The sequence below is a fragment of the Phyllobates terribilis genome, unplaced genomic scaffold (genome assembly GCF_046119375.1).
Source record: "Phyllobates terribilis strain yellow unplaced genomic scaffold, ASM4611937v1 Scaffold_153__1_contigs__length_4458050, whole genome shotgun sequence".
NCBI classification, from domain to species: domain Eukaryota; kingdom Metazoa; phylum Chordata; class Amphibia; order Anura; family Dendrobatidae; genus Phyllobates; species Phyllobates terribilis.
In genome coordinates, this window is record NW_027362913.1 from 765,258 (window position 1) to 909,436 (window position 144,179).

The window sequence follows — 144,179 nt, forward strand, 5'->3', positions numbered from 1 at the left end:
GAGCAGTGAGCAAAGGAGTCAGAGCGGAGCGAGACTGCCAGAGCAGTGAGCAAGGGAGTCAGAGCGGAGCGAGACTGCCGGAGCAGTGAGCAAGGGAGTCAGAGCGGAGTGAGACTGCCGGAGCAGTGAGCAAGGGAGTCAGAGCGGAGCGAGACTGCCGGAGCAGTGAGCAAAGGAGTCAGAGCGGCTAGAACCGCCGGAGCGGTGAGCAAAGGAGTCAGAGCAGGCTAGAACCGCCGGAGCGGTGAGCAAGGCAGAGCAGGGGGGACAGGGCTCTGTTCACACGGAACAGACAGGAAGGGAAAGGCAGAGCCAGATACCCACAGGGTACTTGCAGTGAAGTAGCGAGTGGACCACAAACTCACAAACGGGAGTACAGAGACAACAAGCAGGAGTTAGGTACGAGTTCAGACTCTGCAGAAAAAGGAAGGGAACGGACATAGAGGCAAAACAGGTAAAGGATAGGAGAGAGTTCAGACTGGAACTGAGTGTACGGAGGAGACCGACACTGCAGCGGAATACAGGAGCCGGTCTGGGAATACGGCCCCCAGAGAAGCGGTACGAACAGGCAAGGAGCGTGTTCAGACAGGACAGACAAGATACAGGAGCGGGTCTAGGTAATCGGCCCCTAGAAGGCGGGAGGAACAGGCTAGGAGCGTGTTCAGACAGGACAGACAAGATACAGGAGCGGGTCTAGGTAATCGGCCCCTAGAAGGCAGGAGGAACAGGCTAGGAGCGTGTTCAGACAGGCCTGGAAATACAGCCTCCAGGATAGGCAGACAAGAGAACACAGAACGGGACCTGGCACCTTCAGAGTGCAAGAACACACTGAATGAAACACAATGCTCAGGCAGGGATTGATTGGAGCAGCTGGGTTATATACCAGGTGACAGACAGCAATAGGCTGAGGACGCACAAGGGGTGTGACCCACAGCAGGTACAAAAAGCAGGAAGTGATCGGGCGCCGCCCTTAAGCAGCAGAAACAGACACAAACAGACAGCATGGAGGGAAGCCAGAGAGACATTCTGGACTGGAGATCAAGGGCGCGCTCTTGCACAGTGGGAGATGGACCACTATGCAAGGACGCCACCAGGTATGTTACACATTTATTTGTGAAAAAAGCTGAAATTTGGCGAAAATTTAGAAATTTTTAAATTTGAATTTTTATGCCCTTAAATCAGAGAGATACAGTACATAACAAAAGTTTGGACACACCTTCTCATTTAAAGATTTTTCTGTATTTTCATGACTTTGAAAATTGTACATTCACACTGAAGGCATCAAAACTATGAATTAACACATGTGGAATTATATACTTAACAAAAAAGTGTGAAACAACTGAAAATATGTCTTATATTCTAGGTTCTGCAAAGTAGCCACCTTTTGCTTTGATGACTGCTTTGCACACTCTTGGCATTCTCTTGATGAGCTTCAAGAGGTAGTCACCGGAAATGGTCTTCCAACAATCTTGAAGGAGTTCCCAGAGATGCTTAGCATTTGTTGGCCCTTTTGCCTTCACTCTGCGGTCCAGCTCACCCCAAACCATCTCGATTGGGTTCAGGTCTAGTGACTGTGGAGGCCAGGTCATCTGGCGTAGCACCCCATCACTCTCCTTCTTGGTCAAATCGCCCTTACACAGCCTGGAGGTGTGTTTGGGGTCATTGTCCTGTTGAAAAAGAAATGATGGTCCAACTAAACGCAAACTGGATGGAATAGCATGTCGCTGCAAGATGCTGTGGTAGCCATGCTGGTTCAGTATGCCTTCAATTTTGAATAAATCCCCAACAGTGTCACCAGCAAAGAACCCCCACACCATCACACCTCCTCCTCCATGCTTCACGGTGGGAACCAGGCATGTAGAGTCCATCCGTTCACCTTTTCTGCGTCACACAAAGACACGGTGGTTGGAACCAAAGATCTCGAATTTGGACTCATCAGACCAAAGCACAGATTTCCACTGGTCTAATGTCCATTCCTTGTGTTCTTTAGCCCAAACAAGTCTCTTCTGCTTGTTGCCTGTCATTAGCAGTGGTTTCCTAGAATCTATTTTACCATGAAGGCCTGCTGCACAAAGTCTCCTCTTAACAGTTGTTGTAGAGATGTGTCTGCTGCTAGAACTCTGTGTGGCATTGACCTGGTCTCTAATCTGAGCTGTTGTTAACCTGCGATTTCTGAGGCGGGTGACTCGGATAAACTTATCCTCAGAAGCAGAGGTGACTCTTGGTCTTCCTTTCCTGGGGCGGTCCTCATGTGAGCCAGTTTCTTTGTAACGCTTGATGGTTTTTGCAACTGCACTTGGGGACACTTTCAAAGTTTGCCCAATTTTTCGGACTGACTGACCTTCAATTCTTAAAGTAATGATGGTCACTTGTTTTTCTTTACTTAGAATTTGTATTATGGCAAGAAAAAAGCTAACAGTCTATTCAGTAGGACTATCAGCTGTGTATCCACCAGTTCTTCTGCACAACACAACTCATGGTCCCAACCCCATTTATAAGGCAAGAAATCCCACTTATTAAACCTGACAGGGCACACCTGTGAAGTGAAAACCATTTCCAGTGACTACCTCTTGAAGATCATCAAGAGAATGCCAAGAGTGTGCAAAGCAGTCATCAAAGCAAAAGGTGGCTACTTTGAAGAACCAAGAGTATAAGACATATTTTCAGTTGTTTCACACTTTTTTGTTAAGTATATAATTCCACATGTGTTAATTCATAGTTTTGATGCCTTCAGTGTGAAAGAACAATTTTCAAAGTCAAGAAAATACAGAAAAATCATTAAATGAGAAGGTGTGTCCAAACTTTTGGTCTGTACTGTATGTCACACAAAAAAGTTAATAAATAACATTTCCCACATGTCTACTTTACATCAGCACAAATTTGGAACCAAATTTTTTCTTATTAGGGAGCTATAAGGGTTAAAAGTTGACCAGCAATTTCTCATTTTTCCAACAAAATTTACAAAACCATTTTTTTAGGGACCACCTCACATTTGAAGTGACTTTGAGGGGCCTTTATGACAGAAAATACCCAAAAGTGACACCATTCTAAAAACTGCATCGCTCAAGGTGCTCAAAACCACATTCAAGAACTTTATTAACCCTTCAGGTGTTTCACAGGATTTTTTGGAATGTGGAATTAACATTTAACTTTTTTCACAAAAATGTTACTTTAGACCCATTTTTTTTAATTTTTGCAGGGGTAACAGGAAAAATGGACCCCAGAATTTGTTGTGCAATTTCCCCTGAGCACACAGATACCCCATATGTGGGGAAAAAACACTGTTTGGGCACACGGCAGGGCTCGGAAGGGAAGGAGCGCCATTTGACTTTTTGAATGTAAAATTTGCTTGAATAATTAGTGGATGCCATGTTGCGTTTGGAGAGCCCCTGATGTGCCTAAACAGTGGAAACCCCCAAGTGACACCATTTTGGAAACTAGACCCCTTAGGGAACTTATCTAGATGTGTGGTGAGCACCTTGAACCCCCAGGTGCTTCACAGAAGTTTATAACATTTAGCCGTAAAAATAAAATTTTCACATTTTTCCCACAAAAATGTTTTTCAGCCCCCAATTTTGCATTTTCATAAGGGTAACAGGAGAAATTGCACCATGCAGTTTGTTGTGCAATTTCTGCAGAGTAAGAAGATACCCCATATGTGGGAGAAAACCACTGCTTGGGCACACGGCAGGGTTCGGAAGGGAAGGAACGCCATTTGACTTTTTGATTGTAAAGTTTGCTTGAATAATTAGTGGACGCCATGTTGCGTTTGGAGAGCCCCTGATGTGCCTAAACAGTGGAAACCCCCCACAAGTGACACCATTTTGGAAACTAGACCCCTCAGGGAAAATCAAACTTTTTCCACAAAAATTATGTTTTAGCCCCAATTTTTTTATTTTCACAAGGGTAAGAGGAGAATATGGACACCTAAAACTTTTGTGCAATTTATCCTGAGTATGCCAATACCCCATATGTGGGGAAAATAGTGTTTGGGCTCACGGCAGAGTTCAGAAGGGATGGAGCACTGTGTGACTTTTTGAACGCAAAATTGTCTGGAATCGAGAGCGGACACCATGTCTCGTTTCGAGAGCCCCTGATGTGCCTAAATAGTGGAAACACACCACAAGTGACCCGATTTTGGAAACTACACCCCTCAAGGATTTTATCAAGGGGTATAGTGAACATTTTGAACCCAGAGGTACGACACAGAATTTGATAACATTAGGTCATCATATTGAATAAGTTGTCATTAGTCTTGAGCGCAAGTGCTCGCTACCTGAGTTTGCATCGGGTACTCAGGTATGCACCATGCATCGCGTGTGCTCGAGTGACATGCTCGAGTTCCCGCCCGCATGTTTCACGGTTATTAGACACCCGGGGATCGCTCGTGCATGGCAGGCAATCCCGCAAGGTTTTTTTGGCCACGAAGCATATGGGACGGAGACTCGAGCATGTCACTCAAGCACCCGCGATACTCAGTGCATACCCGAGCACCCGATGCAAACACAAGTAGCGAGCACTTCCGCTCAACACTAGTCGCCATATCGTCATCTTTTTTTTTACTTTTGAAAAAAATCCCAACCCTAACCCTAGCCCAACCTTAGCCCAACCCTAACCCTAAACCAACCCTAACCTAAGCCTAGCCCAATCCTAACTTAACCCTAGCCCAACCCTAACCCTAGCCCAACCCCAACCCTAACCCCTAGCCCAACACTAACCCCTAGCCCAACCATAACCCCTAGCCCAACCCTAACCCTAGCCCAACCCTAACTCTAACCCTAGCCCAACCCCAACCCTAACCCTAACCCAACAGTAACCCCAACCCTAACCCTAGCACAACCTTAAACCTAACCCGAGAGTTTATTTTTTACGCCGTTCCTCGTGCTTTATAAGTGATGACTTTATTCTTTGGGTCGGTGCGATTACAGCGATACCAGAATAATATCAGGTTTTTATGATTGCCAGCTGTCACACACTAAAAGACGCATTTTTTTTGTAAAATCTAGTTTTTGCATCGCCATATTTTGAGAGCTATAATTTTTCCATATTTTGGCCGACGGAGTCATGTGATGGCTTGTTTTTTGCGGGTTGAGTTGACATTTTTATTGGTGCCATTTTCAGGCACGTGACATTTTTTGATCGCTTTCTATTCCGATTTTTGGGAGTCAGAACAAACAAAAATCAACAATTCAGGAATTGTTTTTATTTTCCTTTTTTTTATGCTGTTCTGCGTGTGGTAAAACTGATAAGGCAGCGTTATTCTTCAGGTTAGTATGTTTACAGCGGTACCACATTTATATCCTTTTTCTATGTTTTGGCGCTTTTACACAATAAAAGCTATTTTATAGAAAAAATTATTTTTTTGCATCGCTTTATTCTAAGAGCTATAACTTTTTATTTTTCGGCTGATGGAGCTGTATGGTGGCTTGTTTTTTGCGGGACAAGATGACGTTTTCAGCGGTACCATTTTTATTTATATTCGTCTTTTTGATTGCGTGTTATTCCATTTTTTGTTTGGCGGTATGATGATAAAGCATTGTCTTTTGCTTCGTTTTTTTTTACCATGTTCACTAAAGGGGTTAACTAGTGGGACAGTTTTATAGGTTAGGTCGTTCCAGACGTGGCGATACCAAATATGTGTACTTTTATTGTTTTGTTTTTTCATAATAATATTTATTGATGGGTACATTATATTTTTATTTTTGGTGGATTCTTTTTTCTATTTGTACAATTTTTTTTTTTTTTTTCCACTTTCTGACACTTTTTTATTTTTATACTTTGTCCCACTATGGGACTTTCACTTTTTTTATTCTGATCGCCTGTATAGTACAGGAATGAAGCACCATTCCTGTGCTATACAGGCTGTCAGTGCTGTACAGGGAGAAGATATTTTAGTCAAGCACTGCGCATGACCAAAACATCTTCCTGCTGTCTGGTGACCATGATGTTGTCATGACGACATCGGGTCATCATGGAAACATCGAGTAGCCGCGGCAGACAGCGCTGGAGGCCGGAAGAGGTGAGTATTGTGATCACCTCCCCTTGCCACCGCAATGCTGCGATCGACTTCGATCGCAGCATTGCAAGGGTTAATGTGCCAGGAGCGGTGCAGGACCGCTTCCTGCACATAGCACCGGGTGTCAGCTGTGACAATCAGATGACACCCGGCGGCGATCGCTCCCGCACAGCCTGTGTGCGCAAGCAATCACAATGACGTATGAATACAGGTCAGGCTCTTAAAGTCCAGGGCACAAACGTGTATTAATACGTATTGGGCTTTAAAGGGGTTAAACTAGGATCTGGGGGGAGGGAGGGAACTTGTACAAATAAGGGTATAGAGTAGACAGAGAGAGAGACATTAGGAGTCAATGAGGATTCTGGGACATTCAAGGAAAGTAAGGAGGCGAGTAGGAGTAATAAATGTGCTAAGAGTATTAAATGTCTGCTGGCAAATGCAAGAAGTCTTGCAAAAAAAATGAATGAATTAGAGGCTCCTATGCCAGCCAAAGATTACGATGTGGTGGGCATTAGGGAAACCTGGCTAGAAAGCCAGGACTGGGTGACAGAGGGTTATGACGCGCCCTGGGCCTATGTGATGTAGCGTTGCGCACGCAGGGACTACCCGGAGCCGGATCTGATAGGGGTAGTAGTCTCGTGGCGGTGACCCGGTCCGTGCCCAGGGAGTCAGACTAAGTGGCGGTATATTAGCAGTAGATGTAGGACGACTACGCCACCCGTTGAATGCAGCTATGGAGCTGCCGCTGCAGGGCAGACCGCTGAGGCCGGTGGAAGGATGGTGCAGCGTGGATGGTATAACCCCCAACGGGAGGGGTATGGCCTCAGGGCAGCCGACGTGGATGATGGGGGTAGCAGGAATCACTCAGAGACGATGCGGTGTAGTTCAGGGTCTTTACTGGTGACAAAGATAGACCCTCCCGGAGTACTGGCTAGGGGTCGGGGCCTGGTCAGTCCTTGAGCTGATGGGATCCCCCTTGGCCAGGCGGAGTTGTAGGCCTCCCCAACTAATTGTACTCTTCTGGCTACCTTGCTAGAGGCGGGTAAAGGTAGCCCACGTCCCTGAGTGTACCGTGTGGTGCTCACCCGTATGGCCGGTGACTCGGGGCCTTCTAGTAGCTTCCGCTCCACGACGGCGGTGCTGGTCCCACTCTTGTGACCGAGCCTTCGGGTTTCTGGGCCAGAGAACCTGAAATCCCCTGCCGGTCGGTTTCTGCTGCTGGGTAGGAGTTAGTCCCCACAGCCTCGGACTCCGGGTCCGGTAAGAAATCTTCAATCAGGGCGAGCTCTACAGCTTCCAGCCCTGACCTCCTCTTAGCACGACTCCCACAGAGCTCCTGATCTTTCTTTCCTATTACTGCTTCTCTTCTTCTATCTACTCTTCTCACTAACCCTGCCTCAGCCCCAGGTTTATATAGGGGAAGTCCTTCCCCTCCCAGGACTGGGCAGGAGGTGTGGCATGCATAGGATTCCTGACCAAGAGACCTCCCACCTGCTCTCAGACATAACATTGCTGTTACTGTGGAAACCAGACCCCTGGGGTGCCACATTCCCCCCTAGTGAAATTTAGTACTCCGGGACTAAACATATTTTTAGAAAAACATAACCAATACAAACAGAAACGGTACAATAATAAAAAAAAAACCATATTAGAATGGTCACGGCGTGTCCGCAACCGGGTGCAGTTTTTGAAGAAAAGCAAGGTGTCCATTTCACCAAAACAGTGAGACGTAACCAGGTAGGGGTCTGTCCTGCCCCGAGTCCTTAACAGTCTTTAGTCCATTCCTAAGTTACGCTCCAACCAATTGTACAAGGATTCCCGGTAAATCCACCAAGGACTCCTAAAAATAACTAGAAACACATAATTATTTACAAGTAACAGACAGATGACCACAAATAAAACAATTTAAACACTTCAAATCCTCCAACGTGCGGGTAACTGGCCTCTAGTGGCCCTAGTGGACCTACGGACCTGACTGTCTGGCCCTGAACTACAGGGTGTAGGAGCTGTCAAGGATAAACTGGGCAGCTGTCTACGGGCTCTTTGGCTCACTAGGGGTATGGCAGGCTCACTATAAGCAGAGGGTTGATCCTCCTGATCTGCTTGTGTGGAGTCTTCTGCCTCCTGGACCGGCTGTTCTTCCAGCTCTACCGGTTGCTCCGTAAGTACTTGGGATGCTGGTTGGAGGAACGTGAGGACGGGTACCACAACTGCACCATTGACTTGAGTCCAGGACCGAGGGAAGTCTCCGAGCACAGTACTAACCACATCTTCCCTTTTCTCTACGGGTCGAGGGTCTTCTTGTTCCTCTTCAGGATTCCGTAGCTGTTCGGGACACCTCTTCAGGTGATCCCGGGATACAATGGTTGTGGTTTCCCCTCCGTCTTTACTGATGGTACAGACCTTCGGGTTGTCGTGGCTTGAGGGCAGTACGATGTACGGGTCCTTCTCCCACTGGTCGTCCAACTTGTGGAGCCGTCTTTTCCTCTTCAAGACCTGCTCTCCGGGTACCAAGGGAACAGCGGGAGCATACTGGTTGTAAGTTTTCTCTTGTCTTTCCCTAGCTAGACAGAGACTTCGCTCCACGCTCTCCTGTACTTTCCGGTACTGCTGCTGCCTCTCTGTGTCCCAGTCTGCTTCCGGTGAAGTGTCCTCGGGTGTCAGGACTCCCATCTCCAGGTCAACAGGTAGCTTACCGGGTCTTGCCCTCATTAGGTAAGCCGGGGTACAGTTGGTGGAACCTACAGGGATGTAGTTGTATAGGTCCACCAGGTCGGGCAGCTTCTCAGGCCACAGACTGCGTTCTTCCAGGGGCAATGTTTTTAGAAGATCTATCACCACCTGGTTCATTTTCTCACAAAGTCCATTAGTTTGCGGATGATAGGGTGTCGTCCTGATCTTCCGGCAGCCATACAGAGTACAGAACTCTTGGAAGACCTCCGCTTCAAAGGCAGGTCCCTGGTCCGTCAGCACCTGCTCTGGGTAGCCGTGTGGACGGCAGAAGTGCTGCTGGAAGGCTCTAGCTGCTGTTTGAGCCGTTAAGTCCTTGACGGGGACGACAACCAAGAACCGGGAGTAGTGATCCACGATGGTTAATGCGTAGACGTAGCCACTTCTGCTTGGGGTCAGTTTTACATGATCCAAGGCGACCAGTTCCAACGGCTGCCGGGTGACGATGGACTGAAGGGGGGTCTTCTGGCTGGCACGGTCCTTCCTTCTTAGGTTGCATGGGCCACAGTCTCTGCACCACCTCTCGATGGTTCCTCTCATGCCTACCCAATGGAACCGCCCGCGCAGCAGGAACTCCAGCTTCTTCCATCCGAAGTGCCCAGCCCCGTCGTGGTATGCCTCCATCACCATAGCTGCGTCCCTTCTTGGCACCACTACTTGCCAGATCAGTTCATACGTCCGGGAGTTAACCATTCCGCGGCACAACTTCCCCTTGTAAAGGAACAGTCGACTCTTCTCTGCCCACAGTTGCTTGGCCTCCTCCGGAGCGTCTGGGTCAAGGCGAGCTTCTGGCTGAGTCAGCATCTCCTTCACCAGCCGGACGGCAGGGTCACTGTCTTGCGTTTCCGCCCAGTTGTAGTGAGGTAAGGGGTTGAACGTAGCGGCTTGCTTACCCCTTACACGGTGGGAATACTGGATAGTCCCATGACGGTGGAACGCAGGGAGTTCGACCTCTTCCAAGTCTTCTGAATCCTCACCCTCGTCCGGTAGGTTTGGCATCCTGGACAGGGCGTCCGCGTTGGTATTGGAGCGTCCTGCCCGGTATTTGATTGTAAACTCATAGTTGGACAAGCGGGCCATCCATCTCTGCTCTAGGGCACCGAGTCTTGCAGTGTCCAGGTGTGTCAACGGGTTGTTATCCGTGTACACGGTGAACCGGGAAGAAGCGAGGTAGTGCTTAAAGCGTTCGGTGACTGCCCACACCACTGCCAGGAACTCTAGCTTAAATGAGCTGTAATTCTCAGGGTTTCTTTCGGTGGGTCGCAGTTTTCGGCTGGCGTAAGCAATTACCCGTTCTTTCCCCTGCTGGATCTGGGACAGTACGGCTCCTAGCCCGATGTTACTGGCGTCGGTGTAGAGGATAAAGGGCTGGCTATAATCAGGGTACGCCAGGATTTCATCCCCCGTGAGGGCCATCTTCAGCTGACGGAAGGACTCTTCTTCCAGCTTCTCCCATCTGAAGGGTGGCTTCTGGTTCTTGGCCTTCCTGGACTGGCCTATCAGGAGGTCCTGCATAGGGGCTGCCTTTTTGGTGAAACCGGGAATGAACCTTCGGTAGTAGCCTACCAACCCGAGGAACTGCCTCACTTCCTTTACGCTGGAGGGGCTTGGCCATTCCTTAATTGCGGTGATCTTATCAGGGTCGGGAGCCACTCCGTCCGCACTCACCACGTGTCCCAGGTACTGCACCTTTGGCTTCAGGAGGTGACACTTGGAGGGTTTCACCTTTAGGCCGTAGCTTGCCAGAGCTTCGAACACTTCCGCCAGGTGTTTCAGGTGGTCCTCATAAGTCTTGGAATATACGATGACATCGTCCAGGTACAACAAAACCGTCTCAAAGTTTCGGTGTCCCAGACAGCATTCCATCAATCGTTGGAAGGTTCCTGGTGCGTTACAGAGCCCGAACGGCATGCAGGTAAACTCACTAAGTCCCATCGGGGTGGTGAATGCAGTTTTCTCCTGGTCCGCCTCTGCTACAGGAACCTGCCAGTACCCGCTAGTGAGATCCAAGGTAGAGAAGAAGTTAGCAGATTTTAAAGCAGCCAAAGACTCCTCTATCCTTGGTAAGGGGTACGCATCCTTGTGTGTGATACGGTTGATTTTCCGTTAATCTACACACATTCTCATGGTGTTGTCTTTCTTTTTGACCAAGACTAGTGGAGCTGCCCAGGGGCTACAGCTATCTCTGATTACCCCAGCCTCCTTCATGTCTCTAAGCATCCCCTTGGCGTGTTGGTAGTGTGCAGGGGGTACGGGTCGATACCTCTCTTTTATGGGAGGATGGTCTCCCGTGGGGATGTGGTGTTCTACCCCCTTGACTCGCCCGAAGTCTAACGGGTGTTTACTAAACACTCTCTCATACTCTTGAACCACCCGATAGACTCCCTGTTTCTGGTGTGAGGGAGTGGAGTCAGTACCCAAATGTAGTTGCTGACACCAATCCTCCATTTGTTGTTTAGAGCCGTTACCTTCCTCCGGAGAAGATGGAGGCAAGGGTTCTACGGACTGTATGGAATTCTGATTGATAGTATACAATTTGGCTAGCGTGGCATACCGGGGCAGGTACACTTCCCTCTTCCCGATATTTATTATGCGAATGGGCACCCTCCCATGGCGTACATTGAACACCCCCCGTGCTGTCAAAATGGTGGGCCTACTGTCTGAGTAAACTGGTTCTACCATTGCCTGGTAATCTCTACCCCTCAGACCAATAGCCGCCCGGCACCAAATCATCATTTCACTTTTTGGGGGCATGGCAATAGGAAAAGGGTCACACATTCTCACGCTACCAATCTCACCGCCGGAGAGTTCCACCTGTTGCCGTCGCATCAGTGCCCGGATCTCTTTTTGGAGCACTCGCTGCTGGCCGGAGCTGGCGTTCTTGGCAACCTGCTGTAAAATAAAAATCACCTCTGCAAGACAATTTTCAATTACATTAGTTCCTAGAGTTATCTTAGGGTGACTCTCGCGCTTGTCAATGTCCACAATGATCAGTCCCTGGGCTGCCAGCTCGACTCTACCGATTTTAATGGTCACCTCTTTAAATCCGATCTGTGGCACGGGCTGACCATTGCTGGCGATGATACTCAAGTCGTCGTCAGGGTAGCGGGTTATATCCGAGTCATTCCAGTACTGCTTGAAGAGCACGTACGGGATGGTGGTGATCTGTGACCCAGTGTCCAGTAGGGCACTCATAGGAATGCCATCCAGTACCACAGGCAAGACTGGACATCCTCCCACATATTTGTCACGCCAGTTTGATGGGCCTGATGATCTTTTTCCTAGGGGTTGGCCCTCTACCCTAGGTTGTGCCAGTTTAAAGGACAGTACCTTGCCATATGTCCGGGTTGATTGCAGCGGCGGCAGATAGGTTGTCCGTCCTCGTTGTATCGGTCGCTGGGTCTTCCTCTGGCCGGTGGGGTCCTCCTTGGTCGGCGCCACGGGATGTCCTCCGGTCAGGATGCCAGCTGGATCTTCCCTGGAGTAGAAACCTGTAAAGACTGCACAGTTCGGGTTAGCGCAGCAACGTTTTTAGCTAGCTCTTGGACCTGATGGTGCAGGTCGGGAGCCGGGTCATTGTTCAAAGCCTGCGCATCAGCTCCCACAGGCCCTGCCGACAAGGGCGCCGCCTCCTGGTGGTAAGTGGTAGTGGGGCGTCTGTGGGTCACAACGCCACCTGGTGCCGGTTCTCGGAGCACCCGGATGGCTCTGTCCTTGAACTGTGCAAATCCCAGATGAGGGTCCTGTAAGGCCATTGCCCGCAACTGGGTTCGGTGGGCATTGCAATATAAACCCTCTATAAATTGTTCAGTCAACAGCCGGTCCTCGTCTCCCACGCCGTCAGGGTCAGTCTGCTTAATGGCTCTCAGGGCCTCTTGTAGGTTTAGTGCATAGTCCCTTATACTCTCTTGTGCTCGCTGCTTGCACCCGTAGAATCTAAGCTTGATCTCGGCTGAGGTGCGGGTATCAAAGGTGTCCTTCAGCCGGGTTAGTATCCCTGCGACAGTCCTCCCCCCAGGTGGCCAGGACTTTACCTCCCTTTGGGCTGCCCCAGTTAATTGGGCCACCAGGATGCTCACTTTTTGCTCTTCTGTGAGGGGGTACACCTGGAAGAGGCTATCCAGCTTTTCTCTAAAGTCATGCAGAGTATGTGACTCCCCTGAGTACTGGGGTAGCCAGGCCGCTCCCGGGATATAGGGCATGGTGAAAGGCATGACTGCAGCAGCGGTGGCGCTGGCGGGGGTTGAGGCAGTGAAGCTCTCCTCCGTATCCGACATCTTCCTCCCCCCTAGTGGACCGTGGCCTACCTTGCGATGATCCTCTTCCGTAGGCCGCGGCTCCGCAGTGGATCGTCAGGGTTGAGGACCTTCCGTCGCGCTCCTGTGACGTCAGCGTCTGCTGGGCTCCTTCCAGGACCTTACGCGACGTCTGGACGTGAGGCGGAGCTTCAGTTCTCGCGCGCTTTCGGAGTCCACGCCCCTCTTCTTCCCGCGCGGCGTCTTCAAGATGGCGTCCAACGGCGGGAAAACTCCACGGATGGCGGGAAGAAGGCAAAAGATGGCGCCGGATAGCGGGAATCTTCACGGATGGCGGGAAGAAGGCTGAAGATGGCGCCGGATGGCGGGAATCTTCACCACTGGTAAGTTTGAACAGTCTTTTTCAGGCACGCAGTACCCGGTGGTTGCGGGCACGAAATCCTGCCGACTACGCCAAAAGTTGACGCGCCCTGGGCCTATGTGATGTAGCGTTGCGCACGCAGGGACTACCCGGAGCCGGATCTGATAGGGGTAGTAGTCTCGTGGCGGTGACCCGGTCCGTGCCCAGGGAGTCAGACTAAGTGGCGGTATATTAGCAGTAGATGTAGGATGACTACGCCACCCGTTGAATGCAGCTATGGAGCTGCCGCTGCAGGGCAGACCGCTGAGGCCGGTGGAAGGATGGTGCAGCGTGGATGGTATAACCCCCAACGGGAGGGGTATGGCCTCACGGCAGCCGACGTGGATGATGGGGGTAGCAGGAATCACTCAGAGACGATGCGGTGTAGTTCAGGGTCTTTACTGGTGACAAAGATAGACCCTCCCGGAGTACTGGCTAGCGGTCGGGGCCTGGTCAGTCCTTGAGCTGATGGGATCCCCCTTGGCCAGGCAGAGTTGTAGGCCTCCCCAACTAATTGTACTCTTCTGGCTACCTTGCTAGAGGCGGGTAAAGGTAGCCCACGTCCCTGAGTGTACCGTGTGGTGCTCACCCGTATGGCCGGTGACTCGGGGCCTTCTAGTAGCTTCCGCTCCACGACGGCGGTGCTAGTCCCACTCTTGTGACCGAGCCTTCGGGTTTCTGGGCCAGAGAACCTGAAATCCCCTGCCGGTCGGTTTCTGCTGCTGGGTAGGAGTTAGTCCCCACAGCCTCGGACTCCGGGTCCGGTAAGAAATCTTCAATCAGGGCGAGCTCTACAGCTTCCAGCCCTGACCTCCTCTTAGCACGACTCCCACAGAGCTCCTGATCTTTCTTTCCTATTACTGCTTCTCTTCTTCTCTCTACTCTTCTCACTAACCCTGCCTCAGCCCCAGGTTTATATAGGGGAAGTCCTTCCCCTCCCAGGACTGGGCAGGAGGTGTGGCATGCATAGGATTCCTGACCAAGAGACCTCCCACCTGCTCTCAGACATAACATTGCTGTTACTGTTGAAACCAGACCCCTGGGGTGTCACAGTTACACTACATTCAAATGGTTAGGAAAGAAAAAAAGGTAAATCCAACTTAAGACCTGTGCTCAACGACGACATTGGGGGGAGCTTTCGACAATGTAGGGTCAGTATGGGTAAATGTACATGGAAATGGCAATAATGGAAAGCTGCTAATTGGAGTTTGCTACAAGCATCCTAATATAGCTGAAGATGTAGAGGATGAAATTCTGCAACAAATTAAAAAGGCAACAAAAAACAAGTCATGGTCAAAGTGTTGGATCCTTTGAAATTGTTCCAGAGAATCAAGTAATTCTCCTATAAAATTATTGCAATAACACTTTTTGTTATACACCTTTATTTCCTTTATGTGTATTGGAACAACACAAAAAAAGAGAAAAAAATGCAAATTGAACATATTTTCACACAAAAACCCCAAATATGGGCCAAACAAAATTGTTGGCACCTTGCCAAAATTGATGATAAACAACTTTGTTTCAAGCATGTGAAGCCAGTTCAAACTCAATTGTGGCAAGTAACAAGTGTGGGCAACATGAAAATCACACTTGAAACCACATAAAAAAAAGGACAAGTTGATTCAATCTTTGCATTGTGTGCATGGAGAACAGAAAGAGGAGAGAACTGTCTGAGGACTGGAGAACCAAAATTGTTGAAAAATATCAACAATTTCAAGGTTACAAATCTATCTCCAGATATCTAGATTTTCTTTGTCCATGGTGCGCAACATTATCAATAAATTTACAACCCATGGCACTGAAGCTAATCTCACTAGATGTGGACAGCAGAGAAAAATTTATGAAATGTTGCAATGCAGGATAGTCCAGATGGGGGATAAGCAGCCCCAGTAAAGTTCCAAAGCTGTATTGCATGCTCAGGGCGCATCAGTGCCAGCATGAACTATCCATCAACATTTGAATTAAATGAAATGCTATGGCAGGAGACCCAGGAGGACCCCACTGCTGACACAGATGCATAAAAAAGCTAGACTGCAGTTGCCAAAATGTACATGAGTAAGCCAAAATCCTTCTGGGGAAGCGTTTTGTGTACAGATGAGACCAAGATAGAGATTTTTGGTAAAGTACATCATTCTACTGTTTACCAAAAATAGAATAAAGCCTACAAAAAAAAGAACACAGTGTCTACAGTCAAATATGGCAGAGGCTCCAAGATGTTTCAGAGTTGTTTTGCTGCCTTTGTCACTGGGTGCCTTCACTGTGTGCAAGGCATCAAGAAATCGGAAAATTACCAAAGAATTTTGTGTGGCAATGTAGTGCCTAGTGTCAGAAAGCTAGGTTTGTGTTCTAGTTCATGGGTCTTCTAGCATTACAATGACCCCAAACATACTTCAAAAAGCACCCAGAAATTGATGGAAACAAAGTGCTGGAGAGTTCTGAAGTGACCAGCAATAAGTCCAGATCTAAATCCCATTGAACACTTGTGGAAAGATCTTAATATTGCTGTTTGGAGAAAAATATTAAAATTTGAGAGTCTTCAGTGGTTGATACCTTTTAATGGCTAACTGAAAAGATCGTAGCAAATTGCAAACCTTCAAGACTACTCAGGTCTCTTCATCAGACATAGTATAACACAAAATCTGAAGAGTCACATATTTATACACAACAGGGCACAGGAATAATGCCATAGATAAGACAAGTGATGTGAAGCAGAACTATTAGTATGGGAGAGGGAAAAGCAGTTGTGGCCGTGAATATTGGAACAATTCATAGATAAGGAGTGTGAAAGTTTTATTGTCCTGTGATTGAGGTCTGGTCCATGATTGTGATACCCCCCAAATGGTCTGAGGAGCACATTCCTTAGTTGATGTGGAAAGACATAAATCCATGCAACACATTAATTCCTGCTCTGTGAGTGTGTCAAAGATTATCATAAGTTTGTATCTCCAAATTTTTCTGTCTCTCTGAGATTTGAAGTTACCTTTTAATATAAGTAATTTTATGTCCATGATGCTGCGATCAGGTGATCAGGAATAAAAAATGTTCGGCCAAAGGTAGATCTATTCCTTTTTCTTTTATTGTGTGGCGATGAGAATTCATCCTTGTTCTAAGTTTTAGCCCTGTCTCCCCATATACACACCCCCAAGCTGGACATTTGGTACATATAATTAAGCACGCTACATTAGATGTGATGCAGCAGTACCTGTACCTGGGGTCTTGTGGTCCTGATGTGAGTTGGGAATCTTTATCTTGTCCATGGTCATTATAAATGAACAGGTTTTACATTTTTTCTGGTTGCAGGGATAGGTTCCTGTAGCTGTTGGAGAGGACAGGGAGGTTCTCACAATGATGCTTTTTAGATTTGGGGGCTGCCTAAAACACCAGAAGTGAGGGATCTGGAAATATAGATTGTAAGCGGGCATCTTTTTGTAATAATGGTTGTAATTTCCATGCAGCTCCCCTTAGCACCTCGAGATTTGGATTGTAGGTGACTACTAGAGGCACCAGGTTGCTTTCTTGTTTAGTTCTGAAATGTACGAGATGATTCCTTGATATTCTGGTGGCTCTTGCAATCTGGTTTCAATTGTTCTTGGATGGTAGCTCTGGTTTAAAAAGGTCTGAGGCCACCAAGGTGTTTGTCTCTGTCCATAGGGTTGGAACATATCTGATTGTATCTGATGGCTTGACTATAGACCATAGAGTTTTTTTGTGTTTTGGATGGAAACTGACCCATTTAAGTTATGTTGGACGGTCAATTGGCTTATGGTACAGGGACGTCTCTATTTCATTGTTTTGTACCTTAATAAAGGTGTTCAAAAAGTTAATTTCAGTACAGGAATGAGTAGTTGAGTGATAAGTTGATGGTGGGATGAAATTGATTAAAGTGTTCATGGAATGTTTAGCTGTTGCTCGGATTCTGTCCAGAGGATTAAAATATCGTCAATGTAACGGTAGTAGACAAGAGGCCTGATGGGACATGAGGACAAGAAGTCACTTTCAAGTTGACCATTAAAAGATTTACATACTGTAGAGCTATTTTACTTCCCATTGCTGTACCAGTCTCCTGTAGATATATATTGTTATAAAATTCAAATAATTGTGGGTGAGGATGACTTTTGGACGTTTCACCACAAAGGAGAAACTATCCTCCTGATCTGTTTGCTGTCCCTCCCAGTATAATTTCCTTCTACCACTATTAGGTTTCTGGGAAGTTATACTTGTTCATTTTATTTTTGGTTCTCATTAGCTTGCCTTCTTTTCCCTATATGAATGTGTTCTAGTTTCTCACTCAGGGTTTTCATATCTTACTTCACACTTTCATTTCCCCTTGTTGACAGTGTGTTGCTTCCTCCCCTCTGGTTCTTCAGAAGGTACGAGAAACTCCTCAACTGCGTCCAAGGTGGTGTTTTCAGTTGTGCAGCTAGGGCCTTTCTAGTCTCTACAGCGACCAGTTGGGTATAGTTGCAGCATTCTTCCCTGTTTGGGTTCTCCGGTGGCTATCAAGATGCACTTTCTGGTTAAAACATTTCCCACATTTTGAACATGAAAAAGGCTTCTCCCCTGTGTGAGTTCTGTGATGTTTAACAAAATCTGATTTCGGTATAAAACCTTTCCCACAATCTGAACATGTGAAAGGCTTCTCCCCTGTGTGAGTTCTCTGATGTGTATTAAGAGTCGATTTCTTTGCAAAACATTTTCCACATTCTGAACATGAAAATGGCTTCTCCCCTGTGTGGGTTCTCTGGTGCTTAACAAAATCTGATTTCTGATTGAAACATTTTCCACATTCTGAACATGAGAAAGGCTTCTCCCCTGTGTGAGCTCTCTGATGTGTATTAAGAGTCGATTTCCTTGCAAAACATTTTCCACATTCTGAACATGAAAATGGCTTCTCCCCTGTATGAGTTCTCTGATGTGTATTAAGAGTCCATTTCTTTGCAAAACATTTCCCACATTCTGAACATAAAAATGGCTTCTCCCCTGTTTGGGTTCTCTGGTGCTTAACAAAATCTGATTTCTGATTAAAACATTTTCCACATTCTGAACATGAGAAAGGCTTCTCCCCTGTGTGAGTTCTGTGATGGTTCATAAGATTTGATTTCTTCGTAAAGCATTTACCACATTCTGAACATGAAAAAGGCTTCTCCCCTGTGTGAGTTCTCTCATGTGTATTAAGATGTGATTGCTGTATAAAACCTTTCCCACAATCTGAACATGAAAAAGGCTTCTCCCCTGTGTGAGTTCTCTGGTGTTTAACAAAACCTGATTTTTGGTTAAAACATTTTACACATTCTGAACATGAAAATGGCTTCTCCCCTGTGTGAGTTCTCTGATGTGTATTAAGAGTTGATTTCTTTGCAAAACATTTCCCACATTCTGAACATGAAAATGGCTTCTCCCCTGTGTGAGTTCTGTGATGTTTGATAAGATTTGACTTCTCTGTAAAAGATTTCCCACATTCTGAACATGAAAAAGGCTTCTCCCTTCTGTGGATTCTTTGGTGGCTATCAATATTCGTTTTCCATTTAAAACATTTCCCACATTCTGAACATGAAAATGGCTTCTCCTCTGAGTGAGTTCTCTGATGTCTGATAAAAGTTGATTTCTCTGTAAAACATTTCTGACATTCTGAACATGAAAATGGCTTGTCCTGTGTGTGAATTCTCTGGTGACTAACAAGATCTGATTTCTTGTTAAAACATCTTCCATACTTGGAACAAAAAAATCTATTCTTTGCTGTGTGAATTTTTTGATGTTTAAGAAAACATGTTTCAAGGGGAAAACTATTTCCATATTCTGAATGTGAAAATGGCTTCTTTGCATTAGGAGCAATTCGTTTTTTAATGCTTATTTTGCTACTTTGATTTTCCTTAGCAGTCGGTAATGAATCAGAAGATAGGAACGGTTTCAAAGGATTAGATGACAGATCTTTGCTGTGAAGAGATGATGGTATATCTGAAGTAATGGCATTCATTTCAGTTGTATCCTGTGGGATCTCAAAATCATCTGATTTGAAAACTGAAGATGTCAGCTGTCCCTCTGATCTCCTGGTACAGTCAACTGCCAAGAATAAAACCAATTATTATTTTTGAATTAAATATTCTTGAATTTTATATTTTTGAACATTTCTACTTAAACTGTCCATAAAAATGTAATTATTCATCAAGATGATGACAGTTCAAAGTCTAATAGAAAACCTCATAGGATGAACCAGTAGAGCGTGGTGTTCAACTATTTGTTCATTCTGCCTCCCAAATATGGAATGAAAAGATACCAAACAATTTTATGTAGGCGAAAATAATACCAATAAAAACTTCTATTCATCCAGCAAAAAAAAAAAGTTCCCCACTAAGGTCCAACATCTCTTCAATGGAAAAACAGAGGTTTCCACATTATTAGTGGCTCAAAGGCTCTTGAAAAGCAACATGGCTTCCATAATCCAATTCAACAATAACCCTCCTCTCAAAGTTAAATCTCCACTCACTTCTGAGCCTTGCAGTGTACCTAAACCACATAGCATCCATCCCACTTAAATTTACAGTGTGTGTTTCTCCTGTAGCACAATCTGGGCACTATGTGTTGAGTAATAACATGGAAAATGTGCAATTTTCACTCTCCAACATCCACTCTGTGCTAATTTCTGGAAAATGCCTGTGGAGTCAAAATAGTCAATATTCCTATAGATTAATTCACTGAGGGTTATCATTTTCAAAATGGTGTCACGTTATGGGGATTTCTACTTCCCTGGCTTTCTGCCATTTTGTTATATTAGGGCTTCTGCAAAAGATGTGTCCCATCTCCTCTGGGATCTGCTCCTGCAACGTCTGCTTCTGTCACCAGGAGCTGCCTTATTAATTCTGCAGGTGGCGCTGGTGATGGAGGAGATGTTGGAACCAGAAGCTCTGGGCGGCGCGGGCTCTGTACAGCCACTAAGATTAGGATGCTTGGAACCAGTAGTACCATCCAGTCTTGCAGTATGAGTGTGTGTGCTGTCAAGCTGAAGTAATCTTCTTCCTGCTTCAGCCAATTGGAAAACACCACACCCTACTAAAGCTCGAAGCATATTGCCAGAAGTTGCCAGATACTGCCTTGTTTTTCTCTGGTTCAGTCCTCTGTGCTCCTCTCTCGGCTTGTGTATTTGTTACCTGTTGTGATCCTGACCCGTTTACCAACTACTCGTGTCTTCTGATTTTGTATCTTCTCAACCCTTCTGGTTCTGACCACTCTTCTTGTCATATCACTCCACAGAACAGCAGGTAACACCGTGGTTCAAGCCTATGTGTGACATGCAGAAGTAGTGCTGTTGCTTTAAAAGCATTCAGCAACTATTAGAAGTAACACAAGCACATGAGACAGGAAGTGTTCTGCTCCAGAAGCATCCAGCAACTAGAGGGGTTAACACAGTCACAGGAGAAGGGGAGTGTTTTATCAGAGCCCCAAGGGGATTGTGGGGAAGTTGTTTACTGTCTGGCTGGAGCCAAAGAGAAAGGTGGTGTGTGTGATCTGTATCTCACAGAAGCGCCCATGCAAGTGAAAAGGATTCAAGTCAGGAGTGAAGCCAAGCACAGGTCAGTTTGAGTTCCTGAACTAGCAGTGCAGAGTATTGTCAGGCAGAAAGATAAGGACTGGAAGAAATGGTGTCACAGGGATCATCTACCTCAGCAAACCTTCCCCCCCCTCCTCCATCTCACTGTGATGTTAAGAATGATGTGTTCATTAATGTGCCTTCGCATTAGAACTGTGCTGTCCTGTACTACTGGGAAGACTGTGAACTGCTGTGCTGCTAAGGATACTGGACAGTTTGTCACTGGCGCCTGTTGCTCATAAGACTTAACTTGCACTGGCTGTGCGGCTTCTTATTAAATGTTATTAAATGCTATCTGAACCTAGTGGCGTGCGTGTAACATGTGGGTCTCTGTGTCAGTCCAGATCCATGTATAGGTGTTAACGCCTTTAATTTACAACCCAAGCCTGTTTTCACCTTCATTACTGGGCCAAATTTTACAATTCTGACAAGTGTCACTTTATGTGGTAAAATTTCTTCAATATGACTTTCGTTTATTTGTTAAAAAAATGGAAATTTGGCGTAAATTTTGAAAATGTTGCAATTTTCAAAGTTTTCATTTTTATGCCCTTAAATTATAGTTAATAAATAAAATTTCCCATATTTCCCACAGTTTGGGCGTGGCTGGGCTCAGAAGGGAAGGAGCGTCATTTGACTTTTTGAATGTAAAATTTGCTGAAATAATTTGTGATGCCATGTCACATTTGTAGAACCCCTGGTGTGCCTAAACAATGGAAACACCCCACAAGTGACACTATTCTGGAACCTAGAGCCCTCTGGAAACTTATCTAGATGTGTGGTGAACATCTTGAACCCCCAGGTTCTTCACAGAAGTTTATAATGTTAGGCTGTGAAAATATAGAAAATCACAATTTTCCCACAAAAAATGTCTTTCAGCCCCAAAGTTTGCATTTTTACAAGGGTAACAGGAAAAATTGCACCACGCAATTGGTTGTGCAATTTCTTCTGAGTACGCCGATGTCCAATATGTGGACAAAAATTACTGTTTGGGTGCACGGCAGGGCTTGGAAGTGAAGGACTGTCATTTGAGTTTTTGAACAGCGATACCACATTTATTTCACTTTTTGATGCAGGAGCATTGCTAAGCTTTACAAACTGTCAGCGCTGCACTGATAGACAAACTTGCTCTGAGCATGGTGTAACAAGTTTGCTAGTTCTGGTGACCGGAGTGTTGTCATGACGACATAGCTTCACCATGGCAATGTAGCGTGGGCGCAGATCAGAGTGCAGAGGGGGCTCCCTTCCTCTGCCTGCCTTCTAAATGCTGCGATCGATGTCCATCGCAGCATTTAGGGAGTTAAAGTGCCGGGAGCGGTGCCCTAAGCTGACACCAGGCGGCGATCATGCGCGCACAGCTTCTGAGCTCGTAAAGTCGCCTGGACGTATTCATACGTTCAAGGTCAGTAACTACTTACCGACCTGGATGTATGGGTACGTTCAAGGTCGAGAAGGTGTTAAAGGCTGATGACAGATCCCAGGGATCTGGAAAACGGAGAAGATAGCGCCAAGCCTGTTCGTGGTAGACATGTTTTGAGCTGCCAGGTGACCATGAACAGCGTCCCCACTACATTGTGTCTACAAACTATTCCAGCAAAATCTACATTCAAATAGCTAAATGTTGCTCCTTCCCGTCTTAACCTGCCATGTGCCCAGATAGTAGTGTACAACCATATATAGGGTATTGTCCGATTCAAGAGAAGTTGGAAAATAATTTGTAACCTCCATTTGTTTCTTATTATCTTTTGTGAAGAATTCGAAAGTTATCATAAAATGAAGGGACAAACATCAGATCTGAAAAATGGGCCCAGATAGGAACACAAAACTGGCAAGAGGAAGGGGTTAAATCAGTATTTTGGGCAGTAACTACTGAAGTAAAAAACTGAGTATAGACAATAACACATCTACTGAAATGATCAAACTCAACAGCCTTCATCAGTAATAAATGAGTAACTAGTGGTGAAACCTCTCTGGGGTAATTAGAGTATGGGGCTCGGTGGCACTTGGCAATCTAAACTATCGTAAGGGACAATATTTTCTATTAGATGAGTTTCAAGAAGAAATATTAGACGTTCAAAGAGAACTTTTTATAATAGTGCAGAGCTGAGGTGTCTTAAATTTAGCTTAGAGATACAGTGGGTACGGAAAGTATTCAGACCCTTTTAAAATTTTCACTCTTTGTTTCATTGCAGCCATTTGATAAATTCTAAAAAGTTCATTTTTTTTCTCATTGAAGTCCACTCTGCACCCCATCTTGACTGAAAAAAAAACAGAAATGTAGAAATTTTTGCAAATTTATTAAAAAAGAAAAACTGAAATATCACATGGTCATAATAAGTATTCAGACCCTTTGCTCAGTATTGAGTAGAAGCACCCTTTAGAGCTAGTACAGCCATGAGTCCTCGTGGGAATGATGCTACAAGTTTTTCACACCTGGATTTGGGGATCCTCTCCAGTTCTGTCAGGTTGGATGATGAACGTTGGTGGACATCCATTTTCAGGTCTCTCCAGAGATGCTCAATTGGGTTTAGGTCAGGGCTCTGGCTGGAACAGTCAAGAATGGTCACAGAGTTGCTCTGAAGCCACTCCTTTGTTATTTTAGCTGTGTGCTTAGGGTCATTGTCTTGTTGGAAGGTGAACCTTCAGCCAAGTCTGAGGACTAGTGCACTGTAGAAGAGGTTTTCATCCAGGATATCTCTGTACTTAGCCGCATTCATGTTTCCTTCAATTGCAACCAGTCGTCCTGTCCCTGCAGCTGAAAAACACCCCCATAACATGATGCTGCCACCACCATGATTCACTGTTGGGATTGTATTGGGCAGGTGATGAGCAGGGCCTGGTTTTCTCCACATATACAGCTTAGAATTATCACCAAAAAGTTCTAGCTTCATCTCATCAGACCAGAGAATCTTATTTATCATAGTCTGGGAGTCCTTCACGTGTTTTTGAGCAAACTCTATTTGGGCTTTCATATGTCTTGCACTGAGGAGAGGCTTCCGTCGGGCCACTTTGCCATAAAGGCCCGACTGGTGGAGGACTGCAGTGATAGTTGACTTTGTGGAACTTTCTCGCATCTCCCTACTGCATCTCTGGAGCTCAGCCACAGTGATCTTGGGGTTCTTCTTTACCTCTCTCACCAAGGCTCTTCTCCAATGATTGCTCAGTTTGGCTGGACGGCCAGGTCTAGAAAGACTTCAGGTGGTCCCAAACTTCTTCCATTTAAGGATTATAGAGGCCACTGTGCTCTTAGGAACCTTAAGTAATGTAGAAATTCTTTTGTAACATTGGCCAGATCTGTGCCTTGCCACAATTCTGTCTCTGGGCTCCTTGGGCAGTTCCTTTGAGCTCATGAATCTCATTTGGTCTGACATACACTGTGAGCTGTGAGGTCTTATATAGACAGGTGTGTGCCTTTCCAAATCAAGTCCTATCAGTTTAATTAAACACAGCTGGACTCCAATGAAGGAGTAGAACCATCTTAAGAAGGATCACAAGGAAATGGTCAGCATGTGACTTAAATATGAGTGTCTGAGCAAAGGGTCTGAATACTTATGACCATGTGATATTTCAGTTTTTCTTTTTCAATAAATTTGCAAAAAATTCTACATTTCTGTTTATTTTCAGTCAAGATGGGGTGCAGAGTGTACTTTAATGAGAAAAAAATGAACTTTTTAGAATTTACAAAATGGCTGCAATGAAACAAAGAGTGAAAAATTTAAAGAGGTCTGAATACTTTCCATACCCACTGTATATCATGGCATAGGTGTAATGTTTTTTGTATAGTTTATCGCCATCCTGTTTGAACTTAGTCGGTTTCAAAATAAATTGAAAAGTCAGAATATTATTGTGTTATTGTACAGAAATTCACACTTGGCCCTCACTGCACATTTAATGTTGTCGATCATAAAAGTGACGTTTGGCCAGAAAGACTGGACCTGGTCTTGTAGGGACCATATGAGCGCATTCAGCAGCACAGAAGGGAGAGAAGGTAGATTCATCCAATAAGATATCAGGGATCTAGGAAGGACCAGCATCATTACCCTCCGCTTTCTCTCACAGGCCCATCATAATATTTTTCTTCAAGTGATTTTTTAACTTGTCAGCACATTCTACGTACGCTGTCATTTGGCTTTGTAGTTTACAGATCTGGGCAGGTAACGGTCAGCGTCTCCTAATCCCAGGGGGTAGGTGGATCTTCCTGGTTTTAAGTTCTATAGAAAAGGGCTTTCAATGACTTAAGTCATTTGAACAGTTTTAGGTGGTGGAGAATGTTGTGGTCTAGCGGCAAAATTGTGATCACATGATTGTGATACAGACGGACTACACCACCGATAAAGCAGCCACAGCCGGTGACTGAGAAGAATCTGTGACTTCTCTGCATTTAGTGGTCACTACTCACCTGTGTAGTCATATGTAGGAATCCCCTCTTTACACCGCTCATCACCCCTCACATATGTCTCTGTAGTATTAATATGGGTCAGATCTTCACCCTGAAACAAATATTATAAAAGTCACAGACAGATGGAGAAGTCACATGTATGATCGGCTCTAATCCTGCCATCTCCACCGTTCTCATTACACAAGTATAAAACATATAATACTGGTGGATAAAACAAGACTGAACACAAGACCTTCACAGCCGTCTACACATCATAGGGGAGATCTCATGACACCTGCTCTCCATCTACCTGATGATCCTGAGGAACATTGGGATCTTCTTGTTTACAGTCCTGTGGAAGAAGAGGACGGGGACATCTGTCTGGTGTTGTCCTCTTACTGGATAGATCTGGAGGAAACACATACAGGGACGGAATTCATTCTTTACATACAGATAATTATAGGCCGTGTGTATTTAGTCCGGTCTATTACCTGGTGATGTGAGGGGCTGGGGAACCTCCATCATGACGTCCTTGTACACATCTTTGTGTCCTTCTAAATACTCCCACTCCTCCATGGAGAAATAGACAGCGACATTCTGACACCTTAAAGAAACCTGACACATACAATGATACCGTCATCCCCCCGATCCCTTCATAGCGTTACTGTATAATGTCCCAGCATTCCCAGCAGTGTCACCTCTCCAGTCAGCAGCTCAATCATCTTGTAGGTGAGTTCTAGGATCTTCTGGACATTGATGTCCTCATATATCAGGGGGTGAGGTGGGGGCCCTGTGATTGGGCTCAGGGTTCTTCCCCATCCCTCAGACACAGGGTCCTGACAGTGCTCACTAGAGGTCTTCTTCACTACTGTGTAATCCTGGTTATGGAGAGACACATTCATAAATCTCACTGCAGACATTTCCAGAGTCCTCACCTCTCCAGTTCTGTCCATCTGTTATTCCCATAGATAAGAATGATGTAATGTGACGTCATCAGAACCTCTCACCTCTCCAGTAAGCCGGAAGAGGATCTCTAGGGTGAGGTGTATTATCTTCTCTGCCATCTTGTCTCTGTCCATATCCATTTTTGATGGGTAAATCTAGAAAATTCTCTTTAGATAGACGATGTCCACTGAGGGGATCCGATATTGTAGAGACCTGAATGAGAAGATGATGAGCCGATGTAACATCATAAAAATCCTGTGTAATAATACAATTACTGGAGACAATAAGGGAAATATATCAGGTGATAGAACGTGTAGATGTTGTATTCTCAACTCTTGTATGGACTGGAACAAAAGTTGAATTGCTGACTAAGACATCTCCTTCATGCATTTTTCAGTGTTTGTCATGCCCGAATTGTTTGAGGATTATTAACCCCTTCCCGACATGCGCCGTATATATACTGCTCTGCGGGAGCTGCATTCCCACAAAGAGCAGTATATATACGGCACAGTGATCACACAGGCTCACGCTGTGCGCCGCCGCGATCACATGCGGGTGTCAGCTCTATGTGAGAGCTGACACCACGCAGCAATGCCTACGATTGATGCTAGCACCAACCGCGGGCATTTAACCCCTGTGATGCTACTGTCCATAGTGACAGTGACATTGCAGGGCATTGCAAATGGAGTGGGCTCCCTCTGTGCTTCCATCAGCACAATGCGATGCGATCATGTTGTGCTGATGGTCTCCATGATGACACCCGTCACAAGATGGCCGTGGGATCCTTTAGGGTCTTCAGGGAAAGTGGCCTCTCAGCACCTGTCAGATGCTAATCTAATGCTCTGTAGTGCAGATCCATTGCAGACTATTAGATCAGCAATCTGTCACTTTGAAATTGATTCCCCATCCTGGAACAATGTAGAAAAAAAAGTTAATAAAAATTATAAAAATAGAAAAAGAAATCACAAAACAACGAACAAAAAAAAGAAAAAATATTAATCCAATAAATACATTTATTTATGTAAAAAAAATAAAAAAATAAATACACTTATTTGGTTTTGGCGCGTCTGGAACGACCCATCTTATAAAACTGTCCAACCAGTTAATCCCTTCAGTGAACACTATAAAAATAAATAAATAAAAAACAAGGCAAAAAGCTATGCTTCATCATATTGTCGAGCAAAAAGTTCAATAAAACGCAATAATAAAGATGTAAAATAAAAATGGTACCACTGAAAAGGTCATCTTATTCCGCAAAAAAACAAGATTCCATACAGCTTCATCAGCGGAAAAATAAAAAAGTTACAACTCTCAGAATAAAGCAATGCAAAAATAATTATTTTTTATATAAAATAGTTTTTATTGTGTAAAAGAGCCAAAACATAAAAAAAAAGATATAAGGTGGTATCGCTGTAATCGTAATGACCGCATGAATAAAGCTGCCTTATCTATCTTACTACACGCAAAACGGCATAAAAAAAAAACAAAAAAACAATTCCTGAATTGCTGGTTTTTGTTCATTCTATCTAGAAAGCAATCAAAGAGGGTCATGTGCCTAAAAATGGTACCAACACAAATGTCAACTCGCCCCATAAAAAACAAGCCCTCAAATGACGCTGTCGGCTGAAATATGGAGAAATTATAGCTCTCAAAAGAATTATAGCTGTCAGAATATGGCAATACAATAACTAATTTTTGCAACAAAAAAAAGCAGTTCACATTTATCCTATGCTCTGTGCTGAGCACATACACTGGGGTTTCCACTCAGATCCGTCATTGTTATTAGAAATATAGGGGCTTCAACGTTACTAATAGCAAAAAGTCTCTGGAAAAGCACCATGGCTCCTCACCCCTCCAAAAGAAATCCAGGGAATTCAAAGTTCCCAAATACAAATGCAAAAATGTCCTCATACTTTCTGAACTCCAGTGTGTCTAAACCACATTTAGAGTCCACATGTTAGGCATTTCTGTAGCAATGCGGGTCAGCCTAACTTACAGGTGCATGTCTCCAGAAGCATGAGCTGGACATAACGTACTGGTCACTGCAAGGTAATAGTCACTACAACGGCAGTGTGCAATTTTCACTCAGCAACATCCACTGCTGCTTGTTTCTGGAAAACACCCATGGAGTCAAAATCATCATTACACCTGTAGATAAGTTCCCAAAGGGGTATAAATTCTAAAATGGGGTAATTTGAAGGGGAATTATGCTCTTCTAGCACTTAGAGGCTCTGTATATGGAGTCTGCAAACTATTCTAAGAAAATATGCACTCCAGGAGGCAAATAGCGCTCCGTCCCTCCCAAGTCTCACCGTGTGGCTAAGCAGTACTGTACAGCCACATATGGGGTACTTCTACATTCTGCCGAAACTGTAAGATACATTTTGGTGACATTTTTACCCATTTACCAGTGTGAAAATGTAAAATCTGGGGCTAAAACAAAATTTTGGTGGTAAAAAGTTAAATTATTTTTTCTTTACTGCCTAATGGTATAAATGCTGTGACACACCTGTGGTGTCAATATGATCACTGCATCTTTAGATGTATTCATTGAAAGGTGTAGTTTGTAAAATGGGGTCACGTATGGGGGGGTTCTGCTGATCTGGCACCTCAGGGGTTATACCAGTGACATGGCACCCTCAAACCAGTCCAGCCAAATCTGAACTCCAGTATGGTGCTTCTTCCCTTCTGAGCTTTCCCCTGTGCATCAAAAATAGTTTTCGACCGCATATGGGGTGTCGGCGTACTCAGGAGAAATTTCACAATAAATTTTTGGGGTCCTTTTTCTTCTGCTATCTTTGTGAAAATAAAAAAGATTTGGGGCTAAAACAACATTTTTGTGGAAATTTTTTTTTTCTTTTTCACAGATCAACGTGGTAAAATTCTGTGAAGCACCTGTGGGTTCAAGGTGCTCACCACACATCTAGATAAATTCTTTGAGGGGTCTAGTTTCCAAATGGGGTCACTTGTTGTTTTTTTCCACTGTTTAGGCACATCAGGGGCTTTCCAAAAGCGACATGACACCTGTAGACCATTCCATCAAAATCTGCACTCCAAAACGTCACTCCTTCCTGAGCCCTGCAGTGCACCCAAACAGTAGTTTTCACCCACATATGGGGCATCTGCGTACTCAGGAAAAATTGCACAACAAATTTTGGGGTCCATTTTCACTTGTTACCCTTGTGAAAATGCAAAATTTGTGTCTAAAAAAACCATTTTTGCTGGAGAAATGTGATTTTTTTTTTTTTTTTTTTACAGCTCAACGTTCTGAACTTCTGTGAAGCACCTGGGGCTTCAAGGTGCTTACTACACATCTAGATAAATTCCCTGAGGCATCTAGTTTCCGTTAAACACCTATACAAAAAATGTAGTCCTAATTATGCACAAAAAAAACAAAAAAAGATATTAGACCCCTAAAATGTAACTTTTAATTAAATATTCTAAAAAGGACTCAACAATCCCCACATCAACAACCCATACACAAGGAATAACAGTGGTAAATCACAAACCTGCCAGGAGAGATTACGGGCTATTCCTGTCCCTATTTTTTCCCTAATTTTTCTCCCTTCCTGACAGCGGAGGTTGGCACTCTAATTTTTGTTCCGTGGCACCCCTGCTCCACATAGGTGTCCCTGATGTCCCTAGAAAATCACTATCTTCATAAGTAAGAAACCACAATTGTGAAAAAAGATAGAAGAAAGTGAACGTAAAGATTAAGAAGCAGACAATTCATTGCAAATATTCACTTAAAAAAACAAGTCTGTATGTTGTAGCAAAGATAACGGCACTGGGAAGTTTTAGAAGGCAAAATTTGTCTCAAAATAGTTGGATTGGTATATTCATATGTAAAATACAATAATCAAGTGTCATATTCCAGCATATAGTTAATAACAACAGCTGGTCTAGCTGACTCTGCTATGTATCAAACAAATTCCCAGAGGCAATGCCCACAAACTGGTACCACATATGCAACATTGCTTCAAGTCGTTCTGAGTCATCAGAGCAAGAATGTTATAAGGGCTGTTAGGCTGCGTGCCCACTATGCGTTTTTCAAGCGTTTTTGCCGCGGAATTTCCGCAGCGAAAACGCTTAAAAAATGCTTGGTAATACGTGCTCCATGGTCCCCAATGATAATCCACATGTGCTGTGCACATGCTGCGGAAATTTCCGCTGTGGATTATCATTGCGGAAAAATACGCAGCATGTCCATTAATTTTGCGGACACGCAGCGTAATCGCCGCCATTGACTTGCATTGGACCGCGTGACATTCGCATCACTGCATCTGTACATGCGGATATCATACGGTTCAATGTGGGGATGGTACTCAAGTCTGGAGAAGAGGAGACTCTCATCTAGACCTGGGTACCATAGAACCTGTTAAAAAAAGAATTTAAAATAAAAAATAAAATTATACTTCCCTTTCGATGTCGCCTGGTGTTTTCTCCCCTCCATCTGGTCTGCTGTATGGGTCGCGATGTTGTGAAGGACCTGCCATGACGTTATTGAGTCATGTGACCTGTTACATGACTCAATGACGTCACTGCAGGTCTTTCACACCACCGCAAGCCGCCCAAGACTCCAGACGCAGCGGAGAAAACACCGGGAGGACATCAGAAGGTAAATATAATCTTTATTTTTTATTTTTTACCATTCTTATCTTTTTTTTTAACTATTACTTGGTCACACTATATAAATCCATGCCGGTTGCATAGATTTATATAGTGTGACCAAGTTGTCAAGCACTTTTCCAAGTGATGCTAAAATCGCTTGGAAAAGCGCTTGATAACCCGCATGCAGAAATGCATGCAAAAACGCTTGACAAACACTTCTACCTGGCGGGAAAAACGCATTTTAAAACTGCATGCGTTTTTCCTGCCAGTGAGAAGCGGAAAAAATATGCAGCATTTCAGCATCGTGGGCACCTAGCCTTACACACGTAAGCAAAAGGAATAACAAGCCCTAAGTGCGTTCAGCAGTCTGATATCATGTAGATAAATAGAAGATACACAGGGACTAGCACTTATCATAAATAGTACCTTATATCATGTCCCAGATGCATCAACAGTCTGATATAGTATAAATAAATAGGGAATAACACTTATCATTGGTGGTCCCTTATGTCATGTGATGTGTCAACGCATTTCTCCCTGGTAGTCACCAGGGTTCATTAGTGGACCTGGAGAGGGTATCAGTCTCTCTACCCAGACATTCAGTCAATGCTGCATGTGACATGCAATTTCCAAAATGGTGTCACTTGTGGGGGGTTTCCACTGTTTAGGCACATCAGGGGCTCTCCAAACACGACATGGCGTCCGCTAATTATTCCAGCAAATTTTGCATTCAAAAAGTCAAATGCCACTCCTTCTCTTCCAAGCTCTGCCATGTGCCCAAACAGTAGTTTTCCTCCACATATTTGGTATATGTGTACTCAGGAGAAATTGCACAACAAATTTTATGGTTCAATTTCTCCTGTTACCCTTGTGAAAATGCAAAATTTGTGGCTAAAAAATATTTTTGTGGGAAAAATGTATTTTTTTATCTTCATGGCTGACATCTGTGAAGCACCTGAGGATTCAAGTTGCTTACCACACATCTATACAAGTTCCATGAGAGGTCTAGTTTCCAGAATGGTGCCATTTGTGGGGATTTCCACTGTTTAGGCACATCAGGGGCTTTCCAAACACGACATGATGTCCGCTAATTATTCAAGCAAATTCTACATTCAAAAAGTGAAATGTCGCTCCTTCCTTTCCGTGCCCAAACAGTGGTATTCCCCCACATATGGGATCTCAGCTGACTCAGGAGAAATTGCACAAAAAAAAATTGGGGTCCATTTTCTCCAGTTACCCTTCTGAAAGTAAAAAAAAAATGGGTCTAAATAAAAATTTGTGTGAAAAAAAAGCTAAATGGTTATGTTTTCCTTCCACATTCCATTAATTCCCATGAAGAAACCTCAAGGGTTAATACATTTCTTGAATGTGGTTTGGAACACCTTGAGGGGTGCAGTTTTTAGAATGGTGTCACTTTTGGGTATTTTCTGTCATACAGATCCCTCAAAGTCACTTCAAATGTGATGTGGACCCTAAAAAAATGGTTTTGTAAATTTTGTTTTAAAGTGAGAAATCGCGGGTCAACTTTTAACCCTTATAACTTCCTAACAAAAAACTCAGGAGAAATTGCACAACATATTGTATGATGCAAATTCTTCTGTTACTTTAGTGAAAATGCAAAGCTAAAAAAAAAATTTGTGTGGAAAAATGTGATTTATTTATTTTCATGGCTCAATGTTATATACTTCTGTAAAGCACCTGGGGGTTCAAGGCGCTCACCACACATCTAGATAAGTTCCCTGACTTATCTAGATGTGTGGTGAGCACCTTGAAACACCAGGTGCTTCACAGAAAAAAAAAAAAAAAATCACATTTTTCCCACAAGAATATTTTTTAGTCCCAAATTTTACATTTTCACAAGGGTAACAGGAGAAAATGGACCCCAAAATTTGTTGCTCAATTTCTCCTGAGTACACAGATATTCCATATGTGGTTGAAAACTACTTCTGAGGCATAGTGCAAATCTCAGAAGGGCAGAAGTGCCATATTTGGACTGGTTTGAGGGTGTCACATTGGTAGAGCACCTGAGGTACCAGAATAGCCGAGCCCCCATAAGTGACCCCTTTCACAAACGCATCGAGTTGTGCAGATGGAATCACAGAGGGAGCCCACTTAGTCTGCGATGCCCTGCGATGTCGCTGTCACTATTGACAGCGTCATCACAGGGGTTAAACGCCCGCGATCGGTGCTAGCACCGATCATGAGTGGTGCTGCGGGTTGTCAGCTCTCACACAGAGCTGACACATGCATGCGATTGCGGTGGCGCCCAGAGTGAGCCCACACAATCACTGCGCCGAACATATACTGCTCTTTGCGGGAACGCAATTCCCGCAGAGAAGTATGTATATGGCGCATGTCAGGAAGGGGTTAAGGGCATATATATTAAAAGTTTGAAAATTGCTACATTTTCACCAATTTCACAAATAAACGCAAGTCATATCAAAGAAATTTTACCACTATCATAAAGTAAAATATATAATGAAAAAACAGTTTCAGAATCAGGGGGATCCGTTGAAGTGTTCCAGAGTTATTACCTCATAAAGTGACAGTGGTCAGAATTGTAAAAATTGACCTGGTCAGGAAGGTGAAAACAGGCTTTGGGGTGAAGGGACACCAGTGGATATTGCTGTTTACTTCACCTGCTACAATTCTGGTGATTTACTCGGTAAAATGGACGTTGGACAAGCGTCATGATCAGCTACAATCAGACTGAAGGAACATCGCTCCTCTACTCGGCTCTATGAGTCTAGGATGAAATCCACTGCGGCCCCTGCAAGAAAAAGAATGAAGAAGAGCAGAAGTTTGGTGAGACCACCGTGGCCAGACATTTCTCGGAGATGGTGATAAAAGTTTTGATCTCCGATGGTCGGTGTTAGAAGAGACGACCGCAGCGGATTCACAATCACAACGCAGTAAACTTCTACAGAGACGTGTTCTGGATTTACTCCCTGGAATCACTTTCTCTCAAAGGGTTAAATGACGTCTGTAACTTCATGGTCTTTCTATGAAGCTTCCTCTCTGAACTTTATTCTTCTGTTTTCTGAAGTATTTATCTTACTCTCCGGAATCAGGAATGTATTAAGTCCTATAGAAACTTCAGAGAAATAATCATCTCTAATTCTGGACTACGTCAGAGCTGCGGGCTAATAAATTGGTGAACGAGGGACTGTCTCTTGTCTGAATTCATTTAATTCTCTCTTTTTAGGTTTTTCAGGTTGCTATTTGTGGCCTACTTCAGAATGCTTGGACTTCTTCGGACCAGCATGGCTTCTTTTTTTTTAATTAGTAAATTAAAATTTACTAAAACTAATTGGTGAATTGGGAGTGAGGGAGATTTTTTTTTTAATAAAATTTTTGTGTGTATTTTTTTCTTTTAACTTACTGGGTTAATAATGGGGTGTCTAATAGAAGCCTCTCCAATGCTAACCCCTAAGCTTGATGTCAGCTTACAATACACTGCTGACATCAACTCCAAATTATATTACCCCATTTGCTAATGCATCAGGGCAATTGGGAAGAGCCAGGCCAAGTGCCAGAGTTGGCACATCTATTGTGATGCGCCAAGTCGGGGGCGGCGGCGGGCTGGTATTTTTATGCTGGGAAGGGGCCAATATCCAAGGACCTTCCCAGCCAGATAATATCATCCCCCAGGTGTCTGATGTACCTTGGCTAAATATCAAAAATAGGGGGGACCCCACATCATTTTTTCATAATTAATTATTTAATATGTTTTAAAAAGATTAAATACGCCCTTTAGTGCCACATGAAAGGCACTAGGGGTGCAGCTTTATAATATTTAGGGGTGGGGGGGCGACATTAATCTAAGCTCTCCCTCCTATAACAACTCTTCCTGAACTGCTTCCTGAGGACAGTGTGCCGAGCATCGCGTCACCGGGTCTTACATAAACCCAATAACACGATGCGGCTGGCCAGTCACAGTAATGCCAGTAGCCAACATGGCTACAGCATTACTGTGTACGCAATCCCTGCATGTTTATTGACTGTCTAACAGCCGCAAACATGCTGGGCGGGGACTCGAGCACCCGCGATACTCCGACAAGTACTGAGCATTGGCAAGCACGCTCGCTCATCACAAGTATCTACATTACTGTGCTGGAACTAGGAGAGGAATAATGGCGTTGTGTGAGGACTTCTCTGGGCTTCTGTCCTTCATCCTGCAGTCGTCTGAATGGATCTAATGTGGACGGGAGCCAGCTAAGCCGCATTCTGTCCACAGCTGTTACCTCACTGTTCACACCACACAGAGACCCCAAAAGAGTCTCGGTGCTGAAGGGGTTAATGCCCCCTGCGCCCAGTAATGGGGGTCTCCACATACCTCCACCTGCAGAGCCGCCACCACATATATGGCTGCTCTGTGCGCACAGGAGCTGTGATGAGGTCACAGGAGGGGAGGAGTCAGGGGTCACATGATCAGGGGCCTCAGTGGATGCAGGACTCTGCTGTACTGGTTGTCATGGTGCTGGATGAGCTGAAGTTTATGTGTGGGGTCAGGAGGGGTTTAAAGGGGGGATGTAGCAGAGCCGTGTGTGTACGAGGTGTACGGAGCAGAGCCGCGTGTGTACGAGGTGTACGGAGCAGAGCCGCGTGTGTACGAGGCGTACGGAGCGGAGCCGCGTGTGTACGAGGCGTACGGAGCGGAGCCGCGTGTGTACGTGGCGTACGGAGCGGAGCCGCGTGTGTACGAGGCGTACGGAGCGGAGCCGCGTGTGTACGAGGCGTACGGAGCGGAGCCGCGTGTGTACGAGGCGTACGGAGCGGAGCCGCGTGTGTACGAGGTGTACGGAGCGGAGCCGCGTGTGTACGAGGCGTACGGAGCGGAGCCGCGTGTGTACGAGGCGTACGGGGCGGAGCCGCGCGTGTACGAGGCGTACGGGGCGGAGCCGCGCGTGTACGAGGCGTACGGGGCGGAGCCGCACGTGTACGGGGCGGAGCCGCGCGTGTACGAGGTTTACGGAGCGGAGCCGCGCGTGTACGAGGCGTACGGAGCGGAGCCGCGCATGTACGAGGCGTACGGGTCAGAGCCGCGCGTGTACGAGGCGTACATGGCAGAGCCGCGCGTGTACGAGGCGTACGGGGCAGAGCCGCGCGTGTACGAGGCGTGCGGGGCGGAGCCGCGCGTGTATGGGGCGGAGCCGCACGTGTACGAGGTGTACGGGGCGGAGCCGCGCATGTGCGAGGTGTACGGGGTGGAGCCGAGCGTGTGCGAGGTGTACGGGGTGGAGCCGAGCGTGTGCGAGGTGTACGGGGCGGAGCTGCGCGTGTACGGAGAGGAGCCGTATGTGCATACGGAGCCGAGCAGTGTGTGTACAGTGCGGAGCCATGTGTGTATGGAGCGGAGCTGTGTGTGTACGGAGCCGTGTGTGTATGGAGCCCTGTGTGTATGTTGTATACAGCTGTATACTCCCAGGTTCGGTTGCAAACACGGCGGCTCTTTATCAGACTGTAGAAGAACTGACACTGGACACTCGGTAAAACTGCGCTCGGACGTCTCTTGTTTCTCGCACAGATATTGATAACATAAGATGGAGTCAGACGAACCCTCCTACAAAACCTGATAACAAAGTCATTACTACAGGACTGGATGAGAAAGGGATTTATTCTACAAGAAACGCTGGGGCCACAAATGAGAGAATCCGGGCCCCGTGGCTGGATACTCCGGACCCCCGGCGTGTTAGGACCAGACGGGGTCTTTGTCCCTGAAGCTTCTCTGCTCGGTATAATGAGACTCTGATCTTGTTCTTATAAAGAGGGTTGGAGTAAAATAGAAGCTGCCTGAATATGAGGACCTTGTCTGATCTCTATGTCCTTGTGTACAGAGCTATGGAGATAGCGCTATTCTCTGTATAATAGATGTGATGTCGCTGGAGCCCTAATATTCCTGTACAGGGGTCTCTGTAGAGATAATCTTACCCCAGCATTATGGATTGGGAGAAGGGAAAAGGGATTGGGGACATTTTACTGTAATTTATCTTTAAATAAAACTGCAATAAAAATAACTGATTAAAAAAATTGGATTGGCAACTCCAAATGTCCTTGTCTATTTTGGGATTAGGAGTTAGGAGTCCGGGCAGGAGAACATTTTGGGTTTTGTTTTGGGGGTTGGGGGAAAGTAATACAATATTTCTCCATATAGTGTAAATATATGAAAACAGTTTAATCCAGAAACATTTGGTCAGTGAATTTTTGTGATTTCAGCTCTGCAGGCCGCTTTTTATGTAAAATGAAACAACTTAGATGCAAATGAAGTGGAGACTTTCAGGTTTAATTAAAGGGGTTGAACAAAAATCTCCTGTGAAACGTTTAGGAATTGCAACCATTTTTCTACAAAGCCTCCTCATTTCATGGGCTCAAAAGTAATTGAAGAAATTACCTTTACCATAAATAAAATGCTCATTAATACTTTGTAGAGAATCCTTTGCAGCATTGACGGCCTGAAGTCTGGAAGTCATGGACGTCACCAAACGCTGGGTTTCCTCCTTTATGAGGCTTTGCCGCTTTTACTGCAGTGACTTCAGTTGTTGCTTGTTTGTGGGTCTTTCTCCCTTATGTTTTGTCTTCAGCCTGTGAAATGCAGCTCAATGGGGCGGACATACCGCTGGTGCAGCTGCACAGGGGCCCTGACGGAGAGGGGTCCGATCAGCTGCTGCAATGTCTGGTTCGCACATGGAGCCAGCGGCAGTATTTGCAGTAAGAGGAGCAGAAGGGGCCCGTACCTGAGTCATTTGCCGTCACACAGGGGCCTGCACTCTGCAGAATATGTTAGTAGGGACCCCTGCTTTCCTCTTAGATTATGCTGCCGCTGCTCTACGATGCAGGAGCACAGGATTCCTGGACACACCCCGGCTTCTCAGCGTCGTTCAGGCATAGGCAGGATAACAGGCCTGGCAACTATGGCTGATGCTCTTAGCCAATCCTGTCTCTCCCTCTTCTCCTTCCTTCTGAGCAATTCTGACAATTTAACTGCCTGACCAATGTTCACATGAGCTGTCACATAAATCACCCCTGACCCCACTATAGCTACCTACATCCCCTGTACTGAGGGGGCTTTATTGGAAAACCGCTGCACTGGCCCATTCAGAAGCCGTAGCTACAGTGTGAATGCTGCCTGAATGGCCAATGCTGCCTTTCCCAGATAAAGCCCTCTCAGTGCAGGGGGTGGTAAGGGGCTACAGGGGGGAGGGCGATGTGATGGCCGATGTTCACATGGGTCAGGCAGCTCAGAACTTCTCAGGAGGCAGGAGGGGAGTGTCAGACTCACTGACTGCTCGGAGGCTGCTCCCTGCAGCTATCGGAGGTAGTGAGGAGACAGGATTGGCTGACAGCTGCAGATCTGGCCAGTAGTGATGATGGAGGACAGAAGACCACCAGGATGGAGCTGCTGAAGATGGGAGAAGGCACCTGCCAGAGGGACATCATATGTAAGTAATGAAATGTGTACAGATTTACTATTATCTATGTGTATTAGCATATTTGGGTATGTATATATATATCTATAATATAACGGGGGATGCAACCCTCTGTCTGAAGCCTCGATAGACTGCGCATACTTGAAGCACAGTCTGGCTCCAGACAGAAGACTGCATCCAGCCGTTACAGGTAAAAGGAGGTGTATGGCGCCGGAGATCGCGGTGTGTGTAGACACTGAACGCATACCGCGATCTCCGGCGCCATACTTACATACCTGACTGGGAGGAGCGTTGCCGCGGCGCCTCTCTTCAGCGGAGACCGGGGGTGGAGTGAGGCGTCGGATCGGCGCATGCACATAGCGCCATCCGGCGCCATTTTACTGAAGACATATTTACAGTGTGTCTTCAGCAAAATGGCGCCGGACAGCGCGGTGCTCCCGTGTCGCACTCCTCCCCCGACCTCCGGCAGAACAGGACGCTGCAGCGCTGGAGTACAGAGAAGAAAGGTGAGTATAACTGTTTATTTTTTTTTTATGTGTGTACAGTGTGAAAGGAATAAGCGCACCATGCATGTACCATGATTGTGGGGTGAGGGGACCATGCATATACCAGGATTAGGGGGATGAGGGGTACCACATATACCAGGATTGGGGGGTGAGAGGACCACGCTTACCAGGATTGGGGGGTGAGGGGTACCACGCATACCAGGATTTGGGGGTGAGGGGTACCACGCATACCAGGATTGGGGATGAGGGGTGACATGCATACCGGGATTGGGGATGAGGGGTGACACACATACCGGGATTGGGGATGAGGGGTGACACGCATACCGGGATTGGGGATGAGGGGGGCCACACATACCGGGATTGGGGATGAGGGGTGACACGCATACCAGGATTGGGGATGAGGGGGGCCACGCATACCGGGATTGGAGATGAGGGGGGCCACGCATACCGGGATTGGGGATGAGGGAGGCCACGCATACCGGGATTGGGTATGAGGGGAGCCACGCATACCGGGATTGGGGATGAAGGGAGCCACGCATACCAGGATTGGGGATGAGGGGAGTCACGCATACCAGGATTGGAGATAAGGGGAGCCACACATACCGGGAATGGGGATGGGGGGAGCCACGCATACCAGGATAGGATGGTGGGGACAGGATGGGGGCAGCACAAATACCAGGAGGGGGGCAGCACATACCAGCATGGGAGACCATATACCAATAAAAATGCTCACCACCATGGCATAGAACGGGTTTAATAGCTAGTATATATATATATATACAGTACAGACCAAAAGTTTGGACACACCTTCTCATTTAAAGATTTTTCTGTATTTTCATGACTATGAAAATTATGAATTCACACTGAAGGCATCAAAACTATGAATTAACACATGTGGAATTATATACTTAACAAAAAAGTGTGAAACAACTGAAAATATGTTTTATATTCTAGGTTCTTCAAAGTAGCCACCTTTTGCTTTGATGACTGCTTTGCACACTCTTGGCATTCTCTTGATGAGCTTCAAGAGGTAGTCACCGAAAATGGTTTTCACTTCACAGGTGTGCCCTCTCAGGTTTAATAAGTGGGATTTCTTGCCTTATAAATGGGGTTGGGACCATCAGTTGTGTTGTGCAGAAGTCAGGTGGATACACATCTGATAGTCCTACTGAATAGACTGTTAGAATTTGTATAATGGCAAGAAAAAAGCAGCTAAGTAAAAAAAAATGAGTGGCCATCATTACTTTAAGAAATGAAGGTCAGTCAGTGCGAAAAATTGGGAAAATTTTGAAAGTGTCCCTAAGTGCAGTTGCAAAAACCATCAAGCACAACAAAGAAACTGGACCGCATGTTAGAACTCTCCTGTTAGGTTTTTTCTAGTTTGCTGGTCACATGACCATTTTTGCCTATTTAATCCGGCTCCGCCCTCCTGGCCTTGCTGGACTTCATTGTATTTTCTACTCTTGAGCTAGCTTGGTACTCTGTTACCTTTCTCTGTTAGTTTTGCTAGGTCTTCTGACCTCTATGTTCTATGTTGTGTGTTTGTCTTTACTGCTACAATTTCTGCTAGGAGGTGTCCAACTTTATCCCAGTCCCTAGTTCTTGTAGGGATCCCTCCCTTGCATCTATAGGTCTTCGTACAGACTAGCCGAGGACTTTAGTGGGTCTGATCGCAGGATCAGGTTCCCCGTTACATCGTAGGGATCCAGTTTAGTTCTATTGTAGGGACAGATCTCCTGTCTTTCCTTAGTGCTTGTAGCAGATCATAACAGTAAGTCCACCCCAAAAAATTTCTCTAAGGAAAGACCTCCAGTTTCCATCATGGTCTCGGTTCAAGATTTGGCTCAACGCTTGCAGGGACTCTCTCTGGAGGTGGCCGAGCTGCAACAACACGTGAGTAGCTGCCCTGGAGCACATTGTGTAGAGCCAAAGATACGTCTGCCTGATCTATTTTTGGGTGAACAACAAGATTTTTTTTCTTTTAAAAATGCTTGTTTATTGTATTTTCGTTTAAGACCCGGATCCTCTGGTGATGAATCACAGCGCATAGGGTTCATAATGTCACTTTTGCACAAGGATCCTCAGGGATGGGCTTTTTCTCTCCAACCTAGTGATCCGTGCTTTAGATCAGTGGATAGTTTTTTTCTGCTTTGGATTTGTTGTACGATGATCCTGATCGTGTCTCATCTGCTGAGTCTGAATTGAGACGTTTGAGGCAGGGATCAGGTAATGTGGAAAAATATTGTTCTCACTTCTGTCGGTGGTCTGCCCAGGTGGGGTGGAACGATTCAGCTTTGAAAAGTTTGCTTCTTGTGGGGCTAGGTGAAAGGGTTAAAGATTTGCTGATTGCTTATCCCACACCTGGAAACTTGCAGGAGGCTATGCAATTAGCTATACGGGTGGACAGGAGACTGCGTGCAAGGGTTAATGAGAGTAAATCCTCTGCCATGTCAGCTCCAAGTCTTGAGAGGGTCTGTGCTGACAAAGGAGAGCCGATGGAGATTGGGGCGATGACACCCCGCTCTCAGGAAAAAGACCGCAGGTTTTCTGAAGGTTTGTGCTTCTATTGCGGAAATTCTGGTCATTTTATTAAGAACTGTGTGCTTCGTATGAACAAAGAAAAAAAAATGGTCAGTTATGCCCGTATTGCCTGTTTAAATTCTAAGGGGGTATTCCTATCTCAAAAATGTGGTTGTGTATTTGGATGACATTCTGATTTATTCGCCTGATCTGGAGTCTCATTGGCGGAGCATACGTGAGGTTTTACAGTTATTAATGGACAATTTGCTTTTTGCTAAGCTAGAGAAATGTGAGTTCGCTGTACAGAGAATTCGTTTTTTGGGTTACATTATCTCCAGTGAAGGTTTTGAGATGGACCCGGTTAAAGTTCAAGCTGTGCTGGAATGGCCTAGGCCTACTAGTTTGAAATCGATACAGAGGTTTTTGGGTTTCGCCAATTATTACAGAAAATTCATAAAAAAAATTTCTATTATTGTCAAACCGCTGACCGATCTCACTAGGAAAGGTGCTAATGCGGTTCAGTGGACTTCTGAGGCCATTGAAGCTTTTGTGTTTCTAAAGGAGAGGTTCACCTCTGCCCCCATCCTTATGCAGCCTGATGTGACTAAGCCGTTTTTGGTTGAGGTTGATGCTTCTTCTGTGGGGGTTGGTGCGGTGTTGTCTCAGGAAATCAAGGATGAAGTACATCCCTGTGCCTTTTTTTCAAAAAATTTTTCTGAGACTGAACTTAATTACGATATTGGTAATCGGGAATTGCTGGCTATTAAACTCGCATTTGAACACTGGCGTCATCTCTTGGAAGGTGCTGAATTTCCCATTCAGGTTTTCACTGATCATAAAAATCTGTTCTATCTTGATGCTGCCAAGCGCTTGAATGCCCGTCAGGCTAGGTGGGCACTTTTTTTCTCGTGGTTTTAGTTTTTCCGTTACTTACATCCCGGGTACCAAGAATGTTAAAGCGGATGCTTTGTCTCGCAGCTTTTCTCCCATGGTCAGTGCTGAGGAGGAGGAGGAGAGCATTTTACAAGAAGGTGTTGTGATTGCTGCTTTGGACTCCGTTTTGGAGGATGAGATTCTTAAAGCTCAGGAGAATGCCCCATCTAACACTCCCCATGGGAGGTTGTTTGTGCCTAGGACCTTTAGGAGAGATTTGTTTATTGAGTGTCATGAGTCTCGGTTGGCAGGTCATCCAGGAATTTCTGAGACCAAGAGACTTGTGGGTCGCTGTTTTTGGTGGCCTGGATGGCAGAAGGAAGTCATTAAGTGGGTGCGTCAATGTACTGTGTGTGCTAGATCTAAGTCTTCGCATGCTCCTGCTGCGGGGTTGCTTTGCCCTCTAGAGGTTCCTAGTGCACCTTGGACACATCTGGCTATGGACTTTATTACTGACCTTCCCCCCTCTGAAGGTTTCACGGTCATCTGGGTGGTCGTGGACCGTTTTAGCAAGATGTGCCACTTGGTTCCCTTCATCAAACTGCCTTGCGCTAAGACACTCGCTAAGGCCTTTGTCAAGGAAATTGTCAGACTACATGGCGTTCCTACTGACATTGTTTCTGATAGGGGACCTCAGTTCATGGCTCGTTTTTGGCGTTACTTTAGTGACAGGTTGGGAGTTCATTTGTCGTTTTTATCTGGATATCATCCTGAGTCTAATGGCCAGACAGAAAGAAAGAACCAGGATGTTGAGCAGTTCTTGCGTTGCTTTGTGGCAGACAATCAAGAGGGGTGGTCTGAGTTTCTGCCACTTGCTGAATTTGCTCTTAACAACCATACATCCTCTTCTGCTGGGTGTTCGCCTTTTTTTTTGTTGTTCTGGGAGACATCCGTCTTTTGGGTCATTCTCCAAATTGGTATCGGCTGTGCCTGAGGAGGAGAGTTTTTCCGGTGATTTGGAGAGAATTTGGACGGATGTGCGTGATAATCTTCAGGAGGCTAACAAAAAGTCTAAGAGGTACTTTGATAGGAAACGGCAAGAGGTTTCTTTTGCTATTGGTGACATGGTTTGGTTGTCCTCTAAGAATCTGCGATTGAGGATTCCTTCGAAAAAATTGGGTCCCAAGTTTGTAGGGCCCTTTAAGGTGCTTCAGATAGTTAACAAATCTGCTGTTAGGTTGGAGGTTCCTACCTCCTGGAAGATTAATCCGGTGTTTCATGTTTCTCTGTTGAAAAAAGATGATGTGTCGGTTGGTGACGCCTCTGCCACTGTTCCTCCGGTGGTGGAGGACGGGGAATATGAAATTTCCCGCATCCTAAATTCTAGACGATATAGAGGGAGTTTGCAGTATCTCGTCGCTTGGAAGGGTTTCGGACCCGAGAATAACTCATGGGTGGGGGCGGGTGATGTTTCTGCTTCCAGACTTGTCAGAGCGTTTCACAGGAGGTTTCCTGATAAGCCCGGTCCTAGGGGATCCGGAGGATCCTCTTAGAAGAGGGGGTACTGTTAGAACTCTCCTGTTAGTTTTTTTCTAGTTTGCTGGTCACATGACCATTTTTGCCTATTTAATCCGGCTCCGGCCTCCTGGCCTTGCTGGACTTCATTGTATTTTCTACTCTTGAGCTAGCTTGGTACTCTGTTACCTTTCTCTGTTAGTTTTGCTAGGTCTTCTGACCTCTATGTTCTATGTTGTGTGTTTGTCTTTACTGCTACAATTTCTGCTAGGAGGTGTCCAACTTTATTCCAGTCCCTAGTTCTTGTAGGGATCCCTCCCTTGCATCTATAGGTCTTCGTACAGACTAGCCGAGGACTTTAGCAGGTCTGATCGCAGGATCAGGTTCCCCGTTACATCGTAGGGATCCAGTTTAGTTCTATTGTAGGGACAGATCTCCTGTCTTTCCTTAGTGCTTGTAGCAGATCATAACACCGCCCCAGGAAAGGAAGACCAAGAGTCACCTCTGCTTCTGAGGATAAGTTTATCCGAGTCACCAGCCTCAGAAATCGCAGGTTAACAGCAGCTCAGATTAGAGACCAGGTCAATGCCACGCAGAGTTCTAGCAGCAGACACATCTCTTCAACAACTGTTAAGAGGAGACTTTGTGCAGCACGCCTTCATGGTAAAATAGCTGCTAGGAAACCACTGCTAAGGACAGGCAGCAAGCAGAAGAGACTTGTTTAGGCTAAAGAACACAAGGAATGGACATTAGACCAGTGGAAATCTGTGCTTTGGTCTGATGAGTCCAAATTTGAGATCTTTGGTTCCAACCACCGTGTCTTTGTGCGACGCAGAAAAGGTGAACGGATGGACTCTACATGCCTGGTTCCCACCGTGAAACATGGAGGAGGAGGTGTGATGGTGTGGGGGTGCTTTGCTGGTGACACTGTTGGGGATTTATTCAAAATTGAAGGCATACTGAACCAGCATAGCTACCACAGCATCCTGCAGTGGCATTAGTTTAGTTGGACCAACATTTATTTTTCAACAGGACAATGACCCCAAACACACCTCCAGGCTGTGTAAGAGCTATTTGACCAAGATGGAGAGTGATGGGGTGCTACGCCAGATGACCTGGCCTCCACAGTCACCAGACTTGAACCCAATCGAGATGGTTTGGGGTGAGCTGGACCGCACAGTGAAGGCAAAAGGGCCAACAAGTGCTAAACAGCTCTGGGAACTCCTTCAAGATTGTTGGAAAACCATTTCCGGTGACTACCTCTTGAAGCTCATCAAAAGAATGCCAAGAGTGTGCAAAGCAGTCATCAAAGCAAAAGGTGGCTACTTTGAAGAACCTAGAATATAAGACATATTTTCACTTGTTTCACACTTTTTTGTTAAGTATATAATTTCACATGTGTTAATTCATAGTTTTGATGCCTTCAGTGTGAATGGACAATTTTTAATAAATCCCCAAGAGTGTCACCAGCAAAGCACCCCCACACCATTACACCTCATCCTCCATGCTTCACGGTGGGAACCAGGCATGTAGAGTCCATCCGTTCACCTTTTCTGTGTCGCACAAAGACACGGTGGTTGGAACCAAAGATCTCAAATTTGGACTCATCAGACCAAAGCACAGATTTCCACTGGTCTAATGTCCATTCCTTGTGTTCTTTAGCTCAAACAAGTCTCTTCTGCTTGTTGCCTGTCCTTAGCAGTGGTTTCCTAGCAGCTATTTTACCATGAAGGACTGCTGCACAAAGTCTCCTCTTAACAGTTGTTGTAGAGATGTGTCTGCTGCTAGAACTCTGCGTGGCATTGACCTGGTCTCTAATCTGAGCTACTGTTAACCTGCGATTTCTGAGGCTGGTGACTCGGATAAACTTATCCTCAGAAGCAGAGGTGACTCTTGGTCTTCCTTTCCTGGGGCGGTCCTCATGTGAGCCAGTTTCTTTGTAGCGCTTGATGGTTTTTGCAACTGCACTTGGGGACACTTTCAAAGTTTTCCCAATTTTTCGGACTGACTGACCTTCATTTCTTAAAGTAATGATGGCCACTCGTTTTTCTTTACTTAGCTGCTTTTTTCATGCCATAATACAAATTCTAACAGTTTATTCAGTAGGACTATCAGCTGTGTATCCACCTGACTACTGCACAACACAACTGATGGTCCCAATTCCATTTATAAGGCAAGAAATCCCACTTATTAAACCTGAGAGGGCACACCTGTGAAGTGAAAACCATTTCCCGTGACTACCTCTTGAAGCTCATCAAGAGAATGCCAAGAGTGTGCAAAGCAGTCATCAAAGCAAAAGGTGGCTACTTTGAAGAACCAAGAATATAAGACATATTTTCAGTTGTTTCACACTTTTTTGTTAAGTATATAATTCCACATGTGTTAATTCATAGTTTTGATGCCTTCAGTGTGAATGTACAATTTTCATAGTCATGAAAATACAGAAAAATCTTTAAATGAGGCGTATCCAAACTTTTGGTCTGTACTGTATATAAACATATATATATATATATATATATGTAAGTACTTGTGCAAAGTGCTTATACGTAGTGATGCGTACTGTGGTTATCTATAGCATACTTATGTGCACCTGTCTGTAAAAGTGTATATATATGTACCTGTGCAAAGTGTATATACAGTGAAGGAAATAATTATTTGATCCCTTGCTGTTTTTGTAAGTTTGCCCACTGACAGACATGAACAGTCTATAATTTTAAGGATAGGTTAATTTTAACATTGAGAGATAGAATATCCCCCAAAAAATAAGAAAATCACATTGTATAAATTAGATACATTTATTTGCATTTTGCAGTGAGATATACGTATTTGATCCCCTACTAACCATTATGAGTTCTAGCTCCTACAGACCAGTTAGACACTCCTAATCCACTCGTTACCTGCATTAAAGACAGCTGTCTTACATAGTCACCTGTATAAAAGACTCCTGTCCACAGACTCAATTATTCAGTCAGACTCTAACCTCTATAACATGGGCAAGACCAAAGAGTTTTCTAAGGATGTCAGCGACAAGATCATAGACCTGCACAAAGCTGGAATGGGCTATAAAACCATAAGTAAGACGCTGGGTGAGAAGGAGACAACTATTGGTGCAATAGTAAGAAAATAAAAGAAATACAAAATGACTGTCAATCGACATCGATCTGGGGCACCATGCAAAGTCTCACATCGCGGGGGGTATCCTTGATCGTGCGGAAGGTGAGAGAACAGCCTAAAACTACACGGGGAACTTGTTAATGAGCTCAAGGCAGCTGGGACCACAGTCACCAAGAAAACCATTGGTAACACATTACACCTTAAATGTTTAAAATCCTGCAGTGCCTGCCGGGTCCCCCTGCTCAAGAAGGCACATGTGCAGGCCCATCTGAAGTTTGCCAATGAACACCTGGATGATTCTGTGAGTTATTGGGAGAAGGTCCTGTGGTCAGATGAGACAAAAATTTAGCTCTTTGGTATTCACTCAACTCGCCGTGTTTGGAGGAAGAGAAATGCTGGCTATGACCCAAAGAACACCATCCCCACTGTCAAGCATGGAGGTGGAAACATTATGTTTTGGGGGTGTTTCTCTGCTAAGGGCACAGGACTACTTCACTGCATCAATGGAAGAATGGATGGAGCCAAGTACCGTAAAATTCTGAGTGACAACCTCCTTCCCTCTGCCAGGACATTAAAAATGGGTCGTTGCTGGGTCTTCCAGCAAGACAATGACCCAAAAACTGTTATGATCTGCAACATGAACTAAGGAAAGATAGGGGAAAGCTGTCCCTACAGTAAGACTAAGCTGAATCCCTACGATGTAGCGGGCTGCCTGTTCCTAACAGACCCGCCTTAGTCCTCGGCTAGTCTGAACGGAGACCTATAGCATAAGGGAAGGGGTCCCTAAAAGAACTAAGGACTGGGACAAAAAATGGGACACCTCCTAAACAGAGAAGTTGTTGCAGAACACAAAAATACAAACTTGACAAAAAGGTACTAAAGGTCCCAGAAGGACCAAGTGAACTGACAGAGATAGGCACAGAAGCACCTGGCTAGAGAAGCAGTAAAACACTGAAGGCCAGCAGAGCCAAAAGGGCGGAGCTTGAATATAAAGGCAAATGGTCACAAGACCGCAAAACACAAGAAGGAGGCAAAAAACAAACAGGAGGGTTCTAACAAAAACATACAGCCAAGGCAACAAAGGAGTGGCTCAAAAAGAAGCACATTAAGGTCATGGAGTGGCCTAGCCATTCTCCAGACCTTAATCCCATAGAAAACTTATGGAGGGAGTTGAATCTTCGAGTTGCCAAGCGACAGCCTCAAAATCTGAATGATTTAGAGATGATCTGCAAAGAGGAGTGGAACGAAATTCTTCCTGACATGTGCGCAAACCTCATCAGCTACAAAAAACGTCTGACTGCTGTGCTTGCCAACAAGCGTTTTGCCACCAAGTGTTAAGTGTTGTTTGCAAGAGGAATCAAATACTTATTTCTCACTGCAAAATGCAAATAAATTTATCTAATTTATACAATGTGATTTTCTTAATTATTTTTGGATATTCTATCTCTCAAGGTTAAAATTAACCTACCCTTAAAATTATAGACCGTTTATGTCTTTGTCAGTGGGCAAACTTACAAAAACAGCAAGGGATCAAATACTTATTTCCTTCACTGTATGTATCTCTGTGCACTGTGGTTATCTGTGTATCTATGTGTGTATACACCCGCTGATAGCAGTACACTATATATTAGTACCTGAGACACTGTAGACAATATGTGTAAAGGTAAATATTCCTTAATGACGGTTTCCTGGGGGCAGACAAATCACCGCTGCATTTGGTCCAGAGGTGGAGGTGGCACGCTGACACCAGGGAGTATATCAGCTAGATATGCATCCTCGGACACACATTCAGCTGAAATATATTGCAACGCAGGGGATCTGCCAGCTCCCTGCACTGCAATACACGTCGCTGGCCAATTTGCGGCCAACAGCTGACCTCTGCTTGCCCATGACTTGAGGCAGTGACGTCATGCGTGATGGTGGAGACACCGAAGTCAGCTGGCGGCTCCTGCGCCGGCTGCAGAGGAGGACGCTATGTGGCGTGGGAGCAGTGGAAGTGAGTAGAATCGGTTTTTTTTCATGTGTTGCAGAAGAACAAGACAAAATATCAAATCAAGGGGCATAGGATGGAGCACATTATAATGAGGGTGAGGGGCATGGATGTTCTCCCTGGGTTCCCAAGACCTCTCCTCTGGGCCAAACCCCTTCCAATCCACTGGAAAAAAGGTTTTTCTTCTTACCCTTTTGGTGGCCAAAATGTTCTCTACCTCACAGACATAGTCAGCGGAGACCAGGGCTGGGGTGGTACCTGGATCGTCAGAGAAAGAATTAAGGACAACTGGTTTGAGGAGAGATACGTGGAAGGAGTTGGGAATCCGTAGGGTGGCCGGGAGTTTTAGCTTGTAAGCCACGGGATTGATTTGGTTCAAAACCTCGACCGGGCCGATGAACCGCGGACCCAACTTGTACGATGGTATTTTGAGACGAACATATTTAGAGGAGAGCCAGACCTTGTCTCCCGGACGGAATTGGGGCGGATCCAGACGTCTGTTATCAGCATGTCTCTTCATCCACTCAGAGGACTGAAGAAGTGCAGATCTAGTGTCCTCCCAAATAGCAGAAAATTCACTGACCAGAGACTCCGCAGCATGATTGTCCACTGAAGAAGAGATGGGAAACGGAATCTCGGGGTGTTGACCGTAGACCACAAAGAACGGGGATTTGGAAGAAGACTCGCTCTCATGATTGTTATAGGAGAACTCGGCCCAGGGTAGGGGCTCAACGGAATCGTTATGGTGAGCGCTGACGAAGTGCCGAGAAAAGCTGGTAAGGACCTGGTTGATACGTTCCACTTGACCACTGGATTGAGGGTGATAAGCAGAGGAAAAATCCAAGGAGACATCCAGAAGCTTGCACGTAGCTCTCCAGAAGTGCGAAGTGAACTGGACCCCGTGATCAGACACAATGTGGAGGGGTAGGCCGTGGAGACGAAAGATATGATGGATGAAGTCCTCAGCGAGCACAGATGCAGACGGGAGACCAGATGGCGGTAAGATGCCATCCTCCTTACCGCCGCGGTCCTGGTCCGGCGTCTTCTGGTCTCCCTGCTGCTGCTGGTGCACGCAGCTTCCCGGGCACGGTGCATTGGCCGGGGACTCTTTAGGATGGCGCATGCGGCCGTCCTAAAGAGTCCCCGGCCAATGGCCGGAGGACTTCCCATATATAAGGCACCTCCTCCAAAATGGAGGTGCCTGTGCAATGGTTGCTCCGTATGCTAACACTTGCTTCAGCCCTCAGGTCCCGCTGCCTGTCAGTCCTGCCCACCTGTCCTGCTAGCCTGTCTGTCCTGCTCGCCAGTCTGCCCGCTACCTGTTGTGCCCGCCTGCCTGCCTACCTGGAAGCACCTGGCAGTTCCCTGTTGTGCCCACCAGCCTGCTTACCTGGAAGCATTTGCCTGTTACCTGTCGTGCCCGCTAGGTTGTCCACCCGTACCACCCGTCAGCCTTCCTGCCGTGCTCATCTGCTGTACCAGTCAGTTCCTGCCATCTGACCCGTGGGAGTCACCTGCTCTCATACAAGGTCGGTCCCAGAGTGGCACCTGGCCCCCCAGCTTGGTCCCTCCCTGGTTCACAGGAGTCGATTGAGCCGCCGTGCAACCTTGGTCAGGCAGAGTAGGTACTTAGTCACGCCCCTCTGGTCCCTCCTTGCACAGAGGTTCCACCACCCGGACCCGCAACATTAACATAATGTGCATACAATTATTTAAATTAGAGTCCCATTCAAGCGTAAACGTATTTTCATTAGGAAATGTTTGTAGAACTGTTCATGTCCATAATGGATCCTTCTGTTTGTCTAATAGTTTGTAACATGAGCCGTTCCCTTGATGATAGTCGATTGTAAAAGTATTCCATGATGTAGATATATAGACAATTCCCTCTGCAGCCGGGATCTCCTTTGACAATTGCCAGACCGGGAGCCGATTCCAATGTACTGCTGCTGTATCCAAGATAAAACACTAGGGAGAAAGTAGCGCAAATAGGGTCTTACCCAACAAACATTTAAGAGTATTTGTATCAGATTGTGCTAACCTGATCCGTATTCTTTTCTTTGGCGTTTTAAGTTTGATGTTCAGCTGCTGCAGATCCATGGGTTTGTCAAAAACCGATGAATATCAGGATGTGGAGAAATTTGTGGATAATTCCTGTGCGGATGGTTTATTGAAGACGTCAATTCAGAAAAGTTTATTAAATATAATAATTGAATATGGAACGTGCAGATCTCTCAGATGTTTTTTATATCAATTAATCTGTCTCTTTGTTTCTGCACTTCTATAGAATAATCTGGAAAGATCTAGATTTTGGACCCATTGATTGTTACATCTGGGTGATCCCTGGCCTGTTGCAGGATAATATCTCTGTCCAGGTAGTGTAAAACTTTAGCCAGCACAGGTCTTTGTGGAAGCCCAGGAGGAAGATGAGCACCCTATGAGCTCGTTCTACAGCTTATAGGAGGATTAAGGTTTCAAGCCTGATTATTAATTTCAGCCAGTTTTCAAAGAATTCAGTAGGAAAGGAGCCTTCTATATTTTCAGGTACACCAATAAGTGGTATATCATTGAGCCTTGACCTATTTTCAAGATCATCTGTTTCTGCCAGCTGTGCTGATATTTGCTATTCTGCAAGCCTGTTCTCCTTGCTTGCATTGGCTATCTGGTCCTCAATGGCGCTGAATCTGCCTTCCACTGCCCCTGCTCTATTTTCTGCAGTTTGTGTCGTATACCTGCTATCTCATCTTTAAGACCACCAAAATGTACATTGAAAGCAGATGGAGAGAATTTACAATGTACCACTGCAATGAAAACGTCTTTTAAAGTAGGTTCCTCAGGTACATGTATGTCCCATTGGTGCAGATTAGGCCATCGGGGATGAAAAGACCACATGCAATTTTGTGGTCTTTTCATCCCCTTCAATGTGGCTGCCTCTCCCATCTCCTGCACACCCAACTCCTCTACTTGGAGCCCGTGCACAGGTGTGGGGTAGCTGCTATAAGAAGGCCACTGTCACCTGATGAGACCTGTGTTTCTGTTCAGGAAAATTGCTACAGCCTGGCCACCACTTCCCTCTGCCTCGTCTCCCCTGCTCAATCTGTCTCCAGCGTGACAACCGTGGTGTCATCTTTGAGCTGAGAGCCTGCTTGTCCCACAGTCTTTATGTGGCTTTTCCTGGTCATTTTTTTCCCCTGTAGCAAAGTACCTCCACACTCAGAAAGTTAACTGGTAGATGTATGACGATTTTCAGGATGGTCGTCAGGTCTTATATAGGATAAATAGCTAGATGCTCATCAGGAGCTCTGTCTGTGAGGAGCTGCCCACTTTCTAAAGACTATAATACTTTTCCAGCAATGAACCACCATTTTTGTTAATATTATTATTGTGTATTAGTGATTTTCTTGTTATATTTTATATAGTTCTGCTGACTTGTCAGTATGTGCACTAGATTCACTTGTAAAATGTCCAGCATTCCACTAATCTCATCTTTATCTCAGGAGTCCATTGTCTCAACAGCCAATAATCTGATTAGGTGAGTGTAGATTGAGACACAGTGGAGTAGTCATCACAGGGGGTCTTACATGCAGTCTCAGATGAAGACTTCTAGACTATTCTTCATTGTTTTTAGCTAACAGTGAATGTTTAAGGGGGAGGGTGTGATCACTTCTGACCTGGGAGGGGACTGAGCCCAGTGGAAGAAAGGACATTTTTTAGGGAGAGTTGTGTGGAAGAATTGAAAGGAAGAGGATGGAGACCGTGGACTTGGAAGGATGAATTGATAAACATGTTACCATTATGGATTATGTCGTTTGGATTTACACTTTTTTACAAGGACTGCTGCTACGAGATACACGTGCTTTCATCGTTTTATCTGCCGTCTAGAGGATCATGAACTGTGGCTACAGACTATAGTGGCTGGAGATACGAAATCTGTGGGCCAACCAAAAGTTGGGAGACAGTGAGTATGGCCTTATACAAAGGCAGTGGAACTACTGAACCCAAATTGGGAATTTGAGGACTGAGAGAACGGTATTTTGGCAATTTACTTGGAATTGCTTTGTTACCGTGGCTGTGATCAATAAAATATTGTTGCATCGTTAACATGTCAAGGTGATTACTTACAACCAACAAACTCAGATCTTTACAAGCTCCTACATCTGCTTGTCCACATATGTCATCAGGGTTGTTGCATGAAAGTACTGCTGCTTTCCGTGTAAGTGGGATAGTCATGCAAGAGAATATTGCTACAAAAAAAAGGGACTGGCCTCTCTGACATTCACTTCAGAAAGGGAGTAAACTGTCCTGCATCCAGAAATTGAGGACCCACCTAGGCAATGGTGGTAACAAAATCTTATTAAGGTGGGCCTAATGAAGAACTTTGAAAAGGCTATGGATAAAAATGTAAAAGCATTCATGCATCTGATTGATAACTTTCCAAGGTTAAGTGAAGCAAATATAAAAGGAGTCTTTATTGGACTTCAGATTTGTAAGTTTTTTCAAGATGAGGAGTTTCTTCAGTTGTTGCAGGGCAAGGAAAAGGCTGTATGGTCTAGATTTGCATTTGTGGTAACTAACGTTTTGGGAAACTCAAGGGCAGATACAGAAACTATGAAGAGTTGGTGTTATTTCTCCTCAAAACATATAAGGATCTTGGCTGTAACATGTCCTTAATGATTAATTTCTTACATTCTAGACCTTTCTTACACCAAACTGTGGAGTAGTGAGAGACAAGGATGGTGAGAGATGTAACCAAGATATTGCAGCTATGGAGAAGAGATATCAAGGAAAAAGGAAATCCATCAATGCTTGCAGATTACATAATTTTAATAGATGATCCAATACAGGAGTACAAGAAACAAGCAAAAAACAGTTGTCACTGAATGAGGACTAATTTTGTAGTGCAATTTCTGTAACTGTTCAAAATTCGCAATAAGGTTTAGACAGGTTTTAGTTATTTGAATTTTTCTAAGTTTTCTCTAAATAAATATCAGAAAAGTGGCATAACAAAATATTCTGCATCTCTATATTTACAAGAATAATAATGTTTCAAAGTACTGAAACTTTTATCATTAATTATATGTAGAAGTAAAAGGAAAACTCAATTGTTCAATTTGAATTCAGGAGGTCAAACTCATTAAAGAAATGGCTCAGTTCATAGCGGAACCTGACAACTTTTAAAAATATGTAAAACAGTGTTACATAATCTGAAAGGTCATTGAGCTAGGTTCTTCAGCTGCTCAGTCAGGACGTGCAGCCTCTGTACAGGTCCTGGTACCTTCCTCTCCAATGCACCAGTCAGATAAGTGTGGGGCTGGAGGAGAGAGCAGTTCTCTCACTGATCAGGAAGGACACCGTCTCATTGTTCTCGGTCACAGGAAGCTACCTCCAGTCTATAGGACGCACTCATTTATTAGCAAGATTTTTTCTGGCTAAAAGTGTGTCTTTTCAAGTAAAACATTTTCCACATTAAGGATATAAAAAAGGCTTCTCCCCTCTGTGACTTCTCTGATGTCCATCAAGATGCGCTTTCCAGTTAAAACATTTCCCACATTCTGAACAGGAAAAAGGCTTTTCCCCTGTGTGAGTTCTCTGGTGACTAAGAAGATTTGATTTCTGGTTAAAACATTTCTCACATTCTGTACATGAAAAAGCCTTTTCTCCTGAGTGAATTATCTGATGTCTAGCAAGAGCCGATTTGTTGTTAAAACATTTCCCATATTCTGAACATGAAAAAGGCATCTTCCCGGTGTGAGTTCTGTGATGTGTAACAAAATGCGCTTTCCAGAAAAATCATTTCCCACATTCTGAACATGAAAAAGCCTTCTCCCCTGTGTAAATTCTCTGATGTGTAACAAGATCTGATTTCGGGTTAAAACATTTCCCACATTCTGAACATGAAAAAGGCTTCTCTCCTGTGTGAGTTCTCTGGTGCTTAACAAGATTTGATTTCACTGTAAAACATTTCCCACATTCTGAACATGAAAAAGCCTTCTCCCCTGTGTAAATTCTCTGATGTGTAACAAGATCTGATTTCTGGTTAAAACATTTCCCACATTCTGAGCATGAAAAAGGCTTCTCTCCTGTGTGAGTTCTCTGGTGCTTAACAAGATTTGATTTCACTGTAAAATATTTCCTACATTCTGAACAGGAAAAAGGCTTCTCCCCTGTGTGAGTTCTCTGATGTGTAACAAGATCTGATTTCTGGTTAAAACATTTCCCACATTCAGAACATGAAAAAGCCTTCTACCCTGTGTGAGTTTTCTGATGTCTATCAAGATGCGCTTTCTGGAAAAAACATTTCCCACATTCTGAACAGGAAAAAGCCTTCTCCCCAGTGTGAATTCTCTGATGTCTATCAAGATGCGCTTTCTGGAAAAAACATTTCCCACATTCTGAACATGAAAAAGGCTTCTCCCCTGTGTGAGTTCTCTGATGTGTAACAAGTTCTGATTTCTGGTTAAAACATTTCCCACATTCTGAACAGGAAAAAGGCTTCTCCCCTGTGTGAGTTCTCTGATGTGTAACAAGATCTGATTTCTGGTTAAAACATTTCCCACATTCTGAACATGAAAAAGCCTTCTCCCCTGTGTGAGTTCTCTGATGTCTATCAAGATTCGCTTTCTGGAAAAAACATTTCCCACATTCTGAACAGGAAAAAGCCTTCTCCCCTGTGTGAATTCTCTGATGTCTATCAAGATGTGCTTTCCGGAAAAAACATTTCCCACATTCTGAACATGAAAAAGGCTTCTCCCCTGTGTGATTTCTCTGATGTGTAACAAGATCTGATTTCTGGTTAAAACATTTCCCACATTCTGAACATGAAAATGGCTTCTCCCCTGTGTGAATTCTCTGATGTTTGATAAGACTTGATTTCTCTGTAAAATATTTCCCACATTCTGAACATGAAAAAGGCTTCTCCCCTGTGTGAATTCTCTGATGTTTGATAAGGCTTGATTTCTCTGTAAAATATTTCCCACATTCTGAACATGAAAAAGGCTTCTCTCCTGTGTGAGTTCTCTGGTGAGTAACAAAATTTGGTTTCAGTGTAAAACATTTCCCACATTCTGAACATGAAAAAGGCTTCTCTCCTGTGTGAGTTCTTTGGTGACTAAGAAGACTCGCTTTCTTGTTAAAACATTTCATACACTTGAAACAAGAAAATCTATTCTTTGCTGTGTGAATTTTTTGATGTTTAAGAAAAAACTTTTTGAGGGGAAAACTATTTCCATATTCAGACCGTGCAAATCGCTTCTTAGCTTTGGGAGCAGTTAGTTTTTTAATGCTTATTTTGTGACTTTGATTTTCCTTAGTAGTTGGTAATGAATCAGAAGATAGGACCTGTTTCAAAGGATCAGATGACACATCTTTGCTGTAAAGGGATGATGGTATATTTGGAGTAATAGCATTCACTTCAATTTTATCCTGTGAGATCTCAAGCTCATCTGTTTTGAAAATTGAAGATGTCAGCTGTCCCTCTGATCTCCTAGTACAGTCATCTGCTAAGTAAAAAAAAATATATTTGAATAAAATATTCTTGAAATTTATATTTTTGAACATTTCTACTTAAACTGTTGGTACAAATGGCAAGTTATGTAAAAATATTAAATTATTCACCAAGACAATGACAGTTGACAGTCTAATAGAAAACCTCATAGCATGAACCATTAGAGTTTGGTGTTCAACTGTTTGTTCATTCTGCCTCCCAAATATGAAATATGCGAAAATGATACCAATAAAAATTTCTACTCATATCACAAAAAAACAAGCCTCCACTCAGGTCCATCGTCTGTCAATGGAAAAACAGAGGTTTCCACATCATTAGTGGCTCAAAAACTCTTGAAAAGCAACATGGCTTCCATAAACCAATCCAGAAATATCCACTCTTCTAAAGTGAAATATACTCCCTACTTAACTCAAATGGAAAGCACCACACCCTACTAAAGCTCATGCATAATGCCGGAAGCTGCCCGATATAGCCTTGTTCTCCACTGGTTAAGTCCTCTGTGTTCAGCTATCGTGTTGTGTATTTTCTTCTTAGTTTCTTCTTGTGATCCCAGCCAGTTTACTGACTACTATTGTGTCTTCTGATTTTGTATTTTCTCTGCCCTCCTGGCTCTGATCCGGCTACCTGACTATTCTTCTTGTCATCTCACACCACAGAACAGCAGGCAACACTAAGTCCAATCCTAGGGGTCTTTGTGTACGTACAGATCCATGTAGAGGGGTTAAAGGGTGATGGGCAAAACTTTGACTATAAACAATAACACATCTAATGAAAAGATCAAAAAACAAAAGAGAGAGAGAGTAACTAGTGGTGAAACCTCTCTGGGCTAATTAGAGTATGCTTCTTGGTAGCTCCTGGCAATTTAAACTATAGTAAGGGCCAATATTTTCTGTCAAATAAGTCTCAAAAAGAAATATACATTTAATAAGAACATTTTATAATAGTGCAGAGCTGAGGTGTCTTAAATTTAGAACTCGGGCATTTGGAAGAGACAATGGAGACCTTTTTTGAAAGACTACCAGGGAATTACAGAGTTAAGTGAGGCAGGCCGATCCCACCACAATCAAACTATCATACAGAATTAACCTGTAAAAAAAAAAAGACAATAGAAAAACACGTTATATCCTCAACAAGAATGTATGTTTGGGGAGGGGGGGGAAGGGGAGAACTCCAACACTAAACCAGAGTTGCACTTATTTATGGTAGACCGTTGGAGCTACTATGAGTCCTGACCAGAAGAGTAGAGAAAGTATTAGTGCCCCCATTTCAGGATAAATTGTATCTAAATTCTTTACGATCGATAATATAATTTATGACATGGAGTGAATCCATGAAACCAGGGCTTGAGTCATGCCAACATATCTCCTGCAGGCGTGAATAAATGTATATTACAGCCATCAGCCACTCACAGCTTAGAGATATATCATGGCACAGGTGTAATGTTTTTTGTATACTTTATCTATTTGAAGTTATTTGGTTTAAAAAGAAATTGAAAAGTCAGGGTAAAGGGAAACTCCGTTGTTATTATACAGATATTCACACTAGGCCCTCACTGCACGTTTAATGTTGCCGATCATAAAAGCGAGGTTTGGTCATAAAGACTGGACCTGGTCTTGTAGGGACCATATGAGCACATTCAGTAGCACAGAAGGGAGAGAAGGTAGATTCATCCAATAAGATATCAGGGATCTAGGAAGCCAACAGCATCATTACCCTCCGCTTTCTCTTACAGATCCATCATAATATTTTTCTTCAAGTGATTTTCTAACTTGTCAGCACTTTCTACATGTGCTGTCATTTGGATTGGTAGTTTACAGATCTGGACAGGTAAGAGTCAGGATCTTCTAATTTCAGTTGGTAGTTGGATCTTCCAGGTTGTAAGTTCTATAGAAAAGGAGTTTCAATGTCCAAAGTCATTTGAGGAGTTTCAATGTCCAAAGTCATTTGAACAGTTTTTGGTGGAGGACAATGTTTTGGTCTAGATGCAAAATGGTGATCACACGATCGTGATACAGCTGGACTACTTGACCGGTAAACCAGCCACAGCCTGTGACTGAGAAGAATCTGTGACTTCTCTGCATTTAGTGGTTACTACTCACCTGGACGGTTATCTTTAGGAATCTCCTCTTTACACCGCTCATCACCCCTCACATATGTCTCTGTAGTATTAATATGGGTCAGATCTTCACCCTGAAAGAAATATTGTACAAGTCACAGACAAATGGAGAAGTCACATCTATGATCAGTAGTGATGAGCGAGTACCGTAATATTCGTAATCGCTATACTCGTAAAGAGTACTTTGTAATATTCGCGTATTCGTTCCGAATAGCGAGTACAATGTAAGTCAATGGGAAATGCGAGTTACTTTCTGCTGGACCCTAAAAAGAGGTCTGGGGGCCTGAGGAAAAGGCTCAAATGGATGGGAAAGTGATGAAACAGAATGGGAAGAGCCTGGAGAATGAGCCTGCATGCATTTCTGACTCACATATGGTTTCTGGGAATAAGTTTGTCGCAGTATTATGCCACTTTTACAGACACACAAGAACAACTACCAAACCTAACCTAAATTGCATTTATCAGGCCAAAAAGGTTAAGAAACAGTTTTTCCTGCACAATCACTTGTATATAAGGCTAAATAAACCAGAGAAACCAAACAATATCCATTTTAGCCTTTGTTCACACATACTGCTGTGGCTTTTTTTTGTCACTTTTTACAATTGGGAAGGCCTTGACTTATTCATTTTGAAGGTCCCTCTGTCATACATCATTTTTCAGTTCGCTATTCCCCAGCACTTTACAAGCACATCTAGAACGTACTAGTAGGTATGTTGATCCTTTGAGAGGCCTCAGGTGGCTCTGTAACATGCGTTTTGGAGGGACAGCTGTTCCTTAGACATTTGGGCGGTCCCTCCATCATTGACACTCAGATAGTGGAATACATATTCAATAGCAGTTTACAATGTGGCCATTGCAGCGTTGGGCTTGACCCTCCTCCTTCACCACCATGTGATACTGCGACCCTAAATTCAAATGTTCAGAGGTCTTGCAGTAGGCAAGGAAAGCTGAGTTTTGTGAGAGCCCTCGTGTGGCCCTGTAACATACATTTTGAAGTGCCCTCCTCTAGAGATTTTGGAGGTCCCTCGTGTACATCTGAGAGTGCCCTCACTTACTCATATTGTAGGGCCCTCACTGTATTATTTAACTCATTTAGGGGCAGAGACTACAGAGAAAAAAGCCAAGAGACATGGAGTACTAGAAGGTAGCAGTGAGTACGACCTCCAATCCTCAGGTATGGCTGAACTCAGTGAACCGGAAAAACAAAGCTGCACAGGTATGGCTGAACTCAGTGAACCGGAAAAATAAAGCTGCACTAGTCAACTGGATGACGAGCTCAAATATATCACTTGTGCAAGTCAATGGACAAAGGATTTATGGTGCTCCCCTCCAGGATGGGTTGGTGAAGCTTCTCCAAATGGCTCCGAGATTTTGATTGTCAATATTCCCCAGATTATATAGGAAGAGAAGACTTCTTGATATTGTACTACTTGGTCCAGTGCAGAATGTGCATCGTACTTCCAAAAATTACTCCTGGGGGCTGTGTCATAAGTGCAGGGAGATTCCTTGACAAGGGCCTCCCGTGTCAAACATTATCTACGATGGAGTACTGTAGTAGTTGTGGCCCTCAATTCAAATTTTCAGAGGGCCATCAGTCGGTCATCAACAGTCAGTGTAAATTTCTATTGAATATGTATCCCCTATCTCAGTCAAAATGTGGCACAACCTGTGACAAGGGCCTCCAACGATAAATATTAGTTTGGTAGGACCACTGTACATTACAGATTTGTCCACTGCACAATGTGCATAGGGTTTGTAAAAATTAGCCCAATGGGCTGAGTCATGGTTGACACAGGAAGCCACCATCCCAAGGGTCTCCAATCACAAATAGTAGTTACGCTGGAGTAGGAATACTGTCCTGGTTTGTCCACTGTACAATGTGCATAGGGTTTGAAAAGATTAGCCATATGGGCTGAGTCATGGTTGACACAGGAAGGAATCTTGTTTTAATGGAAGGGGGTGACTTTAACAGCAGTAGCATGAATCTGCATTTTTGGTGAATTTAGGTTGGCTTGCTTTCATCTAGAGGGATTGCGAACTGTGGATATATCCAGTCCTTGTTGAATTTAATCAGAGTAAGTCTCTCTGTATTTTCCGTGGAGAGGCGTGTGCGCCTATCAGTGATGATTGCCCCAGCGCAAATGAAAACACGCTCTGACACCACACTAGCAGCCAGGCAGGCCAGCACCTCCAAGGCATATAAAGAGAGGTCGGGCCAAGTGTTCAGCTTAGACACCCAATAATTAAAGGGAACTGAAGTGTCAGAAAGGACACACGTATGGTCACTTAAAGTAACCCTTGACCATGTTCTGCAACTTATCCCTCCTGGGCATTTTTAAAGGCACAGATAGCCCTTGCTGTTTTGCTGGTTTATTGAAAATTGCCCAATTTGGGCACATTTTCCCCCCACCTCCGTTGGAGCTGGTGTTCGTGTCTCTCCCCATTATCCCTTGGTGTTGAAAAGAGCTGGTACCTCTGCCACCAGCATTATCTGAGGGTGATGTTTTCAGCAACTGATCTACAACGGCCCTCTTAAACGATTCCATTGTACAACCCATGGCAAAAATTATGGAACCACTGGGCTCAGAGGATGTTCATTCAGTTGTTTAATGTTGTTGAAAAAAAGCAGATCACAGACATGGCACAAAACTAAAGTCATTTCAAATGGCAACTTTAGGGCTTTAAGAAATACTAAAGGAAATCAAGATGAAAAATGTGGTACCCAGTAAGAGTAATTTTTTTCAGACCAAGCAGAGGGAATCACTCAATTCTGAGGAAGAAAAAATGGAATCACCCTGTAAATTTTCATTTCCAAAACTAACACCTGCATCAAATTAGATCTGCTCGTTAGTCTGGATCTAAAAAGGTGTGATCACACCTTGGAGAGCTGTTGCACCAAGTCAAGTCAAGGGAAACAAATAGGTGGATTGGACAACCTTTCAGAGTAGGATCTGGTGTCCGACATGGCTGTCCTCTTAGCCCTTTGCTTTATGCCTCTGCAATTGATCCCTTCCTCAGAAGGATCGATTGTGGATCGTTGGCAGGGGTGCGGATGGGCAGGGTGGCGCCGGAGGCTATCCTGAGGGTAGTGGCCTGCCTACGTGGATGATGTCACCGTCTTTATTTATTCGCAAGAGGAGGCAATGGTGGTGATGTCAGAAGAGGAGCGCTACTCGGAGGCATCGGGGTCCAAGGTCAATCAGGATAAGTGTGAAAGTCTCTGGCTGGGAGGCGGAGATCCCGGGTTTGATCTTCCAGACACCCTCCCCGAACCCCAAGAACACGCCAAAGTCCTGGGCACTGAATTCGGCCAGGGTGATTACCCCATGAAAAACTGGGAAGGCAGAATCAAAGGTGTCGCCCAAAGAGTGGACCAATGGAAGGGTTGGTCTTTGAGTCTGAGGGAAAGGGTTGGCCTGTGCAAAGCTTTCCTGCTCCCCTTGCTAATCTACCTGGGCAGCGTCTGTGTCTTGCCAAAGCCTCTCTGGACACGGGTCTACAGTCTGTTCTTCCAGATGTTATGGGGGAATAGACTGAACCTAGTCAAGCCGGAGGTCAATTACCGCATGAGGAGCCTAGGGTGGTTGGATATGGTGAACCCCGTCGTGTTCCTAGTGAACACCTTCTTGAAAGTTAACGTGGCAAACCTCTGGAAGGAGAGGGCTCCTCAATGGGTATTATCCTGCAAGGGATGGTTTCAGCCATCAATCTTCAGGGGGAAGATTGAAAGATCTTCGCACACTGTATGGGCATCTCCCTGCTTATGTTACCCCGGTTCTGAAAATGATCCACCGGTGGGATCTGGGAATGTGGGAGGTGAGGTCCCTCCAGAGGAAACTCCTCGATAGGAGGGTCTTGCTTTCTCATTTTCAGAGTCCATTGGTCCTCAAGGACTGCCCACGGCGGGATCTGGAGGTTGGGGTGAGTTTGTTTAATTCTAGCAGGATCCCCAAGAAGTACTGGGACTTGACTTGGCGCTGCTTCCAAGGTAAGCTGTGTGTAAGGGGCAATTTGAAGTACAGGAGCTCCGAGGACAGGATTTGCTCCCCGTGAGGCTTGCGCTAACATGCTGGAAAGCATGGAACACTTCCTTCTTCATTGTCCCTTTAATACAGAGGTGTACAACAGGGTGGGAGCTTCCATTGGTTGGCCATGGCTGGCTACTCTATCCTATGCCGGGTGGGCCTATGGAGCGTTTGGAGACCTTGGGAGAAGGGACCGAACCACTTTATTCATACTAAGTGTAGTGGTCAGGTATTTCACGTGGAATGCACGAGTGTTAGTTTCGATGCAGAGCAAAATCCTAAGTGCAGATGAAGTTTGTAGGAACATCCTAGGTGACCTGGTGAAGGCACGTTCTCTGGAGTATGAAAGACTGGCTGCCCGGAGGGTGGCCTGTCTCTGGAGGGGTTTTCCTTCTGGGTGCCTTAGTCCGGTAGTACTCCTATATCCAGGTGGTGGGGTGATGTCTTTTGTTTTGTATTTATGTCTCCTGAATAGGTTTGCAAGCATCGAACTTGAGCCTTGGATGGTGAGCATGTAGGTTGCCTTTGCCCTGGCTTCTGCTCAACTTGGTATGGCAGATGCTACAGACTACAATGTTTTTCTCTGAAGGACTTTCTGAAAAAAAAATAAATTCCACACAGCAGCTGAATGCTCCCTTCCCCTTACTTGGCGCACAGCGGGGGTGCTCTTGGGAACAGTTGACCCAGTTCTCACTCTGGGCAAACCACGACTCCTTGGTGCCTGTTTTGGTGTTACACATCCATCTTCCTCTGTGTTGATGTCATGGCTATGCATGCCAACAGTCCAGGTCGGATCAGTGGACTCATCATTGACTACCTCGTCTTCCATCTCATCCTCCTTCCCAGGTGACATTGTAGGCGGACCTGATAGCAAACGTGTCTCATCATCATCAGCCTCCACCTCTGGAGACAAAAAATTATGTTCTGCCAAGTGTCTTTCTTCTGGCCATAGGTCCTCAAATACATAAGCATCAATGCACGCCACCTCCTCTTGTCCCTCTTCAATGCTGCACAGTGATAGTCCAGAGCCAACCATAGGATACGTACTAAACAGATCCTCAGAGTGGCCAAGCTTCAGGTCATATGTCTCCTATGACTGATAATGGTTGCAGGAAGGAGAACCAGCTTCAGGATTGGATGGGCCAGCCTTCTGTGTATCCACAGTAGACTGTGTGGTGGTGGAAGATTTGTTGCTGCTTGACAAATGCGTAGAGGCCTTGTCTGCTATCCAAGACAGAATCTGCTCTCGCTCTTGTGGTTTCCACACACGTTTAAATTCCAGACCGGGAAATTTTTCCAGGAATATAGTGGATGCATCAAGCTTCTTCTGACCTGACACAGACTGAGTGCCTTCTCGCGCACCACTGACACGTCCCTTAACAACAGTCTTTTTTGACATTTTGGGTTTTGTTGACAGAATTTCAGATGTTGATGGCACAAGTCAAGCTAGCTGTCACAGCCAAAATAGTGGTTAAAATGGCCTGGTGCGTGCTTTGTACCAGGCAGTAGGAAATGATTGGACTACTGCTTTGTGTAGGGCACTCAATGATTTTTTAAGCGGACTAATATGGACAGAAGGCAGGCTCTGACCCCTAAAACAGCAGGGAAAATAGAACGGTGCTAAAAAAAAAAAGGCAGCACAAAATGCTACTTCTGTGTGTGCTGGAAAAATATTGCTTTGCCTCTGACAAGAGCAGTTTTAATATGGACACTGGAAGAACACACAATCTCTCCCTCCTTGTACTATGACTTTGTTGTGTGTCTTCAGCTCTGAAAAGAGCTATTTTTTTTAAGGTATTATGGAGCTAGTGAGCGGCTCCTTTAAACACAGAACTAGTATACACGGCAGGTACCCCTTAAAAGGGCTTTTGTTTTATCAAGAGGCCTAAACACTCTCCCTAGCAGCTCAGCAATCTCTCCCTATGCTTATAGAATGCAGGCTCCAGAAGCAATGTGCACAAAATGGCGACGACAGGGCTTAAATAGACCCTATGAAGCTGGGTGGCCAGTCAATCACAGTAATGCCACAACCAAGATGTCTGAAGCATTACTGCGTTTGGTTAAGAAGCCCAGCATGTTTAGTGGCTGCAAAGGAGGCGCCAAAACTGCAGGGCGGGACATCCGAATATAGCGAGGCGAGTACACAAACACTAGCAATATAAAAAGTAACCCGAATACCGTACTATCCGTGCGAATAGTAACGAATACACTCGCTCATCACTAATGATCAGCTCTAATCCTGCCATCTCCACCATTCTCATTATATAAGTATAAACCATATAATTCTGGTGGGTAAAACAAGACTGAACACAAGACCTTCACAGCCGTATACACATCACAGGAGAGATCTCATGACACCTTCTCTCCATCTACCTGATGATCCTGAGGAATATTGGGATCTTCTTGTTTACAGTCCTGTGGAAGAAGAGGACGGGGACATCTCTCTGGTGTTGTCCTCTTACTGGATAGATCTGGAGGAAACACATACAGGGACTGAATTCATTCTTTACATACAGATAATTATAGGCCGTGTGTATTTAGTCCTGTCTATTACCTGGTGATGTGAGGGGCTGGGGAACCTCCATCATGACCTTCTTATACAGATCTTTGTGTCCTTCTAAATACTCCCACTCCTCCATGGAGAAATAGACAGCGACATCCTGACATCTTATAGGAACCTGACACATACAATGATACAGTCACCCCCCTGATCCCTTCATAGCTTTACTATAAAATGTTGCAGCATTCCTCATTCCTAGCAGTGTCACCTCTCCAGTCAGCAGCTCAATCATCTTGTAGGTGAGATCTAGGATCTTCTGGTCATTGTTGTCCTCATGCATCAGGGGGTGAGGTGGAGGCCCTGTGATTGGGCTTAGGGGTCTTCCCCATCCCTCAGGCACAGGGTCCTGACAGCGCTCACTAGAGGTTTTCTTCACTACTGTGTAATCCTGGTTATGGAGAGACACATTCATAAACCTTACTACAGACATTTTCAGAGTCCTCACCTCTCCAGTTCTGTCCATCTGTTATTCCCATAGATAAGAATGATGTAATGTGACGTCATCAGAATCTCTCACCTCTCCAGTAAGCCGGAAGAGGATCTCTAGGGTGAGGTGTAATATCCTCTCCGCCATCTTGTCTCTGTCCATATCCATCTTTGATGCGTAATTCAGGAAAATTCTCTTATATAGAAGATCTTCACTGAGAGGATTCGATATTGTAGAGACCTGAATGAGAAGATGATGAGCCGATGTAACGTCATAAAAATCCTGTGTAATAATACAATTACTGGAGATAATAAGGAAACATTTGAGGAGATTTAGGTTTTACAGTATGTAGTTTTCTCCTTTACATCTAGTAATAAAACCTATATATTTTAGGCCACAGACAACAAGCAGTTTCTTCCTCAGAATCTGCAAGTGAATACGTTTCTCATAGACTCATCTTCCTTATTGCTAATTCTAATCTCATTTACCAACACTGGAATCGCTATTATCAATACTGCAGGAGATATCCATTACATGTGACATGAGAAATAACAACTTCATGATGAGGATGAAATCTTCATCTACTACAGCTCTAGAAACATATTTGGCCAGAGTCCGTCACTGACTACATCACCACCGGCCGTCTATATGTTTCTTGTCTTCACCGGACTGTCATCTTCTATCACGTTAGAGCTCAGGTCTGATTCACACTCAGAAGTTTGAGGCATTTATAAAAGCTTGTTTGTAAGAACACCAAGACGGAGTTATTTGATACCAAAATTTCCATGTACAGTGTTTTATGGGGTTTCAAAACAAAGTGTGAATCTCAAATTGAAATCATTGTTGTTGAGATTTTGTGCAAATTTCAACGCCTCCTCCTGTGTGCCTCCCCACATCAGGAGGAGGTCGTCGATAAATCGACCTTACGATATGATTTTTTGGGCTATAAATATTGCTCTCATGGTAAATGTGTTGCTCCTCCCATTGGACGAGAAAATTTGCTGCCCATACTTACTCCCTTACTTTGTAAAAAAAAAAAATAAAATTGATTGTCAAAGCAGAAATAATTATGATCCAGAAGAAATTTAACTGACATGATAATGAAATCTTATTTCTACTGTATACGTGCTATAGGTATCCAAGTGATAGCTCAGGCTAGTTAATGCTACACTGTGTGGTATGGATGAATATAGAGCTACACATGTGGTCAAAATTGTTAGTACCCCTCGTTTAACCCCTTACTGGCCTGGGGCATATTAGTACGCCCCAGGCCATCACCCCGGGTTCAGCACAGGCTTCGGCGCTGAGCTCGCACTGAACCGGGCACATGTCAGCTGATTCTTACAGCTGACATGTGCCCGCAACAGCCTCGGGTGGAATCGCGATCCACCCGCGGCTGTTAACCAGTTAAATGCCTCTGTCAATCTCTGACAGTTGCATTTAACAGGGCCGCGCCGGAAGTGTGTCACTTACCCCGCCCATCAGTGACCCCGTCATGTGATCGCGGGTCACTGATGGGTGGGCATGGCAACCCAGGGTCTGCAGCAGACCCCAGTGGTTGTCATGAAAAGATTGCTATGAGCGCCACCTAGTGGTCAGCGCTAATAGCAAAGGAGCATTTCTGCTACATAGAGGGGGATCTGCTCATCGCCTCTATGTAGCAGAGGCAATCAGACAGTTGCTGCTTCTAGTCTCCTATGGAGACTATAGAAGCAAGCAAAAAGTGTAAAAAAAAAGTTAAAAAAAAAAAAAAAATTAAAAGTATAAAAGTTTAAATCACCCCCCCTTTTGCCCCATTCAAAATAAAATAATAAAAAATAAACCCCACACACACATTTGGTATCGCCGCGTTCATAATCAAATAATTAATCCGATCGGTAAACGGCGTAACAAGAAAAAAATTCCAAACACCAGAATTATGTTTTTTTTGGTCGCTGCAACATTGCAATAAAATGCAATTATGGGCGATCAAAACATCAGATCGACTCCAAAATGGTATCAATAAAAACGTCAGGCAAAAAATAAGACCTCGCCCGGACCCAGATCCCGAAAAATGGAGATGCTACGGGTCTCAGAAATTACGCCATTTTTTTGGGAATTTTTTTTCACCACTTAAATAAAAAGAACCTATAAATGTTTAGTGTCTACAAACTCATAATGACCAGTTTTAGCATTTAGTGAACGTGGAAAAACAAACAAAACATAATTGTGGAATTGCATTTTTTTTACAATTTCACCGCACTTGGAATTTTTTTCCCTGTTTTCCAGTACACGATAGGGTCAAACTAGTAATGAAGTTTAAAAGTACAACTCGTCCCCCAAAAAATAAGCCCTCGCATGGCCATATTGACCAGTCATGAAGGGGTTAATGAAAGAAAAACCCACAATGGTCACAGAAATACCTTGAATCTGACAAAAGTAATAAATTAAAAATCTCTGAAAATTAACAAATGAAAGTCAGGCATTGCTTTTCAACCCTGCTACCACAGAATTTAAAAAAAAATTAAACTTATGAAATCGGCCTGGACAGAAATGATGGTTCTTCTTCTTAACTTAATATTTTGTTGAACCTTTTGAGGCAATCACTGCAATCAAACGATTTCTGTAACTGTCAATGAGACTCCTGCACCTTTCGACAGGTATTTTGGCCCACTCCTCATGAGCAAACTGCTTCAGTTGTCCCGTGTATGAAGATTGCCTTTTCCAGACGGCATGTTTCAGCTCTTTCCAAAGATGCTCAATAGGATTTAGGTCAGGGCTCATAGAAGGCCACTTCAGAACAGTCCAATGTTTTCCTCTTAGCCATTCTTGGGTGCTTTTAGCTGTGTATTTTGGGTCATTATCCTGTTGCAAGACCCATAACCTGCGACTGAGACCAAGCTTTCTGACACTGGGCAGCACATTTCTCTCTAAAATCCCTTGATAGTCTTGAGATTTCATTGTACCCTACACATATTCAAGACACCATGTGCCAGATGCAGCAAAGCAGCCCCAGAACATAACAGAGCCTCCTTCATGTTTCACAGTAGGGACAGTGTTCTTTTCTTGATATGCTTCATTTTTCCGTCTATGAACATAGAGCTGATGTGCCTTGCCAAAAACTTCCATTTTTGTCTCATCTGTCCATAGGACATTCTCCCAGAGGCTTTGTGGCTTGTCAACATGTAGTTTGGCAAATTCCAGTCTGACTTTTTTGTGATTTTCTTTTTCAACAATGGTGTCCTCCTTGATTGTCTCCCATGAAGTCCACTTTGGATCAAACAACGACGGATGGTCCGATCTGACACTGATGTTCCTTGAGCTTGAAGTTCACCTTTAATCTCTTTTTAAAAGTTATCCTGGGCTATTTTGTTACCATTTGTATTATCCGTCTCTTTGATTTGTCATCAATTTTCCTTTGCTTGTCAAATCTGTCCTTTGCTTTCTCTAGTCCATGTTGAGTGTGGTGCACAGCATGTCACCAAGCAGCACAGTGAGTATCTGTAGCCCTATATACAGGCCCACTGACTGATTACAAGATTGTAGACACCTGTGATGCTAATTAGTGGACACAACTTAATTTAACACGTCTCTTTTGTCACATTATTTTCAGGGGTACCATCATTTCTGTCCAGGCCTCCAGGCTTCATTTTCATAGATTTTTAATTTATTATTACTTTTGTCAAATTCAAGTTATTTCTGTGACCATTGTGGGTTTTTCTTTCATTAAACGAGGGGTACCAACAATTTTGACCACGTGTGTATAACATCGCATGATAGCCAGTGATAATTTTCTTGCTATAGAAAAATCTTCAAATACAGTAGCCACAAATTTAGAATCCCTAATGTAGCTGGGAATTTCATGTACTAGTGGTTGAAGATAGAAATCTATCCACACACCCAGTCTCTCTCCCATGGAACCTAAGCCCGCTACTATTGGTCTGAGTGGTGGTGGAAATATGTTTTTGTGGATCTTAGGAAATTAATGATATATACAGTACAGACCAAAAGTTTGGACACACCTTCTCATTTAAAGATTTTTCTGTATTTTCATGACTATGAAAATTGTACATTCACACTGAAGGCATCAAAACTATTAATTAACACATGTGGAATTATATACTTAACAAAAAAGTGTGAAACAACTGAAAATATGTCTTATATTCTAGGTTCTTCAAAGTAGCCACCTTTTGCTTTGATGACTGCTTTGCACACTCTTGGCATTCTCTTGATGAGCTTCAAGAGGTAGTCACCGGAAATGGTCTTCCAACAATCTTGAAGGAGTTCCCAGAGATGCTTAGCACTTGTTGGCCCTTTTGCCTTCACTCTGCGGTCCAGCTCACCCCAAACCATCTCGATTGGGTTCAGGTCTGGTGACTGTGGAGGCCAGGTCATCTGGCGTAGCACCCCATCACTCTCCTTCTTGGTCAAATAGCCCTTACACAGCCTGGAGTGTGTTGGGGGTCATTGTGCTGTTGAAAAATAAATGATGGTCCAACTAAACGCAAACCGGACGGAATAGCATGCCGCTGCAAGATGCTATGGTAGCCATGCTGGTTCAGTATGCCTTCAATTTTGAATAAATCCCCAACAGTGTCACCAGCAAAGCCCCTCCACACCATCACACCTCCTCCTCCATGCTTCACGGTGGGAACCAAGCATGTAGAGTCCATCCGTTCACCTTTTCTGCGTCGCACAAAGACACGGTGGTTGGAACCAAAGATCTCAAATTTGGACTCATCAGACCAAAGCACAGATTTCCACTAGTCTAATGTGCATTCCATGTGTTCTTTAGCCCAAACAAGTCTCTTCTGCTTGTTGCCTGTCCTTAGCAGTGGTTTCCTAGCAGCTATTTTACCATGAAGGCCTGCTGCACAAAGTCTCCTCTTAACAGTTGTTGTAGAGATGTGTCTGCTGCTAGAACTCTGTGTGGCATTGACCTGGTCTCTAATCTGAGCTGCTGTTAACCTGCGATTTCTGAGGCTGGTGACTCGGATAAACTTATCCTCAGAAGTAGAGGTGACTCTTGGTCTTCCTTTCCTGGGGTGGTCCTCATGTGAGCCAGTTTCTTTGTAGCGCTTGATGGTTTTTGCAACTGCACTTGGGGACACATTCAAAGTTTGCCCAATTTTTCGGACTGACTGACCTTCATTTCTTAAAGTAATGATGGACACTCGTTTTTCTTTACTTAGCTGCTTTTTTCTTGTCATAATACAAATTCTAACAGTCTATTCAGTAGGACTATCAGCTGTGTATCCACCAGACTTCTGCACAACACAACTGATGGTCCCAACCCCATTTATAAGGCAAGAAATCCCACTTATTAAACCTGACAGGGCACACCTGTGAAGTGAAAACCATTTCCGGTGACTACCTCTTGAAGCTCATCAAGAGAATGCCAAGAGTGTGCAAAGCAGTCATCAAAGCAAAAGGCGGCTACTTTGAAGAACCTAGAATATAAGACGTATTTTCAGTTGTTTCACACTTTTTTGTGAAGTATATAATTCCACATGTGTTAATTCATAGTTTTGATGCCTTCAGTGTGAATGTACAATTTTCATAGTCATGAAAATACAGAAAAATCTTTAAATGAGGTGTGTCCAAACTTTTGGTCTGTACTGTAGGTATGAAAGGATGTTCCACATAGAGCTGTTCTGCCAGTTTTTTTTATCCAAGGCTCCTGTACTCAAACCTTTTTGTAGCAATATATATAATTCCATATTGAAATAATTGGTGGGGTCTCAGGTTAGTTCCAAATACACATCCGTGTTTCTTGTTTCTTAAATCCATCAAATTGAGCTTGAGCTAAATAGAATGTAATTCCACTATTGTGCCCCACTTGTCTGCTTGTCGCACTGTCAAATTCATATTAGTTTTGAGTTCCCTCAGGGCAATTTTTTCTTTTCTAGTTACTTTGTTATTTTTATTTCCTTTATGAGTGATTTCATTTGTTTAGAGAAACCAAATCCTTTTCAATAAGATCCTGAAACTGGTCTAAAAAGATGGAACGTGATTGAAGTGGCTTAAAGGATGGATTTCCCCTATGAAACAGACTATTCAGAGAGGTATCAGATTTCATAGATTCCCTCTCCAATGATTTCAATTGTAATAAAACCTTTTGTTCTGGAAAAGATTTGTTAGGAGTAATATCAGAACTAACTGTTGCAACATCAGTAATATTTTCAACATCATTATCAGAGCTATCAAAATGACATTTCACAGTAAGGGTCCGCGCCAGTATATTAACATCCAAAATTGCTCTAAATACAGCAAACTCGTTGGTAGGGGCAAAACTTAGGCTTTTCGCTAAAAGTGATAATTGTTCCTCTGATAACACAAAACTGGTCAAATTCCAAAATCGATAGCTCTAATAGCGGCGGTTTCTGTTCCGGGTGGTATATCTGTTTCCGCTTGTGTTTGTGGCCCCCCTTCCTCTGTTTTTTGGCATGCTAGTAGATGTATTTTGTGGATGTTCAGAATAAAATCTTCCATCTTCCCTAAGTTAGCTTTCAGTTTCTCATTATGGCTAGTGAAATCCTTGTTGTGCACAAATGTTTCCAATGAGGATTGGATACAAAAACAGAAATAAAAAGTAAGTTCCAGCTCCTCATATTTCAGGATTAACCCATCAACTTCAATGAACAATCACTAAGGATGCAGTTCCACTCTGTGTGAAATGTCTCATCATACAGGGCTGTGGCCATTTTTTTTAGCCTTAATCCCCTTGGTATTATCTCCTTTTTCACATACATTTCCAATTCTTGTAATAAGAAAAAAACATGCAAAAAAGCACGAGACACATGTTAAACATTTGTTTTAAAAGAAATTAAGTCTTTTGAGCACCAGAACAGATGTACACCGCAGGGATGGCACAGGTGCGGCTGCTACACCAACCTTGGCAGTCTAACCACTTGCTGCTGTAAAATGCAAACATGGCATCTAAGAAGGTTTGACAGAGTTCGGCTCAGTGCCCCTCCTCCCTAAGTACTCAATAGTATAGGGCTGCCTAGTTACTACGATACTTAAATGCCTAATAATGGTGTCTGGGCCTGCAATATACGAAAGTCTATTAACACATTAACACGCCTCCAAACACATTAGACTAAAACACACGCCCCCAGGAAGAAGCAGGTGCAAAACGTGCGTCGGGGCTTCCGCCTACCCAGTGGCTGCTACTATCCTAGGTACTAATCCTATACAAGTATCTATGCTCTTATATTTCTATATGGTAGTTCTTTTAACCCCTTCAGCTTTTTAGCTGGTATGTCTATTGCACGCAAGGCACTTTATGCATTTATTTATATGCTGTATTATAAGCATTTACTTATTAATATATACATATTCCTTATAGATTTAATTCTGTTTTTTTTGTTCCTTAAACTACTTTAGTAGTGCATGATCTATTGAACTGGTACCATTGTGGGTCTGATTATTTTTTATATATTTCATTGCACTAGGAATATGTTGTAATAGAACCACATGTTATATACTATCCACTTGGTGGCTACGATATAAATTATTTATTATTTTTATATCACATAAATTTTTGCAATTGTGACATACTCAGGGGTACCATTTCTAATTTATACTGGGTGAGGTGTCACACTGTCTTGTATCCCCTCCTCTTGAATTTTAATATATTTTTGTCTTTGTAAAGTTCTATTAATAAATAATGTCTTTTTGAATGTCTATGTAATTTGGCAGTACCCATTTAATGTACCGCTATGTGGTCAAATATAAGCACATTAGACTGAAGTTGAATGAAAGCACTGATTTCGGGGGGTTTGGTTGACTATATAATGTATTTGGGGGCCTCCTGGCAGATGATGTCAGGGCAGAGAAGGATCTGGCATCCTGAATTTCACATGTTAATCTGTTTGTTCTTCCTGTAGAAAATCCTCCACTAGAGGAGTCTTGAGGCGACCCTCATACAGATCACAAAAAAGCTGGAATATTTGTGTGTATGGGGGAGTTGGGAGAGATAGCCGTCGGCCAAATGACCGTTCAGCCAACACTTATCTCGTGTATGGGGCTGTTAGTATTACATGTCAGGCAGTGATGATACACAGCACTACAGTAGTACAGTGCATTACCTGAGCAATCAGAGGCTTGTATGTTGTATGATCGCACTAAAGAGAGTTGTTTAACCCCTTAGAGACAATTTTGACCTTATTGACCAAGCCAAAGTTTACAATTCTGACCAGTGTCACTTTATGAGGCAATATCCCTGGAACACTTCAATGGATCTTACTAATTCAAAGATTGTTTTTAGTGACATATTGTACTTCACGATAGTGGTAAAATTTATTTGATATGACTTACATTTATTTGTAAAAAAATGGAAATTTGGCAAAAATTAAGCAATTTTCAAACTTTGAATTCTTATGCCCTTAAATCAGAGTTATGTCACATGCTTCACAGGAACTGAAGCAACATGGAAGGAAAAAGTAAACATTTAACTTTTTTCACATAAATTTTACTTCAGACCCAAATTTTTTTTATTTTCACAAGGCTAATAATAGAAAATGGACCACAAAATGTGTTGTGCAATTTCTGCTGAGCATGCAGATATGTTATATGTGGGGGAAAACCACTGTTTAAGCACACGGCAGGGTTCGGATGGGAAGGAGCATTGTTTGACTTTTTGAAAGCAAAAATGGCTGGAAATAAGACCGGACACCATGTTGCGTTTGGAGAGCCTGTGATGTGTCTAAAAATAGTTGAAACCCCCCATAAGTCCCCCCATTTTGGAAACTACACCCCTCATGGAATGCATCTAGATATGTGTTGATCACATTGAACCCCCAGGTGCTTCACAGAAGTTTAGAGCGTAGTGCAGTGAAGATAAAAAATTCAACTTTTTCAACAAAAATGTAATTTTAGCCCCAAATTTCTTTGTTTTCACAAAGGTAACAGAAGAAATTGAAGCCCAAAATTTGTTGTTCAATCTCTCAAGTACGCTGATACCCCATATATAGAGGAAAACTAATTGTTTGGGCGCATGGCAGGGCTCAGAAAGGAAGGAGTGACGTTTTGGAATGCAGACTTTGATGGAATAGTCTGCGGGTGTCATTTTACGTTTGGAGAGCCCCTGATGTGCCTAAACAGTGGAAAAGCCCAACAAGTGACCCCATTTTGGAAACTACACCCCTCAAGGATTTTATCCATGGGTACAGTGAGCATTTTGAACACACAGGTACTACACATAATTTGATAACATTAGGTCGTCATATGGAAAATTTTAATTTTTTTCACGAAAATATTGTTTTAGCCCCAAATCTGTAATTTTCACGATGGATAATAGTTGAAAATGGATCCCATAATTTGTTACATAATTTATTCTGAACGTGATGATACCGTATATGTGGTCAAAAACTTCTGTTTGGGCACATGGCAGGGCTAGGAAAGGAAAAAGTGCTATTTATCTGGAATAAATTGTGAATGCCACGTCGCATTTGGAGAGCCCCTGACATGCGAAAGCAGCAGAAACCCCCTGAGGTGACCACATATTTGAAAATTTACTGCCTAAGGAATTAATCTAGGGGTATAGTGAGTGTTTTGAACTCATAGGTGCCTCACAGAATTTTATAACACTGAAACATGGAAATATGACATTTTAGTGGTAAAAATATAATTATTGTATTTGCTGCAAATTTTCATGTACACAAGGGTTAATAGGTGAAAATGGACCCCATAATTTATCGCACAATTTCTTCCGAACACGGTGAGCCCCATATGTCATCAGAAATTGTTTTTAGGCCACACGTCAGGGCTGAGAAGAAAGGAGAGCTATTTGGCTTTTGGAGCACAGATTTTGCTAGAATAGTTTGCGGGCGACATTTGCGGAGCCCTGAATGTGTCAGAACAGCAGAAAAACCCCAAAAGTAACCCCATTGTAGAAATTGCACCTCTCAATGAATTCATCTACAGCTACAGTGACTATTTTGTAACATCCACTTCAGGCTTTTTCTGGAGAATTGCAAATCTGCCAGTTTAATGCCCACACATTGTGCCCCCATACAGTGTAGTGCCCCCATATATTGTAGCATCGGAGTCTCTGCCCCCTGCCAGGCAGAGACGCCGTCCCCCTTACCGCCGCGGTCCTGCTCCGTCTTCCGGCCTCTCTGCAGCTGCTGCTGGTGCACGCAGCTTCCCTGGCTCTGTGCTTAGGGCGCCCGCGCACGCTCACTCCCGGGTTTGCACGGGCCATGGAACCCGGTGGCCCCCAGGCTCCTTCGCTTGCTGACCTGTACCAGGAGGTTTCTCATCAGAGATCCCAACAGGAAACCATCCTGACCTACCTGCGGTCTGTCAACTCCCGCCTGGACATGCTGTCCGTCCCACCTGTGTCCGCCTCGAGCCGAGCGGCACCCGCTCTGGCGGCGCCTCAGCCTACTGGTGCCATGGCATCCAGCTCTGGACCCCGGCTCTCTGCGGCTCGTTTTGGGGGTGACCCCGTCTTATGTCGGGGTTTTCTGAACCAGTGCACGCTGCACTTTAAACTCCTGGCACATCAGTTTCCCTCCGACTGGGCCAAGGTGGCGTTCATCATGTCTCACCTCACCGGGGAAGCATTGGCATGGCTAAACCCTTTATGGGAGAGAGGGGATCCCCTGGTGTCAGATCTTCCGGCTTTCCTCACTACCTTCCGGAAGGTCTTCGATGAGCCTGGACGAAGGACTTCTACTGCCTCCTCATTGCTCTGTCTCCGCCAAGGGAGTCTCACCGTGGGCCAGTGTGCCATACAGTTCCGTACCCTCACATCTGAGCTTGCCTGGAACAACTAGGCCCTGGTGTCCACCTTCTGGGAGGGTCTTTCCGGACGGAGGAAGGACGAGCTAGCTGGCCGGGACATTCCTACCACCCTGCATGACCTGGTGTCACAAGCTACCTGGATTGACATCCGTTTCCTGGAACGAGCTAAGGAGACTACCCGGGAGAGAAGATTTCCCCATCTTGCTTCTGTTTTCCAGAAACCTGCCTCCCAACCAGCAACTCCCCGGGCACGCTCGCCCGAACCCATGCAGATCGACCAGACCAAGATGGTCAAGTCTCGCCAAGAAGCACGCCGAGCCGAGGGGAGTTGTTTTTACTGTGGTAGTAAGGAGCATCTGATTCGTTCCTGTCCGGTGAAGGCGGGAAACTCCAGCGTCTAGGACCGCTCGGAGAGGTCATCCTAGGCAAGAGTAAATCCACTCTGCATTTTCCGTGGAGAGGCGTGTGCGCCTATCAGTGATGATTGCCCCAGCGGAACTGAAAACAGGCTCAGACACCACACTAGCAGCCGGGCAGGCCAACACCTCCAAGGCATATAAGGAGAGGTCGAGCCAAGTGTTCAGTTTAGACACCCAATAATTAAAGGGAACTGAAGCGTCAGAAAGGACACACGTATGGTCACTTAAGTAACCCTTGAGCATCTTCTGCAACTTATCCCTCCTTGGCATTGTTACAGGCACAAATAGCCCTTGCTGTTGTGCTGATTTACTGAAAATAGCCCAATTTGTGCACATTTTCCTCCACCTCCATTGGAGCTGATGTTCGTGTCTCTCCCCATTATCCCTTGGTGTAGAAAAGAGCTGGTACCTCTGTCACCAGCATTGTATGAGGGTGACGTTTTCAGCAACTGATCTACAACGGCCCTCTTGAACGATTCCATTGTAAAACTCTTTGGTGACTCCAAAAGGAGAGAAGGAAATTTCTCCTTGTACCGTGGATCGAGAAAGGCGGCCAAGCAGTATAGGTTGTTGGATAAAATGTGAATCACGTGAGGGTCTTGCCACAGACACTTACACATGAACTGTGCCATGTGGGCCAAGCTGCAAAAAGGCAAATGCTCTGTGTCCCCAAAAGTACCCATCCTCTCCTCATGCTGACTCGCCTTCTCCTCCACCTCCTCGTTCTCCTCTCCAGCCCATCCAGCCTGGACAGACATGAACCTTGTGTTGGGTGTCCACTCTGTAGCATTACAAGTCCCCTCGGTAGCACAGAAAAACAAGTCCTCTCCCTCCTCATCTTCCTCCTCATCACCCATTGTTGCCTCAGAATATTGAGTGGGCTGGGTAGTAACACCCATTGGGAAATCTGGCTCCATACCAACATGCTGGGCACTCAAAGCTTCCTCTTTGAGATTATGCAGTGATTGTTTCAAGAGACACAGATGCGGGATGGTTATGCTGATAATAGCCTGATCACTGTTCACGAGGTGTGTGCAGTACTCAAAGTTGAAGCGGAAACGAGACTGGCGATCGATGGGCTTAGACCCAAAAAGTCACCAGGTCAAGATGGCTTAACATCCGAGTACTTTAGGACCTTTAGGGACTATTTAGTCCCTCTCTTGACTCAGGTGTTTAATGAGTGTCTCTCCTCGGGCACTCTGCCGAGATCATTAAGGAGGTCAGCTTTGATCATTTTGTCGAAGGCTAAGGATCCGTCACGCATTGATAATTGGCATCCCATAGCACTTCTCAATGTGAACAGGAAGATTTTGGCTAAGATACTTTTCAACAGGCTGGTGAAGTTTGCAACTTGGCTCCTTTCGAAGGCTCAGCACTGTTGCGTTCCTGGCCGTAGAACTTTTACTGCTGTTCTTGTTGTCCAAGAGGCCATGGAGCAAGGCAGGGCAGGCCTTTGGTAGGGGTTCTTGCTGACCCTGGATGAGGCAAAAGCCTTTGATAGGGTTAACCATGAGTACCTCTGGTTCACTCTTGAGGTATGGTCTGCCTGGAGGGTTTGTGGACTGGCTTAAGACCTTGTATGCAGGGGCTGAGACTTTCCCTCTGGTAAATGTGTGGATTGGACAAACTTTCAGGGTAGGATCTGGTGTCCGTCAGGGCTGTCCTCTTAGCCCTTTGCTTTACGCCTTTGCAGTTGATCCCATTCTCAGAAGGATCGATTGTGGATCGTTGGCAGGGGTGCGGATGGGCAGGGCGGTGCCGGAGTCTATCCTGAGGGGTGGCCTACGCGGACGATGTCACCGTCTTTGTTTCTTCGCAAGAGGAGGCAATAGTGGTGATGTCAGAAGTGGAGCGCTACTCGGAGGCATCCGGGTCCAAGGTCAACCAGGATAAGTGTGAAAGTCTCTGACTGGGAGGCGGATATCCGGGGTTTGATCTTCCGGACACCCTCCCCAAACACCAAGAACACGCCAAAGTTCTGGGCACCGAATTCAGCCAGGGTGATTACCCCATGAAAAACTGGGAAGGCAGAATCAAAAGATGTCGCCCAAAGAGTGGACCAATGGAAGGGTTGGTCTGACCCTAAGGGAAAGGGTTGGCCTGTGCAAAGCTTTCCTGCTCCCCTTGCTAATCTACCTAGGCAGCATCTGTGTCTTGCCAGAGCCTCTTTGGACACGGGTCTACAGTCTGTTCTTCCAGATGTTATGGGGGAATAGACTGAACCTAGTCAAGCGGGAGGTCACTTACCGCACAAGGAGACTAGGGTGGTTGGATATGGTGAGCTCCGTGGTGTTCCTAGTGAACACCTTCTTGAAAGTTAACGTGGCAAACCTCTGGAAGAAGAGGGCTCCTCCGTGGGTATTATCCTGCAAAGGATGGTTTCAGCCTTTCTTCCAGGAATGGGAGACAGGGGGAAGATTGATGGATCTTCGCACACTGCATGGGCATCTCCCTGCTTATGTTACCCCGGCTCTGAAATTGATCCACCGGTGGGGTCTGGGAATGTAGGAAGTGAGGGCCCTCCCGAGGAAACTCCTTGGTAGGAGGGTCTTGCTTTCTCATTTTCATAGTCCATTGGTACTCAAGGACTGCCCAAGTCGGGATCTGGAGGTTGGGATGAGTTTGTTAAATTCTAGCAGGATCCCCAAGAAGTACTGGGACTTGACTTAGCGCTGCCCCCATGAGGCTTGTGCTAACATACTGGAAAGCATGAATCACTTCATACTTCATTGCCCCTTTAATACAGAGGTGTACAACAGGGTGGGAGTTTCCATTGGTTGGCCGCGGCTGGCTACTCTGTCCTATGCCAAGTGGGCCTATGGAGCGTTCGGAGACCTTGGGAGAAGGGACCGAACCATTTCATTCATAGTAAGTGTAGTGGTGAGGTATTTCACGTGGAACGCACAAGTTTTAGTTTCGATGCAGAGTAAAATCCTCAGTGTAGATGAAGTTTGGAGGAACATCGTAGGTGACCTGGTGAAGGTACGTTTTCTGGAGTATGAAAGACTGGGTGCCCGGAAGGCGGCCCATCTCTGGAGGGGCTTTTCCTTCAGGGTACCTTAGTCCGGTAGTACTGCTATATCCTGGTGGTGGGCTGATGTCTTCCCACCCTAGATTTTTGTTTTGTATTTATGTCTCCTGAATAGAAGGTTTTCAAGCATCGAACTTGAGCCTTGGATGGTGAGCATGTAGGTTGCCTTTGCCCTGGCTTCTGCTCAACTTGGTATGCCAGATGCTACAGACTACAATGTTTTTCTCTGAAGGACTTTCTGAAAAAAAATTCCATACAGCAGCTGAACGCCCCCTTGCCCTGACTTGGCGCACAGTGAGGGTGCTCTAGGGAACAGTTGACCCAGTTCTCACTCTGGGCAAATCACGACCCCTTGGTGCCTGAGTTGGTGCTACATATCCATCTTCCTCTGTGTTGCTGTCATGGCTATGCATGCCAACGGTCCAGGTCGGATCAGTGGACTCATCATCGACTACCTCGTCTTCCATATAATCCTTCTTCCCAGTTGACATTGTAGGCTGACTTGATAGCAACTGTGTCTCATCATTAGCCTCCACCTCTGGAGACAAAAAATGACGTTCCGCCAAGTGGCTTTCTTCTGGCCGTAGATCCTCAAATATTTGAGCATCAACGCACGCCACCTTCTCTTGTCCCTCTTCAATGCTGCACGGTGATAGTCCAAAGCCAACCAAAGCATACGTACCAAACAGATCCTCGGAGTGGCTAAGCTTGGGGTCATATGTCTCCTGTGACTGATAATGGTTGGAGGAAGGAGAACCAGCTTCAGGATTGGATGGGCCAGTCTTCTGTGTATCCACAGTAGACTGTGTGGTCGTGGAAGATTTGTTGCTGCTTGACAAATGCGTAGAGGCCTTGTCTGCTATCCAAGACAGAATCTGCTCTCGCTCTTCTGGCTTCCACACACGTTTAAAATCCAGACCGGGAAATTTTTCCAGGAACATAGTGGATGCATCAAACTTCTTCTAACCTGACACAGACAGAGTGCCTTCTCGCGCACCACGTCCACGTCCCTTAACAACAGGCTTTTTTGGCATTTTGGGTTTTGTTGACAGATTTTCAGATGTTGATGGCACAATCCAAGCTAGCTGTCACAGCCAAAATAGTGGTTAAAATGGCCTGGTGCATGCTTTGTAGCAGGCATTAGGAAATGTTTGGACTACTGCTTTGTGTAGGGCACTCAATGATTCAATGATTTTTTAAGTGGACTAACATGGACAGAAGGCAGGCTGACACCCCAAAATAGTGGTTAAAATGGCCTGGTGCATGCTTTGTAGCAGGCAGTAGGAAATGTTTGGACTACTGCTTTGTGTAGGGCACAAAACGCTTTTTTAAGTGGACTAATATGGACAAAAGGTAGGCACTGACCCCTGAAAACAGCAGGGAAAAAAGATCAGTGCTAAAAAAAGGGCAGCACAAAATGCTCCTTCTGTGTGTGCTGGAAAAATATTGCTTTGCCTCTGACAAGAGCTGTTTTAAAATTGACACTGGAAGAACACACAATCTCTCCCTCCTTGTACTCTGACTTTGTTGTGTGTCTTCAGCTCTGAAAAGAGCTATTTTTTGGTGGTATTATAGAGCTAGTGAGCGGCTCCTTTAAATACATAACTAGTATACATTGCAGGTAGCCCTTAAAAGGGCTTTTGTTTTATCAAGAGGCCTAAACACTCTCCCTAGCAGCTCAGCAATCTCTCCCTATGCTTATAGAATGCAGGCTCCAGACGCAATGTGCACAAAAGGGCGGCGGCAGCAGGGCTTAAATAGACCCTATGACTCTGGGTGGCCAGCCAATCACAGTAATGTCACAACCAAGATGTCTGCGGCATTACTGTGATTGGTTAAGAAGCCCAGCATGTTTAGTGGCTGCAAAGGAGGCGCCAATACTGCAGGGCGGGACAACCGAATATAGCGAAGCGAGTACACAAATACTAGCAATATAACTAGCAACCCAAATACCGTACTATCCGTGCGTATAGCGAATAGTAACGAATACACTCGCTCATCACTAACGATCAGCTCTAATCCAGCCATCTTCACCATTCTCATTATACAAGTATAAACCATATAATTCTGGTGGATAAATCAAGACTGAACACAAGACCTTCACAGCCGTCTACACATCATAGGGGAGATCTCATGACACCTTCTCTCATCTACCTGATGATCCTGAGGAATATTGGGATGTTCTTGTTTACAGTCCTGTGGAAGAAGAGGACGTGGACATCTTTCTGGTGTTGTCCTCTTACTGGATAGATCTAGAGGAAGCAAATACAGGGACTGAATTCATTCTTTACATACAGATAATTATAGGCCGTGTGTATTTAGTCCTGTCTATTACCTGGTGATGTGAGGGGCTGGGGAACCTCCATCATGACGTCCTTGTACAGATCTTTGTGTCCTTCTAAATACTCCCACTCCTCCATGGAGAAATAGACAGCGACATCCTGACATTTTATAGGAACCTGACACATACAATGATACAGTCATCCCCCTGATCCCTTCATAGTGTTACTGTATAATGTCCCAGCATTCCCAGCAGTGTCACCTCTCCAGTCAGCAGCTCAATCATCTTGTAGGAGAGATTTAGGATCTTCTGGTCATTGATGTCCTCATATATCAAAGGGTGAGGTGGAGGCCCCGTGATTGGGCTCAGGGGTCTTTCCCATCCCTCAGACACAGGGTGCTGACGCCGCTCACTAGAGGTCTTCTTCACTACTGTGTAATCCTGATAATGGAGAAACACCTTAATAAATCTCACTACAGACATTTCCAGAGTCCTCACCTCTCCAGTTCTGTCCATCTGTTATTCCCATATATAAGAATGATGTAATGTGACGTCATCAGAATCTCTCACCTCTCCAGTAATACGGAAGAGGATCTCTGGGGTGAGGTGTAATATCCTCTCCGCCATCTTGTCTCTGTCCATATCCATCTTTGATGGGTAAATCAGGAAAATTCTCTTATATAGAAGAAATTAACTGAGAGGATCTGATATTGTAGAGACCTGAATGAGAAGATGATGAGCCTATGTAACATCATAAAAATCCTGTGTAATAATACAATTACTGGACATAAGGGAAACATTTGAGGAGATTTATGTTTTACAGTATCTAGTTTTCTTCTTTACATCTAGTAATAAAACCTATACATTTTAGGCCACAGACAACAAGCAGTTTCTTCCTCAGAATCTGCAAGTGAATACCTTTCTCATAGACCCACCTTCCATAAAGCTAATTCTCATCTCATTTACCGACACTGGAATAGGCATTAGCAATACTGCAGGAGATATTCATTACACGTGACATGAGAAATAACTACTTCATGATGAGGATGAAATCTTCATCTTCTACTACTGCTCTATAAACATATTTGGCCAGAGTCCGTCACTGACTACATCTCCACCGGAAGTCTATATGTTTCCCGTCTTTACCGGACTGTCATCTTCTATCACGTTAGATCTCAGGTCTGATTCACACCCAGAAGTTTGAGGCATTAATAAAAGCTTGTTTGTAAGAACACAAAGACAGGAGTTATTTGATACCAAAGTCTCCATGCACAGTTTTTTATGGGGTTTATTTCTGGCCTTAGGCTTTCCTATAATACAAGAAAAACTCCATAAAAAAAAGCAGATATTAAAATCAGAAAATAGGAGGAATGACCCAGCGTATCAGGATATAAACTTGAATAAAACAGAGCTTTTATTGAGCCATTAAAAAATGCTGCTACCACCATAATAAGTCTTAGTGCACACAAGGATCACAGCTGTCTCGACCTATGCGTTTCGACGTGCAGTCTTAATCATGGTCTGTCTGAACTGTGGACTAGTGAGCATATAAAGGTAGGTTGTAATAAAAGATAATAGTTATCATGTGCTCACTAGTCTCTGAGGTCAGTATGATTAGCATAGACAAAAATGAAATAAAAATGTTAGTGACACATATTACCCTCTAAAATTAATATCATTGACTTGTAGAAAAAATAAAAATATTTGTGATTCAAATATAGAATAAATATAAAAACTAGCGATATACCATGTCCAAGGTGTAAACAAAACTGTCATTAATATTGTAGCATTAGATCCTGCCTGAGATTCAATCCAAAGGGTACTCGGGTTTCTAACATAAAAATCCAATATGGTTCCCTATTTAGCAGTTTGCGTCTATGGTCTCCCCCCCCGGATAGGTCTATACACTCTTTCTATGCCTTGAAATTTCAGTGCTGAAACTTCTCATTTATGGAACGTTGGGAAGTGTGTTGACGCTGCTGAAATATTTGTGGCCAAAGGATTAACCGCATCAGATATGTGTCCTCTAATCCGTAGTATTAAAGGGCCGGTAGTACAATCAATGTATTGGATCTTACATGTAATATATTCAACAAGGTATATAAGCCAGGGTGTGCTGCAATTAATAAAGTCATGTGTTTTGTGTATACGATTATTATGCAGTGAGGTAAACGTATCCTTTTTCACTGTGTGTGAACACGCTTTACAGCGGCTCGCTCCGCATTTGAAAAAAACACTAAGGTTTAACCAGGTAGTAGATTGAGAATGTCTATGCTCTTCACTCAGGAAAAGACTGGGGGACAGGATGGTACCACAGCCACAAACCGAATATCCTTGGTAAGAATTGTATTAAGTCCCGGATCCTGGTGTAACATTGGTATGTATTTCTTTATAATGGACACCACTTTGTTATACTGCGGACTATAAGTTGTAGGGAATGTTACACTGGAAGTTTCACATCCCAAATCTTTTTTTCGCTCCTTATTTTTGAGAAGATCCTTACGTTCTAGGCTCGATACCATTTTGTATGATTTTATAAGATTCCAATCAGGATAACCTCTTTTTGCCAATCTGTCACAAACTTCACTGGCTTCCATATCAAAAGAAGTATTATCCATACAATTTTGTTTCGCCCTAATTAATTCCCCATATGGAATACTGCGCTTGATATGCAGCGGTGGAGAGCACTGAATGTTCAAGCTTCTTAATAGCGGTACACAGCGTAGCCGCACTGCGGCTCCTGCCGGAATCGCCTGTGCCCGCTGTTAAAGGGCATGAATATTCAACCTCTCTCCACGCCCATGGGCGTGGGGAGGGGGTAAATATTCATGCCCTTTAATAAGCGGGCACACGCGATAGCCCAGCAGCAGCAGGAGCCGCAGCGCTGCTATGCTGTGTGCCGGCTATGAAGGAGAGTGAAGTCACTGCTCCCCGCACAGGGAGCAGTGACTTCCGTCAGCTGATCTCTCCTTGTGAGCCGCGCATGGTATTGACGCCATGCACGGCTCACATGGCTCACATGGAGAGATCAGTGCGGGCAGACAGGACGCAGCGCTGGAGGTAAGAAGAGAGGTGAGTAGGAGTGTTTATTTATTTTTTTATGTGCAGCATGATGCGGATTAGGGGGAACATGCATACTAGGATAAGGATGAGGGGTGCCATGCATACCAGGATGGGGATTAGGGGTGCCATGCATACCAGGATGGGGATTAGGGGTGCCATGCATGCCAGGACGGGGATTAGGGGTGCCATGCATACCAGGATAGGGATGAGGGGTGCCATGCATACCAGGATAAGGATGAGGGGTGCCATGCATACCAGGATAAGGATGAGGGGTGCCATGCATACCAGGATAAGGATGAGGGGTGCCATGCATACGAGGACAGGGATGAGTGGTGCCATGCATACCAGGACAGGGATGAGGGGTGCCATGCATACCAGGACAGGGATAAGGGGTGCCATGCATACCAGGACAAGGATGAGGGGTGCCATGCATACCAGGATAAGGATGAGGGGTGCCACGCATACAAGGATAAGGATGAGGGGAGCCAGGCATACCAGGATGGAGGGACGCCAGGCATACCAGGGTGGAGGGACGCCAGGCATAACAGGATGGAGGGACGCCAGGCATACCAGGATGGAGGGACGCCAGGCATACCAGGATGGAGGGACGCCAGGCATACCAGGATGGAGGGACGCCAGGCATACCAGGATGGAGGGACGCCAGGCATACCGGGATGGAGGGATGCCAGGCATACCAGGATGGAGGGACGCCAGGCATACAAGGATGGGTATGGGGACCACGTATAAAAGGAAGGGGGGGCATATATACCAGGATGGGGGATATTGTTAGAATTGGGGGACATTACCCCTATACCAGTGTCAGCAGAAGACCCCCTCCCCCTTAAAAGTGCATCATGAACACATTTTTTGCTTAATTTTTTTATTATTATTTTCCTCCTCTAAAACCTAGGTGCGTCTTATGGTCCGGTGCGTCTTATGGTCCGAAAAATACGGTAATCCCATCAACGTCAATGAACAATCGCTAAGGATGCAGTTCCACTCTGTTTGAAATGTCTCATCATACAGGGCTGTGGCCACTTTTTTTTAGCCTTAATCCCCTTGGTATCATCTCCTTTTTCACATACATTTCCAGAGTTGTAAAATCCCAGCAGATTTTTAATTCTTGAGATTTTTAAATCTCAGGCAGGATCTAATACTACAATATTAATGACAGTTTTCTTTACACCTTGGACATGGTATATCGCTAGTTTTTATATTTATTCTATATTTGTTTCACAAATATTTTTATTTTTTCTACATGTCAATGATATTAATTTTAGAGGGTAATAATATGTGTCACTAACGTTTTTATTTTACTTTTGTCTATGCTAATCATACTGACCAAAGAGACTAGTGAGCACATGATAACTATTATCTTTAATTACAACCTACCTTTATATGCTCACTAGTCCACAGTTCAGACAGACCATGATTAAGACAGCACATCGAAAAGCGCAGGTTGAGACAGCTGTGATCCTTGCGTGCACTAAGACTTATTATGGTGGTAGCAGCATTTTTTAATGGCTCAATAAAAGCTATGTTTTATTCAAGTTCAAACCCTGATACGATGGATCGTTCCTCCTATTTTCCGATTCATGAACCAGGCTGCCCTGGCTGGATACGAGCGAGACTGAGACTGCACTGTCATGGTACATCGTTTTCCCTGTCCTGCATTTCTGTATAAAATGTCATGATGTGATGTAAATACCCATGCTCTTTCCCAGATATTTGTTCCTCAACCATAATTTAACTTGGGCTTGTGTCAACACCGCTAGAGGACTCCCCATTGTCTCTTAAGCAGGGGGAGAACTCTCAGTACACATCTTTATAGACACATCGGAGCCATGCCATGGACTAAACCATCGACTAGGAGGGGGGAAACCTCTCCTCCCCTACCCTTGGGCTGTTCCCGGTAGCCCAAGACAATGGACTTATGCGTGACCAGTGTTGTGTTGGGTGATCTCTGGAGGAAGAAGTGTGGGGGCTCTTAGCTGCGGCAAGACCTCACGCCCGTCGGTGATTGTGGACTTATTATGAACCTTAGGACTAACATGGATTTTTGATTTGGTATGCTGCCTGCCTTAATAAATCCCGTTGGATCGTTCTAAGTCCGGTGGTCTCTTCTTGCTCTGCTGCATACCCCGTCACAAACTGGTTGGCAGCGGTGGGATCAGAGCAGAAGGAATGGAGGACAACGGCCCATCAACTGCTGGAACCAGAGCCTCAGAGTACAAGAACTGGACTGTGGTGAGCTTACAAACAAAGGCCCGTGAACTGGGGGTCAGCTACAAGGGACTCTCAAAGGAGCAGCTAACTGAGGCTTTGGAAGGAGTTCGCCTGCAAGAGGACGCTGAGGAAGCACCTCCACAGCCAATGGAGGAAAGGCGACAGGCAGAGGTAAATACCCAAAAAAGTCAGTGGGCTGTGTGGTACGAGGAGGAGATGGCAATGATGGGAGAGGAGGTCTCCATAGACTATAAGATGGAGGTCATGCGAGGAGCTAAGGAGATGGCATTGCTGGAGAGGCAGATAGCTTTGGAAGCAGCTAGAAGCGCCAGACAGACTGTAACCCCAGCACCCACCATGAGGGAACTCCCCAGAGTGTCCCGCAAAGATTTCAAGCCGTTCCAGGAGGCTGCAGGTGACATTGAGGGCTTCTTCCAGGACTTTGAGCTTCAGTGTCGATTAATGGAAGTCCCAGAAAGGGAACGAATCTGACATCTGGTGGGGCTCTTAGAGGGTGGAGCTGCCGCAGCCTATAGAGCTATGGACCCTCAGGGGGACGGTGAGTATGCAGACATTAAACGGACTATTCTGGAACACTACGCTGTGACCCCAGACACTTATAGGACCCAGTTTCATACTTTGGCCTGTGATGAGGAGGTGTCCTTCAAGATGTATGCCCACAGACTCAAACAAATATGTCATCGCTGGCTGGAGGGAGAGGAGGCCTTAACTTGGGGAGCCTTCCTCCAGGTCATCTTGAAAGAGCAGTTTTACTTCAAGTGTCCCGCTGAGATCCGAGAATGGGTGCGTGAAAGGAGACCAGCCACGGTGGAGGAAGCTGCAGCTCTAGCGGATGAGGCTCTCACCATCAAGCCTCAATGGAAAAAATTACTACTCAGTGAGAAAAGAACTACCAGCCCCCTGACGATGGCGGCCCATGGTCCTTCGGCCTCCCATACTCACCATCCCAATAGACCATCCACTCATGGTGACCTTCGTGTGACTGGGCCTCGCATTACTCCCGCTCCGCCTTCGGGACTACGACGTGGAGGAAGAGTCCCAGAGCACAGATGTTATAGATGTGGGCAGCCTGGGCATCTGCAATTCCAATGTCCAGGTGTTCGGAGGCAGGACAGCTACAGACCGCCTTTGCCGGTTCATTATCTACAGACACCCTCACCAGGAGAAGAGCTGGATTCAGTCCCTGACGACTTGCCAAGTGACTCAGATACTCTGGCTCCCATACCGGGAGTCTATGGGGTGCGAGCCCCAGCCACCTGTTCTTCTGACCGTCAGCACAAACATCTACAGGAGGTCGTGCTGGATGGCCAAAAGGTTGTCGGCTTCCGTGACACTGGGGCTTTTCTCACCATAGCCGATCCCCGCATACTTCAGCCAGAAGCAATTCAAAAGGGACCAGGAATTGCCATTGAATTGGCTGGAGGCACCCAGAGATATATTCCAAGAGCGAGGGTGACCCTGGATTATGGCTTTGGGGCCAAACAATGCGTGGTCGGTGTGATGAGCGGCCTCCCCGCAGATGTTCTTTTAGGAAATGATGTGGGACATCTGCATTGCCACTTCGTCGGTGCGGTAACCAGAAGTCAAGCCAAGAGAGCAGCAGATGGGGACGCATACAACTCATCCATGGAAATGAGGCCACCAGAACCGCTGACACCGCCGGTGAGTGATTCTTCTTGTGGGGACAATGTGAGTGATACCTGGGATAGAGTTCAGTTTCGACAAGAGGTCGATACTGACCCCACCCTAGCTAGTTTTAGAGCACGAGCTGAGACAGGGCAGTTAGGGGAGAACAGGGAAAGGATTATCCGAGAAAATGGACTTTTGTATAGGTTACCAATGCTGCCTCCCCAGATAAGCCCTGGACTTGTAACAAACAGATGATTGTTCCTCAGAAATACAGGATTCCCCTACTACACCTTGCTCATGATATCCCTACTGCTGGCCATCAAGGCAAAACCCGCACCGAGAGACGATTGACTCAAACCTTCTATTGGCCAGGGATTTCTCAGGCAGTGGCGCATTTCTGCCGAACTTGCGATATCTGTCAGGGTAGAGGGCGACCCGGAGATCACCCAAAGGCCCCTCTGCAACCACTCCCTATCATAGAAGAGCCATTTCAAAGTGTAGCTGTCGATATCATTGGGCCTCTAGCTAAGCCAAGTAGATCAGGAAAGCAGTACATTCTCACTGTTGTGGACTACGCCACCCGATATCCGGAAGCTGTGGCCTTGTCCAGTATTTCTGCAGCCAAGGAGGCCGAGGCCCTGGTTACCATTTTCACCAGAGTAGGATTTCCCAGTGAGATCTTGTCGGACCAAGGCTCCCAGTTCATGTCAGAACTAGTCCAGTGTCTGTGGCGCACCTGTGGAGTACGAGCGATTCGAACGACACCGTATCATCCACAAACAAATGGACTTTGCGAACGATTTAACGGCACTCTGAAGAATATGCTGAGGGCCTTCACGGACAGAGATTCAGACTGGGAGAAGTACCTACCCCATCTCTTGTTTGCCTATCGGGAAGTTCCTCAGGAGTCCACCGGGTTTTCCTCCTTTGAACTCCTCTATGGAAGAAAGGTCCGAGGACCCTTAACTCTGCTCAATGAATACTGGGCGGGGCAAGTTGAAGATACAGGAGCCCATGTTGTCCCTTATGTCCTAAAGCTGCGAGAAACCCTGGCTCAACTTGCTAGTTTCGCACAGAGTCATGTGCATATGGCTCAAACCCGACAGAAGACCTGGTATGACCGTAAAGCACGCTATTGGGAGTTTGTAGAAGGACAACCGGTCTTCATGATTATTCCCCATCCACAAAATAAACTGCAGACCATGTGGGAGGGTCCCTTCCGGGTTCTCAAGAAACTAAATGACACCAATTACCTTCTTGCTCTAGATGATCAGGGACTAAGACAAAAGACTGTCCATGTGAATATGATTAAGGAATACCACGACCAGAACCTTCCAATGATCGCAAGCTGTCGGCTAGCTTCAGAAGACGGTCCCGAGGAAGAGGACTCCCTACCAGATCTCGTGGAAGCCATGAGAGCCCCGTCCATTGTGGAACAGGTTCCTCTGGGAGATCACCTGGACCCCTTACAGAAAGACCAGATGCTGGGAGTGCTTCAACAGAGACAGGCTGCTTTCTCATCTCAACCAGGTCGAACCACCATCACCCAACATCATGTAGACACTCAGGGTATCCGTCCCATACAACAGGCTCCTTACCGGGTACCTGAATCAGTTCGAAACACCATGCAGCACGAACTAGAGGAGATGTTACAGCTGGGAGTAATCCAGGCCTCTCATAGCCCTTGGGCCTCTCCTGTGGTGTTAGTACCAAAGAAGGATGGGAGTACTCGATTTTGTGTGGACTACAGACGACTTAATGACCATACTGTCAGTGATCCTTACCCAATGCCCCGTATTGACGAACTTCTAGACCGAATGGCTGGATCCCGATATGTCACTACCTTAGATCTCAGTAAGGGATACTGGCAAATTCCTCTGACGGAGGAAGGGAGAGGACGGTCCGCTTTTATAACCCCCTTTGGTCTGTATGAATTTCTAAGCATGCCTTTTGGAATGAAAAATGCCCCGGCAACCTTCCAGAGAATGGTAGATCATCCTCCGGGGATGTGGAAACTTTGCTTGTGCCTACTTAGATGATATCGCCGTCTTCAGCCAGACGTGGGAGGAATATCTGAATCAAGTAGCCGTTATTCTTGACCTGATTCTTGCAGTCGGCCTAACCATTCGACCTGATAAATGTCAATTGGGGATGGGTGAAGTCCAGTACCTAGGGCATAGAGTAGGGGGAGGGAAGCTCCGTCCAGAACCTGCAAAAATCCAGGCTATTAGAGACTGGCCTGTACCCCAAACTAAGAAACAAGTTATGGCTTTTTTGGGCACTGCTAGCTACTACCGAAAATTTGTTTCTCATTTTAGCACTGTGGCCAAGCCTCTTACAGACCTGACCAAGAAAATGATGCCCAGGCTGGTAATCTGGACTCCAGCCTGTGAGGAGGCTTTTAACCGGCTGAAGGACGCCCTGGTCTGTGACCCTGTTCTGGCTGCTCCGGACTACAAGAGGCGATTCATTGTGCAGACGGACGCCTCTGCTTATGGATTGGGAGCTGTAGTCAGCCAGGTGAATGCAGCGGGGGACGAGCACCCCGTCGCCTACCTCAGCAGGAAACTGCTGGACCGAGAAGTGGCCTATGCAACTGTAGAAAAAGAATGTCTGGCTATAGTGTGGGCCCTCCGGAAACTAAAGCCGTATCTGTATGGACGAGAATTCACTGTGGTTACTGATCACAATCCCCTCACTTGGCTGAACAGAGCCTCTGGGGACAATGGACACTTACTACGATGGAGCCTGGCTCTGCAACCCTATAACTTTACAGTACAGTATAGAAGAGGCAGCCAACACCAAAATGCAGATGGACTGTCCAGGCAGGAGGAGCCCTGAGTCCGGTCAGCCCTGCCTGTGTGTACTTAACAAGTGACCTGTAGAGGTCCCTCGTACGTACACAAAATTGCAGGGGAAGGAATTGTCATGGTACATCGTTTTCCCTGTCCTGCATTTCTGTATAAAATGTCATGATGTGATGTAAATACCCATGCTCTTTCCCAGATATTTGTTCCTCAACCATAATTTAACTTGGGCTTGTGTCAACACCGCTAGAGGACTCCCCATTGTCTCTTAAGCAGGGAGAGAACTCTCAGTACACATCTTTATAGACACATCGGAGCCATGCCATGGACTAAACCATCGACTAGAAGGGGGGAAACCTCTGCTCCCCTACCCTTGCGCTGTTCCCGGTAGCCCAAGACAATGGACTTATGCGTGACCAGTGTTGTGTTGGGAGATCTCTGGAGGAAGAAGTGTGGGGGCTCTTAGCTGCGGCAAGACCTCATGCCCGTCGGTGATTGTGGACTTATTATGAACCTTAGGAATAACATGGATTTTTGATTTGGTATGCTGCCTGCCTTAATAAATCCCATTGGATCATTCTTAGTCCGGTGGTCTCTTCTTGCTCTGCCGCATACCCCGTCACATGCACCACACCCCAAAGGTCCCACACCGCTCCCGGCACATTAACTCCCTCAATAAGAAAATGCAAAAATATAATGTACCCATCAATAAATATTATGGATAATAAAAAAAAAAAATCAATAAAAGTACACATATTTGGTATCGCCGCGTCCGGAACGACCTGACCTATAAAACTGTCCCACTAGTTAACCCCTTTAGTGAACACGGTAAAAAAAAAAAAAAAAAAAAATGAAGCAAAAAACAATGCTTTATCATCATACCGCCAAACAAAAAATGGAATAACACGCGATCAAAAAGACGAATATAAATAAAAATGGTACCGCTGAAAAGGTCATCTTGTCCCGCAAAAAACAAGCTGCCATACAGCTCCATCAGCTGAAAAATAAAAAAGTTCTAGCTCTCAGAATAAAGCGATGCAAAAAAGTTTTTTTCTTTTAAAATAGCTTTCATTGTGTAAAAGAGCCAAAACATAAAAAAACTATATAAATGTGATATCGCTGTAACCGTACTGACCCGAAGAATAAAGCTACCTTATCAATTTTACCACATGCGGAACAGCATAAAAAAAAAACATAAAAATAATTCCGGAATTGCTGGTTTTTGTTTATTCTGCCTCCCAAGAATCGGAATAGAAAGCGATCAAAAAATGTCAAGTGCCTGAAAATGGCACCAATAAAAACGTCAACTTGTGCCGCAAAAAACAAGCCATCACATGACTCTGTCGGGCCAAAATATGGAAAAATGATAGCTCTCAAAATATGGTGCTGCAAAAACTGGATTTTACAAAAAAATGCGTCTTTTAGTGTGTGACAGCTGTCAATAATAAAAACCCGATATGATTCTGGTATCGCTGTAATCGCACCGACCCGAAGAATAAAAAGTCGTCTAATCGCCTATACCGCACGAGAAACGGCGTAAAAAATAAACTCTAGGGTTAGGGTTGTGATTAAGGTTGGGGTTAGGCTAGGGTTATGGTTGGGCTTGGGATTTTCTTCAAAAGTAAAAAAAAAAAGAAGATGACGATATGTCGACTAGTGTGGAGCGCAAGTGCTTGCTACTTGAGTTTGCATCGGGTGCTCGGGTATGCACTGAGTATCGCGGGTGCTCGAGTGACATGCTCGAGTCTCCGCCCCATATGTTTCGTGGCCAAAAAAAACTTGCGGGGATTGCCTGCCTTGCACGAGCAATCCCTGCATATTTTTTTGGGGTGTCTAATAACCGTGGAAACATGCGCGAGGGGACTCGAGCATGTCACTCGAGCACCCGTGATACATGGTGAATACCTGAGTACTCGATGCAAACTCAAGTAGCGAGCACTTGCACTCAAGACTAATGACAACTTATTCAATTTGATGACCTAATGTCATCAAATTCTGTGTCGTACCTCTGGGTTCAAAATGTTCACTATACCTCTTGATAAAAGCCTTGAGGGGTTTAGTTTCCAAAATGGGGTCAGTTGTGGGGGTTTTCCACTATTTAGGCACATCAAGGGCTCTCCAAACACGACATGGCGTCCACTCTCAATTCCAGCCAATTTTACATTCAAAAAGTCACACAGTGCTCCTTCCCTTCTGAACTCTGCCGTGCGCCCAAACACTGCATTTTCCCCACATATGGGGTATTGGCGTACTTAGGAGAAATTGCACAACAACTTTTGGGGTCCATTTTCTCCTCTTACATTGGTGAAAATAAAAAAATTGGGGCTAAAACATCATTTTTGTGGAAAAAATGTGATTTTTTTTTATTTTCACGGCTCCATGTTATAAACTTCTGTAAAGCAATTGGGGGTTCAGGGTGCTCACCACACATCTAGATAAGTTCCCTGAGGGGTCTAGTTTCCAAAATGGTGTCACTTGTGGGGGGTTTCCACTGTTTAGGCACATCAGGGGCTCTCCAAACGCAACATGGCGTCCGCTAATTATTCAAGCAAATTTTACATTCAAACAGTCAAATGGCGCTCCTTCTCTTCCGAGCCCTGCCGTGCGCCCAAACAGTGGTTTTCCCCCACATATGGGGTATCGGCGTGCTCAGGAAGAATTGCTCAACAAATTGCATGCTGCAATTTCTTCTGTTACCGTCTTGAAAATGCAAAATTGGAGGCTGAAAAACATTTTTGTTGCAAAAATGTGAAAATTTTATTTTTACGGCTCAATGTTCTAAACTTCTGTGAAGCACCTGGGGGTTCAAGGTGCTCACCACACATCTAGATAAGTTCCCTGAGGGGTCTAGTTTTTGAAATGGTGTCACTTGTGGAGGGTTTCCACAGTTTAGGCGCATCAGGTGCTCTCTAAACGCAACATGGAGTCCGCTAATTATTCAAGCAAATTTTACAATAAAAAAGTCAAATGGCGCTCCTTCCCTTTCGAACCCTGCCGTGCGCCCAAACAGTGTTTTTTCCCCACGTATGGGGTATCTGCGTGCTCAGGGGAAATAGCATGACAAATTTTGGGGTCCATTTTTTCCTATTACCCCTGCAAAAAATAAAAAAAATTGGGTCTAAAGTAACATTTTTGTGAAAAAAGTTAAATGTTCATTTTTTTTCTTCCACATTCCAAAAATTCCTGTGAAGCACCTGAAGGGTTAATAAAGTTCTTGAATGATGTTTTGAGCACCTTGAGGGGTGCAGTTTTTAGAATGGTGTCACTTTTGGGTATTTTCTGTTATAAAGGCCTCTCAAAGTGACTTCAAATGTGATGTGGTCCCTAAAAAAATGGTTTTGTAAATTTTGCTGGAAAAATGAGAAATCGCTGGTCAACTTTTAACCCCTATAGCTCCCTAATGAAAAAAAAAATTTGGTTCCAAAATTGTGCTGATGTAAAGTAGACATGTGGGAAATGTTATTTATTAACAATTTTGTGTGACATATCTCTCTGATTTAAGGCCATAAAAATAAAAATTTTGAAAATTGCAAAATTTTCGCCAAATTTCCATTTTTTTCACAAATAAACGCAAGTTACATAGTTACATAGTTTATAAGGCCGAAAAAAGACAAGCGTCCATCCAGTTCAGCCTATTTCTTGTGCACTGCAGCTATTCCGCAGCGTTGATCCAGGGGAAGGCAACAAAAAACCATGAGGTATAGGCCAATTTACATCACTGAGGAAAAATTCACTTCCCGACACCAATCTGGCAGTAAGATTAAATCCCTGGATTAATTAACTAAGCATAAGATGTAATTTTATTGTTCTCAAGAAAGGCGTCCAGGCCTCTCTTGAACTCTTTAAGTGAGTTGGACATCACCACTTCCTCTCCCAGAGAGTTCCAGAGTCTCAAGGCTCTGACCGTAAAGAATCCCCTTCTATGCTGGTGCAGGAACCTCCTTTCCTCCAGACGCATAGTGTGCCCTCTCGTCTTTGTCACCATCCTTGGTATAAACAGGTCATGGGAGAGATCTCTGTACTGCCCCCTGATGTATTTATACATGTTTATGAGGTCTCCCCTAAGCCTTCTCTTTTCCAATGTAAATAGGCCTAATTTTGACAACCTCTCTGGGTATTCTAGTCCCTCCATTCCCTTTATTACCTTAGTCGCCCTCCTTTGTACCCTCTCTAGCTCCAATATGTCTTTCCTGAGCACCGGAGCCCAGAACTGTGCACAATATTCTAAGTGCAGCCTTACCAGCGCTTTATACAGAGGAAGAACAATGTTCTCATCATATGCCCCTATTCCTCTTCTGATGCATGCCATGACTCTATTTGCCTTCGCAGCTGCTGCCTGACACTGGGCACTCCAATTTAATTTGCTGTTAACCAAGACGCCCAGGTCCTTCTCCATGTCAGATTTCCCCAACGGTTTCCCATTTAATATGTATGGGTGACTGCTGTTTTTCTTTCCCATGTGCATGACCTTACATTTATCGGCATTGAACCCCATTTGCCATTTTTTGGCCCAACTCCCCAATTTATCTAAATCCTCCTGTAGCTGTGCCCTGTCCTCATCTGTATTAACTACTTTACAAAGTTTAGTATCATCTGCAAATATTGCTATTTTACTATGCAACCCTTCCACTAGATCATTAATAAATATATTAAATAATATAGGGCCCAAGACAGACCCTTGAGGCACCCCGCTAGTAACCCTGACACACCCTGAGCTTACTCCATTGATAACCACCCTCTGCTTTCTATCACTCAGCCAGCTATTTACCCACTTGCACACATTATCCCCCAGACCAAACATTCTCATTTTATATACCAACCTTTTGTGTGGCACGGTATCAAACGCTTTGGAGAAGTCAAGGTATACAACATCCACTGACTCTCCCCGGTCCAGCTGTGAGCTCATCTCCTCGTAGAAGGCGATCAGGTTTGTTTGGCAGGAGCGATCCCTCATGAATCCATGTTGATATGGAGTTAGACAGTTATTATCATTAAGATATTCTACAATAGCATCTCTAAGAAATCCTTCAAACAATTTACCCACAACAGACGTTAAGCTGACTGGTCTATAGTTCCCAGGGTCACTTTTAGACCCCTTTTTGAATATTGGTACCACATTTGCTTGGCGCCAGTCTAGTGGGACAGTCCCTGTCCATAAAGAGTGCTTGAATATAAGATACAGCGGTCTGTCTATCACATTACTTAATTCTTTTAGTACCCGGGGGTGTATGTCATCTGGGCCGGGTGACTTGTCTATTTTGATATTATTTAGGCGTTTCTGAACTTCCTCCTGGGTTAGGTGGGTGATATTTAGCGGAGGGTTTACTTTATCACTCTGCATTTCCTCCGATAAATTGTTTTCTTTTGTGAAAACAGTGGAGAAGAAGCTATTGAGTAGGTTTGCTTTACCCTCATCGCCCTCTATGATTTTACCCAGGTTATTTTTCAATGGGCCAACGCCATCAGTTTTAATCCTTTTACTGTTTATATAGTTAAAGAACAGTTTGGGATTCGTTTTACTTTCCTTGGCAATTAGTCTCTCTGTCTCCTCTTTTGCTATTCTTATTTGTTTCTTACAGATATCGAAGTGATATCGAAGAAATTTTACCTCAATCATGAAGTACAATATGTCATGAAAAAAAAACCTCAGAATCAGGGGGATCCATTGAAGCGTTGCAGAGTAATTACCTCATAAAGTGACAGTGGTCAGAATTGTAAAAATTGGGCCGGTCATTAACGTGCAAACCACCCTCGGGGGTAAAGTGGTTAAAACAAATGTTTAACATGTTAAAAAGTAACTCTTTTGAGCACCAGAACAGATGTAGACCGCAGGGTTGGCACAGGTACGGCTGCTACACGAACCCAGGCAGTTTAACTACTTGCTGCTGTCAAATGCAAACATGGCATCTAAGAATGTTTGACAGAGTTCGGCTCAATGCCCCTCCTCCCCAAGTGCTCAATAGTATGGGGCTGCCTAGTTACTACAATATTTAAATGCCTAATAATGGTGTCTGGGCCTGGAATGTAAGAAAGTCTATTAAGCAACGTCCAATAAGTTACTTTTTAACGCCTCCATACACATTGGACTAAAACACACGCTGCCAGGAAGAAGCAGGTGCGAAACGCGCGTCGGGGCTTCCGCCTACCCAGTGGCTGCGACTATCCTAGGTACTATTCCTATACATATATCTATGCTCTTATAGATTTATATGGTAGTTTTTTAACCCCTTCAACTTTTTAGCTGGTAAGTCTATTGCACGCAAGGCACTTTATGTATTTATTTATATGCCTATCTCTTCCGACAAGCCTACAAACTGCAGTAACCACCGCTCCACCACATTACTGCATGACCTCCTCTACCCCCACCTACTGTATCCTCACCCATCCCTTGTAGACTGTGAGCCCTCGCGGGCAGGGTCCTCGCTCCTCCTGTACCAGTCGCTGACTCGTTTTGTTAAGATTATGTAAATGTTTTTGCTATGAATATCCCTATCACATGTAAAGCGCCATGGAATAAATGGCGCTATAATAATAAATAATAATAATATGCTGTATTATAAGCATTTACTTATTAATATATACATATTCCTTATAGATTTAATTCTGTTTTTTTGTTAAACTACTCTAGTAGTGCATGATCTATTGAACTGGTACCATTGTTGGTCTGATTAATTTTTAGATATTTAATTGCACTAGGAATATGTTGTAATAGAACCACATGTTATATACTATCCACTTGGTGGCTACACTATAATTATTTATTATTTTTATATCACATTAATTTTTGTAATTGTGACATACTCAGGGGTACAATTTCTAATTTATACTGGGTGAGGAGTGACTCTCTCTTGTATCTCCTCTTGAATTTTAATATATTTTTGTCTTTGTAAAGTTCGATTCATAAACATTTACGTTTTACTCTATTGGATTTATATCATCTCTGTCTTTTTGGATGTCTGTAATTTGCAGTACCCATTTAATGTACCGGTATGTGGTCAAATATAAGCACATTAGACTAAAGTTGCATGCAAGCACTGATTTCGGGGGTTTGGTTGACTATATAATGTATTTGGGAGCCTCCTGGCAGATGATGTCAGGGCAGAAAAGGATTTGGCATCCTGAATTTCAGAGGCTAAATCAATTTGTTCTTCCTGTAGATATTCCTCCGCTAGAGTAGTCTGGAGGCGACTCTCTCATACAGACCACAGGAAAGCTGGAATATTTGTGTGTATGGGGGAGTCGGGAAAGATAACCGTCTGCCAAATGACCGTTCAGCCAACATTTATCTCATGTGTATGGGGCCGTTAGTATTACATGACAAGCAGTGATAATACACGGCACTACAGAAGTACAGTGCATTATCTGAGCAATCAGAGGCTTGTATGTTGTATGATCGCACAAAGGAGAGTTGTTAAACTCCTTAGTGACGGAGCCAATTTTGATCTTAATGACCAAGCCAAATTTTACAATTCTGACCAGTGTCACTTTATGAGGCAATATCTCTGGAACGCTTCAACGGATCCTACTAATTCAAAGATTGTTTTTAGCGACATATTGTACTTCACGATAGTGGTAAAATTTATTCAATATGACTTAAATTTATTTGTGAAAAAAAAAATGGAAATTTGGCGAAAATTTTGCAATTTTCAAACTTTGAATTCTTATGCCCTTAAATCAGAGTTATGTCACATGCTTCACAGGAACTGAAGCAACATGGAAGGAAAAAATAAACATTTAACTTTTTTCACATAAATGAAACTTCAGACCCAAATTTTTTTATTTTCACAAGGGTAATAATAGAAAATGGACCACAAAATTTGTGGTGCAATTTCTTCTGAGGATGCCGATATCCCATATGTGGGGGAAAACCACTGTCTAGGCACACGGCAGGGCTTGGAAGGGAAGGAACATTAGGTCGTCATATGGAAAATTTTAATTTTTTTTTCACGGAAATATTGTTTTAGCCCTAAGTTTGTAATTTTCACAATGGATAATAGGTAAAATGGACACCATAATTTGTTAGGCAATTTCTCCCGAACGCGATGATACTGCATATGTGGTCAAAAATTTCTGTCTGGGCACATGACAGGGTTAGGAAAGGAAAGAGAACTATTTGTCTGGAATAAATTGTGAATGTGGCATTTGGAAAGCACCTGACATGCGAAAACAGCAGAAACACCCCCCCAGGTGACCCCATATTTGAAGCACTGCCTAAGGAATTCATCTAGGGGAGTAGTGAGTATTTTGAACTCATAGGTGCCTCACAGAATTTTATAACACTGAAACATGGAAATGTGACGTTTTAGTGGTAAAAATATAATTAGTGTATTTGCTGCAAATTTTCAGGTACACAAGGGTTAATAGGTGAAACTGGACCCCATAATTTATTGCACACTTTCTTCCGAACGCGGTGATGCCCTATATGTCGTCAGAAATTACTTTTAGGCCACACGCCAGGGCTGAGAAGGAAGGAGCGCTATTTGGCTTTTGGAGCACAGATTTTGCTAGAATAGTTTACGGGCGACATTTTTGGAGCTCTGAAGGTGTTAGAACAGCAGAAAAACCCCAAAAGTAACCCCACTGTAGAAATTGCACCTCTCAATGAATTCATCTACGGCTGCAGTGACTATTTTGTAACATCCATGCCAGGCTTTTTTTCTGGAGAATTGCAAAACTGCCAGATTAGTGCCCACACATTGTGCCCACATACAGTGTAGTGCCCCCATACATTGTTCCCAGCTTGTGCTTCTGGCGATACGCAGCCCGTAAACTGTCAAGTGCTCTCTTCCCACTAAAACAATGCCAAACATATGGCTGCTTATAGTGGTTTAGGCACAGTGGGGTTCAGAAGGAGGGACATTTGGATTTGGGAGAGCAGAATTCACTGGATTTAATTCGAGGGGGAAGAGAGACATGTCGCTTTTCAGTTTGTTCTACCAGTAACGTGGGAACCCCATATAGTTTCAGTGACAGATGACGGACCTGAGTCTGGTTTTGTTGGGGATAAATTAGGGGGTTTTATTGGTAACATTTTGGGACGCATAATATCTTTTGATCGCTTCCAGAATAAGGCTGGGATCACATTCTTGTGTTCAACGCTGAGCACTTACCGCAGGTTTTCCGTGTAAATTCCACAAAAATGCGATACAGGCGAAACCCCCAATAGACCCACCCACCATAACGACGCAGATGGAGACACTTTGGGCTACGTTTGGCATCTGCTCCGGTGGTCTCCATCTTTTTAGGCGTGCAAAGACCTGGGGTTGCCCACACTTGTGAGCTAAAAAGACGTCCTAAATAATGGGACACCCTGGATCAGAGACCAGTCCAAAGTGACTCCATCAGCCTCATAAGTAAGTGGGTCCGTCTGGGGTTTTGTCTGAATCACGGTATTGGGGAATTAACACGGAAACCTAGACGTAAGCTCTCAGTGGAGAGCGCAGGATAAATGTGAGTTAAGCTTTATTCCGATTTTTGTAAGGCAGAATGAACAAATAGACAGCAGTACAAGAATAGTCCTTATTTTTATTTTTTCGCCGTTTTCCGTGTGGTAAAAGTGATAAGCCAGATTATTCTTCGGGTCGGTGCAATTACAGCGATACCAGATTTATATATACTGTATATATACTGTATACTGTTTAAGCTTTTGCTGCCATCACACAGTAAAAATGTTTTGTTTTTTTTATAAAATACTAGGTTTTTTTGTCGCTATGTTATGCGTGATCCCACTGTACCATGAACCGAGGAGTGCCTGGAGAGCCGTAACTAAGTATCAACCCGATCCGACCAAGGTCGCACGGCGACTAACGACTCTGTGAACCAAGGAGGAACCGAGCAGAGGGACCAGGTGCGACTCTAGGACAGACCCCGATCACAGCTGTTGACCCACACCGGGGAATGCAGGAATGGGCAGGTTAGGCTGGCATGCAGACAGGTGGGCACTGGCAGGCACGGCTGGAGGGCTGACTGGAAGATACTGGCAAGCACAGCTGGTATGCAGACAGGGGGGTACTGGCGAGCACGGCTTGAGTGCAGACAGGGGGGCACTAGCAGGTTGGAGCCCAGGCTGGATAGAGGCCAGTACAGACTGGGAGATTGAGCAGAGCCACAGTTGCGGTAGACAGGTAGAGCAGAGAGGAACTGCCGAAGCGGTGGGCTAGGCAGAGCGGAGAGGAACCGCCGGAGCGGTGAGCTAGGCAGAGCAGAGCGAAACAGCAGGTGCGGTGAACAAGGCAGAGCAGAGAGGGACCGCCGGAGCGGTGGGTAAATCAGAGCAGAGAGAAGCCTCCGGAGCGGCGGGCAAGTCAGAGCAGAGAGAAGTCGCCAGAGCGGTGGGCAAGTCAGAGCAGAGAGAAGCCGCCGGAGCGGCGGGCAAGTCAGAGCAGAGAGAAGCCGCCAGAGCGGCGGGCAAGTCAGAGCATAGAGAAGCCGCCAGAGCGGTGGGCAAGTCAGAGCAGAGAGAAACCGGCAGAGCGGTGGGCAAGTCAGAGCAGAGAGAAACCGGCAGAGCGGTGGGCAAGTCAGAGCAGAGAGAAACCGGCAGAGCGGTGGGCAAGTCAGAGCAGAGAGAAACCGGCAGAGCGGTGGGCAAGTCAGAGCAGAGAGAAACCGGCAGAGCGGTGGGCAAGTCAGAGCAGAGAGAAACCGGCAGAGCGGTGGGCAAGTCAGAGCAGAGAGAAACCGGCAGAGCGGTGGGCAAGTCAGAGCAGAGAGAAACCGCCGGAGCGGTGGGCAAGTCAGAGCAGAGAGAAACCGCCGGAGCGGTGGGCAAGTCAGAGCAGAGGGAAACCGCCGGAGCGGTGGGCAAGTCAGAGCAGAGGGAAACCGCCGGAGCGGTGGGCAAGTCAGAGCAGAGGGAAACCGCCGGAGCGGTGGACAAGGCAGAGAGGACAGGGCTCTGTTCACATGGAACAGACTGGAAAATACAGGAAGATACGGAGGAAGGGAAAAGGGACAAGCAGAACCAGATACACACAAGGTACTTGCTAGGAAGTAGCGAGTGGACACAAAACTCACAAACAGAAGTACAGAGACAACGAGTAGGAGTTAGGTGTAGGGTCAGACAATGCAGGAAAAGGGAAGGTACGGACATAGAGAAAAACAGATAACAGGCTAAGGTACAGTTCAGACAGGAACTGCTACTGCAAGAGATACAGGAGCGAGTCTGGGTATACGGCCCCCAGAATGGCGGACAAACAGGCTAGGGTACAGTTCAGACAGGAACTGCTACTGCAAGAGATACAGGAGCGAGTCTGGGTATACGGCCCCCAGAATGGCGGACAAACAGGCTAGAGTACAGTTCAGACAGGAACTGCTACTGCAAGAGATACAGGAGCGAGTCTGGGAGTACAGCTCCCAGAGTAGCGAAAACAGAGGGGACGGGACAGGACCTGGCAATACAGTATGCAAAGACAAACTGAGTGAAGGTGTTGCTCAGGCACCTCCTTCTGGGTAGAGGGGGTTTAAATATCCAGTGACTGACAGCAATAGGCTGGAGACCCATTAGGGGTGTGCCCACAGCAGCTATACGAATCAGGAAGTAACCGGGGGGCTGCTGCCCTAAGCAGACAGTCAAGAGGAAAGCACACAGCATGATCTGGAACATGGTTTGCAGGCTGGACTGAAGGGTAAGATTGCGGTCTTGCATGGTGGGAGGTGGTGTACCATGCAAGCATGCCGCCAGGGATGTTACAGCTATATTCTGAGAGCTGTAAATTTTACTTTTTTGCCGAATTAGCTATTTTAGGGCTAGTTTTTTGCAGTTTGGCGTTTTCACTTTTACCATTTTTTTTTACATAACTTTTTGATTGCTTTTAATTCACTTTTTTGTGAGTCAGTATGATGAAAAAGCAACGTTTTTGGCTTTTTTTTATGGTGTTTGCCAAACGGAATAAATAATGTGCCAGTTTTATAGAGCGGGCCGTTCCGGACGCGCCGATACCAATTTTATGTGTACTTTTTTGTTTATTTTTGTTTTATCACAAACGCTGTGTTTTGAATGGCGAAACAGCTTTTTGTGACATGTGCGTTTTTTTCTTTTTTCACTCTGGGACATGTATAATATTTATTTTTATCACTGGTCTCATACACTGCAGTACTCATGTAGTGTAGTCAGCTTATAGCTGGATCTCAAAGGCCACCGTACTCTGGGGTCATCACATGACCTCAGGGTACCATTGTAACCATCGTGATCGGCAATTTTCATCACGGGGGTCTCATGGTTACAAAGGGGGTCTTGTGACCCCCTTGTAACAACTTAAATACTGCTGTCACAATTGACAGCTGTATTTAAGGGTTTAATCGGCCCTGATCGGTTGCAAAACCGTCCTGGGCCGATACTGCAGGGTGCCAGCTGTCACATACAGCTGACACCCACGCGAATTGCCACCGCCGGGTGGCAATATTCCTTTATTCCCAATTGCAGTTTTAAAAAGGCAATGAGGGGATAAAGCCCCTTAACGACAGCCGTTTTAATGCGTATTGGCGTTCATTAAGGGGTTAAAACAAAAGTTCTAAAAGAGGTGCCTAAACAGTGGAAACATACCACAAGTGACACCATCTTGGAAACAAGACCGCTCAAGGAATATTTAGATGTGTGGTGAACACCTTGAACCCCCAGGTGCTTCACAGAAGTTTATAACGTAGAGCTGTGAAAATGAAATGTCTATTTTTTTTCTACAAAAATTATCTTTTAGTCCCAAATTTTTTATTATCACAAGGGTAACATGAAAAAATGGACCTCAAAAGTTGTTGTGCAATTTCTCCTGAGTTCACCAATATACAATGCGTGGTCGAAAACTACCTTTGAGGCACAGTGCAAAACTCAGAAGGGAAGAAGCGCCATTTTGGAGTTCAAATTTTGCTGGAATGGTTTGAGTATGCCATGTCACATTGGCAGAGCCCCTGAGGTGCCAAAACAGCAGAATCCCCCATAAGTGACCCCATTTTACAAACTACACCTCTCAATTTATCTAAGGGTGCAGTTATCATATTGATACCACAGGTATATCACAGAATTTTATACCAGTGGGCAGTGAAGGAAAAAATAATTACATTTTTACCACAAATATTTTGTTTTAGCCCCAGATTTTACATTTTCGCATGGGGAAATTGGAAAAAAAAAAATGGCACCAAAATGTGTCACACAATTTCTGCTGAACGTGGCAATACCTCATATGTGGCTGTACAGTACTGCTTAGCCACACAGTGAGACTCGGGAGGGACAGAGAGCTATTTGCCTGCTGGAGGGCAGATTGTCCTAAAATAGGGGCTCTGTATATGGAGTCCGCAAACTAAGTGCTAGAAGGGCAGAATCCCCCCTCAAGTGACCCCATTTTGGAAATCATACCCCTGCCAAACATGGGGACGCTAAATGAGGTTAAGACACACTGTGGTGCTCAGAAGGGAGGTGGGATTTGGGAGCGCAGAATTTGCTGAATTTCTTTTGGCGAGGGGAGAGGGGCGAAAAGCCATTTTGCTTCTCCAGAGCCTTTGTACTACCAGTACCGTGGAAGCTCCCTATAATTCCATTAACACATGACATACCTGAGTGGGGGCTTTTTATGTGAAGCTTTAATTGGGAATATTTTACATAACATTTTGGATCACATTTATCCAGCGCTCTACGCTGAGCACTTACTTTGGGGTTTCCATCTAAATCTCAGAATGATGTGATTCAGATGAAATCCCCGAGAGATCCATTTACTATAATGAGATGAGGCAGCAGAGTTACTCTGGACTCCGTCTGGGGAATTACTGTATTTTTTTTCTATTCAGCATTGTCCTTCTTTTCAGAGGTGCACAAAACTGTGGCTGACCGTGCTTTTATCTACGGCTAAAAAGAAGGACACCACCGAATCATAGGTCAGATGCCGTCCACAGTGCCGCCATCTGCCTCATTATAGGGAATCTTCCACTGGGGGTTCTGTCTTAATTAGTGTTGAGCGAGTATGTTCTGGTCCAAGTATGTTCGGGCCGAGCTCCGAGTATTTACAGCTGCTCGGTGATAAGGTTAAATCGCTCCCGTGTGCCTGATTTGCAACTGTTTGACAGCTTTATTACATGTGAGGAATGTGTAAGAAATAGACATTCCTTACATGTACTAAAACTATCAAACAGTTGCAAATCATGCACACGGGAGCGATTCAACCATATCACCGAGCAGCTGTAAATACTCGGAGCTCGGCCCGAGCATACTCGGAGAAAGGGTTAATAGAACATACTCGCTCAACGCTAGTCTTAATCATTTATTTCAGAGATTTACACGGAAACCCCGGTGTAAGCGCTCAGCGCAGAGCGCAGGATAAATGTGTGACTGAGCCTTACTGCGATCTTTGGGAGGCAGAATGAACAAATCAACAGCAGGTGAATAATTGGTTTTATTTATTTTTTACGCTGTTCCTTGTGCACTGTAAGTAGGCGACTTTATTCTTTGGTTGGTGCGATTACAGTGATACCAGACTTCTATTGGGTTTTATGATTGGCTGCTGTCACACACTAGAAAAATGTTTTTTTTTTTGCAAAAACTAGTCTTTGCATTGCCATATTTTGAGAGCTAAAATTTTTCCAGATTTCTGCCGACAGAGTCGTGTTGGGGCTTGTTTTCTGAGGGACAAGTTGACGTTTTTATTGGTACAATTTTCGGGAAAATTACATTTTTTGATTGCTTTCTATTCTGATTTTTGGGGAGGCAGAATGAACTAAAACCAGCAATTCAGGAATTGTTTTTTTTTTGTCGTTACTTGTGTGGTAAAACTGAGAAGGCAGCTTTATTCTTCGGGTCAGTATGATTATAGCGATACCACATTTATGTAATTTTTTTTATGTTTTTGCGCTTTTACATAATTATTTTTTCTATAAAAGTTTTTATCTTGACACCGCTGTGTGCTGAGAGCTGTAACTTTTTAATTTTTCGGCTGATGGAGCTGTATGGCAGCTTGATTTTTACGGGACAAGAAGACGTTTTCAGCAATACCATTTTTATTTACATATGTCTTTTTGATTGCGTTTTATTCCACTTTTTTCCAGCTGTAGGATGAAAAGGCTTTTACGCCATTCACTGAAGGGGTTAACTAGTGTGACACGGGTCATTCTGGACACGGCGATACCAAATATGTTTACTTTTAACATAAAAATGTGTATTTATTAGTGTAATATATTTTACTATTATTTAACATTTTTTTACAATTTTTTTTACTTAGTCCTGATATGGTACTTTCACTTTTTTCACAGGTATAATATATTGCAATGCACTAGCATTGCAGTACATTATACCTTTGTAGAATACTTCTGAGACCATGCTGTGAGGGGATAACCCATCCTCGTGCGCGAACTAGCACCTGGCCATGATGGGCTATCCCTGTCATTGAAAGTAATGGTGTTAATCTCCTTTAATTAGATCTCTGGCCACTCAGGGCAAAGTTCTGTACCATCTAAGCAAGCCTCCTGGCCTGAGCTAAGGACCTCGCCCTGCTCTTTGTCTCTACTATGCTTCCTGTCTGAAATCCAGATTCACACTGCCATTATATCTTTGCTTTCCTTCAGAATGTACTATTTGATGTCTCCCTCCTACACACACCACCATATCAATTCAAGTCTGCAACCAGATGGACTGAATGTCTGTATTTCTCACTTACTTATCCCTCTCTGACTCATAACTAGGAAATTGTTCTCCTGTGTGCCCATATAGCTCAGAGAGAGGGCTCCCAGACAGTATGATTTCCCCCACAATTACTGATCTAAAAAAAAAAAAAACACACACACTACTCAACCAACTCCGTTCCTGAGATGCGCTGCTCCGGTCTGTGCAGTGTGAGTACTGAGGCTCCATACTACAGGTGTGATGTAGTGACGCCATTGTGCCTGCAGTGCACGGAGTCTCAGACTCACAGGTGAAGGCTGAATGGGGGATCAGTGAGCTTTCGACTCAGATTCACTATTCTATTCACTGGTATCACAGTCATAGGAACGTGGATATCACTGAAATTGTGATGATGGGTAAGGAGAGTGTGCTCGGTGCTGAGTCATGGGCACCATAGCGGCCGCATGGGCTTCCGTTATGAATGATACGGCCCTGCTACCTATTGTGTGGTAAATATTAGTGTTGAGCCACCCCCGTAGTGTTCGAGTTCGGTTCGGTTCGTCCAACACCCGTGTGTTCGCCGAACTGTTCGTCGAACACCTTCGAACACCGTTAAAACCAATGGCAGGCAAACAAAAACACATAGAAACACATAGAAAACACATTCAAAGGTGTCCAAAAGCTGACAAACTGCTCAGAAGACACAACTAACACATGGAAAAGTGACAAGTACATATAGTCATGCGAAAAGAAAAGAGGTGGAGGAGTAAAAGGAGGGGGAGACACAGATATAGGCATGTCATGCCCTTCTAAAATCCAAAAAGTGAGAAGCCGAGACGGCCAGTCCGCTCCTGCCCGTGCCACCTCCGTGTCGCCGGGTTTGTGCCAGAGCCGCGGTGAACCCTGACGGCCAGCCCCCCTCTCCCAATACTGGTGCCTGTCCGCTGGTGGGTCGAGAGAGCCCCCCTGTGGTGGAGGCAGCTCTAAGCTTTTTAATTTAAATTGTCCCTCTAATTTGAATGAATACACTTTAAATCCATTTACAAGGATCTATTGGAGGGCAAGTCTCATGCCAGCAGCCGCGTAATTCCAGCTCCAGTAGCGTCCACTAAAGCTGCTGCAGTTAAAAAGCTTTTATAAGGATCGAGCTCGGCTGTCCACCGCAAGGCATCCTAGTGCCAGTCCCAGCCCCTATGCCTTGGGGTGCCTCCTGATGCTCTTCACTAAGTATCCCGTGGTCCCGAAGCATTTCCTTTGAAAAAATTAAGTGTCCAAACTACAGGTGGTGTAGCTTGCTTAACAGCCGGGATAATCCGCTGACTAGCAGACACTGCTACTAGGCACAAAGTATTTCCTGGGCTAGATGCAGTTAAAAATTTGTAAGTAGATACTCTCGTTGGATGCTGAGAAAGCATTCCATAGAGTCTCCTGGCACGCCATATATGATTCTCTTAAAAAGCTTGGGGTAGGGGTCTAGGGGACCCTTTTATAGCCAAAATCACGGCCCTGTATCACAATACGTCACCTAGGCTGAAGATAAATGGAACTGTAGCACCGAGGGCTCGGTTGCTACAGACGTATTGCACCTCACCCAGAGGTGTGATATCTCACTCTCAGATAAGGATGGAGTGTGGATCAGGACCCGACACCTGCATGCATTACACCACATTGCCGTGGGGCAGGGCGACCAATATGCCCCTGAGATGGGCACGACAGTCCCTGTCCCTGGCTGGAGTGGGGGGAGGGAACACTGAGGAAGGGGAACCCTGCAGTGCAGGAGCAGGGAGGAAGCAGTTCCTGGGTGCATTGAGAAGGGAGTATAAAAGGTGGGCACCATCTTAGTTCAGTGCAGAGAAGTCTGAGCAGAAGTGGCAGGGAGCAGGGGCTCTGCATGAGCTCTGCTCCGGAGGCGGGCCTAGTAACAGAGGCCCAGGCCTGCAAGAGGGAGAAGGAAGGAAGAGGAGCGGAGAAGGCTCCAGGAACGAGGAATGAAGGGATCCCAGGGGTGCGGACGGGCGAGTCGCCACCGCACGCCCGAATCCACCTGCGTGGAGGGGTCAGGCCAAAGGGGGAGACCGGTCCCCGAACTAGTGGAGGCAGGAAACGACCCTCAGCTAGAAACCGGAGGCTCTGACATTTTATGTGGCGCAGCCCCTTGCTCCACCCGCTAGGAAGGCACCACATAGGGTCAGGGAAACTGGCGCCAAGTTTACCAAGAGGAGGCCCGAGGCAGCCGGACAGAAGTGTTGGTAAGAAAGGCCAGACAAAGGACACACAAAGGGGGTCCTGTGAAGCGCTCCAAAGTTATCTGGGAGTTGTCTGAGCCCCTCACCTGGTGAGCACAGTACGACGTGGGCAGCCGTTACCTGCAGACGTGGTCTGGATAATAAGAACTGTGAGTAAAGGCCCTGAACTGCATCACTGACTCCGTGTCGTTACTGCTGCTGCCCTGCACCATCACCCCCATCCTCCGCATACACTGCCCTGAGGCTATACTCCTCCCGTGGGGAGTTATGCTACGCTCTGCTGCACCCACAACACCAGCCTTAGCGGTCTGCCCTGTAGCGGCAGTTCACTCTGACCGCAATCCACGGGTGGCGTAGTCGGACATTTAAACATCAAAACCACATAAATAGTTCCGCCACTGGTTTGACCGCCCTGAGCCACGGAAGCGGATCGCCGCCACGAAGACTACAACCACCAGCATCCACCAAAAAGGGTCCGGCTCCGGGTGTCCCAAGGCCCAGGGGGTGCGTCAGAACAATTTCATCACCTTTCACAATCACCAATGGGACAAGGCAGGGATGTCCTCTGTCCCCTCTCTTATACATCCTAGTGACGGAGCACCTGCTCTCATCAATTCGCCATAACCCCAATATTAGGTGGATTGAGGTGGGAGGCACCGAGTACAAGTGCTCTCTATTTGCTGATGATGTCCTAGTATATATCACTCAATCACATATATCCATCCCTGCTGTTATGGCTGAAATAGATCACTTTGTTACATGGTAAAATTTTAAAATCAATGCAGCGAAGTCTGAGGCCCTCGATGTCTCCCTCCCTAAATCCATATAGGATTCCATCCAGTCCAACTTTCCCTTTGCCTGGCCCTCACAGGGTATCAAATACTTAGGAATTCCTATTCATAGAGACCTCTCCCATCTATGTTATCTTAATTTTGGGCCCTTTATTGAACAATTCCATACAGACCACGGTTGGCAAGTTAGAACTGTAAGATTCACTACGTGAACCACTGGTGTTTTGTGGAAAAGCACATGTACACCGCGTTCCAAATTATTATGCAAAAAGTGTTTAGGAGTGATAAGGGAAGAATTTGTTTGTTTGTCAGTTAAACTCATTGATGGTGATGTGTGTCAGGGCTCTTTATATCACTGTAAGCAATTGCAGACACCTGTGCTAATTAGTTTGGCAGGTGTGTCCAATGAAAGGCAAGACTACTTAAGAAGGCTCTCTCACATTATTAAGCAGCCTACATTTTCTGCCAAAATGGCAAAGAAAAAGGATGTGTCGGCTGCTGAGAAGCAACAAATTGTGGAGTGTTTAGGTCAAGGCATGACTACAATCAACATTGTGCGATGATCAGGATGAAGTGTCTTGGCAATCAAGAAGTATGTAGCTGATTCACAGTACACACGTGTGCGTGCTGATAAGGGCAAATTGAGGACTCTTTCCTACAGGCAATTACGTCAGGTTGAAAGAGCAGCGGCAAAAAAGCCTTGTCATAGCAGCAGACAAGTTTTTGAAGCTGCTTGTGCCTCCAACGTCCCCCGAACAACAAGATGCAGGGTCCTTCAGAGGTTTGCAGCTGTGCATACGCCATCCTGTCGACCTCCTCTATCCACTTCACACAAGCAGAAACGGCTCCAGTGGGCCAAACATTACATGAAGACTGATTTCAAAACTGTTTTGTTCACGGATGAGTGCCGTGCAGCGCTCGATGGTCCAGATGAATGGAGTGGAGGATGGCTGGTTGATGGACACCCCACGCAAACACGGCTACAGCGCCAACAAGGAGGAGGTGGAGTAATGTTTTGGGCTGGAATCATGGGGAGAGAGATTGTCGGCCCCTTTAGGATCCCTGAAGACGCTAAAGATGAACTCCATAATGTATGTGGATTTTCTCAAACAGCACTTCCTGCCATGGTTCAAGAAGAAGAACCGTGTATTTCACAGCAAGATCATTTTTCTGCATGATAATGCACCATCTCATGCTGCACATAAAACATCTGCATCTCTGGCTGATATGGGCATAAAAGGGGACAAACTTATGGTGTGACCCCCATGCTCCCCTGACCTCTACCCCATTCAGAACCTTTGGAGCATCATTAAAAGGAGTGTCTATGATGGCGGGAGGCAGTTCACATCTAAGCAACAGCTCTGGGAGGGTATTCTGTCCTCATGCAAAACAATTGAAGCAGAAACCATCCAAAACCTGACAAATTCAATGGACGAGAGAGTTCAGAAGCTCCTTTCGAACAAGGGGTCCTATGTGAAAATGTAACATCACCTAGAATAAAGTTTTGAGTTGAAAACTGTTTGATTTCAGTTTCTAACAACCTGCTAATGCTTATCATTTCAAAAATGACCATTTTTTTGGTCTTTATTAAAATGAAAAGGTTGATCGAAAAGTTTGGGGGATCTAAGAGTGTGGCAACCCAGTAGTCATGATTACTTCGAATTCTGACAATATGAGGGTCATGCTGCAGGTAGTGCAGCAAGAAGGCACTTATGTGTCTTGCGCATCTCGGAGCCCCAAAATTATTTTCCGGGCTAGATGCAGCTAAAAATTATTTTTAATTTTAAATCTGGTGAAGCTTATTATAGATGGCCTAATAGGATCAGTGCTGCACACTGCTACAAAGCCCAAATTATTTTCCAGTCAAGATACAGATAAACATGATTAGTAATTTGAAAGCTTAAAACGGTTGGTAGGGTGATTTTAACCAATCATCAAGCTTTTACTCTCCCCAGGATGACACAGGGGTAGAAAAGTCGTTTCGGATCCATGATTTGTTCATCTTTATGAACGTGAGTCTGTCTACATTATCAATGGAGAGCCGCGTGCGCTTATCTGTCAGCACACCACCAGCAGCGCTGAACACACGTTCAGACAGAACGCTGGCTGCGGGGCATGACAAGATCTCCAAGGCGTAAGTGGCTAGCTCCGGCCATTTATCCAGATTGGAAGCCCAAAAAGAGCAAGGGTCCAGTGACACAGTCGTGGCTTCAATGTTTACTTGGAGATACTCCTGTACCATCGTCTCTAGGCGTTGACTATGTGTCAGACTTCTTGTCTCCTGTGGCCTTGCAAAGGATGGGCTAAAAAAGTGGTGAAATGATTCCGCAAAATTGATGTTACCAGCAGATACTGTGGTTCTGTTACGGTTTGAGTGCTGAACACTTGACGGTCCCACGGTTGGCAAGTTGGAACTGTGAGATTCACTACGTGCACCACTGGCATTTTGTGGAAAAGCACATGTAAGATTCTGCAACAGTCTCTGCTGATACTCCTGCATGCGTGCATCCCTTTCTATGGCAGGAATAATTTCTGCAAATTTACTTTTGTACCGGGGATCTAACAGTGTGGCAACCCAGTAGTCAGGATTATTTCTAATTCTCACAATTCGAGGGTCATGTTGCAGGTAGTGCAGCAAGAAGGCACTCATGTGTGTTGCGCATCCAGGAGCACCAAGTCCCTGTTGTGTTGGTGGCGAGGTAACAATCATGCTTCCTTCCTCTGTCCTCTCCCCCCAACCTCGCACAACAGAAATGTGATCAAGGTCTCCCTCATCTGATGAGTCTTCCATCAGTTCGTCCTCCACTTCTTCCTGGGCTCCTGCACCTTCCTCACTAGTTTGGCTGCTACCATGCGCCCTGGTAAAACCATCTCCCCCACCCTCACATGCCTGCCGCCTTGGTCCTGCCGACCTTCTGGACCTTGCAGATGTTAGCCCTTCCGCATACAACTCCTCCTCCTCTACTTCCTCCACCTCCTCTTGTGCCACCACCTGACTCCGAATTCTGTTTAACATGTGCTCCAGCATGTAAATCACCGGAATAGTCATGCTAATAATGGCATCGTCAGCACTAAACATCTTCGTCGCCATTTCAAAACTGTGCAGAAGGGTGCATAGGTCCCTGATCTGAGACCACTCCTCCAGCGTGATTTGCCCCACCTCTGAATCTCGTTGGCCCAGGCTATACGTCAGAACGTATTGCACCAGGGCTTGTCGGTGCTGCCACAGTCGCTGCAACATGTGCAGAGTTGAATTCCACCGGGTAGGCACATCGCATTTTAGCCAGTGAAGTGGCAGGCCCAACGACTTCTGTAGAGATGTAAGTCGCTGAGCTGCGGGATGCGAACGGCGGAAGTGAGCACACAGCGACCGTGCCCTCTGCAGAAGGCCATCTAGTCTGGGATAGTGGGCTAAAAATTGCTGGACAACCAGGTTCAACACGTGAGCCATACAAGGCACGTGTGTGACATTGCCCCGGCGAAGGGCCGCACCCAGGTTTGCAGCATTGTCACACACGGCCTTCCCTGGTTTCAGGTCCAGTGGAGACAACCATTCATGAAATTGGTTCTCCAGAGCTGACCACAACTCCTCAGCTGTGTGACTCACATTTCCCAGATATTTCAATGTAAAAACCGCCTGATGACGTTGAGCCCTACTGCCAGCATAGTAAGGAGGTGTGCAGGATCCCTTCTGCGCAGTTAGAAAGCTTGTGGCATGACCAGACAGGCTTTGGGTGCAGGTGGAAGACCGAGAGGAGGTTGAGGAGGCAGAAGCAGTGGAGGAAAAATGACATAAAGAGGATTGACGCACAACTCGTGGGGACGGCAAGACTTGGACAGCAGCCCCTTGTCCTGCTGTCACCATAGTTACCCAGTGCCCAGTCAGCGACATGTAACGCCCCTGTCCATGCCTACTCGTCCAAGTGTCTGTGGTGAAATGCACCCTGTCACACACAGAGTTTCTCAAAGAAGCGGTGATGTTGTGTGCGACATGCTGGTGGAGCGCAGGCACACCTTTCTTTGAGAAGTAGTGCCGACTGGGCATCTGGTACTGGGGCACTGCGACGGACATAAGGTCTCGAAAATCCTCTGTGTCCACCAGGCGGAAAGGCAGCATTTCTGTAGCCAAGAGCTTGCAGATGGTGAAATTCAACCTCTTAGCTTTCTCATGGCTAGGAGGAAATGGTCTTTTACTTGTCCACATCTGAGGGACCGAGGGCTGGCTATTGTGCTTAGACGGGGTTGATAAGGGTGTCCCCGGCAAACTGCCGGTCTGTGAGGAAGATGCAGGCGGATATGTTAGGTTGCCTTGATCCAAAGGTGGTGCTATCGATGTCGGACAGCGCTCAAGACCAGCTGGTGTTACCACCTCCAAAGAAAATGATGACCTGCCAATCACGCTGGCTGTTGCGGGTAAAGAGGTGGCAGGTCTGCGCCCCAAAACAGGTGTGACTGCTGTCCCCCCAGTCACAGAGGATGAAGAGGCTGCGGATGCACAAGATATGGCAGACGGTGGTTGGCCCGGCCGGCTAGACCGCATTGTAGCACACTGAGCTTCCCACTGCAACTTATGCTTCATGTCCATGTGCCGGTTCATGCATGAAGTACTCAAACTATGTATTTTTTGGCCTCTACTTAGCTTTTGCTGACAAATGTTACAGATAACACGAGTTGGGTCATCTTTATCGATCTGAAAAAATGCCCAGGCTATGCAAGGCTTAGCACCCATGCGACCTGAAGAGCCACCACCACTTGTGGTGAGAGGCAGAGTTGTGTTTGAGGATGCAGTTGTTGACGTGCTTCCAGTACTACGTCTCTGTCCAGGAAGGCGCAACCTGACCTCGTCGTCACTAGCATCTTCCTCCACCTCCTCTGCTGACCTCATCTCTTGGCTGACTGTGGGTTGACAGTAAGTGGGATCTCCGACCTCATCATCATCACCCTGTGCGTTATCACACCCGTCGTCCTCAGAGCCAACCTGTTCCTGCCCTGACAAAAAACTAAAGTTGTCGCTCCAATCAGGTATTTGAGTCTTCTCATCGTCTTCCTCATTGTCTCCACCAACAGGAGTTACAGTTTGGGAATGAGGGTCTACATTATGGTCAGAACCTTCTGCGTCTGGTCCTGGATCCGACTCATAAAGATTCTGGGCATCAGTGCAGATCATTTCCTCGTCTGGATTCACAGAAGCGCTGGAGTCGACCTCTGATTCCCAGGCTATAGTATGAGTAAACAGCTCTGCAGACTCAACCATCTGTTCTACCTCATACTCAGACGGGCAGCTGGAGATTTGGGAGCTGTGAGGAAGCAAGTGCGATTTGGGTGACACCTTTGAGGACTGGAGTATTTGTGATGTTGAAGTTGATGTGGAGGAGAGCCCACTTAAAGGAGCACTTGATATCCGTTGAAGCACCTGCTGTTTTTGTGCCTCATCTGGAATTTGTAGCGATTGGCGTGGCCGTAAGAAAGGGATCTTATCACATTGTCCGCTAAAAGAAGTAGACATTTTAGTTTGGCTGGAAGATGGTCTTTCTTCTGCACCTACCCCACGGACACAACCTTTTTTCCCCTTCCCAACACGCCTATTCCCCTTTCCACCAGCATCAGGCCTTTTTCCACTCATTTTGGTGGTTAACTAATTCACAACTCTGGAGTTGTTTGCACAAAAAAACAATGGATGGTAACCGAGCAGAGCTGAGTGGCCAAACTGTGGTATTAGGCCAAAACTATTGGCTGGGTTAGATGCAGAAAAAAATTATTTTTAATTTGCAACCTGATGGAGGTCAGTATAGATGGACTAATAGACCAAGTCCCACACACCGCTAGAAGCCCAAATATTTTTTCAGAGCTAGATGCAGAAATTTTTTTTATTCAATTTGCAACCTGATGGAGGTCAGTATAGATGGACTAATAGACCAAGTCCCACACACTGCTAGAAGCCCAAATATTTTTTCAGAGCTAGATGCAGAAAAAAATTATTTTTAATTTGCAACCTGATGGAGGTCAGTATAGATGGACTAATAGACCAAGTCCCACACACCGCTAGAAGCCCAAATATTTTTTCAGAGCTAGATGCAGAAAAAAATTATTTTTAATTTGCAACCTGATGGAGGTCAGTATAGATGGACTAATAGACCAAGTCCCACACACCGCTAGAAGCCCAAATATTTTTTCAGAGCTAGATGCAGAAATTTTTTTTATTCAATTTGCAACCTGATGGAGGTCAGTATAGATGGACTAATAGACCAAGTCCCACACACTGCTAGAAGCCCAAATATTTTTTCAGAGCTAGATGCAGAAAAAAATTATTTTTAATTTGCAACCTGATGGAGGTCAGTATAGATGGACTAATAGACCAAGTCCCACACACCGCTAGAAGCCCAAATATTTTTTCAGAGCTAGATGCAGAAAAAAATTATTTTTAATTTGCAACCTGATGGAGGTCAGTATAGATGGACTAATAGACCAAGTCCCACACACCGCTAGAAGCCCAAATATTTTTTCAGAGCTAGATGCAGAAAAAAATTATATTCAATTTGCAACCTGCTGGAGGTCAGTATAGAAGGACTAATAGAACAAGTCCCACACACTGCTAGAAGCCCAAATATTTTTTCAGAGCTAAATGAAGAAAAAAATTATTTTTAATTTGCAACCTGATGGAGGTCAGTATAGATAGACTAATAGACCAAGTCCCACACACTGCTAGAAGCCCAAATATTTTTTCAGAGCTAGATGCAGAAAAAAATTATTTTTAATTTGCAACATGATGGAGGTCAGTATAGATGGACTAATAGACCAAGTCCCACACACTGCTAGAAGCCCAAATATTTTTTCAGAGCTAGATGCAGAAAAAAATTATATTCAGTTTGCAACCTGATGGAGGTCAGTATAGATGGACTAATAGAATGATGCTATGCCCAAAAGATTTTACTTCACTAGGTGCAGTAAAAAAATTGGTATTCTATACACAGGTGGTATATCTTGCAACACAGATAGGCTACTCCACTGACTAACACACTCTGCAATAGGCCAAAAAGGATTAGCTTTGCTAGATTCAGCCAAATGCTGTGAAAAAAACTTGCACAGCACTGGCACAGACCTGCCTGGCAAAAACTGATAGGAACTCATGTAACCTAGTCCTGAAAAGGACTCCAATTACAATTAGTCTTTACTCCCACAACCGATCTATTTAAGAGCACAGACCTGCCTGATAAAAGTCGTAGGAAATGCTGTAACCTAGTCCTTAAAAGGACTGCAATCACAACTATTCCCTACTCCCAAGCTATCTGTATATTTGTGCGAAAATTGGCTTGAAATTAACAAGGTATAGCGCACACAGCAACAGCGGTGCCGTCTAACACGCAGCTGCAGCAGTGAGAAAATGGTGGCGACGGGGAAAATGGCTGGGTCTTATAGGGCAAGGACATGTGACATACACTGCCAATGACACATGCCCTTGCTTGTGTGAAAAAAAAACACTTCGCTCCGTGTGTGCGCTGCTGATAGGCTGACAGATTGCACCTCCCCACTGTAAATGCAGGAAAGAGAAAAAAAAATGGAGATCTTCATTATTCCTGCAGAGATCCATCCCCTGCCCCTCCCCCCGCCCCGCTGTACACTCAAACTGCGTATTAACATTAATTTTCATCATTACTGAGAAAAAATCCAGTTATGATTTTGGTGCACGAACAGTTATCGAACATAACCTCGAACAGCCGAATTTTTCTCAAATTGTTCGTGTTCGCCGACCGGCTCGAACACCGCCCAAAACAGCTCGAATTTGAGATTGGCGAACAGTTCGAGTAGAACAACGCTCATCTCTAGTAAATATCTCATAGGTCCTGGGTTCATTAGTATCTGCACCAAGAATGGGGCTCAGTGAATATTCATTCATTAGCTGTGGGGTAGTCGGTGGGGTGGATGGTACCATGTTGTGTGTGTAAGGGGCAATACTGTGGGAACCCCCCCTAAAATAAAATATTAAACCCTGTGCGCTGTGATCAGTCAGGAGAGAGCGCGGTGTAAAGACGTCACCGCGCCCTCTGACCTGAGACGTCACAGGGCATCAGCGGAAGACACGGGAGCTGCTGCGCAGGCACGGGGAGGGGTAAGTATGACGCCGGGTGCCGGGGTCCTGATCGAGAGGGGGGAGGGACGGGAGGAGAGGGGAAGGGAGAGGAAAGGAGGGGAGGGGAGGGGAGAGGAGGGGAGGGGCGTCACACTTGTCCTCGGGAGATAAGCGGCTGTAGCCGCTAATCTTCTGACGATAGCCGCATGTAGGTCAGCGGCGCATACGGTCGGGGGACTTATGCTGCGAGCAGCCGGCTGCATCTCCCGGCTGCATCGCCGCTGACCTCCGTGCCTCACATGAGCCGCTAATGGCCGCCATGTTTTTCTGAAATGCCGCGTCGCTGATTGGCCGGGGCCGGACCAATCAGCGACCCGGGATTTCCAGGACAGACAGACGGGATAAGACAATTATATAGATAGATGCATTGAAAACTGGACTAACAATATATATATACTTAAAGCTAGAAAAATTACAAGCTCAATGACTTGTTGTGGTTGTATATAAACAGATGTAAACAATGATGCTGCTGAATAATTGATACAGTCACTACCTTACCCTATCCTGTACCTAAACAAAGCTGATACTGCCTAGCTGCGGAGGTTAGCACCCTCAACAATGGTGCCCCCGCTCACTGGTGGCTGTACCTCAGAAGCTCTAGTTAATGCTGATATATATCAAAAAATACACTGATACATTAAATAGGATCAGATATGTCTCCAGGTATATATAAAGGATAGGGTATGATAGTCATCAGAGAACGGTTCAATAATCTGCCTCGATGCGTTTTCCCAACAGGTTCATTAGGAGGCTTGATAGAGGGATGATAATTCATGATGTTCAGCATAGTGTGCCTAATAGCCAGGTGTCCATGTTTAAATATCCCACTTCATCCAAAACTCCTCCACAGACTAGGAGACCCATTCCCATTCCTAGAGGTGAATTGTCATAGGACATATAGAATGGAGTCAGTCTACAATAATGTACTGCACCTACGCTACTTCTCATGAGCTAGAGGTCCGATAATGTCCATCCCCTAGTGTGCATGTCTGGAAGTGACGTGCTTTACACTGAAAAGCAAGATAAACTGATTTCCGCCGCGCCACTCGTACCTGTGACTGCGCATGCCCGTAGTTATGTGTTCCACGCCGGAGAGCATAATGGCCTATATGTGCCCGGACCAACATCCTTGTCAGTAAAGTAACATATGATTAAAGGGTTTCTGTTTACCTGTGTGTTGTATCCTGTCACCTGATTACAGGGGCATAATTGGGGCATTACACTGTGTGGGGGCATCATACATACTGCATAAGGTGCATTACACTGTGTGGGGGCATCATACATACTGCATAAGGGGCATTACACTGTGTGGGGGCATCATACATTCTGCATAAGAGCCATAATGGGGGCATTACACTGTGTGGGGGCATCATACATACTGCATAAGGGGCATAATGGGGGCATTACATTGTGTGGGGGCATCATACATCCTGCATACGGGGCATTACACTGTGTGGGGGCATCATACATCCTGCATGAGGGGCATAATGGGGGCATTACACTGTGTGGGGGCATCATACATACTACATAAGGGGCATTACACTGTGTGGGGGCATCATACATACTAGATAAGGTGCATAATGGGGGCATAACACTGTGTGGGGGCATCATACATACTACATAAGGGGCATTATGGGGGCATTACACTGTGGGGGCATCATACATCCTGCATAAGGGGCATAATGGGGGCATTACACTGTGTGGGGGCATCATACATCCTGCATAAGGGGCATAATGGGGGCATTACACTATGTGGGGGCATCATACATCCTGCATAAGGGGCATAATGGGGGCATTACACTGTGTGGGGGCATCATACATCCTGCATAAGGGGCATAATGGGGGCATTACACTGTGGGGGGCATCATACATCCTGCATAAGGGGCATTACACTGTGTGGGGGCATCATACATCCTGCATAAGGGGCATAATGGGGGCATTACACTGTGTGGGGGCATCATACATCCTGCATAAGGGGCATAATGGGGGCATTACACTGTGTGGGGGCATCATACATCCTGCATAAGGGGCATATTGGGGGCATAACACTGTGTGGGGGGCATCATACATCCTGCATAAGGGGCATAATGGGGGCATTACACTGTGTGGGGGCATCATACATACTGCATAAGGGGCATAATGGGGGCATTACACTGTGTGGGGGCATCATACATCCTGCATAAGGGGCATAATGGGGGCATTACACTGTGTGGGGGCATCATACATCCTGCATAAGGGGCATTACACTGTGTGGGGGCATCATACATCCTGCATAAGGGGCATAATGGGGGCATTACACTGTGGGGGCAGTAAAGGGGTCCTGTACTATGAGAACAATACGTTTCCTCCCTTCCTGTCTCCATAGTTGGGTCGTATGTATCTATTACAGGAAACAGAACAAAAACCTTATGATTCTTATAAAGGGGCAACACAAGACCCCAAAAGAGTCTCCATGCTGAAGGGGTTAATGCCCCCTGCGCCCAGTAATGGGGTCTCCACATACCTCCACCTACAGAGCCGCCACCACATATATGGCTGCTCTGTGCGCACAGGAGCTGTGATGAGGTCACAGGAGGGGAGGAGTCAGGGGTCACATGATCAGGGGCCTCAGTGGATGCAGGACTCTGCTGTGCTGGTTGTCATGGTGCTGGATGAGCTGAAGTTTATGTGTGGGGTCAGGAGGGGTTTAAAGGGGGGATGTAGCAGAGCCGTGTGTGTACGAGGTGTACGGAGCGGAGCCGCGTGTGTACGAGGTGTACGGAGCAGAGCCGTGTGTGTACGAGGTGTACGGAGCAGAGCCGCGTGTACGAGGTGTACGGAGCAGAGCCGTGTGTACAAGGTGTACGGAGCAGAGCCGCGCGTGTACGAGGTGTACGGAACAGAGCCGCGCGTGTACGAGGTGTACGGAGCAGAGCCGCGTGTGTACGAGGTGTACGGAGCAGAGCCGCGTGTGTACGAGGTGTACGGAGCGGAGCCGCGTGTGTACGAGGTGTACGGAGCAGAGCCGCGTGTGTACGAGGTGTACGGAGCAGAGCCGCGTGTGTACGAGGTGTACGGAGCGGAGTCGCGTGTGTACGAGGTGTACGGAGCAGAGCCGTGTGTGTACGAGGTGTACGGAGCAGAGCCGTGTGTACAAGGTGTACGGAGCAGAGCCGCGCGTGTACGAGGTGTACGGAACAGAGCCGCGCGTGTACGAGGTGTACGGAGCAGAGCCGCGTGTGTACGAGGTGTACGGAGCAGAGCCGCGTGTGTACGAGGTGTACGGAGCGGAGCCGCGTGTGTACGAGGTGTACGGAGCGGAGCCGCGTGTGTACGAGGGGTACGGAGCGGAGCCGCGCGTGTACGAGGGGTACGGAGCGGAGCCGCGCGTGTACGAGGGGTACGGAGCGGAGCCGCGCGTGTACGAGGGGTACGGAGCAGAGCCGCGCGTGTACGAGGGGTACGGAGCAGAGCCGCGCGTGTACGAGGGGTACGGAGCAGAGCCGCGCGTGTACGAGGCGTACGGAGCAGAGCCGCGCGTGTACGAGGCGTACGGAGCGTAGCCGCGCGTGTGCGAGGCGTACGGAGCGTAGCCGCGGGTGTGCGAGGCGTACGGAGCGTAGCCGCGGGTGTGCGAGGCGTACGGAGCGTAGCCGCGCGTGTGCGAGGCGTACGGAGCGTAGCCGCGCGTGTGCGAGGCGTACGGGGCGTAGCCGCGCGTGTGCGAGGCGTACGGGGCGTAGCCGCGGGTGTGCGAGGCGTACGGGGCGTAGCCGCGGGTGTGCGAGGCGTACGGGGCGTAGCCGCGGGTGTGCGAGGCGTACGGGGCGTAGCCGCGGGTGTGCGAGGCGTACGGGGCGTAGCCGTGGGTGTGCGAGGCGTACGGGGCGTAGCCGTGCGTGTACGGGGCGGAGCCGGGCGTGTACGAGGCGTACGGAGCGGATGCTGCCCCTCTCCAGGAGCGATCACAGCAGCACGGCATGAGACGTTCTTGTACTCCACAGACTGTCCTGACAGAACACAGCTCGTCAGGACACAGCCCCGACCTCCAGCGACAGCCGGACAGTCCCATTGGATCGGGGACGGTTGGGGGGTTTCTGTATATAAGTTGTGTGTGATAATTGTAGAATTATTAATGTCTTAGCATTAAAGGATGTGCCTGAGTGTTTGTGCCGGGGTCCTCATGCATGGAGGGAGTTGAGGCGGTGCTGGCTGTATTATGCAGACGGCATCTGCCTGTAACAGTAGTAACCAGAAACTACTAGAAACTCTGCACCAAAATGAAGCAAATCCTTATTCTGGGGACTTCGCCTTGTACGTAACACCCCCGGATCCGGTACAAGCCGGGCAGATGGTCTCATTCATGTCATTTTCTGCTTAAGGTTCTGCGGTTTTCTGGCCAACTATAAAAAAGAAAAAGCGTAAAACAATATTTGTTTCTGCTATATTGACATAAGTGCAATCTTTCATTATATATAAATCTATTACACGTCGGGTCAATGCTGTAAAGGACAGTAAAGTGCCATGGTTGTGGTTTTTGGGTCTCTCTACTTCCCTCCCAAAAATGCAATCAGAAACTTGTAACTACTGATCTCTCCACAAGAAGAAGCCGACAACTCCATCAATGGGATAATTTTATAAAATTAGGTCTTCGCAAGATGAAAATGGTCTCACAAAACACATTTTTTTTTAAATGTTCATAAAAAAAAATAAAAAAAAAAATAATAACCTTACTTTGATTTTTTCCCATTTTTCAATACTTTATGTGCTAAATTGAATGTTCTCATTCCAAACAACAACTAGTCCCACAAAACACAAGCCCTCCGTCTATGTGAATGAAAAAACAAAGTTATATTTTTTGGGAAAAAGGGGAGGAAAAAAACCAAAAATTGGTCTTGTCAGAATAATGTAATTGCTATATATATTTTTTTAAAATTGAATAATTTTACCAAAAAATTGTGATCTGTTATAATATTATCATTCTTCATGCGAGATTAATCATTAGTCTGTAGATAAATCCAAACATCTGGAAGATGTAGAACAATATATCTGTGATTCTCTTCTGCCAGGATAAGCGCCTCCTTTCTGTCCTTTCTGTGAGTGAGAAAACGCTTGAAAGATTCAGAAAGTCCGATGAGTTTTTGGAGCTTATTGTAAAGGGCCTTAATGACGACCTGGGAAAGAAACCACCAGAAACAAAGGATCCAACCAGGTAAGTTCTAATGATCCCGTCTGATAAAATGATCAGCTTTATTTCCATGGGATTGTTCTGTAGAAGAGATGGGACCTGCAGCATTTTGATCTTGAACTTCACTATGTATAGATGTAGCAAAGCTTAATGTGACAATTCACACACCGCAGTGATAAATTGTCTCAGAAGGTTAGCTCTCAGAAGAGAATTAACATCACTTATAGTGGAACTAAACTTACAATTTATTTTCAGAATTGTGAAAATTCTAGCACTTTGCAAAGCACTTCATTAGTTTCTTTGGTGTCATATCCATAAAATGATCATATTAAAGTGGCCTCCAGACCCTGCTTTTCCCCAGTGCAGGAGCGTTGCTGGGGTCCTAAGAGATCAGGGACCCCAGCCCCAAAGTACATGTTTCCCCATATAACCTCCCTGCCACTTAAAAGAGGATTTATACATATAGAATTACAGTATACCACTGTTACTAATCTAAAATACACTATACAAAGACCAATATTACCAAAATTACTACTATACAAGGCCAAAATGATCCTGCTACACAATGTCCTCTACCATCACCACCACACAGTGACTCCATATATGAAAGAAAACCCCGCAGGGTAAAAGACCATCAAAGGAGTCCAGGGAGTATAAAATCTATCATATTTATTCAGCAATAGAAAAATAGGATGATGGGGGAAGGGACACAACACATATGTGATTGTTAGACATGTAAACCAAAAAAAGCAAGGCACGCATGGAAGGGGCCATTCCAGGTATAATGGCTGTCTATAGTATCATCATGGGTATACTAAAATATCCCAAAATAGACACCGCATATATTCCACTGGGGGCAACAGTCATCATATGCAGGTGCATCTCACTAAATTACAATATCATCAAAAAGTTAATTTATTTGAGTTCTTCAATACAAAAAGTTAAACTCATATATTATATAGAGTCATTACAGACAGAGAGATCTATTTCAAGTGTTTATTTCTGTTAATGTTGACGATTATGGCTTACAGCCAATGAAAACACTAAGGCTGCGTGCACACGATGCGTTTTTCATGCGTTTCCGCTGCTGAATTTCCGCAGCGGAAACGCATGGTAATCCGCACCCCATGGTCCCCAATGGCATTCCGCAATGTCAATGCACATGCTGCGGATTTTTCCGCAGCGTTTCTGCAGCGCTCATAAATCCGCAGCATGTTCATTAATTTTGCGGAAGCGCCGCCATTGACTTGCATTGAGACGCATAGAATCCGTGTCTGTACATTTGTACACGCGGATTATATGCGTTTCAATGTGCGGATGGTACCCAGTTATGGAGGAGAGAAGACTCTCATCCAGACCTGGGTACCATTGTACCTGTAAAAAAAAGAATAAAATAAAGTTTATATTCACCTGTCCGGCGGCCCCTGCAGCGCTTCTCCTTCCAGGACCTGAGATGACGTCGCGGTCATGTGACCGCAGCCTGTCTCGCGAGATGCCGGCAAGCCAAGAAGGAGCGCGACAGCACACGCGGCGGGGCATCGGAGGTAAGTATAGCTTTATTTTTTTTATTTTTACGGTCACACTGTATAAATCCATGCCGTTTGCATGGATTTATACAGTGTGACCTAGTTGTCAGCCACTTTCCAAGTGATGCTATCGCCTGGAAAGTGCTTGTCAGTCCGTATGCGGAAACACACGCGTTAACGCATGTGGGTACGCATGTGAATCCGCATGTATTCCGCATGTATTCTGCAGGAAAAACGCATGCACAATCTGCATGCGTTTTTTCTGCCAGGGAGATGCAGAAATGCTGCAGAAATTTTCTGCTTCATTTCTGCATCGTGGGCACATAGGTTGTCATGCCCACCCATCAGTGACCCGCGATTACGTGACGGGGTCACCGATGGGCGGGGTAAGTGACGCGCTTCCGGCGCTGCGCTGTTAAATGCCGTTGTCAGAGATTGACAGCGGCATTTAACATGTTAACAGCCGCGGGTGGATCGCCATTCCACCTGCGGCTGTTGGGGGCACATGTCAGCTGTATAAATCAGCTGACATGTGCCCGGTTCAGTGTAAGCTCAGCGCCGGAGCCCTCACTGAACCGGGGGTGATAGCCTAGTGTGTACTATTACGCCCCATGCTTTAAAGGGGTTAAATGGAGTATAATATTTGACAGCTCCCAAAAATTTCAGGATTTTTACGGCAGTGATATAGGATCACGTCTGATGACCACGGTTTTAGGCATTGGCCTTGTAGTGTGGTATTGGTCTGCGACCAAGTGTGAATAGGTTCAACAAAACACAGCTGGCAGACTTTAAATGGAGGGTAATATTTGGCACGCTCCACAAAATGTCACGATTATTAGGTAAGGTGTGTATAGGAAAATGTTATTTAAGGAAATAAAATGTACATTTTATTGGGGATTCCACCGCAGTCAGGGATTTTAGTCCAGTGTTTTCCTGTAACTCACATAGCAGTAGAAGACAAAGACAGAAACACAATACACAAATCCCCTGCAGGAAATAAACCGCAATAGAGCATGAAAATAACAAAGGGGACTTAGTTAACAGAATTGTGATCAAAATAATGCGAAAGCCATTCGGCATCATCACGGCGACCCTTATGGGACAGTCCTAACTCTAATATTTAACACCTTACCATTTGTCACGTGGACACAGAGACATGGAGCGCAAGATGCTTTCTGTGAGCTGGAAAGCTTATTCATCTTGCGCCCCATGTCTCCGTGTCCACTGTTTTGGTTCAGTCTCTCTTCCCTTATCCACATGTACGTCACTTCGCAAACGGTAAAGTTTTAAACATAAGAGTTAAGACTGTCCCATAAGGGTCGCCGTAACGAGGCGGGATGGCTTTCACATTATTTCGATCAAAATTATGTTAACTAAGTACGCTTTATTATTTTCATGCACTATTGCGATTTATTTATTTACTGCAGGGTGTTTGTGTATTGTATTTCTGTCTTAGTTTTTTTTCTGGTTAGTGGCCATGTGTGAACATGCTCTTACATGCTGCAAGCACGACAATTTAAATTCCAGTTCAGGTATCGAGGTTTTTTCATATAGCAGCAGATTATATGGATTAAAATAAAGGTTCATTTAAATAGCTGTCATGAATTATAACATGGGGCTGTGGGATATTTGCAGTCTGTGACTTTTTTGTTTAGTAATTTATTTCCTGAAGTGTAAACTTGATACATAAAACAGCAGTGTCCGTTATGATGACATCACAAAGCACATGACAGCACCAAGAACATGACATCATAGACCTCACATGACATCATAACTGCTACAGAATGTACAAAGTTCTATTCCTGAGCCATCTTGTGTCACAGCTTGAAGAGGACCAGTCCAGGTAAGTAGCTCATCAGTGAACGCTGGGGATCGGGTCACTTCGGAAAGGGAGGAGGACTGGCTGCACAGCATTGTGTCACAGCACAAACAGCAGAGCAGGATCAGGAAGAGATCTGCAGTGTGTGCTGTATGGACTGTGTCCTCATCCCCATGATATTTCCAGATAATTATTAGCTGCATTGTTTTCTTTCTTCCTGACCTTCCTCAAGGCTGTTCTTAGATCTGTGGAGTAACTATCATACGTCCCGCAATTATCAAGTGAGTAGACTTTTTGGGATTCAGCAAGAAGGTAGGTGTGCGTGCATGTGACTGTGTGTGTAGGCACAGCATTGAAGGTTTGTGTGACCCCAGATCTAAAGGGAAGTGTGTCTGTGAACCCAGCACTAAAAGGATGTGTGTCTGTGACTCCACCAATAAAGGGATGTGTGTCTGTGACCCCACCAATAAAGGGATGTGTGCCTGTGACCCCACCAATAAAGGGGTGGCTGTGTGATGGTTTGTGTGTCCCTGCACTAATGGGGTGTGTGTTTGTTTCCTCAACACTGCAGCACTGAAGGCGTGTGTGCACATGTGTTTGGCACACATGTACATGTCTCCAGAAATGCAGCACTGAAGGGCTGTGTGTGTGGCCCCAGCACTGAAGGTGTGTGTCTGTGTCTGTTTGTGTGACCTCAGCACAAAAAGGATGTGTGTCTGTGACCCCAGAAATGAAGGGGTGTCTCTGTGAACCCATCAATAAAGGGGTGGCTGTGTGATGGTTTGCGTGTCCCTGCACTAATGGGGTGCGTGTTTGTGTCCTCAACACTGCAGCACTGAAGGGCTGTGTGTGTGGCCCCAGCACTGAAGGTGTGTGTCTGTGTCTGTTTGTGTGACCTCAGCACCAAAGGGATGTGTGTCTGTGACCCCAGAAACGAAGGGGTTGTGTCTCTATGGCCCCATCAATAAAGGGGTGGCTGTGTGATGGTTTGCGTGTCCCTGCACTAATGGAGTGTGTGCTTGTTTCCTCAACACTGCAGCACTGAAGGGGTTTATGCTCGTGTGTTTGGCACACGTGTACATGTCCCATGAAATGCAGCACTGAAGGGCTGTGTGTGTGGCCCCAGCACTGAAGGTGTGTGTCTGTGTCTGTTTGTGTGACCTCAGCACCAAAGGGATGTGTGTCTGTGACCCCAGCAATAAAGATGTGTGTCTCTATGGCCCCATTAATAACGGGGAGGCTGTCTGATGGTTTGCGTGTCCCTGCACTAATGGGGTGTGGGCTTGTTTCCGCAACACTGCAACACTGATAGGGTGTGTGCACGTGTGTTTGGCACACGTGTACATGTCCCCTGAAATGCAGCATTGAAGGGCTGTGTGTGTGGCTCCAGCACTGAAGGTGTGTGTCTGTGTCTGTTTGTGTGACCCCAGCACCAAAGGGATGTGTGTCTGTGACCCCAGCAATGAAGGGCTGTGTCTCTATGGCCCCATCAATAAAGGGGTGGCTGAGTGATGGTTTGTGTGTCCCTGCACAAATGGGGTGTGTATTTGTGTCCTCAACACTGCAGCACTGAAGGGGTGTGTGCACGTGTGTTTGGCACACATGTACATGTCTCCAGAAATGCAGCACTGAAGGGCTGTGTGTGTGGCCCCAGCACTGAAAGTGTGTGTCTGTGTCTCTTTGTGTGACCTCAGCACCAAAGGGATTTGTGTCTGTGACCCCAGAAATGAAGGGGTGTCTCTGTGACCCCATCAATAAAGGGGTGGATATGTGATGGTTTGTGTGTCCCTGCACTAATGGGGTGTGTGTTTGTGTCCTCAACACTGCAGAACTGAAGGGGTGTGTGCACGTGTGTTTGGCACACGTGTACATGTCCCCTGAAATGCAGCACTGAAGGGCTGTGTGTGTGGCCCCAGCACTGAACGTGTGTGTCTGTGTCTGTGTGACCTCAGCACCAAAGGGATGTGTGTCTGTGACCCAAGCAATGAAGGGGTTGTGTCTCTATGGCCCCATCAATAATGGGGTGGCTGTGTGATGGTTTGCGCGTCCCTGCACTAATGGGGTGTGTGCTTGCTTCCTCAACACTGCAGCACAGAAGGGGTGTGTGCACGTGTGTTTGGCACACATGTACATGTCCCCTGAAATGCAGCACTGAAGGGCTGTGTGTGTGGCCCCAACACTGAAGGTGTGTGTCTGTGTCTGTTTGTGTGACCTCAGCACCAAAGGGATGTGTCTGTGATCCCAGCAATAAAGATGTGTGTCTCTATGGCCCCATCAATAAAGGGGTGGCTGTTTGATGGTTTGCGTGTCCCTGCACTAATAGGTTGTGTGCTTGTTTCCTCATCACTGCAACACTGAAGGGGTGTGTGCACGTGTGTTTGGCACACGTGATCATGTCCCCTGAAATGCAGCACTGAAGGGCTGTGTGTGTGGCCCCAGCACTGAAGGTGTGTGTCTGTGTCTGTTTGTGTGACCTCAGCATCAAAGGGATGTGTGTCTGTGACCCCAGCAATGAAGGGGTTGTGTCTCTATGGCCCCATCAATAACGGGGTGGCTGAGTGATGGTTTGCGTGTCCCTGTACTAATGGGGTGTGTTCTTGTTTCCTCAATACTGCAGCACTGAAGGGGTTTGTGCTCGTGTGTTTGGCACACACGTACATGTCCACTGAAATGCAGCACTGAAGGGCTGTGTGGGTGGCCCCAGCACTGAAAGTGTGTGTCTGTGTGACCTCATCACCAAAGGGATGTGTGTCTGTGACCCCAGCAATGAAGGGCTGTGTCTCTATGGCCCCATCAATAAAGGGGTGGCTGTGTGATGGTTTGTGTGTCCCTGCACTAATGGGGTGTGTGTTTGTGTCCTCAACACTGCAGCACTGAAGGGGTGTGTGCACGTGTGTTTGGCACACATGTACATGTCTCCAGAAATGCAGCACTGAAGGGCTGTGTGTGTGGCCCCAGCACTGAAAGTGTGTGTCTGTGTCTGTTTGTGTGACCTCAGCACCAAAGGGATGTGTGTCTGTGATTTCAGAAATGAAGAGGTATCTCTGTGACCCCATCAATAAAGGGGTGGATGTGTGATGGTTTGTGTGTCCCTGCACTAATGGGGTGTGTGTTTGTGTCCTCAACATTGCAGCACTGAAGGGGTGTGTGCACGTGTGTTTGGCACACGTGTACATGTCCCCTGAAATGCAGCACTGAAGGCCTGTGTGGGTGGCCCCAGCACTGAAGGTGTGTGTCTGTTTGTGTGACCTCAGCACCAAAGGGATGTGTGTCTGTGACCCCAGCAATGAAGGGCTGTGTCTCTATGGCCCCATCAATAAAGGGGTGGCTGTGTGATGGTTTGTGTGTCCCTGCACTAATGGGGTGTGTGTTTGTGTCCTCAACACTGCAGCACTGAAGGGGTGTGTGCACGTGTGTTTGGCACACATGTACATGTCTCCAGAAATGCAGCACTGAAGGGCTGTGTGTGTGGCCCCAGCACTGAAAGTGTGTGTCTGTGTCTGTTTGTGTGACCTCAGCATCAAAGGGATGTGTGTCTGTGACCCCAGAAATGAAGGTGTGTCTATGTGACCCCATCAATAAAGGGGTGGCTGTGTGATGGTTTGCGTGTCCCTGCACTAATGGGGTAGGTATTTGTGTCCTCAACACTGCAGCACTGAAGGGGTGTGTGCACGTGTGTTTGGCACAAGTGTCATGTCCCATGAAATGCAGCACTGAAGGGCTGTGTGTGTGGCCCCAGCACTGAACGTGTGTGTCCGTGTCTGTTTGTGTAACCTCAGCACCAAAGGGATGTGTGTCTGTGACCCCAGCAATAAAGATGTGTGTCTCTATGGCCCCATCAATAACGGGGAGGCTGTGTGCTAGTTTGCGTGTCCCTGCACTAATGGGGTGTGTGCTTGTTTCCTCATCACTGCAACACTGAAGGGGTGTGTGAACGTGTGTTTGGCACACGTGTACATGTCCCCTGAAATGCAGCACTGAAGGGCTGTGTGTGTGGCTCCAGCACTTAAGGTGTGTGTCTGTGTCTGTTTGTGTGACCTCAGCACCAAAGGGATGTGTGTCTGTGATCCCAGAAATGAAGGGTTGTCTCTGTGACCCCATCAATAAAGGGGTGGATGTGTGATGGTTTGTGTGTCCCTGCACTAATGGGGTGTGTGTTTGTGTCCTCAACACTGCAGCACTGAAGGGGTGTGTGCACGTGTGTTTGGCACATGTGTACATGTCCCATGAAATGCAGCACTGAAGGGCTGTGTGGGTGGCCCCAGCACTGAAGGTGTGTGTCTATTTGTGTGACCTCAGCACCAAAGGGATGTGCGTCTGTGACCCCAGCAATGAAAGGGTTGTGTCTCTATGGCCCCATCAATAAAGGGGTGGCTGTGTGATGGTTTGTGTGTCCCTGCACTAATGGGGTGTGTGTTTGTGTCCTCAACACTGCAGCACTGAAGGGGTGTGTGCACGTATGTTTGGCACATGTGTACATGTCCCCTGAAATGCAGCACTGAAGGGCTGTGTGTGTGGCCCCAGCACTGAAGGTGTGTGTCTGTGTCTGTTTGTGTGACCTCAGCACCAAAGGGATGTGTGTCTGTGACCCCAGCAATAAAGATGTGTGTCTCTATGGCCCCATCCATAAAGGGGAGGCTGTGTGATGGTTTGTGTGTCCCTGCACTAATGGGGTGTGGGCTTGTTTTCTCAACACTGCAACACTGAAGGGGTGTGTGCACGTGTGTTTGGCACACGTGTACATGTCCCCTGAAATGCTGCACTGAAGGGCTGTGTGTGTGGCTCCAGCACTTAAGGTGTGTGTCTGTTTGTGTGACCTCAGCACCAAAGGGATGTGTGTCTGTGATCCCAGAAATGAAGGGTTGTCTCTGTGACCCCATCAATAAAGGGGTGGATGTGTGATGGTTTGTGTGTCCCTGCACTAATGGGGTGTGTGTTTGTGTCCTCAACACTGCAGCACTGAAGGGGTGTGCACGTGTGTTTGGCACATGTGTACATGTCCCATGAAATGCAGCACTGAAGGGCTGTGTGGGTGGCCCCAGCACTGAAGGTGTGTGTCTATTTGTGTGACCTCAGCACCAAAGGGATGTGCGTCTGTGACCCCAGCAATGAAAGGGTTGTGTCTCTATGGCCCCATCAATAAAGGGGTGGCTGTGTGATGGTTTGTGTGTCCCTGCACTAATGGGGTGTGTGTTTGTGTCCTCAACACTGCAGCACTGAAGGGGTGTGTGCACGTATGTTTGGCACATGTGTACATGTCCCCTGAAATGCAGCACTGAAGGGCTGTGTGTGTGGCCCCAGCACTGAAGGTGTGTGTCTGTGTCTGTTTGTGTGACCTCAGCACCAAAGGGATGTGTGTCTGTGACCCCAGCAATAAAGATGTGTGTCTCTATGGCCCCATCAATAAAGGGGAGGCTGTGTGATGGTTTGTGTGTCCCTGCACTAATGGGGTGTGGGCTTGTTTTCTCAACACTGCAACACTGAAGGGGTGTGTGCACGTGTGTTTGGCACACGTGTACATGTCCCCTGAAATGCTGCACTGAAGGGCTGTGTGTGTGGCTCCAGCACTGAAGGTGTGTGTCTGTGTCTGTTTGTGTGACCCCAGCACCAAAGGGATGTGTGTCTGTGACCCCAGCAATGAAGGGCTGTGTCTCTATGGCCCCATCAAAAAAGGGGTGGATGTGTGATGGTTTGTGTGTCCCTGCACTAATGGGGTGTGTGTTTGTGTCTTCAACACTGCAGCACTGAAGGGGTGTGTGCATGTGTGTTTGGCACACGTGTACATGTCCCCTGAAATACAGCACTGAAGGGCTGTGTGTGTGGCCCCAGCACTGAACGTGTGTGTCTGTTTGTGTGACCTCAGCACCAAAGGGATGTGTGTCTGTGACCCCAGCAATGAAGGGGTGTGTCTCTATGGCCCCATCAATAAAGGGGTGGCTGTGTGATGGTTTGTGTGTCCCTGGACTAACGGTCTGTGTGTTTGTGTACCGAGCACTGCAGCACTGAAGGGGTGTGTGCACGTGTGTTTATTGTATGTGTATAGAGGTGAATGTGTATTTGTGTCTGTGTGTGTATGTATGTGTGTGTTGAGGTGAGTGTGTATGTGTGTGAATGTTCATGTATGTATTAAAGGTAACCCATCACTTCATTTCAGGCCCCTAAAGCACCACCATTGTGAAATGCCACTGTGTAATGAGTTTATAAAGATGCCCCTGTATAAATCATTAATTTCTGCATTGTGTAGAAAATGAGCTTATAATGAACCAACAGTTTATACAAGGACATATTTATTATTCTGTTGGTGCCTTGGTGGTGATTTCATTCCCAGTCCCCTTAAAGGGTTATTTGGGACTTAAGAATTGATGACCTATCTGTAAGATAGCTCATCAGTATGAGATCGGAGGGTCTGACACCTGGCACCCCCACGATCAGCTGAAATCTGCTCCGGCAGGTGCCAGACACATGATAAGCATACTTGATAGGACGCTGCTTCTGGTCTATAGGACGCACACAATACTGAGCAAGATTTTTTGTTGTTAAAAAGTGCGTCATATAGTCTAGAAAATACAGTTAATGACGGTCACTCTTTAACTAAGAAATGCATCTTAACTTATGAAGCACTATATCCGTCATAATTCTGCTCCCCGCATTTCTTGCAGGCTCACACGCCGAGTCTGCATCTTTCTCGGCAGATGATGGCTGTGTTATTCAGCAATCATATGCCTCTAATAGTCGCAGGTGGAGCGGAGCTCTGCCCACGACAGTTAGCCTATTAAATCTTGCTATCAGTGTGTGACAGCGGCATTTAATGTGCGCCAGCAGGGGGTGCACCATTCCATCTCTTCATTGGCGCACCCGTGACTTGATCACTGAAGATCCCTGTGTCTGTCATCACTGGATTCCTGTGACAGCCAGCCTGTTGCTAGTGTTCATAGGAGACCGTGATCTCTGCTATATATAGCAATGCAGTATATAGCACAAGCAATCAGATGATTGCAGGTTCAAGCCCCCTAAAGAGACGAAGAAATACAGTGAAAAGTAAAAAAAAATGAAAAAAGTATAAAAGTTCAAATCATCCCAGTTTTCCCCCCATTAAAAATTAAGAAATATAAAACATTTAAAAAATACACATATTGGGTATCGCTGCATCTGTAAAAGTCAGATCCATCAAAATCTAAAATAAATTAATCCATTTAGTAAACGGCGTAACTAGAACATTACATAAAATGCCAGTATTACAGATTTTCAGCCGTTGCAACAAGAAAAAAATATATAATAACAGACAATCAAAACATTGTATATACCCCAAAATGATATCAATATAACCATCAACCAAGCAATGTGAACTGAGGTCTAAGATGGTACACATGCAAGAAATAGGAGCATGTTCACACTAGCAAAAAGAAGCAAAACCTAGAAAAGACAAAAAATATCTCAACATTGTATATACCCCAAAATGATATCAATATAACCATCAGTTTGTGGTGCAAAAAACTAGCCCTCACGCAGCCCCATTCCCGAAACATGGAAACGCCACGGCTTTCGGATCTCGGAAAGTGGCGACGAAAGCAATTTATTTTTACAAATTTCTGAATTTTTTTTTCATCACTTAAATATAAATCCTATAAATCGTCACTTAAGTAGAACAGATGAAGCTTTACTACCTCCTGCTCCAGCTCCAGCACTTCACCGCTGCCGCTGATCTTTAGTCACTGGCTTCAAGGGTGACATCATGACTGCAGCTCTGCAGCCAATCACTTGGCTCAGTGGGCCATGCTGACAGAGCTTCTAAGCTCAGTGATTGGCTGCAGCAATGATGTGTGCTGAAGTTGAGCCATCACCCCTGCAGCCTGTCACAATAGAGCACAGGAAGCGCTGAAGATCCAGAGCTGGAGCAGCAGGAGAAAGTAAAGCTCTGTGTGTTTTCTCTACCACTGGGACCCTCCTATATATTACATAAAAACATTCCTGAAAACCCCTTTAATCTGACTTTATAGAAAAAGTCTCTATCCGGCTACTGTCCTCCCCTCATGAATCACAAAATATGCCAAGTGTGAACAACTCCTGTCCCCAAATGAGGACTTGCAGGCGATCAGTTGATAGTCGGGGGTCTGGCAGTGAACCCCCTCAGCAATCAGCTGTGTTTTGCTGGACGTAGTGGCCTCTCCAGGACACATGTGGTATTACATGGTGCTCTTTCAGAATAATATGTAATACATGATATCTTGAAGTCTTCCAGAAGAAGATATTGGCAGACAGGTAATGACTTATTACCTACCAGCCATTGTCTCCTTTATCACCCGCTAGTTCTTATACACATTTGGATGATGTCACATCTTCGTTGGAAGCCGTATTAGGAACCTCCATCGCAGATTTTATCATACAGGACGAGTTCTCAGCCAACAGCTATTTGGCCATTGTTCACATGACGTAAGCCTATGCTATATACAGCAATATGCAGCAGGATACACGAGATCCAGGGAAATATCCAATCGCCAAAAATGGGGTCAGGAAGGATTTTTTTCCCCCCTGAATCAGAATTCTTTTGGGGGGTTTCTTTGCCTTCTTCTAGATCTTTGGGTCCCATTGACTCTCAGGTGGTCCCCAATGACCGCAGCTCGTTTTGTGGTCTCCACCGGGGCCAATCTGAGAGTGACTGTGACCATAGTTTAATTTCTTAAAGGACCAGTAATATTTTCATTACAATGTTGCTTATTGCTATTTCAATAAAAAAAATTAATTATATATATATTGTTTTGTGTGTTTTTTTTTTCCTGGATTTCACCTTACACAGTGAGAATGATAAGAGTAATCACAAAATATGGGGGCTCCATACACAGAGAGAACTCTGGTACCAAATTCCATGACAATTGTTCTGGGGTTGAGTCTGTGATGGAGCAGTAACATTGTATCCAGGACGTCGTACACACCATGCTACAGAAAGAAGACTGAAGAACGGGACGCAGCCGCAGAATACAGGAGACACAGGGTCTTGTGTAACAGTAAAAAACAGGAAAGATGATCAACAAGTGGCCGGGGGGCTCCAGGACCAAACCAGGAGGGAGGCCTCAGTCATCAGTGGCCAATATTCGCATGAAGTGACCCACATTTACCAACCGTTCTGCAGCCACTCGTTTACCTTTGTCCAACACCTCCGTCAGTCCTTGCAGTTATTAGGCCACCACTGAAATTCTTCTCTGACTGCACACAGACACGTACATAGAAACCGTGCATGCCGCCATCACCGTCCACAACCAGAGTCCTGGTCCAGACCAGTGGCCTTTCCAATTCAAGTCTACTTGGGTTTATACAAGGGTCCTGTCTCTAAGAGAACCATGCGCTTGCCACTTGGAACAGCAGTGATACAGTAACACCAGGTTAATATTCTTCGGGCACAGAGATGCACAGACAGTGAACCCTCTTAAAAAGAAGAATTGGACTGACATTCTATAAGCAATAAGTACCCACACAATTGGAGGGACAGATTGCTAGCCCTTGCTGCACCATGGTGTATGCCCAGTGGTGGCCACTCTTAGTCTAAGTTGGCTCGTCAGATTGCATGGTGATAAAGAACCTGAGGGCCATATACCTTCAAGAAAAAGATCTCATAAGGACACGTCGCCTTGAATTGTGAAGAACACAATAATGTTTTCCATACAATTCTATTGTGTTCTATTCAGGATATATTAAAAAAAGTCTGGTCCTTAGAAGTTATAAAATGAGGTCAATACAACCTCAGGTGAAGAACAACACATCACAAATTACACCAGGTCACCGAATATTTACCAAAAAATAGACTTAAATGCAGAAACAGTGTGTGAAAAATTAAAGAGGTTGTCCAATGAAAACAAGCTCCAATCTACAGGAAACTTCATCCCCTTTAGATTGGAACGGTGGTACGCATGCTAAAATGCTGCTCCATTCATTCTATATGAGGCAGCCATGAAGTGCGCCCGACTTTTTTGGACCCATGAGACAGAGTGGCCTTACAGAGAAGGGTCCTTGGATTGGACGCCGAGTTACGGACCCCAAAGCAGCACTGAATATGATGTACTAGTGGGAGTCACGAGTGCAAGGGTTCAAGGGCGCCAGTAGTGGAAGACCTAGTGCGCGAAACCGAAGAGCAAGTAAGCAGACCTGCTGATCAGCACTGCAGTGCTGAGGCCGAGTTATGGCGAAATAGGGAGCGACAGTGCGCCTCACCAGTCCTGGAGTATATTACACAGGAAGGATACTGTGTGGAAAATGCTTCATACTGTAAAGGAAACGTCCAGAACACTTTGTGACCCCCGATATCCCTTGTATGCCGGGACGTTGCTAGGGTCCTAAAAGATCAGGGGCCAAAGCCCCAAAGTAGGTGTTTCCCCATAGGACCTCCCCGCCACTTAAAAGAGGACCTATACATATATAATTACAGTACATCATTGTTGCTAACCTAAAATACACAACTGAAAGACCAATATTCCCAAAATTACTTCTATACAAGGCAATAATAATCCCGCTACACAATGCCCTCTACCATCAACACTACACAGTGAGTACATAGTATTATGATATGACCATTGCCTCTACATAAAAAACACACTGTACAAAGACCATCTGACTTCTCACATTTCCAGCACCGTCCCCATCTATTCCCACCCTGCACAACCTCCCCATGCTGCCTGCTCCTCCAACGTGGAATAGGAACCTCAATACTTCAAAAATTATGTCATTACTATGATTACCCTCCACCAATTAATGCTACAAAGACTGTGTGCCAGATAGAGGAGACCTATAAAAATAATAGCGTCCCATAGAAAGTAGTAAAGACCCCACTGTGCTACCTAGCAAGTAATAATGCCAGATATGCTCTTATGAAAGTTTCAATATCTGAAGTGTTCCCTCCAAGCAACAAATACCGTTGAGTATCCCCTTTAAGTAATAATGCCCCCTTAAAGCCACAATCAAACTACACCCAACTACAAAGTTCTTCTTCAAGTCTATGGACGATGATTTCGGGGTGGTGAAAGAAGAAATTTCTGATGATGCACCCATTTAAAAGAAATAATGTCCTGAGTGCCCCCCTAGCACCCTGTATATTGTATGATAGTCCCACAGCTCACTACACACTGTATGATGGTCCCCACAGCTCCCTATGCACTGTATGATGGTCCCCACAGATCCCTATACACTACATGATGGTCCCCACAGCTCCCTACGTACTGTATGATGTTCCCCACAGCTCCGTATGCACTGTATGATGGTCCCCACAGCTCCCTACGCACTATATGATGGTCCCCACAGATCCCTATACACTGTATGATAATCCCCATAGCTCCCTATACCCTGTATGATGGTCCCCACAGCTCCGTATGCACTGCATAATGGTCCCCACAGCTCCCTATGCCCTGTATGACGGTACCCACAGTTCCATATGCACTGTATCATGGTCCCCACAGCTACCTATGCACTGTATGATGGTCCCCACAGCTATCTACGCTCTGCATGATGGAACCCACAGCTCCCTATGCACTGTATGATGGTCCCCACAGCTATCTACGCTCTGTATAATGGTCCCCACAGCTCACTATGCACTGTATGATGGTCCCCACAGCTTCTTAGATACTGTATGATGGTCCTCATACTTCCCTATACACTGTATGATGGTCCCCACAGCTCCCTACACACTGTATGATGGTCCCCACAGCTCCTTAGATACTGTATGAGGTCCCCACAGCTCCCTAGACACTGTATGATGGTCCCCACAGCTCCCTAGACACTGTATGATGGTCCCCACAGCTCCCTAGACACTGTATGATGGTCCCCACAGCTCCCTATGCTCTGTATGATGGTCCCCACAGCTCCCTACGCTCTGTATGATGGTCCCCACAGTGCCCTATGCACTGTATGATGGTCTTCACAGCTCCCTAAGCATTGTATGATGGTCTCCCCAGCTCCCTATGCATTGTATGATGGTCCTCATAGCTCTCTACGCACTGTATGATGGTCCCCGCAGCTCCTTAAGCACTGTATGATGGTACCCACGGCTCCTTATACACTGTATGATGGTCCCCACGGCTCTTTATGTACTGTATGATGGTCCCTGCAGCTCCCTACGCTTGGTATGATGGTCCCCACAGCTCCCTATGCACTGCATAATTGTCCCCACACCTCCCTAATCCCCGTATGATGGTCCCCACATCTCCCTATGCACTGTATGATGGTCCCCACAGCTCCTTAGGCACTGTATGATGGTCCCCACAGCTATCTATGCACTGCATAATGGTCCCCACAGCTCCCTATGCACTGCATAATGGTCCCCACAGCTCCCTATGCACTGCATAATAATCCCCACAGCTCCCTATGCCCTGTATGATGGTCCCCACATCTCCCTATGCACTGCATAATGGTCCCCACAGCTCTCTATGCACTGCATAATGGTCCCCACAGCTCCCTATGCACTGTATGATGGTCTCCACAGCTCCCTATGCATTGTCTGATGGTCCCCACAGCTCCCTATGCCCTGTATGATGGTCCCCACATCTCCCTATGCACTGCATAATGGTCCCCACAGCTCTCTATGCACTGCATAATGGTCCCCACAGCTCCCTATTCACTGTATGATGGTCTCCACAGCTCCCTATGCACTGTATGATGGTCTCCACAGCTCCTTATAAATTGTCTGATGGTCCCCACAGCTCCCTATACACTGTATGATGGTCTCTACAACTCCTTATAACTGGCATGATGGTCCCTACAACTTCCTATATCCTGTATAATGGCCCTCACAGCCCCATATATACAGTACTGTATGATGGCCCCCGCAGCTCAATATATACTGTATGATGGCCCCCACACCCACTTGTACACTATATTATGGCCCCTACAGCTCCCTTTATACTGAATGATGGCCCCACAGCCCCTTATAAACTGTATTCTGGCACCCACTCCCCATTTTATATAATATGATGGCCCCACTGCCCTTATATATAGCATGATGACTCCCATAGCCCCTTAGAGTATGATGGCACCCACACCCCTTATATATACAGGTGCATCTCACTAAATTACAATATCATCAAAAAGTTTATTTATTTTAGTTCTTCAATGCTGAAAATGAAACTCATATATTATATAAGGTCATTACAATCAAAGTGATCTATTTCAAGTTTTTATTTCTATTAATGTTGATGATTATGGCCAGGGGCGCACATAGAAATCATGAGGCCCCATAGCAGAAGCTCTAATTGGACCCCCCCCCACCAAAAAAATAAAGAAATATTTGTCTGTGTCACAGAAGAGCCGATCTCACAACTTTCCAGCCTTTACTTCGCTTTTCTAATGTTCCTCCTACTGAAGTCCTAGATCCCTCTTTCATTGCCCCCATGAAGTATGATGCCAATAAAAGTGCCCCCCAAACACAGTATGATACCCCCATGGTGCATTCCTCCACATTAGCCTCTACATGAACAGTATAATGACCTTATTGTACCCCACTTCAACTCCCAAGGCAAAGTATGGTGACCCTAACACTGTATGATTCCCCCAACTGTGACTCCCACACAGCCCTCCATACAGTATAATGGGCCTACATACAGTATAATGGCCCACACTAGCCCTCCAAACAGTATAATGGCCCCACACACCCCTCCAAACAGTATGATGGACCCCACACAAACCTTCACACCGTATAATTGCTTTCATACAGTATAACGGCCCCCCACATAGCCCTCAAAATATCATAATGGCCCCACATAGACTTCCATATAGTATAATATGCCACCTATAATCCTCCATATAGTATAATGCACCCTCCAAAATCCTCCATATAGTATAATGCACCCCCCATAATCCTCCATATAGTATAATGAACTTCCCATGGTCCTCGATAGAATATAATGCACTCCCCATAGTCCTCCATACAGTATATTTCACACCCCAAAGGGTAAAATTCAGCCCCCATATAGTATAATGCACCACACAGTCCTGCAGTATTATGGGCACCACGTACTCACTGATTTTAAAATACTGTATGTTTTAAATAAGACGACCCGAGTATAAGCCGAGGCCCCTAATTTTACCACAAAAAAACTGGGAAAAAGTATTGAGTTGAGTATGAGCCTAGGGTAAGAAAGGCAGCAGCTACTGGAAAATTTCACCATCCTGGTATGTATGGCACCCCTCATCACCAATCCTGGTATGTATGGCACCCCTCATCCCCCAATCCTGGTACATATGGCACCCCTCATCCCCCAATCCTGGTATGCGTGGCCCCCTCATCCCCCAATCCTGGTATGTGTGGCCTCCTCATCCCCCAATCCTGGTATGTGTGGCCTCCTCATCCCCCAATCTTGGTATCTGTGGCCTCCTCATCCCCCAATCCCGGTATGTGTGGCCTCCTCATCCCCCAATCCTGGTATGTGTGGCCTTCTCATCCCCCAATCCCCTGGTGTGTGTGGACCCCTCAACCCCCAATCCTGGTATGCATGGCCCCCTCATCCCCCAATCCTGGTATGTGGGGCCTCCTCACCCCCCCCAATCCTGGTATGTGTGGCCCCATCACTGCACACTGTCTGTCATCACTGTATTCCTGTGACAGCCAGCCTGTTGCTAGTGTTCATAGGAGACCGTGATTTGTGCTATATATAGCAATACTGTATATAGCACAAGCAATCAGATGATTGCAGGTTCAAGCCCCCTAAAGAGACGAACAAATACAGTGAAAAGTAAAAAAAAAAAATCAAAAAAGTATAAAAGTTCAAATCATCCCAGTTTTCCCCCCATTAAAAATTAAGAATTATAAAACATTTTAAAAAATACACATATTTGGTATCGCTGCGTTTGTAAAAGTCAGATCCATCAAAATATAAAATAAATTAATCCATTTAGTAAACGGCGTAACTAGAACATTAAATAAAATGCCAGAATTACAGATTTTCAGTCGTTGCAACAAGAAAAAAATAAAAATAATAACAGACAATCAAAACATTGTATATACCCCAAAATGATATCAATATAACCATCAGTTTGTGGTGCAAAAAACTAGCCCTCACGCAGCCCCATTCCCGAAAAATGAAAAAACGCCACGGCTTTCGGATCTCGGAAAGTGGCGACACAAGCAAATTATTTTTATTATTTTTTTACAAATTTTAGAATTTTTTTTCATCACTTAAATATAAATCCTATAAATCGTCACTTAAGTAGAACAGATGAAGCTTTACTACCTCCTGCTCCAGTTCCAGCACTTCACCGCTGCCGCTGATCTTTAGTCACTGGCTTCAAGGGTGACATCATGACTGCAGCTCTGCAGCCAATCACTTGGCTCAGTGGGCCATGCTGACAGAGCTTCTAAGCTCAGTGATTGGCTGCAGCAATGATGTGTGCTGAAGTTGAGCCATCACCCCTGCAGCCTGTCACAATAGAGCACAGGAAGCGCTGAAGATCCAGAGCTGGAGCAGCAGGAGAAAGTAAAGCTCTGTGTGTTTTCTCTACCACTGGGAACCTCCTATATATTACATAAAAACATTCCTGAAAACCCCTTTAATCTGACTTTATAGAAAAAGTCTATATCCGACTACTGTCCTCCCCTCATGAATCACAAAATATGCCAAGTGTGAACAACTCCTGTCCCCAAATGAGGACTTGCAGGCGATCAGTTGATAGTCGGGGGTCTGGCAGTGAACACCCTCAGCAATCAGCTGTGTTTTGCTGGACGTAGTGGCCTCTCCAGGACACATGTGGTATTACATGGTTCGCTTTCAGAATAATATGTAATATGTAATACATGATATCTTGAAGTCTTCCAGAAGAAGATATTGGCAGACAGGTAATGACTTATTACCTACCAGCCATTGTCTCCTTTATCACTCGCTACTTCTTATACACATTTAGATGATTTCACATCTTCGTTGGAAGCCGTATTAGGAACCTCCATCGCAGATTTTATCATATAGGACGAGTTCTCAACCAACAGCTATTTGGCCATTGTTCACATGACGTAAGCCTATGTTATATACAGCAATATGCAGCAGGATACACGAGATCCAGGGAAATATCCAATCGCCAGAAATGGGGTCAGGAATGGTATGTGTGGCCTTCTCATCATCCCAATCCTGGTATGTGTGGCCCCCTCATCCCCCAATCCTGGTATGCATAGCCCCCTCATCCCCCAATCTTGGTATGTATGGCCTCCTCACTCCCCAATCCTGGTATGTGTGGCCCCATCACTGCACACACAAAAAATAAACACTTATACTCACCTTCCTTCCTCACCTCTGCTCCAGAGCTGCTGTGTTCTGTCTGCCAGCAGCTCATGTTGGTATCTGAGCAGCGCGCGCTCTCAGTTGCCTAGGTGAGCTGCTGCTGCTGCCAGCATATTCACTCCTCTCCACGCCGGGACTATGAGCGTTGACAAGCGTGAATATGCATTCTCTTTGGTAGCGGGCACTGTAAGCAGGAGCCACGGCTCAGCGCTCCTCCGTGCCCGCTACTAAAGAGAATGAATATTCCCTCTTCTCCACGCCCATGGAAGTGGAGAAGAGGGAATATTCATGTCCCTTTAGCAGCAGGCACACGTGGTAGCTACAGCAGCCGCTACTGCGTGTGCCCGCTCCTCCGCCGCTGCAACCTCCCACCCCCCCAATACTCACCTATCCTCCTCGCTCCCCCGAGGCTCACGGGCCCCATAGCAGTGGTGTGGCCTGCCACCATTGGCGGTACGCCACTGATTATGGCTTACAGCCAATGAAATCACAAAAGTCATTATCTCAGTAAATTAAAATACTTCATAACATCAGCTTGAAAAATGTTTTTAAAATCCAAAATGTTGGCCTACTGAAATGTATGTTCAGTAAATGCACTCAATACTTGGTCAGGCTCCTTTTGCATCAATTACTGCATAGTGCGGCATGGCATGGAGGCGATCAGCCTGTGGCACTGCTGAGGTGTTATGGAAGCCCAGGTGGCTTTGATAGCAGCCTTCAGCTCGACAGCATTGTTGGGTCTGGTGTCTCATCTTCCTCTTGACAATACCCCATAGTTTCTCTATGGGGTTAAGTTCAGGTGAATTTGCTGGCCAATTAAGCACAGTGATACTGTTGTGTGTAAACCAGGTATTGGTACTTTTAGCAGTGTGGACAGGTGCCAAGTCCTGCTGGAGAATGAAATTTCCATCTCCAAAAAGCTTGCCGGCAGAGGGAAACATGAAGTGCTGTAAAATGTCCTGGTAGACGGCTGCG

General features: G+C 45.4%; 1 pseudogene; it reads right to left on the reverse strand.

The window, feature by feature from the left end:
- Positions 1 to 15,868: 15,868 nt before the first annotated feature.
- Positions 15,869 to 82,308, reverse strand: LOC141206958 (uncharacterized; annotated as a pseudogene).
- Between the last annotated feature and the right edge of the window lie 61,871 nt (positions 82,309 to 144,179).